At 57.0% G+C, this 130,464-nt stretch overlaps 9 protein-coding genes and 1 long non-coding RNA gene across 18 annotated transcripts in view; 6 read left to right on the top strand and 4 right to left on the bottom strand.

The window, feature by feature from the left end:
- Nucleotides 1-9,005: 9,005 nt before the first annotated feature.
- Nucleotides 9,006-10,313, top strand: ZNRD2 (zinc ribbon domain containing 2; the record flags this gene model as incomplete). Of its 2 annotated transcripts, XM_080815964.1 has the most annotated exons (4): nt 9,006-9,056; nt 9,153-9,304; nt 9,447-9,531; nt 9,923-10,313. In XM_080815964.1, 4 exons carry the CDS (start codon nt 9,038-9,040, stop codon nt 10,264-10,266), a joined length of 600 nt encoding a protein of 199 aa, XP_080672090.1. The 2 variants fall into 2 exon arrangements, with proteins under 2 accessions (XP_080672090.1, XP_080672089.1); XM_080815963.1 differs by having other exon boundaries at nt 9,038-9,304; nt 9,923-10,266.
- Nucleotides 10,314-10,380: 67 nt separating this feature from the next.
- FAM89B (family with sequence similarity 89 member B) lies at nt 10,381-12,731 on the top strand. Its single transcript, XM_080815965.1, has 2 exons — nt 10,381-11,491; nt 11,902-12,731. Exons 1-2 carry the CDS (start codon nt 11,192-11,194, stop codon nt 12,178-12,180), a joined length of 579 nt encoding a protein of 192 aa, XP_080672091.1. The 5' UTR covers nt 10,381-11,191; the 3' UTR covers nt 12,181-12,731.
- Nucleotides 12,732-14,981: 2,250 nt separating this feature from the next.
- Nucleotides 14,982-31,212, top strand: EHBP1L1 (EH domain binding protein 1 like 1). 2 transcript variants are annotated; one of them, XM_080817554.1, is made up of 19 exons: nt 14,982-15,135; nt 17,995-18,052; nt 18,269-18,364; nt 18,627-18,680; nt 18,772-18,950; nt 19,041-19,183; nt 19,751-19,819; nt 19,914-20,076; nt 20,245-22,252; nt 22,712-22,869; nt 22,956-23,004; nt 23,409-24,116; nt 28,549-28,618; nt 28,743-28,798; nt 28,894-29,017; nt 29,292-29,391; nt 30,258-30,331; nt 30,429-30,543; nt 30,692-31,212. In XM_080817554.1, exons 1-19 carry the CDS (start codon nt 15,032-15,034, stop codon nt 30,789-30,791), a joined length of 4,428 nt encoding a protein of 1,475 aa, XP_080673680.1. In that variant the 5' UTR covers nt 14,982-15,031; the 3' UTR covers nt 30,792-31,212. The 2 variants fall into 2 exon arrangements, with proteins under 2 accessions (XP_080673680.1, XP_080673681.1); XM_080817555.1 differs by lacking the exon at nt 20,245-22,252 and having other exon boundaries at nt 19,914-19,954.
- On the bottom strand, nt 31,208-34,278 carry KCNK7 (potassium two pore domain channel subfamily K member 7). Its single transcript, XM_080817556.1, has 3 exons — nt 33,907-34,278; nt 32,021-32,419; nt 31,208-31,767 (listed from the first exon to the last, which is right to left on the bottom strand). The coding sequence occupies exons 1-3, from the start codon at nt 34,223-34,225 to the stop codon at nt 31,562-31,564; spliced, it is 924 nt and encodes a 307-aa protein (XP_080673682.1). The 5' UTR covers nt 34,226-34,278; the 3' UTR covers nt 31,208-31,561.
- A 1,273-nt stretch (nt 34,279-35,551) lies between these two features.
- On the bottom strand, nt 35,552-49,247 carry MAP3K11 (mitogen-activated protein kinase kinase kinase 11). Its single transcript, XM_080817062.1, has 10 exons — nt 48,011-49,247; nt 43,461-43,641; nt 43,116-43,264; nt 42,840-43,015; nt 42,490-42,733; nt 41,873-41,986; nt 41,248-41,383; nt 41,074-41,165; nt 36,894-37,310; nt 35,552-36,416 (listed from the first exon to the last, which is right to left on the bottom strand). Exons 1-10 carry the CDS (start codon nt 48,750-48,752, stop codon nt 36,079-36,081), a joined length of 2,589 nt encoding a protein of 862 aa, XP_080673188.1. The 5' UTR covers nt 48,753-49,247; the 3' UTR covers nt 35,552-36,078.
- A 157-nt stretch (nt 49,248-49,404) lies between these two features.
- Nucleotides 49,405-70,722, top strand: PCNX3 (pecanex 3). 4 transcript variants are annotated; one of them, XM_080816468.1, is made up of 36 exons: nt 49,405-49,524; nt 50,356-51,051; nt 51,424-51,611; nt 51,832-51,931; nt 52,053-52,092; nt 52,192-52,287; nt 52,515-53,642; nt 54,109-54,229; nt 54,313-54,491; nt 54,926-55,016; nt 55,398-55,533; nt 56,710-56,870; nt 57,651-57,804; nt 58,089-58,121; nt 58,388-58,559; nt 58,668-58,778; nt 59,102-59,193; nt 59,358-59,467; nt 59,641-59,746; nt 59,852-59,944; nt 60,103-60,253; nt 61,074-61,218; nt 61,571-61,748; nt 62,775-62,883; nt 63,039-63,168; nt 63,535-63,593; nt 63,698-63,913; nt 64,567-64,820; nt 67,445-67,675; nt 67,845-67,948; nt 68,256-68,403; nt 68,517-68,747; nt 68,836-69,110; nt 69,472-69,605; nt 69,686-69,984; nt 70,061-70,722. In XM_080816468.1, exons 2-36 carry the CDS (start codon nt 50,899-50,901, stop codon nt 70,256-70,258), a joined length of 6,126 nt encoding a protein of 2,041 aa, XP_080672594.1. In that variant the 5' UTR covers nt 49,405-49,524; nt 50,356-50,898; the 3' UTR covers nt 70,259-70,722. The 4 variants fall into 4 exon arrangements, with proteins under 4 accessions (XP_080672594.1, XP_080672595.1, XP_080672596.1 ...); XM_080816469.1 differs by having other exon boundaries at nt 54,106-54,229; nt 54,316-54,491; XM_080816470.1 differs by having other exon boundaries at nt 54,106-54,229; nt 56,749-56,870.
- Nucleotides 70,723-71,427: 705 nt separating this feature from the next.
- On the top strand, nt 71,428-83,116 carry SIPA1 (signal-induced proliferation-associated 1). Its single transcript, XM_080815754.1, has 16 exons — nt 71,428-71,507; nt 73,868-74,631; nt 75,306-75,433; nt 75,518-75,694; nt 77,712-77,886; nt 78,568-78,671; nt 78,939-79,096; nt 79,178-79,793; nt 80,116-80,390; nt 81,326-81,547; nt 81,665-81,776; nt 81,872-81,980; nt 82,072-82,173; nt 82,268-82,322; nt 82,545-82,623; nt 82,721-83,116. The coding sequence occupies exons 2-16, from the start codon at nt 73,956-73,958 to the stop codon at nt 82,865-82,867; spliced, it is 3,135 nt and encodes a 1,044-aa protein (XP_080671880.1). The 5' UTR covers nt 71,428-71,507; nt 73,868-73,955; the 3' UTR covers nt 82,868-83,116.
- LOC308350463 lies at nt 80,611-84,223 on the bottom strand. Its single transcript, XR_013967538.1, has 4 exons — nt 83,895-84,223; nt 81,952-82,097; nt 81,535-81,605; nt 80,611-80,963 (listed from the first exon to the last, which is right to left on the bottom strand). It is a non-coding gene; the product is annotated as an uncharacterized lncRNA (long non-coding RNA).
- Nucleotides 84,224-84,871: 648 nt separating this feature from the next.
- On the bottom strand, nt 84,872-93,662 carry RELA (RELA proto-oncogene, NF-kB subunit). The gene is made up of 11 exons (XM_080816765.1): nt 93,265-93,662; nt 92,621-92,647; nt 92,367-92,518; nt 92,061-92,209; nt 91,297-91,388; nt 90,790-90,921; nt 89,835-89,939; nt 89,404-89,616; nt 87,242-87,322; nt 87,068-87,142; nt 84,872-86,272 (listed from the first exon to the last, which is right to left on the bottom strand). Exons 1-11 carry the CDS (start codon nt 93,269-93,271, stop codon nt 85,665-85,667), a joined length of 1,641 nt encoding a protein of 546 aa, XP_080672891.1. The 5' UTR covers nt 93,272-93,662; the 3' UTR covers nt 84,872-85,664.
- A 32,661-nt stretch (nt 93,663-126,323) lies between these two features.
- KAT5 (lysine acetyltransferase 5) overlaps nt 126,324-130,464 on the top strand; it is a 7,427-nt gene continuing 3,286 nt past the window's right edge. The window contains exons 1-9 of one of the 4 annotated variants that reach the window (XM_080815382.1): nt 126,561-126,585; nt 126,685-126,751; nt 127,076-127,144; nt 127,236-127,372; nt 127,657-127,812; nt 127,902-127,976; nt 128,078-128,152; nt 128,822-129,070; nt 129,155-129,244. In XM_080815382.1, the coding sequence (XP_080671508.1) occupies nt 126,574-126,585; nt 126,685-126,751; nt 127,076-127,144; nt 127,236-127,372; nt 127,657-127,812; nt 127,902-127,976; nt 128,078-128,152; nt 128,822-129,070; nt 129,155-129,244 (930 nt within the window). In that variant the 5' untranslated portion in view covers nt 126,561-126,573. Of the gene's footprint in view, nt 126,752-127,075; nt 127,145-127,235; nt 127,373-127,656; nt 127,813-127,901; nt 127,977-128,077; nt 128,153-128,821; nt 129,071-129,154; nt 129,245-130,464 lie in introns of all 4 variants that reach the window. The other 3 variants (XM_080815384.1, XM_080815381.1, XM_080815383.1) reach the window with 3 other exon arrangements.

Below are 130,464 nucleotides of genomic sequence, written 5' to 3'. Positions count from 1 at the left end.
AGAGACCACTCCAGCCTGCCTGATCGAGAACCGACACAGTGCTGCTGGGAGGGAGGAAAGGGAAGGGCCCCACACACACCCTAAAGATGGGTGTGTGGGGCCCTGAGGGCAACGAGGGGCTCCGCTGGAATTAGGACAAAGAGGAAGCAGGGGGAGCAGACCCAGGACATGTTTGGACTGCTTAAATGTTAGGGAAGTCTCCTTCCTGCCCAGGGGATTTTGAGGCCCAGAGAAGGCAAGGGTCTTGGCCGAGGTCACACCGCCGGTCAAGGGCAGAGCCAGGACTCAAACCCAGAGCTCCTGGTGCCTCCCTAGAGGACTTGGCGGGACAGGGCATCAGCCATCTGCATAAGGAAGTTCTAGTTCAAGAGGCGGCATAGCCCAGTGTCTTAGATTTTCCTGGCTGCGTCCCGAACGAACTGTGGGAATTGGGAAAATTCTTCAACTTCTGTGGGTCTCGATTTCCTCCTTGTTAGACATGGAATCGAATGAGCTGATTTTGAGGAACCCCTTAGTGGACGTTTCAGAGTTCTGAGTGTCTTTGCGAAGCTTCTGGGCTCCCGAAGAAAGACCTGGCTCTGGGGAATAAGGGGGGTGAGGCTACTCATCAGTTCTGAAGATGATGGTGGGAAGTTTCAGAGGCCTGGAGGAGACAGTTCTGCCCTGGAGCATCTCTCTCAGAAGACACTCTGGTGAGAGTGGCTGTCACGGAGTCCCTCCGATGTGCCACTGAGAGATGAAGGGCGCTGAGAGATGGGGTTGGAAATTGAAACGAACCCTTCTCCGTGCTCCATCAATCAGACAAGACCTTCGGCCCTGCTACCCTTTTCCACCTTTCAGACACAGGAAAATCCAACTGAGAATCAGGGTCTAGAGGTGCGATGCCTGGAGGGAGTCCCAGGCCTGCGGCATCCCAGCTGAGTGATCGTGGAGAAATCTCTTATCTGGCCAAACGTCAGCTTCCTCATCTGTAACTCGGGGATGATGAGAAGACCTAATTCCCAGTGTCGTCGAGAGCATTCAGTGAGATAATTCATGCAAATCTCTTAGCACAGTGCCTGCCCCAAAGAAAACAGATGCCCTGGGAAGGGGCTGAGATTATCTCCCACTTGCAGACTATCAAGGGAGCTCACCATAGTTTTGTGTGCGTGGGCAGAAGACACAAGATTCCTGGGTCAGAGACAAAGGACTTCATCACTCACGGCATAGTAAACAGTGTGATCACCAGCCTATTGACATTAGTCCCCCTGTCCCTAGGTCCCACAGAGGTGGCACCAGTGGGCCAGACAGATGTCTGCACAGTGCATTGCAGTATGGAGAGGATTCTAACCTTAGAGCACCCAAATCTTTTCTAGTGGCCAGCAAGCATGTCCGCGCTTGGCTCTGGAGGAGACATTGTCTCCATCTTCCGTGGCTGCTCACTATACCTACATCCCCGAGAAAAGTCGGGAGGCCAGGCCTCTCTCACATTTCTGCAAAATGAGCAGATACTCAAGAGACTCCTGGATAGTTGTTTTGCAAGAACAACCAACCCTCACATCAGAACTGTCTTTGATTTCGGCAGATTTTCCCAAGGCTGCACCACTCTATTGGCACCTGTTCAGCAGGGTCTGAGATCAAATCTGTCCAATTTGTCACACACGGCATTTCTTAACGCTGCCCTCAACAGGACATCAAGGCCAAGATGAGGCCAATTTATAGCCCTTACCTCGACCACGACCCTCAGGAGGTCCTAGCTGAACAATTTCATAAAGCGTCAGATCTCCCTGACAAAAGCAAGGTGGCTGCTCCTTAGCTCTCTGTAACAGCCCGTCCGCTTGGCTGGAAGTGTTACTCGCCATAGAGCAGCTTTTATGAACAGCTGCACAGACTCTGCCCGGCCCCGCAAGGAAGAAGTCCAGAAAAATCCTATCATCTATAGCACCAGTAAGCTGGTGAATGAAAGCTCTCCAAAAAGCCGTCCAGGCCAAGGTGGTGCCATTGATTATTTCAACTAAAGTTGGGGATACAGTTCAATTCATCCTGTTTTCAAGAAAGAGGCAAGTTACTCTTTGACTTCCACACAAGTTGGCTAGTCTCAAGGGTGCACATGGTGCTTCTGGGAAGAAACCTGGTGGCCGCCCCCCAACCAGGTGGGACAGAACTCTATCAGTTAGGGAGCGCAGGTTGATGGTGCCTCCCATTGGCCTCTCCACAAGCTAGTAGCCTTAGAGTTCCCAGTCCAAGTTAAATAATTGAGTCCAGTCCTTGTTTTGGGGGGATTGACTGACGGCCCAACCTGTCCCGTTTGTCCATGCCACCAGCCAGATGGCATTCATCTACCCCAGGGAATTGTGGGTGGTGATGGCTATGACTGGGGTGAGGAAGACACCTGGGGGTGCTGGGGCTGGCAGGTGTTTTGTGTGGAAAGTACTGGAGCTGAGGCGGCTCTTCCAGGCCTGCTCCTTCCAGGCTTTCGGTAAGTTAAGCGGAATGGCAATCCAGTCAAGGTCAGAACTGAGGACAGCAGGCCCAGCAGTCAGTTAAATTTAAACCCCTTGCGATAGTTTGGGTGAATGACACCAGGATGTTGAGCTCAGTAAGGGAGGTTCTGGGTGGCTTGGAAAGCCAAAGATCATGAATGTCTCTCCTTCCTCCATGTCTCCCGTGTCTGAGGTCCCCCTGTGTCCTCCTTCCTCCTTCCCCAGCTGCTGAGGTGGTCATTTTCCTTCCGTTGTTACAAAATCAATCTGTTCTGGATAAACCTTTCATCTGGAAGGGTCTGGTGCAAGAAGGACAAGGACATTTTTATAAAACTTACATGGACTCGGGGGGCACCCAGGTGGCTCAGTGGGTTAAGCCTCTGCCTTCGGCTCAGGTCATGATCCCGGGGTCCTGGGATCGAGTCCCGCATCAGGCTCTGCTCAGCAGGGAGCCTGCTTCCCCCTCTCTCACTGCCTGCCTCTCTGCCTACTTGTGATCTCTCCCTGTCAAATAAATAAATAAAATCTTTTAAAAAGAAAAAAAAAACTTACATGGACTCGGGGCGCCTGGGTGGCTTAATGGGTTAAGCCTCTGCCTTCGGCTCAGGTCATGATCCTGGGGTCCTGGGATCGAGTCCCACATTGGGCTCCCTGTTCAGCAAGCAGCCTGCTTTCCTCTCTCTCTCTCTGCCTGCCTCTCTGTCTACTTGTGATCTCTGTCAAATAAATGAATAAAATCTTAAAAAAAAAAAAAAAAGAACCACAATGATGTGACCGAAGTTGGCTGGTTGGACTGGAGCAACACCCGTGTAACCACAAAAGTGTGAAGCATCACAGAAAGCCCCAAGAGGGAGTAAAAGGTTCTACATATTCAACCCCTCAGGAGTGAACAGAGGCAACACGGCATATACTGTGGCCTCTCTAGTCCCAGGAAAAACAGATGGCAGGAATCACAAGTCTGGCGTGGAGCGGCATCAGAAGCACAGAGTCCCTTATTTTGTGCCCACTCTATGATGGTGGACATGTGGCCATGTCTGGTATGTTGAGGGATCCAGGCAGAAATGGAGACAGTCTGGACAATGCAGGATCAACCAACAGCTTGATTTCTGTCAGTCTCATTGGAGAATGACCCTTTAGCATGGGCATCTACATAAGTGATCTAGACTGGTCCGCTCTGATTTGTTTCCACAGTTAGCTGAAAATGTTACCATCCAAAACTTTCTGTTGGGTGGTAGGGTTACTATGGCTGACATTATCTACCTCGCATTTGGGTACTCCTGGATGTAGCAAACACATCATGTAGCAAACACAACTTGCTTTCCAGTTGGACCTGCAAGGTTCATACCCTTTGGCTAAGCTGGGCTTGAGTTGGTCGGTATAGATGAGGGTTTGTCAATTTCGTCGATCTTTTTTTTTTTTTTTAAAGATTTTATTTATTTGTTTGACAGACAGAGATCACAAGTAGGCAGAGAAGCAGGCAGAGAGAGGTGGGGTGGGGGAGCAGGCTCCCTGCCGATCAGAGAGCCCGATGTGGGGCTCGATCCCAGGACCCTGAGATCATGACCTGAGCTGAAGGCAGAGGCTCTAACCCACTGAGCCACCCAGGCGCCCCTCGTTGATCTTTTTGATGAACTTGTAGGTTAGCTGATTTTCTCCAATCTTCATTACAACCTTCCTTTTGCTCGCTTTGGGTTTAGCTTGTCCTTCTTTTTCTATGTTCTTGAGGTGGATATTTAAGTTACTGATTTTAGGTCTTTTCTTTTTATAAACGTAAGATTTGACAACTATAAATTTCCCTCTAAGCACTGCTTTGGTTGCAACTCGTAAGTTCTGGTATGTTGTGTTTTTAAAGATTTTTAAAATAAATCTTAAAGAAGCTTCTAATTTCTCCTGTGATTTCTTCTATGACCCATTAGTTATTTAAGAGTGTGTTGTTTAATTTCCATGTATTCGTGAATTGCCCCAGTTTCCTCCTGTTATTGCTAATTTCATTGCATTGTGGTCTGAGCACATATTCTGTATGATTTCAGCCCTTTTAAGTTTACTGAGACTTGCTTTATGGTTTAACATATACTCTATTCTGGAGAATGTTGCATGTATGCTCGAGGATATGCGTTCCACTAGTGTTGGGTGGAGTGTTCCATAGATGTCTGTCCTTACTTGGGCTTGAGTCACGCAGCTGTGACTTTTCTTTTAAAGGAGTCTACTTTGATAGAAGCTATTTCTGTCTGACTGTGATAATAACATCTTGTTTTTGCCTGGTTTTAATGTAAGGGCTAGGAGCGTTTCCTAAGTGGGGCTGATCGCAAGAATTTAACTAGATTTCTTTGGGTCACCTTTGAGCAGCCTTGTAAACCCAAACTAAGACGATAAGAACACTAAGAGTAATCAATGACTCATCTGTGGTTTTCTATGGGAGTTGGTCTGTCTCAAGGGAGTCTCCCAGAGCGGGATAAATCTCCCTTATATAAGCAGCCAGGACTCACTGGAAGGGAAAAAACCAAACCAACCAACCAAACAAACAAAAAAACCCTGAGACCTTTTACTGTCATCTTGGAGTGGGCATAAGATTGGCATGAGAGACAGTAGGAAGGACTGAGTGTAAGATGGCTCAGCTGTTTTTATTCTCCCTTAACAAGCAGCACATGTCCTCCCCCTCGCCTCCCAAGTGAGCCAGCAAAATTCTAATGATTCATCTGGTTTTCGCCTGTAGTGGTAGTAAATTTCCCTCCATTCATGTTTAGTGTGTGTGTGTTGTCTGAAAGGGGACAGAAACTTCTGTATGCCCCAGATGAGTCTTAGGATTGATTGTTACAATGGGGTGGGCCTGAGGGTGACCCCTCCACTCCCCAGTGCCACCCGGACGAGAGTTAGTAACACCTGGGCGATGTCTGGCAGCTGACCTTGAATCGACATCCGGGTACTCTGCTGGCAACTACCTCCCCAATTTGTTCTCATGAACAGGAAATAAAGTTGAAGACCCCTTATTGCTTGGTTGATTATACAATCTGGTCAACACGTGTGCTGCTGATTCCCTTGGTCTTCCCTCAGAACTTGTTAGTAAACCCCTGAGGTCCTTGTACCGAAAACCAGGTTTCTGTCAGCGTCTCATCCCCGGTGCCCAAACAGTCAAGAACTGTGGTAAGGTCTCTCATTTTACCCTATTTTCAAATAAACAAGTTATGGGGATACAATTTCGTGGCTACCGGCAGAAGACGTGAGACTTTTGAATAAGAGATGAAGGACTTTATTACTCGGGGGGCCTGGGTGGCTCAGCCGTTAAGTGTCTGCCTTAGGCTGGGTTGTGATCCCGGGGCCCTGAGATGGAGGCCCGCATCGGGCTCCCCGCTCAGCGGGAAGCCTGCTTCTCCCTCTCCCACTCCCCTTGCTTGTGTTCTCTCTCTCTCACTGTGCCTCTCTCTGTTAAATTAATAAATAAAATATTTTTTTAAAAAAAGAACTTTAGGGAACCTGGGTGGCTCAGTGGGTTAAAGCCTCTCCTTTCGGCTCGGGTCGTGATCTCGGGGTCCTGGGATCGAGCCCCGCATCAGGCTCTCTGCTCAGCGGGGAGCCTGCTTCCTCCTCTCTCCCTGCCTGCCTCTCTGCCTACTTGTGATCTCTGTCTGTCAAATAAATAAATAAAAAAATCTTAAAAAAAAATAAAAAAAGAACTTTATTACTCACAGCACACAAGTGTCATGAGTGTGAGCATATCGGTCCCTTCCCCTTCCCCTCAAGTCTTGCCAAAGCAAGGCGGGTGGACTCCTATGGGTGCCTGGAGGGACTCTGAGCCGGGGGCATCCAGGTGTTTTATAAGGGGCAGTAATACGCCAGCCCTTTGCTCCAGAGGGGCGCGTTGTTTCTACTGTCCAAGGCTGTTCACTATACAAACATCCTGCAAAAGACAGTCTGGAACCAAGGTAATGTCTCTGCTCACTACACCTGCATTCACGTGAGAGACGCGGCGATCAGTGGTCTCCTACCGCCTCACTCCTCACATCTCACTAAATCCTCATGGCAACCCTGCCAAGTAGGTATTTAACTGACCTGGTTTCACAGATGAGGAATTGAAGTCCGGAGAAGTGAAGTGAATTACTCCTGGTGACATAGCCAGTAAGCAGTGGATCCGGGATCAAACCCAGACCAACCCGATTCCAGCCCTGTGTCTTGTCCATCCTCCTGCAGAACTTGAGGTATGGAGGGGCTCTGAGGGGAGAAAGATGACGGCAATTCCCTTGAGTAGCGGGACGGGATTGTAGGGAGGGTGGGAAGGGTTGAGGGGGGCCAGGAGCCAGATCTGTAGGACCTTGGAGACCATAGTAAGGACTATGGATTTTTGTCTAAGGGTGATGGGGAGATGCCAGAGAGTTTTGAGCAAAAGAGTGATATGACCTGATTTATGTTTTCTTTTAAGATTTTATTTGACAGAGATCACAAATAGGCAGAAAGGCAGGCAGAGAGAGAGTGGGGGAAGCAAGCTCCCAGCTGAGCAGAGAGCCCGATGTGGGGCTCGATCCCAGGACCCAGGGATCATGACCTGAGCCAAAGGTAGAGGCTTAACCCACTGAGCTACCCAAGCACCCCTGACCTGATTTGTGTTTTAAAGATTTATTTATTATTTATTTGAGAGAGAGAGAGAGAGAGAGCATAGTGAGGAGGGGCAGAGGGAGAGGGAGCTGAGTGCAGAGCCCCATGTGGGGTTCGATCCCACCACCCCAAGGTCACTACCCGACCGAAACCAAAAGTCTGATGCTCAACTGACTGTGCCACCCAAGTACCCCTTGATTTATGTTTTATTTATTTATTTATTCACTTATTTATTTTTGAAGATTTTGTTTATTTTGTTGGAGAGAGGGAGAAAGAGAGAGAGAGAGCACAAGCAGGAGGAGTGGCAGGCAGAGGGAGAAGCAGGCTCCCCCAAAGCAAGAAGGGTGATGTAGGACACGATCCCAGGACCCTGGGATCATGACCTGAGCCGAAGGCAGACGCTTAACTGACTGTGCCACCCAAGCGTCCCCTGATTTGTGTCTTAAAATAATTGTTTCCTGTTCTGCAAAGTGGGGATAACAGTAGTACCTTCCCGATAAGGCTGTCATGAGGAGTAAATGACAGGGATTAAACAGGAGGAGGAGTGCTGGGGTCTTAGTTGGTGCCAGGAAGAATAGCTGTTGGCTGAGTGGATACTGGCCATGACGGTGACAGAAGGTGCACTGAGAAATTTAGGATGGGGCTGGGAGCTGAAGACAGTATGGACCTGGAGGGTCTGTGCATGCTGGCTAGAGTCCAAGAGGTCCTCTAGTCAGCTTGGCATAACTTTCCTAGGGTCAGGCCCAGAGTCAGGAGAACTGCTGCCCAAGAGCCTGCCAGTAGATGGAGACAGTGGAGAGGGGCACAGGGCTCTCCAAGTAAGCAGGCGGCAGCAAGGGTCAGAAAATGGCAGTTTCAGGCAATCTATGTAGAAGGAAGATGGGGCCAGGACAAGGGCGTTCAACCTTCAGGTAAGAATGCCCAAGCATGTGCTGTCTAGTTAAAGAAGGAGGTTGCCGATGAGATTACGGGGGAGGGGGGTGTCTAAATCCTAGCTCCTTCTCCCCTGCCCCTCGAACCGCCTTAAGGCCCTTCAGGCTACACTTTAGGGCACCATTGCCTGCCCCATCTGGCTTCTCCAAACCTAATAAGGGAGAGGATGCTTAAAGAAAAAGAACACAGAAGGGGGGGGGCGGATCGAGTCCAGTGTTCAGGGAGCACTAGTAATTTTAACAGAGACCCACCTAAAAACAGCATAATGGCCATAACCATAACTATTACTAGATCATTCAGCTTCACCAACCCGCGGGAAGCGCTCCGTGGCCGCTGGACCCAGACCTGCGCATGCCCAGTACAGCGCTTATCAGCCTGCCCGCCTTTCGAGGACTTAGATTAAAAAAAAAAAAAAAAAAGTGAGGGGCGGACTTTGCATCAGTCCCAGGCCTTGGGGTTAAGGGGATCGGCAGACTGGGCCTCCGAACATGCAGAAGGGAGTGAGGGTGTCTTGAATAGCCTGAAAGGTACAGAAAGGGAGGACGACCCCCGCCTGACCTGTCTTGCCGGTCGAGTGAGAAGCACTGACGACTGAAGAGGCTGTACGGGGGCGCAAGGGGCCACTTGTTATCATCAGGGGTGTTGTTGATTACGCCACTGCCCCGCCTGCCCCAGGTCCCACTTGTGCGGAAAGGGAAATCCAAGGGGAGATGGAGGCCAGCCGGGATTTCTCAAACCAAGTGGTCCCCATCTGCGGCGGGCAGGAAGGGCGACCCCGCGCAGCCACTTTCAGGTCCTGCGACCCGAGCGGCGTTAGGCCGGAGGCTCCCGTCCTGCGGCCCAGAGAGCCCAAAGTTCGTCTACCCGGTTCGCGCCGAGGAGCTCGTCCACAGGGCAAGAGCTCCCGCAGCAGACACGCCCCACTACGGGCAACTTGACGTCTGAGAGGCGCCATTTCCGCCCTCATCCTGGGCCTAAAAACAGGGGGCGGAGCCGAGCGGAAAGCGCTCTGCTTGTACGTCACGTCCGGTGAGCCTAGTGGCGACAACGGCAACATGGCTCTGAACGGTGCTGGTGAGGGTCTGGGCTGTGGGGGCCTATGGTTGAGGGGTGCAGAAGGTAGCCCGCTCGGGAAAGACCCCTCTGTCTCTTGTGCCTCTCTTCCCCCAGAAGTCGACGATTTCTCCTGGGAGCCCCCAACCGAAGCGGAGACGAAGGTTCTGCAAGCTCGAAGGGAGCGACAGGATCGCATCTCCCGGCTCATGGGCGACTACCTGCTGCGTGGTTACCGCATGCTGGGCGAGACGTGCGCGGACTGCGGGGTGAGGAGAGACTCAGGACGTGGGATCGGGGTTGGGGCCGCGGACCGGGCCGCACGGCCCTTCCCCAGCTCTCCCCTCTGGACCCCATAGCCCTGCGTCTCACCCTGCGTCTCATCCGTGCCCGCGTGCTTTCTGCTTCTAGACGATCCTCCTCCAAGATAAACAGCGGAAAATCTACTGCGTGGCTTGCCAGGAGCTCGACTCAGACGTGGATAAAGATAATCCGGGTGAGGGGCGAATGTGCTTGGAGAAGCTGCGTGGTGCTAGAGGCCCAGGAACAGTAGGTTTGGGAGGTGACAGTGGAGTCTGGGGGTGAGGCGGAGGTAAGGCGCTTTCCCTTTTCGGCTCTAGAGAGGACCATTCATTCAGTAGAAGCACTAAATACCCGTGTGCCAGACACTATCAAGAGTCTGAGCTCAGTCGGGCATAGTCCTAATGGGAGAGAGGAAGCAAGGGCACAAATAACTCTGACACAAAGAAGAAAATGGATGAGTTACCTTATCCAGGGGAAAGAAAAACATCTCAAGTATAGGAAGACCAGAGCAGTAAAGAGGAGGTGGCCCAGGGCTGATGGGGGACAGACTTCCTGACCACTCCACCCACTTTCTCCTCTTTTAGCTTTGAATGCCCAGGCTGCCCTCTCCCAAGCTCGGGAACACCAGCTTGCCTCCGCCTCGGAGCTCCCCTCCGGCTCGCGGCCAGCCCCTCAGCCCCCAGTACCCCGTCCAGAGCACTGTGAGGGAGCTGCAGCAGGGCTCAAGGCAGCCCAGGGGCCGCCCCCTCCTGTTGTGCCTCCAAATGCAGATGTCCTGGCCTGCACACAGGAGGCCCTCCTGCAGAAGCTGACCTGGGCCTCAGCTGAGCTGGGCCCTAGCACCTCCCTGGAGACCAGCATCCAGCTGTGTAGCCTAATCCGGGCTTGTGCTGAGGCTCTGCGCAGCCTGCGGCAGCTGCAACACTGAGAGGCCCCTCCTGAGAAAAACCCTCTAGAAAAACAGCTGTCCTCTTGTGTGGTTTGTTCTTTTCTTGGTTCTGAGTGTGCATGCCAGCTCCAGCTCCACTCGCCTTTTTCCTACCTCTGGCCTCTTACTCTACCACTGTCTGATCTCCTTGATGCCCTGAGAGATTTGCTGGGCTTGTTTGTGCTTGTTTTCCCCCACTCAGAATGAGGGGCGAGGGAGAGGACTATGTGATACTTTTTTTCGGAGGAGGAGGTCATAGCCTCCTCAAAAGCAGGAACAAGAGGGATGGACTTCTGCGGCATCCCTGCAGCCTCCTCGGCCATCCAGTGCTCAATTCCCAGTCTTGAGTGAGATTTTGGGTTCCAGCCCCTTTTGGTATCTTCTCTGTCCCCTGAGCATTCTGATACCATCATCCTGACCCACCTCATGCCCAGTCAAGGTACTCAGACATGAGACACTGACAGGGCGTCCGGTTTCACGTTAGGGACCCAGTGTGGACTTACTCAAGTTTCCTGATTCCCCACCCCCAGGTTTAGATCCTTTCCTTGGGGAGTTAAAATTAGGCAGAATAATTAAACACATTGTTGTGGGGGGAGCAAAGAAGAACCGCGAAGGAACCCCGTTCGCCGCTTTCAGTCTCTTTCCCCGCCCCTTTTTTCTCGCTCGGTTCCGATGGATGCTCCATTCCCTTTCTCAGCTTTTCGCGATGTGGTCCCACGACCGTAGCCCTTTTAAGAGAGGCCCCGCCCATGCGAAGGGGTGGGGCAGGGGCGGAGTCGGAGGAGTCGGGGAAGGAACAAAGCGCGGCCTGCGGGCGGCGGCTGGGCTCGGCCGGCGGGGCCGCGCGGTGCGGGGCCTGCGGGCTGCGGCCCGGGCGGAGGGTTGAAGGGAAAGAGGCAGCATCGTCGTCCGCGCCGGCCGGGCCATGAATGGGCTGCCCTCGGCCGAGGCGCCGGGCGGTGCTGGCTGCGCCCTAGCCGGGCTCCCTCCGCTACCGCGCGGCCTCAGCGGTCTTCTCAACGCAAGCGGGGGTTCGTGGCGGGAGCTGGAGCGCGTCTACAGCCAGCGCAGCCGCATCCACGACGAGCTGAGCCGCGCGGCCCGTATCCCAGATGGGCCCCGCTACGCTGCGGGAGCCACCAACGCGGGACCCGCCGCCGGTCCCTCCGGCCAGCGTCGCCCTGTCAATCTCGACTCAGCACTAGCAGCGCTGCGCAAGGAGATGGTGAGCGGCTGGGCCCCGGGCCAGCTGGGCGGGGGGCTGCAGCTGAGCATGAAGGTCCCGGGGCGGAGCGGAGCCGGAGGCCCGTAACCGGGATCTCATGGCTTGAGCGTCAGAAGAACTGCAGAAGCGGGTTGGGTCAGAGGGGTTACAGTAACAATGATTATAGTTGCCGCTTATGCCAGTAGTTACCATGTATTTTTAAGTACTTTACTCATGTTACTTTATTACATCTTGCTAGGTAAATGTTATCCCTATTTTACAGATGAGGGTCAGTGACTTGTCTAAAGATTCACAGCTTGCAGATGGCATCAGCTGTCCACAAAAGTTTGTGCTTAGAGAGGTGCAGGAAGATTGGCTAGGGCTGAGGGTGGCCTGGACCCCAACCCCAGCCCACCCTCAGTCTTTTGCAGGTGGGGCTGCGGCAGCTGGACATGTCCCTGCTGTGCCAGCTGTGGGGCCTGTACGAGTCAATCCAAGACTATAAGCACCTGTGCCAAGACTTGAGCCTGTGCCAGGACCTGTCATCCTCCCTGCACTCAGACAGCTCTTATCCACCTGATGCTGGCCTGTCTGATGACGATGAGCCTCCCGATGCCAGCCTGCCCCCGGACCCGCCACCCCTCACTGTGCCCCAGACACACAATGCCCGGGACCAGTGGCTGCAGGATGCCTTTCACATCAGCCTCTGAAGAGCTGGGGGTGGGGGGAACATGCACCCATGCAAAAGGCTCAGAAACTCAGCCCTTAGTCAGTACTCAGACTTCTAGTGCCTGCTTTCCCTGTACCACCTCACTTCACAAGAAGGCAAGCCTTTGGGCCCCTCAGAGGTAAAATTGCCAAACCCCTCTCTCCTGACTCTGGTTAGCTAGCGCTGGGGCAGGCACCTGGGCTACAGCCTTGGCCCATGGCACCGAACCTCCACTCCTCCCACATGTGTGCACCCCAGCTTGGCCAACCTGCAGTCTGGTGGTGGGGCCCAAAGCATCTGGCACTCCCCTTGACGTCTCTGGGATTGGGATGAGTGCCTGGTTCCCATCTCCTTTTCACCGTTTGCTGCTATTAGCAGCTGCTGGCTCAGGGGCATCCCACCTCTTGTCCCTGGGTTCCACTGCTCTAGACCAGGGCATTCCCGTTCTTGCACCCACCCACGGCCGGGAGGGCCAAGGCTCCGTGCTGGATATTTAAGTTTAGGGGCCAGACTCTTGGGCACGTAGGTAAATAAATAACTCTCTCAGCGTTCTTGTGTTCTGAATGCCTGGCTCTAGGGCGGGGAGAGAGTGGTGTTTCTGGAAAGTGCGGTCCCGCGCTCCGCCGGCAGGTGGCGCCGAAGACCCCCGAGTGGAAGAAAGGCTTGCCTACGAGGGAGTGCGAATCCTCCCTCCACCAACCGGGTTGGGGAGCATGCGGAGCTGGCCGAGCTAGCACCGCGGTCTGCGACGGCGGGCGAGTAACTTCCCCTCTGGCCGGAGATCTGGGAGCCCAACCCGCCCAGCCGCGCCAACTCTCTTTGGTCTTTCCTGGCCCGCCGGGAAGGAAGGAGAAGGAGCCGCCTATCTTGAGAGAAACTTTCCACCCCAAGTTGGGGCGGAGCTGGGGCGGCACAGGAAATGGGTGGGCCAGAGCCAGCGGGCCTAGGGGCCCCTCGGAGGGAGAGGGGAAGGCGCCTCCAGGATGCGCCCGGGAGCTAGTGAGTGCTCTTTGGGTGGGAGGAAACAGCTGCAGGGGGAGAAGGGGGTGAGGTGGCGACGGCCCACACTTCCCCAGAGGCCACATAAGCCCTGGGCGAGGGGGCGGGGAGAAAGGACCAGGGCCCTGCGCTCCGGGGCGGGAGATCGAGCTCTGGTGAGGAGCGTTTGGGTTCCAGACACTTCCATTCGGCACTTACTCTTGCACAGGCCGCCTGGCTCCCCAACAGCACTTGGAGACTTTAGGCCTGTGTGTGACGGGCTTCCTCTTACAGAGGACCACACCGCTGGGCCTGGGAGACAAACCCACGTGTCAGGCTCGCAGGAAGAAGGCTGCACATTTGGGGATGGTGGGTGTTCAGGCCTCCAGGCACACACATAAAACCCCTACAGCTCCCTGAGACGAAGAGAGGACCTCGTGTTACACACTTAGGCTTCCAGGCTGCTCACCCCCACGCTCTGCACACAGTCACTTGCCTCTGGAGACAACAGTGGGCACTCTTGGCAGATCAGAGAGCCTGTTCAAACTAAGTATTTATTAAGCACCAGGTTGCAGTCCGTTCACAAACCTTGCCTAGTGCCGGCAGGGAGGGAAAGCTGACGAGCGGCCACAGGGCAGTTCCCTAACTCCGGCCCTGACACAGGCAGGTGCTCATTAGCATGCTGGGCCCGCAGGTAGGCGATAAGGGCTCTGATCTAGGTGTGAACAAGGCGGCTAATGCCTTGGGGCAGGCTTCTTAGGGGAGGGAGAGTAAATGTGTGTGTGTAGCCCAAGCTCATGCTTTACACACACACATACACACACACTCTCTCTCTCTCTCTCCCTCCAGTCTGCAATAACGGATTGCATTTAATGAAACCTCAGAAAATCAGCCGGTCTACGTAGGGAATGCTTCCCAAGATTTCGAACTCTCAGTGACTGTGTAAGAGTCAGAACTATAATTATCCCTGGTTAACAGAGGTAGAAACTGAGGCTCAGAGTGTTAGTACTTTGCCCAAGGTCACACACCTGTTGGAAATCAGCTGCTTTTGGGGTGTTGGGACTGTCTTCCCACTTGACAGCCAATGAATCAGGTTCCGTGACTGGCAAATGCGCGCTACCCAAAGGTAGGGTCACTCAGGTTGACCCCTTGCTCTGCTCCTAAAACCTGGGTGACAGCAGGAGTCTGCCACCCCAGTGTTGACAGTTGGTTTTGGCCCAGATTCGCAGCGTAGCCCTGAGCATGTCTGTTCTTTCTGGGGCTCTGTTTCCCCCGCCTGTAAAATGGGGCCATCATCAGTACGTACCTCCCAGCGCTGCGGGCAGGAAGAGTGGCGGCCCGGGCAGCGCTGGTGAGGGCGGCACCAAGTTGCTGGTAGCTCTCTCCCCGGCCCACGCGTCCACACCGCCTCCGCGCGCTATCAGCGGGCTGTGCTGTCCGGGCGGCCCCCTTGGTACGCCCCCCAGGCACCCCCCCCACCCCGCTCCCGCCCCAACAGCGGCAGCCGCGCGAGGCCCCGGAAGCCGGGCCGCCCCGCCCCCCGCTCCCGCTCCGGCCCCGGCCCCCGCCCCCCGCCGGAGCCCCGCCCGCCTTCCGACGGGGGTGCGGCTCCAGGAAACGGCGCGCTCGCAGCTCAGCGCTCCCGCGACCCGACGCGCCCCGACGACCCGGCCGGCTCAGCCGGACCACCCGGCGGGCCCCGGCGGCGGCAGCGGGGTGATCGGCTCCGGGTCCGAGCCTCGGACATCTCCGACGGACGGGGCGGGCGGCGCGGATAGCAGCCCGGGGGGCCATGGGGACCCAGGCCCGGCCAGCGGTCGTGGGCCAGCGGGAGCCCCGAGTCTGAGGAGCGGGCGCCGGGGGCGGCGGGGGCCATGACCTCGGTGTGGAAGCGCCTGCAGCGCGTGGGCAAGCGGGCCGCCAAGTTCCAGTTTGTGGCCTGTTACCACGAGCTGGTGGTGGAGTGCACCAAGAAATGGTGAGTGGCAGGGAGGCCTGGGGGCCTCCGCAGCCTGGCTGGGACCCCACGGCGCCGCTGGAGCCCGAGAGAACCCTGCCCCCAGCCGGGTGGCCCCTTGCTCCCACCTTGGGCCCTGGTGTCCCGGACACGGAGACTCAAAAATGCCTTTGCAGCTTGTGGGACCCCTGGAGTTGGGGGTGTGGGTCGCTTTGGGGGAGTGGAGGTCAGAACTGGCAGGCCTGAGAATCTGTCTGGGCCCACACCTTCCTTAGTGGCGCCCAGCGCTGGGGGAAGGGAGGTCTCATGTTTTTGTGACCAGAGGGACCGTTGGGATAACATCAGAAAAGGGAGCAAATTCTGAGGTCTGCGGGTGGCCTGATCGTGGCAGAAACCTCCGTGGACCGCAGCGCAGAGCAAGGGTGTTGCCCCCTCCTCCTCTGCCCACTTGTTGAGCCGGAGGAACCCACACGCACACTTCAGCCAGAGTGGGTGCTGGGAGGCTGGATGTGTCTCCACGATGCCCTTAAAAGGGGAAACTGAGCACTGGGAGGGATGAGGAGGGAGGCCCCATCAGCTTAAAGGAGCCTGAGGGCCTAGAAGGCTCTGAGTCTGGGCGGAGAGGGCTTGGGAGGGCGCGGCCGCGGGTTGGGGAGAATAGGTGAGAGCGTACAGGACCTAGCTGGACCGCCTAAGGGCCCCAGGGGGCATCTTGTTCACGTGCTCCCACCCGCAGCTGCCGGGACCCCTGCGTCACACCCTAAATATACGTGTTCACTGGTGTTCACTGGTGTCGGCTTCCCTTGGCTGGATTAGTGCACAGCTGTGGGGGCCTCACCCGCCAGGCCCGGCTAAATTTAGGCTCCCAAGAGGAAGAGCTGCTGGGGCAGGAAGGGATTATGGGGTCCAAAGGGAGGGGAATGAGCAGGAGGCTAGGGTCCCTGGGGCAGCAGCCATATCCCTGGTTTTGACTGGGCCAGCTAGAGGGCCGGCTCACTGCCTTGGCGAGGCCCAGAAAAGACCAGGGCCTGGCTAAGGTAACACAGCACAGGGCTAGGACTTGAACCCCGGCCTCTGGCTTCTGCCTTCTACCCCAGGATCCTGGGTGAGGCCAGAGGGGGGACGCTGGGCATGGTCCCAGAGCCCAGGCCTGGGGTGCAGGCAGTGGCAATGCATCTGAGTCATGGGAGCCCAGGCTAGGAAGCTGCCCCTGCCCAGGTCTTGACTCCCCGGGAGGGTGTGCCCAGCCTGAGTCAGGCTGCCTGGCCAGGCCCCGCCCTCTCTAGGCACCCCCTGTCTGCTTCCCCTTTCTGGGAAGGCCCCATGGCCACCTTGCTCAGCCATCGCCTGCAGTCTGGGGTCGGGAAGGGGAGCTTGGCTGCAGGCCGGAGGGCTCTGGGCTCTGCTTTGTGACCTGGCCTGGCTCCCAACCTCTCTGGGCCTCAGCATCCTCAGGGGCTAACCAGGGAGCCATTTGTCCAGCCTCAGCCCACAGAGGGGCGGTGAGGTAGGCAGACCTAAGCGTCCTGGCATGCGGCTGGGCACAGGCAAGAAGGCCTCTTGTCCTGTTCTCGGCCTCATGGTCCCCTCAACCGCCCCCACCCTCCTGCGTTACAGCTGGACCCTCTAACCTCAGACAGCCTTCTCCCTCCCCGGCCCAGCCGTGTGTCAGTTCTGGGGGGCCGGGCCCGGCGCAAGCAACTCGTTGCTCTTGTGTTTTCTGTCTCTTCACATCTCTGCCTCTCCCCTGAGCCCGCCCTGGCCTGTGCAGTTCAGCCTGGTGGTCACCCTCTGGGAGTCTTCCTTGATGCCCCTTGTGGGAGTCAGGGGCCCTGCAAAGCTAGAGTCCAGAGCTCAGGGTTTGAGAGTTGGGGAGCATGGCTGATTCTCAGGGCCCCCGGGCTGGGGGTGGGTATCTAATGGCAAGCTGACCCTCTTCCCCTCTGACCACCTCCCACCCCTCTACCCCTCGCTCTGACCCCAAGCCTCCCCCCAACCTCACACCTTTGCACCTTCCATTCCTTCTTCCTGGAGCCCTCCTTCTCCAGACCCGCGCACGGCCTGTCCCTCCCCTCTGAGCCTCTGCTCAGACACCCCAACCTCAAGGAGATCCCAGTGGCTCTCTCCGGTCTCCCTGAAGTCCGCTTGTTAATTTATTTTCCTTCTTTTTTTTTTTTTTAAGGGTTTATTTATTTATTTGACAGACAGAGATCACAAGTAGGCAGAGAGGCAGGCAGAGAGAGAGAGGAGGAAGCAGGCTCCCCGCAGAACAGAGAGCCCGATGTGGGGCTCGATCCCAGGACCCCGGGATCATGACCTGAGCCGAAGGCAGAGGCTTAACCCACTGAGCCCCCCAGGCGCCCCTATTTTTCTTCTTGACTGGCACTCTTCCCCAACCTCTGTCGTCCCCAGCCCCGGAAGGGTCTTGCTTCCCCTTTGCTCTGCTCTGCCCCTAAACTGGGCTAGGATTACAGGGTGCACTCCCCAAGTATTTGTGAGTGAACAGGTTTGTTTAACTTCGAGTCTGTCCCTCTCGGTGTCTCTAAGTCTGTGTCTCTTGCAAGGTCCTTGCTGGGTTTATGTGGGTCTTTCTGTCTCTCTGTGTGCCTGTCTCTTTGAACGTCACCATCTCTCTTACTGTCTGTCTTCATGATCCCTGCAGACCCACATGGGGCCTTTGCCCTTCTGCCCTGGGCCCCGCCCTGCCTGCGCAGCCTCACCCTGCTCCTGGTGGCTCCCGATAACCAGCTGCCTGGATAACCAGCTGCCTGGGCCATCTCCTGGGGGAGGGGGATGTGGGCAGAAGAAAGACCCTGGAGGAGATGGAGAGGCAGTCCAGGTGGGCCTAACTGAGTAGAACCCCCTTCTCCCCACCCCCAGGCAACCCGATAAGCTGGTGGTGGTGTGGACCCGGCGGAACCGACGAGTCTGCTCCAAGGTGGGGGAGGTCGCCGGCTGGGGGATCCAGCTTGGGGGTGAGGCCAGCTGGGTGTGGGGACAGTGGGTGAGTGAGGCCTGATGGGGGAGTGGAGTCAGGTGTAGGTTTGGATCTGAACCCATATAAGGGAGAGAAAGATGAGGTCGAGTCTGGGGCTAAGGGCAGGGGGCGAGGGGAGACCTGTGAGTCAGGGAGGCCTCAGACCGCACCTTGCAGGCCCACAGCTGGCAGCCAGGCATCCAGAACCCGTACCGGGGCACCGTGGTGTGGATGGTGCCGGAGAATGTGGACATCTCTGTGACCCTCTACAGGGTGAGTCCCTAGCCCTTCTGCACAGGTGGGAATGGGGCTGGGGGCAACACGGGGGATCCCCAGTGGGTTATCTATCCAAATAGCAGAGCACAAAGGGGTGAGACTGAGAACCGAGATGGGGGTGGGGGTGGCCCAGGAGGTCTCCTCGGAGGAGGTGGCATGCACATGTAGGGCCACGAGCAGTATGAGAGACAGCTGGCCCCTCTCCCCACACTGCCCTCACCCCAGAGCCCCTGTACTCACCAGTGCCCCCTTTCCCCAGGACCCTCACGTGGACCAGTACGAGGCCAAAGAGTGGACATTCGTTATTGAGAATGTGAGTGGCCCGGCAGGCTGGCGCCCGGGCTCTTGGGGGCTGTGGGGCGGCACTGATGGCCCTTCCCCCGGCCCCTCTCCCTGGCCCGCAGGAGTCTAAGGGGCAGCGGAAGGTGCTGGCCACGGCCGACGTGGACCTGGCCCACCACGCGGGGCCCGTGCCAGCCCCGGTCCCCCTGCGGCTGCGGCTAAAGCCCAAGTCGGTGAAGGTGGTGCACGCCGAGCTGAGCCTCACCCTCTCCGGGGTTCTGCTGCGGGAGGGTCGCGCCACGTGAGTGCCCACCCTCTGTCCTCAGCCTCAGTCTGCACCTCCCACCCCAGCCCTCACCCCCGACCTCTGACCCTCCCCGCCCCCCACCAGGGACGATGACATGCAGAGTCTTGCCAGCCTCATGAGTGTGAAGCCAAGCGATGTGGGCAACCTGGACGACTTTGCTGAGAGCGATGAGGAGGAGGCTAATGGCCCAGGGGCCCCCGAAGCACGGGCTCATGCCCCCCAGCCAGGTGGGCTCATAGCCTGCCGTGGATGAGATCACCAATACCGAGGGAGGGTGGGGGGAAGCCGGGCCGCGGGCCGCTGGCGCATGCCCAGTCGGGGGGCTCGCTCTTGCCCAGGCAGTCCCAACCTGCCCAGCCGCTCTGACTGTCCGAACTTGGCTCCTAGTCCCATAGCAGCCTCGCTCATTAGCTGAGTCCCCCAGGCCCTCTCCTCAGCCCCGACGGGGTACCTGCCCAGGTTGGCACCTGTCCTGAGCTGGCCGGGCCGGAAGCATGGCGGGGAGATGCCGGCCCGGGTCCCCAGCCCTCGCCATCCACCCTCGTGCTCAGCCACTAGCTTCCTCACCCTTCCCTTGGCTCGTTAAGGCTTTGTTTCTGTCTGTCCCTGCGGTTCTCTCTCTCTCTCTCTCTCTCTCTTTCTCGGCATCCGAGGGCCTGTCTCTTCTCGCAGGCCGGGGCGGTGCCCTGAGGCTGGGGCGTTTCCCAGGTAGGCCCAAGACTCTGGTTGGGGGGAAAGGGGTCGGACCTGAAGGGCCCTCCCCTGGGCTGACCTGCCCCCCATCCTCCCCCCAGACCCACCTCGGGAGCTGAAGACAGTTTGTGAGGAGGAGGAGGGGGGCCGGGTACAGCCCCCGCAGGCAGGTGAGGCCCAGGCTGGGGGGCTGGGGCTGGGGAGGGAATGGACCTCTAGTCTCAGGGCCCAGGCCTCAGCGCCCCTCCCTTCCTTCCTCCCCAGCTGCCCGCCCTTCTAGCACGGAGGATACCAGCCCAGCCCCTGTGAGTGCCCCTGCGCCCCCAGCCAGGGCCTCCCGGGGCCAGGGGTCAGAACCAGCTGCTGTGGGAGGGGGCCAGGAGGGGCTCAAGGCCCCGAGGCCCCCGGGAACCCCACCAGAGAGGAGGTGAGATTTGGGATGGGCCCTGCCTCCATCCCCGGCCCCACTGTTAGAAAGCTCCATTCCTCCTACCTTCCTGCCCTTCCGGGGCCTCAGCAATCAGAAGTGTGGGGATGGGGCTGTCAGTGGGGAGCTGCGTGGGTTCCCCAATGCTTTCTCCTGCTCTCCCCTCAGGTCCTCAAGACAGCCAGGCCAGGATGCGGCCCCCACCCCAGCCCCTCGGCTCCGGAAAGGCTCTGATGCCCCTTGGCCCCCAGGCGCCCAAGGGGAAGATGAGGCTCCCAAAGCCTTAGGGGCTCCCCTAGCAGGAGTGGGTTCCTCTGGGGAGACCCAGGCCCAGGGGAGCCCTCAGGAAGGGACAGAGGCTCAGGGACCCAGGCTGGGCCCGGGCATCGAGGTTGGAGGCTCCAGAGTCTCTTTGGTAGGGCAGAAACCTGAGGTGGAGGAGGGGAGCGCTGGGGACAGGCCAGGGGCTAGAGGGGTGGACACCGGGCACGAGTCAGGATGCAGAGAGGTGAACACTAAGAGGTCAGACATCAGCGCGGGGAAGGCTGAAGAGAGTTTAGAACCGAGTCAAGTGGATGCTGAGCAGAGGTCAAAGGTGAGACACGAGGACACCAAGGGGTCGGAGGCTACAGGGGTGATGCCTGAGGCCAGATTCAAGGAGACTCCCGAGGCTCCTCCAAGGGGCTGCCAGGGAAGGGCAGGGGTCAGGGGCAGGAATGAGGCTCACACAATCCTGAGCACGGCCCCAGCGGAGCCTGCGGGGCACACCTGGCCTCTTGGTGACCTCAAGGGGGCCAGGGCTGCCGCAGGCCAGGAGAGAGAGGGTGTGGAGGTGAGAGGAAGAGCCCCTGGTGTTGCAGGGACAGGCCCGGAGCAGGGTCCCTCTGTTGGAGCAGCAAGCATCAGGTCGCAGGTGAGCAGGCACCCGAGGGCCCCACCAGCAGCTGACCAAGGGGTAATGTCTAGGGATCTGGGGTTTGGGGAGGCAGAGGCTGGGGATTTGAGCATCCTGGGAACAGAGACTAGGGTGGCAGAGTCACAGGTACTGGGGACCCAGGAGACAGAAATGGGGGGATCAGGATCCCTAGAGATAGAGACTGAGACAGCAGAAGCTGAGGTATTGGGGGCCCAGGAGATGAAGACCGTGGGATCAGGGGTCCTGGACTCAGAGGCTGCCGGAATGGCAGAGTCTGAGGAACTGGGAACCCAGAAAACAGAGGCTGAGCATTCAGGATTTCTAGGGTCAAAGATTAGGATGGCAGAGTCTGAGATATTGGGGACCCAGGAGCTAGCTAGTGGTTCAGGGATACTGAGGATAGAGGCTGAGATAGCAGAATCTGAAATATGGGGGGCCCAGGAGACAGAAGTGGGAGGTTCCAGGATGCCAGAGATAGAGGCTGGGAGGGCAGAGGCGGAGATATTGGGGACCCAAGAGATAAAAGTGGGGGTTTCAGGGATAAAATCTGAGATAGCAGGGACCCAGGAAATAGAGGTGGGTGGTTCAGGGATGCCAGTATTCGAGACTGAGATGGCAGCAACTGAGATACTGGGGGCCCAGGAGCTAGAAGCTGGGGGTTCAGCTGTCCCCAGGACAGGGAATGAGATAACAGGAGCCCAGGAGATGGAGGTGGAAGATTCAAGGGTTTTAGGGACAGAGGCTGGAATGGCAGAGGCTGAGGAACTGGGGACTCATCAGACAGAAGTTACAGTGTTAGAGGCCGAGAAGGCAAAGGCTGAGACTTCGGGGGTCCAGGAAGCAGAGACTGGGCTTAGGGGGACCCTCAAATACGAGGCTTTACAGGATCCCATCCCTAAGTATGGAGTTTTAGGGCCTCAGGGAGCAGAGGCAGAGGTGGAGAGTACAGTTTTAAGGGTCCAGGAGGTGGAAGTTGGGGCTCGGGGGATTTCAGAGACCAAGTCTGGGGCTTGGGGAGCCCTGGAAGCGCAGGTGGAGGGTTTGGGGCCACCAGAGAACGAATCCGGTGTTTTGGAGGCCCAGGATGCAGAAGCTGGGGTCTCGGGGACGGAGACGGGAAAAGAAGTTGAGGCAGACCTCCCAGAGGCCAGCCTGAGTGAGGTGCAGGTGGCCAGCGGGGCAGGGGCCGGGGTGCCCAAGCCCTCGGGGGCCTCTTCCCCAGAGGAGCCTGAAGAGGACAGGAGGCTGCCGGGCAGCCAGGTAGGGATGGGGGCCGCCGAGGGCCCAGTCTGCTGCTTCCCACTAACCTGGGGCTGAGCTAACGGCGGCTCTGCATGGACCCACCTGGTGGACTGGGGAGTGGTGGGACAGGGGCTCAGCTTCAAGGAGCCCCCCTCACCCTCTCCTCTCTCAGGATGCCCTGGCTCCCCCTTCTTGTCTTCCCTGGGCTGCATGGAGCCGGACACCCCCTAAGCTGATTTTCTGGGCTGACCTTGAGGTGTGGCTGCTGGTAACCTCTGATCTTGCCTGGGGGCCACTGACCTTTTAGGTGACCTTGGTCGATAACAGCAGAGCTGGAAACCCTTTGCCTGGTCCCAGGGCTCTGACCAGTGGTCTCTGGTGACCCCTGCAAACCCAGAGCTGGGGCTGTTTTTTGCCTGAGGGGCAGAGGGCACAGTCCTATGTTCACATGCCCTGAGCCCATCCTTGTGTCCCTAGGTACCGCCTGCCTCGGTCAGCTCCAGTCAGTCCCTGCTGGAGTGGTGCCAGGAAGTCACCGCCGGCTACCGTGGCGTCCGAATCACCAACTTCACTACATCGTGGCGCAATGGCTTGGCCTTCTGCGCCATCCTGCACCGATTCTACCCAGACAAGATGTGAGCCGCCAGAGGGGGTGGGAATGATGAGGAGCCTCCCGGGAGGGCTGTGGGAGCCCGGCCTCTGACCAGCGCTCTCTCTGCAGTGACTATGCCTCCCTGGATCCGCTCAACATCAAACAGAACAACAAGCAGGTGAGGGGGAGAGGGAGCCACGCCTGGAGGGAAGGGTTCTAGAGCCAGGCCTGGGACTAAGATTTAGGGCGGGTCCCTAACTCTTCAGGAGAGGAATCTGGGGGCTGCAGGGCCCCAGCCGTGGACTTGGGAAGTTTTGCCACTTTTTAACTCTCTTGAGCTTTCAATCGTTCGCTTTCCTTAGTTTAGTTTAGTTTTGTTTTACAGCATATTTCCACCAGATGGTTTTTCCCAAACCACCCTTTGGTGTGCGGTTGCTGGGTGACGGCGGGGGCGGGCCCTGCAGCTAGATCTCCCCCAATCGAAGAGGGAAGGCGTTGCTAGGCAACCCCTGGCGTGCCAGTCGCCGGGTAACGCCCGCCGCCGCCGCCGCCGCCGCTGATCCCCAGCGCCCCCATTCCTAGGCCTTCGATGGCTTCGCGGCCCTGGGCGTGTCGCGGCTGCTGGAGCCGGCGGACATGGTGCTGCTGTCCGTGCCCGACAAGCTCATCGTCATGACGTATCTGTGCCAGATCCGCGCCTTCTGCACCGGGCAGGAGTTGCAGCTGGTGCAGCTGGAGGGCGGCGGCGGCGCCGGCACGTACTGTGTGGCCGGCGCCCGGCCGAGCCCGCCCGACGGCCTGCACGCCGGGGGCCTGGCGCAGCGGCTGCGCGAGCACCGGGCCGAGGCGCCGGAGGAGCCCAAGGGGCCCAAGGAGCCCGAGAAGCCCGAGAACCGCGCGGACCGGGCGGCTCCCCAGGCGGCCTCCAAGGACCACGGTGCCGAGGCGGCCCAGGAGGCGCGCGCGGCGGAGGGCCCCGGAGCCCGGGCGTCCGTGCCCCCGGCCGAAGGGCTGGTGAACGGGGCCGGGGCGCCGGGCGCGGGGGGCGGCGTGAGGCTGAGGCGGCCGTCGGTCAACGGGGAGGCCGGGCCGGTGCCCCCGCCCCGCGCGCACGGCTCCTTCTCCCACGTGCGCGACGCCGACCTGCTGAAGAAGAGGCGCTCGCGGCTGCGGAACAGCAACTCCTTCTCGGTGGACGACGCGGACTCGGGAGCCACCGGAGCGGCGGGAGCGGCGGGAGCCGCCGGAGCCGCCGGAGCCGCCAGCAGGACTTCCGGAGCGGCGGCCGCAGTGAGTGCCCCCTGTGGCGCGGGGATCGGGAGAGCGGGGCAGAGAAGCACCGGCCCGGAGGGGCCCCAAGGGCAGGGCTGGCCCAGGGCGGCCGCTTCAGGGCGGCGGGACTCCGCTGGACCCGGCGAGGCGCTTTCTGAGTGGAGGGACCGCGGTGCCGCGGAAGAGTCCCCCGGCGAGGTAGTGAGCTCCTGCGCTGGGGACACATGCAAGCCGAGGCCCCCCAGGCCCCGGAGCGGCGGCGGGGGCAGAGGCTCCACCTTTGTCGCCAGTCTTGGGATAGAGGCTAATGGTCTTTGGTGCCTGACACCCAGGTGGTAGAATCGTGGGCTGGAGTAGGAAGTTCCTAGAAGGCTCCGTGTTTTCAGCAGTCAGCCACGGCTGTTTAGGAGCTGTAAAGTGGGTTGGGCGTTTCTTTCCCTGCAGGGGTGGACCCAGGGGCCACCGTTGTCCGTTGTCCGGTGGGACAGAGCTTCTGTGCTCAAGGGGACCATCCAGGGCCTCCCAACCCCACGGATCTCTGACTGGGATCTTTAACTCCAGATCCTGGAGACCCATTCTTCTCTGTTAACGGGAGGTTGGAGACCGTAGACCCACCCAGGTGCCGATGTCCCCCACCCCTGCCCCTGCAGGTCTCAGGTTAGGGTTCTCGCGGTGTCCCATGGTCACTGCACTGAAAGGGGAACGGTCCCAGAGAAGGCAGGGATTTGCTCAAGAAAACTGAAGCCATTTCGGCTGAAATGGCTTTCCAGCTGGGGTTCCTTCCGCCCCGTGCACCCGTCCTGCCTGTGACAGCAGGGGCAGCTCTGTGAGGCCATCCACGCCTTCAACTGCCCGGGGATGACCCCTGAGTTCTAAAGAAAGGAGGGCACAAACTGGGGAAGTCTTTCTGGAAGAAGCAGCCATGTGAGCGAGGCTGATAAATCAGGTGGGCAAGCTTTCCCAGATGAAAGCTGAGAGGGGGTGGTTCTCACGTGGGGGGACCTGCTGCAATTACTGCTGGCAGGAAAGCTCGGGTCTCACTTAGGGATCAGCCTGCCTATCATCCCACGGAACTAAGGCCCGCAGGTGGTGATGAGGCTGTCTTGCAGAGATGGAGCCTTGAGGACAGAGTCAGAGGCAGGCATTGGGAATGAGAGACAGGAGGGGCCCAGAGGCACCCACAGGGGATGTGGTAGGCAGGGGTCAGACACAGCCACCCATGGGCCAATCTGTTGGCCTCTGGCAACGCCTCCTTGATGCGTGTCAGTGGCTCTTTAAATCTCAAAGGGGAGGCTCCCTTTGAGAAAGGCTATACCTTTCTCTGCCCAAGTCCCAGCATCTGGTCCTTCCAAGCCAGGCCCCTCTCCAGACCTTGTCCCATAGGCCTGGAGGGAAACCTCGTTTTGTTTTGTTTCTTTTTTCCCCCCTAAAGATTTATTTATTTATTTATTTGAGCGAGAGAGTGAGAGAAGCAGGAGGAAGAACAGAGGAAGGGAGAGAGAGAATCTCGAGCAGAGTCTGTGCTGAGTGCCAAGCCTGATACAGGGCTCGATCCCATGACCTGGAAGATCATGATCTGAGCAGAAACCAAGAGTCAGACCCTCTACTACCCAGGTGCCCTGGGACTCCTCCTTCTTGGCCATTCCCATCCCCCATGCCCCATGCATGCAGTGGGAGAAGGTCAGGCCTGTTCCTGCCCTTGGGAGCTCCCGGAGTCCTGGCTGGGATGAAGTCAGGCACCTTGAAGCTGGGGTGGGGTTGAAGCAACACCCTAGGGAAGGCAGGGCGCCTCTGCCTAGGAAGGCTTCCTGGAGGAGGGGCCATACATGAGGGTATAGAAAGCAGAACTGGGGTCAGACATGAGGAAGCATCGGCATTCCCATCAGGGCTGGTGTGAGTAAGCTGAGTTGTTGCCAAGGTTGGGGTTTTTCCTTCACCCTCCTGCCTCTGCCTGCTCTGCCTGGTGAAGAGCCCACTTCCTTGTCCCTCGCCTGTCCCCATGACTCCTTATTGGCTCCTAACTCCACACAATGCCCCTTCCAGGGAGGAATGATCACCCCATTTTGCAGGTGGGAACATTGAGGCTCAGGGAGATGAAGGAAGAGGCAGAGGAAGTTGAGGTTCACCTGTGAACCCAGAACTCTTAAGTGGCACTTTCTATAAGGCCCCACAGTATTGACTGGCTGTGTGACCCCGGGCAAGCCATTTAACCTCTCTGTGCTCTCTCCCTGAGGATGAGAAGCAAGCAAGGGTGTGAAAGTTCCTCCCAGAGTGGCCTTGCGACACCCCTTCAGGGTGCTGTCAAAAAAAAGGGGAACTGTTGGGGTGCCTGGGTGGCTCAGTGGGTTAAGCCTCTGCCTTCAGCTCAGGTCATGATCCCAGGGTCCTGGGATGGAGCCCCACATCCGGCTCTCTGCTCGGCGGGAAGCCTGCTTCCCCCTCTCTCTCTGCCTACTTGTCTCTGTCTGTTCAATAAATAAATAGAATCTTTAAGAAAAAGGGGGGGAACTGTGTTCTCCCCCAGATGCCCTACTGGAGTTTTGCGACCCCCAGATTACACAGGGCTGCGTTTCCTCCCACACAAAAAAGACACAAACAGAAGCCCAGTGGGTGTGACTGGCCCAGAGGCAAAGAGCAAATTGGTGGCCAAGCTTGGGAACAAATCACGGGACTGGACAGCCCTGGGTGCTAAACCAGGCTCTGTATGAGCCTCATCTCTGACCTCCAGTTTCCTCATCTGTAAAGTGGGGATGGTAATTACCCTCCGCTCAGGGTCGTTGGGGGAACTGAAGGAGTCCATACACGCGCAGCGCTGAAAGCATCAATGTTTAGTCAATGGCCCTTCATCGGTGGTCCCCACGTGCATCCCCTGGCCACCCCCCCACCCCCGTCTGCAGGGGCTACCTCTGGGCAGGGAGACACGGGTAGCCAGCAGCCATGACGGCGTGGGCACTGTGACGGGGACGGCCTGGGAGGCCATGCGGGAGCACTGTCCAGCCTGGGGATCAGTGAGGCTTCGGGACGTGTGAAGGTGAGGGAGGGAGACAGAGCTGTGTGAGAACCCGAAGGGGCCTCGAGGAGGCGGAGCTGAGCTGGGTCATGAAGCTTGCTGATGTGAGGCCGCCCCAGAGAGAGGCCTCTCTGGGCCGAGGAAGCAATTTGGGGAAGCGAAAGTCCATGCGCATGGTTAGGGGGTAGTAGTAGAGGCCGGAGCTGCCACCAGGTCTTGGCCACAAGGCTGAGGGCTGAGGCGGGGGTCGGGGGATAGTGACACCAGCGCGTGACAGCTTTAGGAAGACCCCTCAGTTGTGGCTTGAGGGTGGAGTCGGCAGGCAGGGCTTGGGGAATGGTTGCTGCTGACCCAGGCCACAGAGGACGGTCCCTGAGCGGGGTGTGTCCAGGGGTGCCTCTCCGAGAAGTGCAGGGTGGGGTGGACAGCCAGGTGGTTCAAGCCCTTCTCCCCACCCTGTGACCCAGAAGGGGGGCTGGAGCAGGAGCCATCAGAGGGGACCTGATCTATCGGTGGACCTGAGGCCCCCCCCCCCAGCTGTCTCTCCCAGTGGGTGGCCAGGGGTGGGGCCTATTAAGGGCCAGCCCTGGGGCGCCTGGGTGGCTCAGTGGGTTAAAGCCTCTGCCTTCGGCTCAGGTCATGATCCCAGGGTTCTGGGATCGAGCCCCGCATGGGGCTCTCTGCTCGGCGGGGAACCTGCTTCCCCCTCTCCCTCTCTGCCTGCCTCTCTGCCTACTTGTGGTCTCTGTCAAAATAAATAAATAAAAAATCTTAAAAAAAAAAAAAAAAAAAGGCCAGCACTGCCTTTCCAGGCTGAAATTGGTAGGTCCAGCCAACCTGGCCTTTTCTGAGGGTCCTGTGGAGAGCCCAGCAGGCGTGAGATTTGATAAAGTGGGAGGGTGCCCCCTTTTGGCCAGGATATGGAGGTGCCGGTTCCGGATGGCCTAGGTCCTGCCATGAGTTGTATCAGGTCAGCTCAGTAGCACGTGTCACTGTGTGGGCCCACGGCCACGATCCAGACGCAAGTGCTAGGTGATGCGAGTGGGAAGGGGCCTGACGGAGCTCCATGGAGGAGGGGACGAGAGAGGGAAGGAGAGGCCCCTGTCAGGTCCTTCTCAGCCTTTCATCCCTGGCTCTCACAAAATCCCCCTGAAGCCAGGGTTTATCAGCCCAGCCCCAGGAACAAGGACCGTGCAGCTCCAAGAGTGGGAGTAGACCGGCCCAGGACCACAGGGTGAAGGCCATGGCCTTTGCTTGAAGAGGCAGTTTCCCTAGAGGGGCTGGGGTGGATCTCTGTGCACTCGGGACTGGAGAAGCAGCAGGGTGGGCAGGGCCTGCGCTGAGGCCCTCCTGTCCTACCTGTGCAAGAGGCTTTGGCTGGCCCCAGGGTGGGACTGTTGGGAAAGCCCTACAAGGCCTCACTGGCCTCTTTCTCCACAGGAAGGCCTGAGCCCTGACCCCAGCTCAGCCCCTGGCCCACCCACAACCGCAGCCCCACAGCAGCCCCCTGGTGAGTAGTTCCTGGGGGGAGGAGCGACCCAGCTCAATTCAGGCTGTTCACAGATCAGTGAGCTGGGGACCCCCTGGGGGGCTGGTGTCAGTTGGAGGTGTCTTAGCTTGGTCTCTGTCTGCAGGTGGGAGTGCCCCCTCGGAGGAGCCACCTCCAAGTCCAGCGGAGGAGGCTGGGCTGGTAAGGTGGTCTGGGGTGGGCGGAGCTGGTGGGCGGCACTCTCTAGGCAGAGCCTGGGCTGAGCCCACTCTGGCCTTTGCCCCCCTTTTTTGCAGCAAAGGTTCCAGGACACGAGTCAGTATGTGTGCGCAGAGCTGCAGGCCCTGGAGCGGGAGCAGAGACAGATAGACGGGCGGGCAGCCGAGGTGGAGACCCAGCTGAGGAGCCTTATGGAGTCAGGTGGGGTAGACCTCCCAGTCCCCTCGCCAGCACACGCTACCAGGTCTGCCTAGCCCTGGCGGCCCTTCCTGATCTGGAGAGGAGTTGGGAGGAGGCAAGGCTGGGGTGACTGTCCCATTTACAGCTGGACAAGGGAAGCAGCTTGCTGGAGGCACACGGCTCTGGGTTTCTGGGGTACCTACAGGGAAGCAAGCACCGTCCCCACACCCCAGCCACCCTACTCCTGCCATCTGGGTTGGGGGCAGGCCTTGTGACTGTCCTGGCCTGGTTCTAGGTGCCGACAAGCTGCAGGAGGAGGTGCTGATCCAGGAATGGTTCACGTTGGTCAACAAGAAGAATGCTCTCATCCGAAGGCAGGACCAGCTGCAGCTGCTGTGAGTGCAGGCAGGCCCCGCCCAGCGCGGGCAGGCCCCGCCCAGCGCGGGCAGGCCCCGCCCAGCGCGGGCAGGCCCCGCCCAGCGCAGGCAGGCCCCGCCCAGCGCGGGCAGGCCCCGCCCAGTGCTGGCGCCAACCCCAGCCAACCCACGGCCAGCAGAACAGAGGGAATCTTGGCGGCTTTGGTCAGTTACTCACCGCTTTCTTCTTTCTGCAAAGATCTTTTTGAAAATTGTTCAATCATCTTATTTCCTCCCCCGGAAAGGTCCTGTATAAGTTGTACACCTTGTAAATTGGTACTGTTTTTATGAATCAGAAAACCAAGGCCCAGAGAAAAACGTGATACATACAGGCAGGTCAGGGCTGAGTGCCTCAGTTTGAGTCTGTTCCTTTACAGTAAGGAAAACCGAGGCCCGGGGAGAGCTGAGTTGGCTTCCCAAGTGGGGTCAAACGCGACTCTCGGCCACGTTTGTTTTTCTAGTCCTGCATGATGAAGGCAGTTTTGCCTCCTTTGCATTTTGGATCATTTTTCAGAATAAATTTGGTCTAATACTTAGGGCTTATGAATAATGATCATCCAAATAATCCTACAAGGTTGTTTCTTTAAAAAAAAAAAAGAAAAGAAAAGAAAGAAAGAAAAGAGCGGTGGGGATGGGAGAAGACTATATAAACATCCAGAACTCGGGGAACAGTTGTTAGATGATTTGGTGCAGGGACAGGGATACAGCGCTGCCCCTGGGCCAGCCCTCCCCCGAACGGGTAATGAGGTGGGATGGGGGGGCAGGGAGCGGTCACAGCGGGGGGACTCCTCCCCCTCCCTTTCCCCTGTCCGCGACCCACCTCCCCCTTATCCCCCCCCACACAGCATCGAGGAGCAGGACCTAGAGCGGAGGTTCGAGCTGCTGAGCCGGGAGCTACGGGCCATGCTAGCTATTGAAGGTGGGCGATGGGGCCTGGGAGATGGGGCAGGAGGGGCTGAGAGCCAGGACAGAGCAGGGGCCGGCGCCTCCTGACCCTCAGCCTCCTGCGCCCTCAGACTGGCTGAAAACGGCCGCGCAGCAGCACCGAGAGCAGCTTCTGCTGGAGGAGCTGGTGTCCCTGGTGAACCAGCGCGACGAGCTGGTCCGGGATCTGGACCACAGGGAGCGGATGTGAGTGGGGCAGGGTCCGCGTGGGGGTCTGGGGGGCGAGGGGTGGGAGGCGCTCGTTCCGGCCAGCGGGGCGGGTTGGGGGGGGGAGGGTGCGGTGCGCAGAGCAGGCGCAGGGCCCCGACTCTGACTTGAAGCCGCGCCCTCGCAGCGCCCTGGAGGAGGACGAGCGCCTGGAACGCGGCCTCGAGCAGCGGCGCCGCAAGCTGAGCCGGCAGCTGAGCCGCCGCGAGCGCTGTTCGCTGAGCTGAGCCCGGCCCGCCCGCACCGCAGGCTTTCCCGCCGCCGCCGCCGCCGCCGCGCGGGTCGCCGCCCAGGGCTGGCGCTCCGGAGCACCGGGGCCGCACGGCCGCGGCGCGCCGCTCACGGGGGCCGCCGCCGCCCCTGAGCTGGAAGGAGGAGGGTGGCCCCTGGGGCCTGACCGCGAGGAGCGGCTGGACGGCCGTGCCGTCCGGGCCGTATTTATTGGTCCTTGTGAGTGCGTGAGCGTGTGTTCGCGGGGCCGGAGGTGGGGGGCGTCCCAGGGGCGCCCCGCAGAGCCACCCCTCCCCGACGGCGGGGGGCCCCGGGCCGGCCGCCGCGGGAGCAGGGATGACCGCTGAGCCGGGGCGCCCCCGCCCTCCCCCCTTTCCTGATCTTCGAGAGCAATAAAGTTGGACAAGCCTTTCTCAGGACTGGGGCTTTCAATAGACGGAAGGGGGTGGGGCTGAGGCCGATAAGGTCGTCTGGGATCCCAAGTGGGGCCCGTGCGGGCTTGGAGGTTCCCAGAGGCAGCGGAGGGCCCTGCTCGGCCTTCATCCTGATGGTGCAGTTTCAGAATGATGGGGTTTGGGTCGTCGATCGCTTTAGGAGTCCCATTGAAAGAAGAGACAAAAACAGTCGGGGTTATTGGCCCCGCTTTTTAAAATACACTACTGCCTGAGGGCCTTACAGTCACCCCCTCCCCCCCCTCCCCTCTCTGGAGGCTTCCTCTGGAGGCTTGTCCACCTGGAAGGAGCTCAACCCCATCACCTGACCCCTGTCAGCAAGTTGGGGCCTGTTCTGGGGCTGCAGCCGAGGGCGCCAGGGTGCTCAGAGCCAGGTCGTCCTGGCCCAGGATGCCACCTTGGTCTTCAGCGGTCATCGGGCCACTGGACCCAAAGAACTTGACCAGGGCACGGGCCTGTGGCAACTCTGAGAAGGTCTCCACAACGAGCAGCATGGCCAGGAGCCCGAGGAGCAAGTAACCTGGGGAGGAGAGGTGGGCTAGGACAGCTCCCTGCTCCCCTCCCAGGCAGGTGACCCGCCACGCCTGGCACCTGGTGCCACTCACAGTCCTCTGAATGCAGCCATCAGGGTTCTTCCAACCACAACCCGCACCCCACCCTAGGTAGGGCCTTCACCTGTACCGCTCAGCCTCCCCAGCCCTTTATGGGAGTCCTGGTCCCGGCTCCTCGTCCCTCATCTCCTTCCCCTCCCACTCCGTGGCAGCTGGACTCACCGAGAAGGGCCAGCTGGCCAAGGTGGTAGAGCGCGGGGTGTAGGCTACGGCCACGGCCCGGCAGCAGGTCCCCCAGGCCGATGGTGCTGAGTGAGCCGAAGCAGAAGTAGACAGCCTCCAGCAGGCTGCAGTCACCCTGCAGACCCCACAGCACCACGGCCGGCAGCAGCACGAAGATCGCGGCCACCAACAGTCCCCATCCAACCGCCTGCAGCAGCGCTGCCCTGGCCGGGGCCAGCTGCCACCGGCTGGCTCCCCAGGCTCCCAGGCGACAGAGCAGGGGCATCAGGCAGCGGCGCAGGGTGGCCAGGAGCACGAGGGAGGCTGGCAGCCCGAGGGCTGCGTAGACCATGCAGAAAGCCTTTCCGCCAGCCGACAATGGGGCCATGTAGCCATAGCCTGGAAAGGAGCAAGGCGGTGGGCAATGAACCTGCGGGGGATGCTAGTGTCCCCCAACCAGGCCTCCGGCAGAAGGCTGCCCTCTGGTGGCCGAGATGATGGGAACTGTTCCGGCCCCGGCTCTAGCTGCCTTTGCTCCTCATTTGCTGGGGGTCTTAGGCAAGTCTCTTAACCTCTCTGGCCGCTCTTCTCAGTTGGTTACGTGTCCAACTCTTGATTTTGGCTAGGTCGTGATCTCAGGGTCATGAAATCGAACCCCCGTGGGGCTCTGACTGAGCCTGGAGCCTGCTTACGATTCTCTCCCTCTCCCTCTGGGCACCGTCTCCCCCCACCCCATAAATAAATAGATATATATAAATAAACAAACCTCTCTGGCCACTTTTTTTCTGGAAAATGTAGGAATTAGAAGAGGCAGTCACCTTAGGCCTCTTGTAGCTGGGACAGTTCTGAGAACTGCTGTCCTGTCCCAGGGGAGGCTGGGCGTTCTCAGATTCCTCAGCTCTGCCCTTGACCGATACAATACTTGCAAATCCACTAGGAAGAATGGTACCTGCTGTTTCACCTCCCGAAGGAGTACTGAGACATCCCGTGTGCTAGGCCCTGCTCTAGCATCTGAGTCTGTCCGGGCCCCGCTTTGTGGCGCTGGGAGACAGGCAGGTGCTGCAAAAGAGGCAGCGTGCCCGAGAGGGCATTCCAGCCTGGAAAAGCATTGCAAAGTTAGGGAGAGGTGGGAGAGCAGGGCGTGCTGGGAGAACAGGACCGGCTAGTCCCGCCAAGGTTGTAAACTCGAATCCCTAGAGGAGCCCGAGGGGAGACAAGAGGGAGTGGTGGGGACTGTGCTGGCCTGGGGAGGACATGCTCTGCCCTAAAGGGCAGGCCTCTTCCGGACAAAACGGAACCCCTCACAGGGATTCTGGCCCAGTGCAAAGAGGTTTCCTGATTGTTCACAAGAACCAGGCAATATAGACTTTCATTCAAAAAACATTTAGACACTTTCCAGGACGAAAAACCTGCAGGGCTGGGGGTGGGGATGGGTTCCCATTCCTTTATTTCTCTGGGCCTTTGCACATGCTGTTCCCTCTGCCAGGAATCCTTTCCTCCCTCATCGACATGCCCCCTTGCCATGGCTAACATCTCATCAGGACTTCCTCCCCCGGACACTCTCTCCTGAGTCGGTGGTCCTAATCTGTATCCGGGGTTCACTCCATTTTCCTCCACCCAAGAATTCATCCCACAATACCTGTCCCCTCCCTTTGTCTCAGGCCCCGGTGTCTGGTCTTAGGGGGTGTCAGGGGGTGTGGCTGAGGACACACCCCACCTGGCAGCTGAAGTGGAGGCACCAGTTGGGGTGTTGGTGTGGGAAGCGCCAGCTGTGACATCACGCCTAGTCAGACCTGGGCTCTGGCTGGCCTTTGGGGGCTGGGAGAAGGGCTACACCCCCAGGGCCCCCAGGAGTCCCCTCCTGCCCGGCCGCCTGGCGCCCTTACCGGTGGTGGTGAGGATGCTGGCGGTGAAGAGCAGGGCCGAGGGCAGGTCCCAGTGCCCGGCCTCCGAGCCATTGCCCAGGCTGGAGACCCCGTGGACCTGCGCTGCCAGAGCAGTGCCCAGCAGCTCCTCCAGGGCGCCGGGGGGCAGGCAGGCCCCATACTCCGCCTGGAAAGTGGCCAGCTCGGCCCTGAGCTTGGCCTGGAGCTGGAGCGCTGGAGGCCCCTCCAGGGCCTGGAGCACCGCAGCCCCAATCCCCAGGGCCAGCAGGTGGGCCACGACCAGTAGTGGGAATCGGGCCCAGGGCCTCAGAGCCCCCATGGTGAGCCGCCTGGGGTTGGAGGTGCTGTGGGAGCCGACTGGGCCAACCGCAGGCACCTGGGAGGGGCTGGGCAGGGTGGGGCCGGGAGTAGGCGCTGGGGCGTGGGTGGTTGGAGACGGAGGGACGCCTGGGACTGGGACGCGAGGGAGAGTGTGAACGAGCTTGGAGGCGATCGCGGTCCGTCCTCCCTGTTTCTGGGCCCGGACATTATTTGCCCAATTCCCTGCAGCTGGGGAGATGGGGGTGCGGAGCCTCAGGGGGAGGCCCGGACAGTGACTGGCTCAGGCCCCACGGTGGAGGCTCATTCGAGGAGCTCGCTCAGCCACACACACTCCGTTCACCCACTCGGCAAGTGCTTCGATCCGGAGGACACTAGAGAAGAGGATGGACACAGGTCCCTTGCCTCCTGGTGTCGCCACCAGAAACCCGTTAGCAAGCAAACGTGCTAACTTCACACGGTCATATGTGTCCTGAAGGTTTTTTTTTGGGGGGGGGTGCCCTGGGGAAGGCTCCTGGAGGACTGAAGAGTGACGTTGCCTCTGGGGAACAGGAGGGGCCAGCCAGGCAAGGTAGGAGAGAGCTCGGGTGGGAGAGGAACAGGGGACTGGCTGTGCGGGGATGAGGGTGAAGACACAGGCCTGGAGGATAGTAGCAGCCCAGGGAGACCTACGGGGGTTATGGCAGGTGTCCTGGAAGGAGGAGAGGAGAGGAGGGGCAGGATTTGGGATGGGTCAGGTAGGGGTAGAGTGGTGAGTGGATTGGAGCTGAGGATGCCCACTGGCCTCTGGACAGATGTTCTCCCACCTCCGTTCTGAGTCCTCCCTGAGAACCCTCCATGCTCCGAGGTCCTGTCCCACAGAACAAGGGACCTGGCGGGCCTGGCTGCTGGGAAGTGGCGAGGGGGAGCCTAGGCTACCGCTCCCCAGAACCGCAGAGGGGCCCTGCCCTGGGGCTTGGCGTGGGGGTGGCCGCCCACAGAGTCCTGCAGCAGTAAGAGTGTGGGGGTCCCTCCTTCCGGCGCCAGACCATGGCATAAAGACAAACCCCAGGATGCTGCCCAGAGAGCTCTAGGCGCCCCCCGCCCCCCAGGTCAGCAAGCTGCCGAGGGGAGGTGCTGTTGCAGCTGCACGCCGAGGGTGAGCAGGAAAGGCCTGCAGAAGGTGGGGGCCGAGGACGGTCTGGACCGCCTGACTGAGGCCCGTGGACTGGACCCCAGCTGAGGGCCGGGCCGACTGCCCATTGCGCTGGGGGCATGAAGTCACCAGGTTTGCGTGGCGGGTTGGAGCCCCTGGTTACCTCCAGGAAGGTGACAGGCTAGGCTCGGGGAGACAGCTTGGGGAGTTTATTTGGCTTCATTGGATCCCGAGGCCGAGGCCCCAACCCTGGCCGGGGCAGCAGGAAGGCACCCAGAGAGTCCCGGCCCCAGATAACCCCCAGGGCGGGGTGGGGGGGGGGGTTCCAGGCACCAAGCCCTGGGGCGGGGGCCACAGTAGCAGGGCTTCGTCAAAAGTGCTGGTGACAGCTGAGGCTGGCCCCTCTCCCCGGCACTTCCCCTCCTTCCTGCGCCACCCCTGGGGGCAATTCCCTGAGACAGGCTCTGGTCCTCCCAACCAGCTGGGTACAGTGTTGGGCCCCAATGGGGCAGGTAAGTCGGGGGACCCACAGGTTTCGGGGTGTGGGGGGGTGTGGGCCCCCCGTCCAGTGTGAAGGCTTCCTGTGCAGTGTAGTGTTCCTGACCCCCCAGAGGGATCCCTGGGGGAAACCGAGGCAGCTGCAGAGGCTTGCCCGGCTCCAGTGTACACTGTGGCTCTTCTAGGGCCGCTGGAGCCCAGGCGGGGGCAGCCCGGCCCACTCAAGGCCCTGCCTCGGGCACCCAGGGGGCCTGGGCGCCTATGTCTTTGGTCTGTGCCCTGCAGTCCTGAGGGCCCCCCCGGAAGGGGTTGGCAGGTGGAGAGTCCCAGAAGGGGTCCGAGTCTGGGAACAAGGTCCAGGGTGCCCGGCGGGGCGCAGGCTGGGGCGAGGACAAAGGCGAAGGCCGGGGCCCGGCTGACACAAAGCTCCAAGGGTCGATGCGGCTGCGAAGGGGTGAGGGCCGAGGTCGGCTGATGAGGCCCAGGGGCGGTGAGCGTGGGGTGCCTGGGGTGCCAGGAGCAGAGCGGGATATCCCCGGCGGGGGTGAGACGGTACTTCCTAGGAAGTGGGGGGAGGCAGCACGGGGTCAGGTGGGGGTTTGCCGATCTGCACAGGGAGCTGCTTGACTCAGGACGTCCACCTCCGCGGTGTTAAGAGCGAGATCACTGGGGCAGCCTGGCATGGGCTCGGATCCCAGCTCTGCCGTTTACCGCTGGGAGCCTTGAGTCCCTTGATCTCTCTGTGCCCTAAGCTTCCTCACCTTGAACCTGGATATGACCCCAGCGCCTTGCTCACAGGGTCTGCAGGTGGTTAAGCGAGACAATCTCCCTGGAGCAAGTCCGCGACCAGTAGGCGGAGCTCTCCTCCCCTCCGGATGATCATTCCTATTATCTCACAACCCGCCCGGCCCGCCGCACCCCATGCTTGCAACTGGATGGCTGAACTTAGAACTCAGTTCCCTCCAAGCAGCCCCCAGCCTCACCGCCCTGCGGGTCCCCCCCACCCCGCAAGCAGGCCAGCTTCGGGGCCACTCACCACGCCTCTCCTCGTCGCGCCGCCTGGGGCTCTTGGCTGACAGCTGGCCCACAGGGACCCCTAGCTCCAGCAGCAGGGGCGCAGGGGCGGGTGGGCCCGGGGCCTCCGGGGTCAGCGGGGAGGCGGGGACATCGAGCGTCTTGGGGGAGAAGCGGATGAGCTGGGAGGGGGGCGGCTCGGCGGGGGACGCGGTGGGCAGCGCGCGGGGCGTTGGCGGCGGGGTCTCCCCGCGCTCGCGGCCTGGTCCCCCGGGAGGCGGCGGCTGCAGGTCGCGGCCCAGGCCCAGGGAGGCGAGCAGGGCGGTGCCGCGCAGCAGCGCGCGCTGGATCAGCTTGGGCGTCCCGGAGCCGCTGCCGCGCTCCGCCGGGCCTGCGCGTCGCGGCTCCTCGGGCTCCGGGCTGGGCCGCTGGGGGTTACCTGGCAGCGGGGGCGGGCACACGTTAGACGGTCGTCGGGCGGAGGCCACGAGGACCCCTCAGTGGCCCTGGAACAAGGACCGAGTTCTGCTCCCCACCAGCGTCTTCCCGGACTCCCATTACTCCCCCACCCAGTTCCTGCTCACCCACGGGGACTCCACCCCCCACCCCAAACCGACTTCGGTGGCCTTAGTGGCCAGCCAGGGGCATCTGCAGGGCTCCTGTGCCCTGTGTCCACCTACTTCTTGGCTGGTCAGGCCCGGTCCTTTTGCCCACCTCCCCCTACTCGATCAATAGCCTGTACTGGGCACACAGGCCAGTTCCAATGCACACAACAGCACCGATAGGCACGTGTCACTGTCCCTCTCCTAGAAATGAGGAAACTGAGACTCAGAGTGGTCAGTGCCAGGCTCGAGCTCACTGATTTAGAGGCATATGTTATCCGATCCTCATGCCCCAGGGGTTCCAGGCTCAGAGAGGTTAAGGGTGTGTTTTAAGGCTGCACAGCCAGGGAGGGCTGGAGATGGGCTCACTCCAGGTGGAGGCAACAGAGCCTTCACTCTCCACCACTTCCCACCCAGACTCTGCTCTGGATTTCAGGACATCAGTGTCCTGCCCTATGGGCCCAAGGTTGACCTGACTCCGTTCTAGACCACCAGGGGCGACTTTGGGGAACCACACTTTGAGAAGGTAGTGGTGGTAGGGTCCTTTGGTCCTGTGATGGCCTCCCACAAAGCCCAATTTTGTCAAGTCCTCTTCGGCCTAGAACTTGCCATGGCTCTCCATTACCACTAACATAAAGTCCAAGCCCCTTGGCTGGGCTTTCAAAGCCTTCTCGAACTCCACCCACCTTGCGCCCGGCCTGGAGCAGGACATGGGGCTGGGTATCCAGAGGAAGAAATGCAGTGCTGGGGAAATTGAGCTTTTACTAGCAGGAACTCAGTTCGGGGTCCCTTTTCTCAGCTACAGCCCTTACCCAGTCTCTCCGACCCATCCTCGCACCCCCACCCCAGGTCCCTGCCTTCTAAAATGCAAACTGGCCAAATTCATTCTCATTTCTGGCCCTTCCTGAACTGGCTCCTGCCTGCTTTTCCAGCTTCACCCACCCATTCACTCAACCAACATCTGCTGGGACTAGGCTGGGCCCCACAGACCCAGGGGATGAAGGCCTGGCCCTCACCTGCTGCCTGGGACCTGCAACTCTCAGGCTCTCAACTCCCCTCCGGGTCCCAGCCGGGCTTCCTCTCCCCTGGGTGTGGAAAGTCCGGTGCCTGCACACACACTGTTCCCTCTATCACCAACAGCCAAAGGTTAAATCAACTGATCACATTCACATAATGAACCCCAGCCAAAGGGTTCCGAGAGCGTCCAGGTCGGCCAGCACCTGGAGGAGGTAGGAGTGGCGCCCGCAGAGAGGATACCCAAGCCCCACGCCCCCTCCCACGTGCCTTGCCTCACGCATCTCTTCCCTCTGGCTGTTCCTGAGCTACGTCCTTTATAATTAACTGGTAATCTAGTAAGTAAGCTTTTTCCTGAGCTCTTTGAGCCGTTCTAGCAAATGATCAAAGGTGACGGGAACCGATGATTTAGAAGCAGCACAGGGGACGACCGGACTTGTGGCTGGAGTCTGAGGTGGGGCAGAGATGCGGGGTGGGGAGGGGTCTTGTGGGCCAGAGCCCTTCACCTGGGGGCTAGCCTGTGTCAGAACTGACTGTGAACCACACATCTGGTGTCGGAAGTGGAGTGGGTGGCACCTAGGGGAGAACAAGGTTTTTTCCTGCTTCTAGGAGGCTTCCCGGAAGGCCCCCCTCCCCCCCCAGGCCCCCATCAGGCCTGACACAGCTGCATCCTGCCGTCTGCTGCACTCACTTGTTTCTGAGCTGCCCCGTCCACCAGACTAGGCCCGCCCCCCGGTCACAGCAGGGCTGACTCCTAACGTGTCAATGACTGGCTCATAAAATGCATTGACACAGTCCGATGGGAGAGTCCGTTCTCCTACTGCCCCGCAACAGCCACACAAGCTGAGCGCTACGCTCCCACTATGCAGGTGAAGGCATGGGCCGTTTATAAAATTAAGGAGAACAGGGGACAAACCTGTCTCACACCAGCAGGAGAAATGAGACAGAGTTAAGGGGACATGGTAGTCGGCCTGCAAAATAAAAAGCATAAGGACATTCCTGTGGTCAATGGCCTGAGAAACAGAGGTTTCCAAGAGGTACGTGCCTTGCTCGAGGTAATTCAGCAAGGGGTTCCTTGAATTTGCCTCTGAGCTTCCTCGCACGAGGAGGAGGCATCCCTGGGTTTAAGATAAGGGAGTACAACCATTCTCGACCCACGGACGCAGATGAAATCGTTTCCGTGAGACCTCACAGCGAGGACGCGCCATGTGGTCGTTAGTGGCTCTAGGACAACATACTTCGTGTTGAACCTGAACCAGAACCCCTGGGACATGAGGATGAGACGGGGTGTTCCATCCGGGTAGGCTGACTGTTCTACCAGCAGGTAACTCACTGCAGCCCATTCCCCAGTAGTGCAGCCCGTGCCTGGGCTATCTCACAGGGTTTTCTTCGAGTCTCAGGCAGCCTTCTGACTCCGTGGGTGGCTGAGAGATCCAGGTCACGTACTCTCCTGGACCCAAGATGGCCAGTGGAGTGTGGGCTTGTGCTCAGGGAACCAAGTGCTCGGCCAGCAGCTGGGCTGGGGTAGGGGAGCTCCTTCCTAAGGGGCAAGCTGGAGGAGGCTGGGGTTCGTGTTCCTACTCCTGCTTGCTTGGGAAGGGCAGGCCCAGAGGGCTCTGCTGAGCATGGTAGGGGCGGCCTCAACCTACACAACTGGGTTGACGGGACTTTAAGTTCTCTATTGGCCCTTCTAGCTTGGTACATTTAAGAGCAGGTGAACCCAAGCTTCCCCCTTGGCCTTCCAATGCTCCCTTCAGTCCCTGCAGTCCAGCCAGCCCGGGGCAGTGCGATTTCTGGAGCGGGGAATGGTGTGTCAGAGGACGGTCCAGGGTCCTGCCTCTAGAGTCAGACCTGGGTTCAAATCTCTCCTCTGCTAGCTACCCCAAGTCAAACCAAAGAACCTCTCTGCCCCTCTCTGTACGTGCCCAGTCCTTTCTTCAGGTGAAAGCTTTTAAGCCTCTCAAATCCTCAGCTGAGGGCTCTAGGTAAGGTTACTTTACCTCTCAGAGCCCCGATTTTCTCATCTCTAAAATGGCAAGTATAATAGCACGTCCCTCACTGGGTTGTTGCTCAGATGGAACGCCTGGTGCCCACAACTGCCGCTGTCCTCACGGAGATCAGAACAGCTCAGAGCCCGGATGCAGTGAGAGCAGGCCCTGGATTCCCCCCCACCCCCCACCCCTGCTCAGCTTTCTTATCCTCTTCTCACCTACAGGATCCCCAGAAGGGACTCTGAGAAACACAGTGTGGCAGGCACCTGCCCGGCTCCACTATGCATGGTCCCCTCTCTGGACCAGCTTCCCTTGGGTCCCAGATGGGCAGTACCACTCCCTGTCTTCCTTCCCTCCCCAAAGCCCGGCCACTGCTACAGGGCCGGGACCGAGCCCTCTCACAGGCCAGGCCTGGACAAGAGGACCGAACTCTGGGCCCCCTGAAGCCTGGGTTGCACCTGGCTCAGCTGTGGACCTATAGAGCAGATGTGAGTACTAGGAACGACTTGCTTTACAGTTAATTTCTTGTAGTTCTCCCCGTAGTACCCATGGGAGTGCAGCAAGAGTCTGCTGGGGGGGAGACAAAGCCACTCACCATTGAGCATTGGGGGTGTGGAAGGAGATCCCAAGGAGGACGAGTCATCTGAATCCAGGTACCACGTGGCTTCGTCCAAGCGGGACCTTCTCCTGGGGAGGGGAGTTGGGCTTCAGCAATCTTAGGACTATTGGGAGGCAGATGATGGTGGGATGGGGGCACTCAGGCACTCACCTCCCATTCTGGGCTTCCCCAGGCTTGGGGGAACTGGGACCCCAGGCCCAGCATGCTCGCCGCTCTCCATTGCTTGAGTCCTCCAGACGTCGGGGGGACTGGCGGCCCCATGCCTGGCCTGGTTCTGCGGGTTCCACTGTAGGAGAACCGGGGAGTCTGAGCTGAGGCCAGGAGCCCCATCATGAGAGTCAGGCACCAGGGACAGCTTCTTAGAGGATGGGGGATCAGGCTGGAAGCCATACTATTCCAAGGGTGGGCTTTGGGCCACAGAGAATCTAAAGAGAACTGAGACAGGGTGGGTGGGTTTGGGTCCTGGGGCTAGCACTCTGGTGGGGGTGTAGTTAGCTCACTGTGGCAATCTTGTCTGGTTTTGAATTCTGGCCCTGTCCCTCATTAGCTATGTGACGTTTGGCAAGTTATTTTTTTCACTTTTCTCATCTATGAAACTTAGAGAAAATGAATGCTGCCTGAGAACTCAGAGCTACCAGTCTAGTCAGACAGCGGAGGGAGCCTGGGTGTGAGGAGTCAGAGGAGGCAGTGGGTGGAACCCACCCACCTCCTAAGATAAGGTTTGACAGAAGAGAAGGGACTGTGGAGGGGTTTTGCATGAGGAGAGGTTTCTTACATTGGATCGCCCGGAACCGGGGGAAGGTGGGCGAATCCCCAGCTCCGACCTCGAAGACGTTCCTCCTCCGGTCCAGGCCAGGTGAGGCCTGCACAGTGATGCGGTGTTTGAAGTCTGGGGTTGGGGGGAAAGCAGGGGGCAGGTTTGTGGTGAATGAGAGCCAGGATTCCAGCTCTCAGGGCCGTCAGCCGGCTCCCAGGCCACGAAGGCAGTGCAGGGACCGGGCCTGGCACGGTGGCTGTGGGACTGGGGCCCGCATCACTGCCTTCCTGGCCCGTCGGGCTCTCGGTAAGAAAAGCGGACGGCCCGGACGCCAGCATCCGAAGAAGCCAGATGCAGTCGGAGATTCCCGGGAGGGGACGCGCCAGGTCCCCAAGGCCTTACCGGAACTTTCATGAGCCCCGCCCCTCCGCGGGCGCAGCCACTCCCCGGCCGCCATGCAAATATTTCCACCAGAACCCGCCCACACACGAAAACGGCGCTCCCGCCCCACCCCTCCCAGCCTTCGGCTCACAGGTCCACCCACCAACTTCCCCGACCAATCCCAGTATGGCCAGCAGAAGCCTGACCCCGCCCCCCTCTGCTCACGCAGCCAATGGCTGGGCCCCGCCCCTTACCGAGGGGCATGCTGATGCGCTCGCCGCCGTCCCGCGCGCGGAGCTTGCTGCGCTTGAAGGTGCCGCGGCGGCGGCGAACGTGCGGTCGCTCGCGGTCCACCTGCTGCAGCAGCAGCGTCAGCTCGCGCTCGAACACCTCCAGCTCCCACTGAGCCAGCAGGTGCTCGCGCCGCCGCAGCTGCTCCGCCTGTGACCGCTGCTCACGCGCAGCCCGGGTCAGCTCCTCCTCGCGGCTCAGAAGTTCCTGTGCCAGGGACAGTGAAGGCAGTGGGATCGGCCCGGTACGGACCCTCTGCCCCAAGAAGACCGGGGAGGCACTTCCTTTCCTTTTCCAATCCCGGGACCCCTACCTTTTCCTTGGCCCGCAGCTCGTCGAAGAGGCCTTGGATCTCGCGCTTCCAGCCCTCCTGCATGGAATGGAAGGAGTCCCGCGGCATTTCCCGCAGGACTTGCGCCTCCAGCGCCTCCAGCTGCTGCAGGATGGAGGCAAAGTCGGGCCTGCGGTGGGGGTCCTGCGCCCAGCAGTCTGGGGACACGGAGTGGAGGGGGCATAGAGTGAGAAGGGGTCTGTGGGGGGATGTGTCTTGTGCCAAGGAGCTCTGTCTCTCCCCCTCCAGTCCCCTTACCTGCCATGAGCTGGGCGAAGGGCTCAGGGCAGGTGGACGGGATGGGCAGCGTAAGCTTGTTGACGGCTACTCCGTAGGCTACAGCAAGGCAGTCGATACCACGGTAGGGCACCTCCCCAGTCAGCAGCTCCCACAGCAGCACCCCAAAACTGTGGGCAAGACAAAGGGTCTGTGTCCCCTCCTCTACTTATTCAGTGCCATTTCACCCCAAAGCAATGAGGAGCCAAATGATTTGAGTTCCCTCCCCCGGGGCTCTGCCTTTCTGCCCAGCCCTAGATTTCCACAGCCCCCTTGGCCCTCCTCAGCCCCACAGATGGCCTTGTCCAGGCCGCACCCAGGCCTCACCTCCAGACATCGCTGCCCTTAGAGAAGGTGGAGGCCTTGATAACCTCAGGAGCCATCCAGGCGTAGGTGCCTGCTGCACTCATTTGTGTGGTTTTATGCCACTCCCGGGCCAGGCCGAAGTCAGTGATCTTCAAGGTCTTGTGGTCCATGTCATCGCCTTCAATGGGCTGCAGCAGCAGAACTGGGGAAGAGGGGGGCAGGACTGTGGGTACTCCGTGCTCAGATCGTGGGGTCAAGGGAGGAGCTAGGAGCAAACCATCATCTGACAGACATGCTGGTTAAGTACTAGGAGCACAGAGGTGATCTTGATCTGGACGGTTGAGGTAGAATCAGACAAAAGCAGCCATGCTGGGAAACGTGGTTGGAGGGGCTCCTTGAGGCCAGGCTTTTACGCTCAGCTCTAGCACTCCCCAAACAGCCTCTGAGGCACACATCATCACCCCCATTTTACAGAAAAGGAAACTGGGCAGAGAAACGACTTGCTGAGATCATATGCAAATAAAGAACAGATTTCAACCGCGTCTCTGTGGTTCTAAAGCCAGTGTTCTAGCTTTTCCCTAATGCTGCATCGCATAGAAACCCCTGTGTCTTGTCATGTTGGTGAGGCAGGAGTGTGAATTAGGACCTCCCTTGGGATGGGGAGCAAGAGGGAACCCCTTGGTGAGAAAGGAAACCCAGTAGGCCCCAGTGCCCATACCCCCTCACGGCTGGCACAGCCCCTCCCAGATGAGAGCCTCCAACCAAAGATGTCTGCCGCTGCAGAGCTGGATGTGAAGAACAAGGGGGTTCGAGAAGCGAAGGTTCTCGGCCAGAAAAGGAGGAGCTTGGGACAAATGTGGGAGTGGATGGTCAGATCTGACAGGGGCTTGTGGAGCTGACCCAAGTGGGGCCTTGTACAGAGAGGAGAAGCAGCAACTTGCAAATCTCATCAGGACAAACATGGCTCAAATGAGAGAAGGTTTTGAGGAACAGAAAGACGATAAAGTCATAGAATCATCAAGGGTTTGAAAGGGCCTCTCCCTTTCCTGGTAAACGTAGAGAAGCGACATCCAAGCCAAATACCTTTCTGAACATATGTCATTTCAGGGCGCACACACCTCTCAGCTCTCTTGGCCAGGGTGACGGCACCATTCTGGGGCAGCTTAGGGTAGGAGCAAAGGGGATGGGCACCTAACCCAGCCTGGTGAAAGGGAGGACTTCTCAGAGGAGGTGGCAGGACCAGGGGTAAAGCCATAACTCCCGATCCTGTCGCTGGCCAAGGTCTCTGGGCTTTGTGGGGGCACCTGGCCCTGCTGTCCACCCCTCCCTTCTGTCTTTGATTCTGGGGCCTCTGCCTGCTTGTGCCGTTTCCTTAGGGCCTCCCCTAGCCTCAGCCTTTTCAGCCTCAGTGGTCCTCAGAGTGTGGCCTCTCCTCAACCTCTACCCACTGCCCCCAGGCTGTCTTGGCCTCTCCTAAGTGCCCACTGCCCCCTCCCCATGAGCCCCTCCCACATTTGGAGCTCTGCCCCAGGAGCTGGTTCAGCTGTCCATTACTGCCCTATCTCATGTTCAAATGGCCTCCTGCCCCCACCTTCATCCTCCCACCGTGCAGGGCAAATCTCCCTGCAATTTCTCCCAATCCAGTGAATGGTCCCGCCATCCACCCTCTTCTCTTCTGGAGCCAGACTGGGGCTGAGTCCCGAACTATTCATAAAGCTACGGATGACAGCAAAACCCACCTCAGATGGTCGTCATGAGCGTTTAACAATAGCACCTTTTATTTTTTATTTTTTTGAAGTAGTCTCCATGCCTGGTGTGGAGCCCAACCCAGGGCTTGAACTCACAACCCTGAGATCAGGTCCTGAACTGAGATCAAGAGTTGGACACTCAACTGACCAAGCCCCCTCCCCCGGCACCCCCAGCAAGATCGCACTTTTTAAATCCTTAGTACAGGGTGGGACGTCTAGTATGAGTGCCCTCAAGCTTGTCAGCTGTCCTAAAGATTAGTCCTCTGCCATCTCCTGCCGGCTCTCCTCACTGTCCTCTGTCACAAGCATTCCCTGCTTTGCAACAGCCTCTGGCCTGGGTGCTGGAGGCTCAGAACCGGACCATTTAGTAAACACTACACAGGTTCATTCCAAAGCAGAACCAGAACAGGGTGAGGGCAGGTGGCTGGACTGGAACCAGCCAAAGGGTCTGAGTGTTGAGGCTGGAGAGGGACTCTGGTCTCCTCCGGTGACAGGATCCACCCATACTCCTTTAAGACCCACCGGTCAGGCCTCTAGCCACTTGAACCTCACAGACCAGTGAAGCACTTCCCGCACTAACATCTCTGGCTGGGAAGCCAGCCTCCCCTTTTCCATCATGTAATCTGAGGCCGAGAGATAGGCAGCCTCTCATCCAAGCCTTGGGACTTCTTTGTCCTGGTGACCTGTCACCTCCCACCCCCAACTTGGCTTGACACCTTTGACTCCTTAATCTCCTCTCCACATCCCCTGCTTTTTTCCAAGTGCCTTGAGTTTGTCCCAGCCCAAATCAGGAGCCACCTGGAGGAGAGGGGGCTGGAGATCCCAAGCTCTCAGTCCCCATGTGGGGCTTCCTGGCCTCTGGAAGAGCCCTGGGTCCCAGCCCCCTCCCCAGGCCAGCCTCTGTGGGGCTAGGGAGTGGCCTGCGCAGCTCACACCTCTTCCGCTTTCCTCCCATGGTCCCTACTTCTCCTTTCTGGGAGGCCCCGGCCAGGTCTCCAACTGGGGGGGAGTCCTTTGGGGGAGCACTGGGGGAGGTCAGACCCAGGCTGGGCAGGCTGGTTAGTCCTGTGACTCGTGGGCCTGGAGAATTCCCCCTCCACTCCCCGCCAGGCTTCCTCACAAGGCCCCCATTGTCCAGGAAAATCACGCCATTGTTTCCTGCCTGTGCCCCCCCAACCCAGGGACTCCCCCCACCATCCCGCAGACAGCACCCCAGGCCTAGGACTGGGGTCTTCGAGGTGGGAGGCCAGGCTCAGGGAGGCTGAGGGCACCTTCCCTGTCCTTCGCCACCACCCAGACTCTGGGAGAGAAATACAGGATGGGGGGGGATGTAACCCCTGGCTCCTTCCTCTCCCACAGAACCCCCCCCCCCACCCTTGGCTCTTTCCTCCCCTGCAGGCAGCTGGGCTGGGGAGGGAGCAGAGGCTGGAGCAGGGGCAGGAAGCCGGCTCAGGGGCAGCAGGAAATGCAGGAAGCAGTGGGGAGGGTGGGGAGCAGGGGCCTGGGCTATTGTTCCATTTTTTCTGGAAAGAAAACTGGAGGAAAAACAGAAGAAGGGAGTCCCCTCCCCCAAGGCCTTCGGGGAATCTCCCTTGGGTTGGAGCAGGGAGTGGGGGTCCCTGGGGGGCTAGAGCCAGGGAGGGAGGCTGAGCAGGGCGAAGTGCCCCACTGGATGAGGGGAGTAGGGGGGTGGCTGGCAGGCCTCCCCAGACCCTTCCAGTCCCGGCAGGGACTCGGATATTATTGGGTCCTGCCTTTCTCTCCCCACAAGCCACTTGTATATGGCCAGCCCAGGCCAGGCAGCCCAAAATATCCATGCTCACTACCCCCCAGGAGCTGCCCATGTCTCTCAATAACCCATCAGCCCCAGCCCTGTGTCTCCACTACTGGGGGGTGGGGTATGCGGTCCTGGGCCCTGCCTCTTTGCCTTTGCTCTGGCCAGGCCCTGACCAAAACATCCAGCTGGTGCCTCTCTGAACAAGGCCTGCTTCTGGCCTGGTGTGAAGCTTGTCTCCTCCAGGAAGCCCTCTGAGCCTGTGGCTCACTTGTCTTGGGCCCATGCTGGGCAGCGTGTTGGGCCCAAGATGGCTGGAGGTGGAGTACCTTACTGCTTAAGTCTCCCTTAGCCCCACCATGCCCACCCCAAGTGCTAACTCCAGGTAATGCCCTCTCGGCGATCCAGCCCGCAAATGTCCACCTGCACAGCTGCAGACCCATTGCATGGCAGGCAGCAGATGCCAGGCTCCCCCAGCCCCTTACGCCATTTCACCTTCCTGGTCACTCCCTTTTTCCAGAGTCCAGAATTGAGGCTCTGAGTTGAAATAACCAGCTAAAGGTCATGTAGTTAGGGGTATGGGCCGGGCCAGAATTCCAGCCCTCTCCCCAGCCTTGACCACCAGGGGTGGGGGGCGGGGCAGGGGGGGCTTTCCACTCCAAGATCTCTGTTCTGGGAGCGCTTTCTACCCCCAGAGCACAGCATCAACAGCACATGGGCGAACTTGAGGGGAGAGGAAGATGACTGCCAGCATCCAGAGCGCCCATGGTTACGCAGGATGCCTATGGCTCACCTGGGAGATCCCAATTTTCTAACCTGGCAGCTGGGAGGTGGGGCCAAGGACTCCTGAGGCTTGGGCGCAAAGGACTGTTTGGTGACTGGGTCTCCTGCTTTGGGGCCAATGTGGGCCCATGGCACCCCGAGTCAACGGGCGCTCCCCTAGGACAAGAAGCTCCTGCCTCTAGTAGACCCCCCAGGTGGCTCAGCTGAGAGCTGGCATGTGTGTGCTTGGACCATGCCGCCCTCCAACCATGCTCCCCGAAACTCACTGTTGTTGGACTTGAGGTCTCGGTGGATGACGGGCACCAGGGCCTCGCAGTGCAGGTAGTGCATCCCGCGGGCTATCTGCACAGCCCAGTTGACTAGCACGTGTGGGGGCACACGCCGCCCGGCCAGGGCACGGCTGAGGGGCCCACCGGCCGCGTACTCCATCACCAAGCACAGGTTGGGCTCCTCCAGACACACGGCCTTGAGGGCAATGATGTTGGGGTGTGCCAGCATGGCAAAAAGCCGGGCCTCCTGGCGCACGCTCTCAGCTGTCACACTGATGTCCTCATCGGGGTCCTGGCGAGCAGCCTTCACGGCCACCAGCTCACCTCGCCAGCTGCCACGGTACACCTTGCCGAAGCCGCCGATGCCGATCACCTCCTCCAGCCGCAGCTCTTGGAAGCTAGCCACCTCGCAGGGGGGCGGGCCACCGCCCCGAGACACATAGTTGGATGGAAAGATGCCCACCTGGCCGCCCACCTGGCCCGCCCACCAGCCCTCATCGCCAGAGATGGCTGCATCCCGGGACAGCACCTCCACACGGTCGCCCTTCCTCAGGGCCAGTTCGTCCTGCCCATTGGGCTCGTAGTCAAACAGGGCTGTCCACACAGGGTTGGCATAAGCCGCTGTCTTCGGGGACCCCTCTGGCCAGACTCCACTGCCGCCGCCCCCACCGCCCCCACCACCACTGCCATTCCACGACCCCAGCGGGCTCTTGAGAAAGAGGTTCTTCAAGGGCTCCATGGCTGGGAGCCGATATTGGGGCAAGTGGGGTACCTTCCCTGGGCGCCCCTGGTCCCCACCCCCGCTGGCGCCCGAGGCCCTAGTCCCGGAACCTGGGCATCCGGGCCCTGGCCCTCAGCCCCAGACCCAAACCTCTCTGGGGAGCCAGGAGTATTGACTCCCGGCCCCCCGCATCTCGGGCTTCTGGAGAGCCACCCAGGGCAGTGTGGTCAGGCTCTGGGGGTGGGACCCCGAGGCCTCCGGCGTCTCACCATGGCCAGCTTGGAGGGGCCCGGAATGTCCCTCAGTCCCGGAGCAGTCCTGGGAGGTTGGCTCCAGCACTCGCCCAGCGCAAGGTGGGGCCAGCAAGAAGGCAGCGCCTGGACTCCGTTGGGTCTTTTTGCGCGCAGGGGGTGGCTGGAGTGTCCCTAGTTGGGGCCGAGCTGCTGCTTCCCAACCCGGCTTCCTCAGCCCGACGGCTCCAACCCCGTTCCCTTCTTCCTCCTCCCTTTGTACTTTGGCCCCGGGGGCGGGAGGCAGAGGTGGAGGGTGGAGTTTCACTTTTTTCCGCTCTTCTCCCTCCTGCAGGAAACAGCATCAGATGACGCGGGCGGGTAGCACTGCTCCCCTCCCAGAGGCTGCCGGCGCTGGTCCCGGCAGTTCCTGGGTAGGCGGGCAATGAAGGGCAGGAGGGGATGGCTAGCCCCAAAAGCCCATCGCTGAAGGTTCAGGGTCAAGGTTGGTCTTTGCTAAGGACAGGCCATTCCCTCTGCATCTGCTTCAGCAAAACGAGGTAAAGAATCTGGCTTGGGAGTGAGTCTAGTCTTGGCTCCGAAGTTGCAGGACTGTGTGACTCATCTTCTCTTCGCCTCCTTCCCTTCATAGCTGACATAGGGACTAGAAGCTCCTTGGGTTGGGAGTGGGCAAGATGGGAAGAATGAACTGGCTGCATCTCAAGCTTTAGGAACGGGTTGTCTAAGCCCATCCTCTTCCCCTCACCTGGGAAATAATCCACTTCTTCATGCTCCTTACCAAGTGGGCGGAAACCTGAGACTGTCGACCTGAACTTCGCCCAATGGTTGGATTCAGAATGGCTAAGTCGCCCTCACAACTGCTGGGTTGAACCCTCCACCCCCAATGCCTAGAGCCTGTCACTTTAAGAAAAGCGACGTTATCCTATTTCTATTATTCATGCCTGTTCTGGAGGGTTGCTTTCTACACGCTAAGTCTGAGCTCTGACCCGGAAGTAGAGGCAGATTGGGGCGAGAGTGCGGCTTTGGGGTCCAGCACTAAAAGGGGCGGGCCGAAAGGGGCGTGCTTTGGTGGCGAACTGTCGCCGTAGCCCTGGGAAGTCCACGCCTCCAACCTCTTCCCGCCTCCTGTAACTCACTGGGAGAGTTTTGTGCCAATTAATTTCGCCATTACCCAGTGGCCACTAAACTATCCCTTCGGTTCCGCCCAGTGGTGTCAACTGGATTGACAACGCCTAAGTGTGCGCATGCGCCCCAGCGCTACCACTCTGCGCACGCCCAAAGGGCTCCCCGGCGTCTTAGCGCTCCACCACCTTCCTGCGCGTGCGTTGGGTTTCATGCCTTTAAGTTTTCCTTTTCCGGGTCCCAACTAGGCTCGTCGGGCGCATGCGCCACCGCTGGCTGGCGGCTCGCTGCTCCTTCCGGCCTTCCCCTTGGGCCGGGTCCCGCAGTAGCCGGGCGAGCGCGGAGACCGAAGCGAGTGACCTGTAACCCCGGAAGTGGACCTCAGGGTCCCGGGGCTCTCCCCGGGCCGGAGCCGAGGGAGCCGTCGCCTGCACCCCCGGAGCACCCACCCCACGCCCAACTCTGGATGCCGCCGACGGGTGTTCGGCCCGTGCCCCGCGCCCGCCTACCGGCTCGGCCCCTCGGAGCAGTTCTGGGCCGGGGGTGGGGGCCTGGACCCCGCCCCTGATGAGGCTCCACCCCCGCGTCCAGGCCTCGCACCGCTGACTGCCCGGGTCGGCCCCGCCCCCTGCCCGCCCCGTCGCCCGGCCGACCCCTCTCCCCGGCTAGGGGAGGCCATGGCGTGAGCGCGAGGCCGGGCCCCGGGGCCCTCGGGCGCCAGACGGGGCATGGGCCGGCGGCCGCCCCCATGAGGGTCCCGGGAGGGGGGCGCGCGCAGCAGCGGCGGGGCCATGGGGTCGCAGGTATTGCAGATCCTGCGCCAGGGGGTGTGGGCCTCGCTCACCGGCGGTTGGTTCTTCGACCCGCACCAGAGCACCTTCTCCAACTGCTTCCACCTTTACGTCTGGATCTTCCTGCTCACCTTTCCCTTCTTGCTGTACATGGTGAGATGCTGCCGCCACCTGTAACTCCCGCCAGGGAAAGGGAGGGCAGGTGTCACGGAGGGATGCCGACCTGGCAGGGATTCGGGGTTATGTCTTGTAGGCTTGGGGGTGGAGAAAGGACTCACTGCAGAGTTTGGGGGTATATGGAGGAACGACCAGATTATCCTTTAACTGGGCTGGGTGACCTTGAGCCTCTCACTGGATTTCTCTCCAGTGAGAGGATAGAACCCCCTGACAGGGTGTTTAGACCAGTTGCAAGGGACGGGTGAGGAGGTCTTGTGAATTTGTGAATGCTGGCTGTGACTGTGGCAGTAGGTCTATCCCATGGGGACAGGGCTGTGTGAGGAGAACCTGACTCGGTGCCGCCTCCAGGTCCTGCCCCCCAGCTTGATGGTGGCCGGCGTGTACTGCCTCGTGGTGGCTGTCATCTTCACTACCATCAAGACAGTGAACTATCGGCTACATGCCATGTTCGATCAGGGCGAGATTGTGGAGAAGCGCAACTCGACCATGGGGGAGCCAGAGGAGGAGCCTGTACAGGGGGACAGCAGTCTGCCCAGGTGAGTGGGGGAGAGACCGTGTGGGGAACTAAGGGGTCTTGGTGCCTGGGCTTAAGCATGGGCGCCTTGGGGACATTGGCTTCAGGAGCAGGTGAGCCCCTGTTCTGTGGTCAGCCCCACAGGACCCTTGAGAAGAGAGGAGTGCTGGGGATAGGGAAGGAAGTAGGACCTAAAGGGAGGGGGAGGTTAGCTGAAAGCTGACACTTTTCTCCCCTGCTAGGGACCCGGGAGTGGAGATGACAGTGTTTCGGAAAGTGAGTTCCACGCCTCCAGTTCGCTGTAGCTCCCAGCATTCTGTGTTTGGCTTCAACCAGGTTTCGGTGAGTGCTCCCTACCCTCAGCCCGTTCCACTCCTCTCCTGAGAGCCCATCCCCACGGGGGTATGTCCCGAGGCTACTTCTTACCCGGCTTGTTCCTTCACTTCTCTCTTTGTCTGCTCAGGAGCTGCTGCCCCGGATGGAAGACTCTGGTCCCCTCAGAGGTAGGTGGCTGCTGCTCAGGTCTGAATTTGGCGGCGGGGAACGAGATGGCACCTGGGTGTCTTGAAGTCCTGCTGACACCTGTGGGGCTGTGGTTGCAGACATCAAGGAGCTGGTGCGGGAGCAGGGCAGCAACAACGTGATCGTGACCTCGGCGGATCGAGAGATGCTGAAGTTAAGCTCACAGGAGAAGCTGAGTGAGTGGGCGTGCTGTGGCGGAGCCCAAGGGGGAGGATGGGCTATCCTGTCTTCGAGTCACCCCAACTGTTGCTTCTCCAGAGCTCTCTTTGGCCGTCAGAATGGGGCCTTCTCATGGTCCTGCTCCAGCTGGGCTCTGGGGAAGTGGTGGCCACAGGACCCCCTTAGTGGCTAGTTCCTCTTGCAGCATGCCCTTTCCTCATTTTGTCTTCCTTTTCTCTGATAGTTGGAGACCTTCCCCAGACACCCCCGGGGGCTGCCCCAGACCCCTCTCTCCCCAGCACAGACTCTTCAGATCGTTCTCCTTTGGCCGGGGATGGAGCCCCCTGGAGTGGGAGCAGTGTGGCTGACACTCCCATGAGCCCCCTTCTGAAGGGGAGCCTCAGCCAGGAGCTGAGCAAGAGCTTCCTGACCCTGACCCGGCCTGAGCGGGCCCTGGTGAGGACCAGCAGTCGACGGGAACAACGCCGGGGAGCAGGTGGCTACCAGCCCCTGGACCGGCGGGGTTCGGGTGAGCCCACGCCCCAGAAAGCAGGCTCCTCGGATTCCTGCTTCAGTGGTACTGATAGGGAGACGTTAAGCAGCTTCAAGAGCGAGAAGACGAACTCAACCCATCTGGACAGCCCCCCCGGTGGCCAAGCCCCCGAGGGCAGTGACACGGACCCACCCTCCGAGGCTGAGCTGCCCGCATCACCAGATGCCGGGGTCCCCTCCGATGACACGCTGCGTTCCTTTGACACAGTCATAGGAGCAGGGACGCCACCGGGGCCAGCTGAGCCACTCCTGGTTGTGCGGCCCAAGGACTTGGCCTTGCTGCGGCCCACCAAACGGCGGCCCCCCATGCGAAGACACTCCCCACCCGGCCGTGCCCCTCGGCGGCCCCTGCTTGAAGGCGGGGGCTTCTTTGAGGACGAAGACACCAGCGAGGGCAGCGAACTGAGCCCAGCCTCCAGCCTCCGATCTCAGCGCCGCTACAGTACTGACAGCTCTTCTTCCACTTCTTGTTATTCCCCCGAGAGCTCCCGTGGGGCAGCCGGGGGACCCCGGAAGCGACGGGCCCCCCATGGGGCTGAGGAGGGGGCTGCTGTGCCCCCCAAGCGGCCCTATGGGACCCAGCGGACGCCTAGTACCGCCAGCGCCAAAACGCATGCCCGTGTGCTGAGCATGGATGGGGCAGGGGGTGATGTCCTCAGGGCCCCCCTGGCTGGCTCCAAGGCGGAGCTGGAGGCCCAGGCGGGGGTGGAGCTGGCTTCTGGAGAGCCTGCTCTGCTGCCTGCTGAGGCCCACAGGGGACCTGCTGCCAACCAGCCCGGCTGGCGGGGGGAGCTGCAGGAGGAAGGTGCTGTGGGGGGAGGTGAGTGCCCGCTCTGCTGGGGGGCGGGGGGAGGTGAGCTGGGTATGGGCTTGGGTTTGGACAGAGCCCAGGCTGGAGTGGAGCTGGTCAGAGTCAGCTCGGTCTCTGTCTCGGGCAGCAGGTAGATGAGGACTGGGCGAGGCAGTGCCGTCTGCTGAACCCCTCAGATGAGCAGGGCTGGGAGATCGTAGACCCCTGGCTCCAGGTCCTGCAGTTAGCACCAAGCCCCTGCCCACTGAGGGCCCTCAACATCCACATTCGTCGTGTCCTGATTTCCAAATGTGGAAACTGAGGCACAAGGGGTTAGGTGACCTGGCTGGGTCCCAGAGGCAGGACACGCTTGGGTGAGGCCTGACCTGTAGTTCTGGGCAGGGGCTGCTGCCGCCCACCCCCCCGCCCCTACCCGTGTCAGAGGCTGTGTCCACGCCTCTGTGGCTCACACGTGGGGCTTCTCTCTGGGCAGCAGCTGACGACACTGGCAAGCGGGACCGCACGAGCAGCGTGCGGCGGACTCAGGCGATCCGCAGACGCCACAATGCGGGCAGCAACCCCACCCCTCCAGCCTCTGTCATGGGCTCGCCGCCCAGGTGAGCGCCTGCCGGGCGGCCGGAGGGGTGATGGGGGCCCGTGGCTCTGAGTGGCGCTGACCTGCGGGCTGTCCCTTCGTCAGCAGCCTGCAGGAGGCTCAGCGCAGCCGGGCCGCCTCTCACTCCCGGGCGCTGACGCTGCCCTCCGCCCTGCACTTCGCCTCCTCGCTGCTGCTCACGCGGGCCGGCGCCACCGTGCACGAGGCCTGCACCTTCGACGACACGTCCGAGGGGGCCGTGCACTACTTCTACGATGAGAGCGGTGAGCCCCTCCCTGCGTCCAGTGGCCTGGCCTCTGTGGCCCACCACCCCCCTTCCCTCCTGCCGAGGGTCTTCGTCGTCCCCGCGGCAGTGCTTGCTCTGTTGGCCACGGACCACCCGCTCAGCCCCCGTGGTGACTGCTCTCCCCGTGCTGCCTGCCGCCAAACTCGCCGTTTCTCTGAGACGTGGGCGGCTTCGTTATCCCTGCTCTGCTTGTGAGGAAGCCAAGGCACTGGCTGAAGTCCCAGCTGAGCAAGTGGCAGAAGAGGGACCCGAGCCCGGGGCGGGCTGACCTGCAGGCCCTCTCTTCTCCGGCTCACAGTTTCCCGGGGGCTGCTGGGCTGCCGTCCAGGGGAACGCCTCACTGGGTGGTTCACGTGGGTCGGGCTTTGGTGCCCCTGTCCCTGACGTGCTGCCTTGTGTCCCCGGGCCCAGGCGTGCGGCGTTCCTACACCTTCGGCCTCGCTGGGGGCGGCTACGAGAACCCTGTGGGACAGCAGGGGGAGCAGGCGGCTAACGGAGCTTGGTGAGTCTCCCGGCTGGGGCTCTCCTGGCCAGCAGCCCTGGTGGGTTTGCCGTTTCTGGGCGTTTTCTCTCTGCGCTGTGCCGGGGCAGGGGCAGCTTAGAACTTCTAGGAGAAGAGAGGGGAGCAGTGAAGGGCAGGCCTGCGGGGATCCCGTGACACTGCAACAACGTGGCGTTTCTGGGCAGGAGACGGCCAGGAAGCCCAGGGTCGGGGAGGGTGGCCCTTTTAACCTTTGCTTCCTCTGGATCCTCGGTGCTCCTTCTGGGTGTCTGAGCAGCCCCCGGAGGCCCCCGGTTACGGCCTGGCTTTGGCCTGAATCCCACCGCGGTCCCGGGGCTCTCCAGTGGCCCCGATCTTTCTTCATGGCTGCCGTTCCCACAGGGACCGCCACTCGCATTCCTCCAGCTTCCACTCGGCCGACGTCCCGGAGGCGGCAGGCGGCCTGAACCTGCTGCAGCCGAGACCTGTGGTCCTGCAGGGTATGCAGGTGCGCCGCGTGCCCCTGGAGATCCCGGAGGTGAGGAGCCAGCGGTCGGGGAAGGACCCGCAGGAGGGGCAGTGGCGGGGGCAGGCGGGCAGCTCACGGAGCACTTGCCCCCGTACCGAGAGGGACAGGCCGCTCGAGTGAGTGCTCTGGGGGCCCTCGGTGTCCATCCTGACCTTTGACGGCTGGCCATGGGTGTGCAGGCTCTGGATCTCTGTGGCTCAAGGAGTCGTTCGTTTGCTTATTCAGCAAGTGTGTCTGGACTCTCTTCTTTATCTTGGAGGGGCCTACAGGGAGCTGGGACGGCGGGTCTCTGCAGGGAAACCCGCTAGAGGCAGCGCAGCTTTGGCCTGCCGCTCCCTGTGCTGGGCCTAGGCGTGGGGCGTGGCTCAGGGCACTCTGTCCCTGTTCCTTACTGTAACGTCCCGTTTTGCTCCTGAAAGTGTCCCGGTTTGGATCATAAGTTACATGGTCGGCGTAGCAATAGCAGACGTGTTAAAGACACGTAAAACAGACTCAGAACTAAAAGAACGGTGGTAAAAGGGCACCCACACGTCTAACACTCAGGGTCACAGAGCACATGCAGTGCCCGGAAGCCCCGTGTGTCCCTTCCTGACGCGTTCACTCTCCTTAGTGGTCACACAGGAGGGACACCACGGTCCTGACACCGCTGATGGCCACATCCAGCTCTGCATGGGATCCCCAAGGCCCCGCAGAGCACCAGACCCATAGCTTGCCTCCTAAGTTTTTGTGGGCACGAGAAATCCCGAGATTAAGTAGCTTGTCTAGGGCCTCACAGCATGGCCCTTGGCATCCAGGCCTGTCATCAGGGCTGGGGCTCTGTGTGCTCCAGGCTGGGGTGGTCAGAGTGACCCCCGATGGCTTTGTCATCAGAGGATGGTAGGGTTTGTACTGGGTCCCAGAGGGCAGGGTGGACTTCACTGAACCCAGGAAGAGACGGGAGAGGCTGCCTGAGGAGGGAGGAGAGACTCCGGCCCTCAGCAGCCATTGAGGCATGTCCCGGGGACCTGGAGAGACGAGCGCACCTTTGTGATGGAGTCGCAGGACAGGCCGCAGGGCCACTAGATCGCGGGGCCTTCTGTGCCAGAGGAGACGGCGGACCAGTCAGTGTGTGCCGGGCAGGGGAGTGGTGGCGATCGGCCGTGTTGGGGGGCGAGGGGCTGATGGCTGCGGCTGTGGGGACCGCAGTTTGACCTGCTGGACCAGGACTCCCTGCACGAATCCCAGGAGCAGACGCTGATGGAGGAGGCGCCTCCTCGGGCCCAGCACAGCTACAAGTACTGGCTGCTTCCCGGCCGCTGGACATCCGTGCGCTATGAGCGGCTGGCCCTCCTGGCCCTGCTGGACCGGTGAGTGCCCATCTGCCGTGGCCCCCGGGCCTTCCTGAGCCTCTACGCGTGGGGAGCCCATTGTGGCGTCCCTGAAGGCGCCTTGGGCTGGGGTCCGCGGTGGGGTTTGACTAGGTAGGTCCTCCTGGGATGTAAAGGCATGGCCGCGTGGGTGGTGCTCTAGGCACTCCCTGCCCCAGCGCTCTGCTCCAAACCAGCTGTTCCCGGCCGGTCTCTGGTTTTTATTTGCTCGGTGTTAGAGCTCATGAAATTGAGTTCTGTGGGCTAGAAAAGCTCACAAATCCCAAATGTCAGCCTTCCTGTTTCTTCGGGGTAACTGAGGCCCAGGAAGCCAGAGAGGAAAGTCAGATGACTTCTGTTGTCTGCGTGGATGGCTCGGGCCTCGAACCTGTGGCCCAGCTTCCCATGCTCTGGATGTCCCCCTGGCCCTGCAGCTGGCACGTGTCCGGCACCGCCTGTGTGCACAGCGTGGCGTGCTTGAGCGGGCATGCGTGAGCCAGAGACAGGCAAGCCCTGTGGTGGTGGCCCTTGGAGCCTCGGGGTCTAGAAGGGGCAAAGATCGGGATGCAGGGTAGCAACGGGGCAGCTTCCTGGAGCAGGTGCCGCTGGCCCCGTCCCTGAAAGGGACAGGTTCGCATATTTGGAGGACGAGGGGTGGCCTGGGCACAGGCTCAGATGTGGGCCTTTGCGGCTGGGTCCTGTCCTCCTCCCCACGCTGCCTGCCTTCGTCCCACTAGCTGGGAAGGGGTTGGGTGTGTCCTGACCCTGCTGTCTCTCCAGGACTCGGGGGCTGGTGGAGAACATCCTCGGCGTGGGCCTGAGCAGCCTCGTCGCCTTCCTGGGCTACCTGTTGCTGCTCAAGGGCTTCTTCACGGATATCTGGGTCTTCCAGTTCTGCTTGGTCATCGCCTCCTGCCAGTATTCCCTGCTGAAGGTCAGCCCTTGCTCCTTGGCTTTCCTTCCCCCATCCCCCTCTTTCCAGACGTCTCCATGCCCACGACCCATTTGGAGGGGCGTGAGATTGAAAGCAGAGGTGGTGTTTAAGATCCCCTGTAGTTAGCTCTCTGTCTTACCATGAAAGAACTGAGAGTCCAGATAGTGTAGGGTCCTGCCCTGGCCGCCCCGGATAGTCCGGTGGTGGAACTGAGCAGGGCCTGGGGTCTCTGATCCTCCCCGGGCTCTGGCTCTCGCTGCCAACATGGCTCCTGTCTCTTCCAGAGTGTCCAGCCTGATGCGGCATCTCCCATGCACGTGAGTACCCGTGCCTTTACCCACGAGGCTCGGGCGTGGGCCCTGGGCAGGGGCTGACACAGGTGTGAAGGGCTCTGGGAGGGGCAGGGCTCCCTTACCACCTCTGTGGCCTCAGATCTTTAGTCCCGCTGCCCTTACCCTGCCAGGCTTCCTATCTTGGTTCCAGGGCCACGGGCAGGGCAGGGCGTGTGTGTCCGTGTGTGTGCACGTGTGTGCGGGATCGTCAGCTGGGGACAGCTGGCTCCTCGCGCTGTCCCGCTCCCCAGGGCCACAACTGGGTGATCGCCTACAGCCGGCCTGTCTACTTCTGCATCTGCTGTCTCCTCATCTGGCTGCTGGATGCTCTGGGCTCAGCCCAGCCCTTCCCCCCCGTCTCCCTGTACGGCCTCACGCTCTTCTCCGCCTCCTTCTTCTTCTGTGCCCGGGACGTGGCCACTGGTGAGATGGGGCAGTGTTGTGGCCCAGGGGATTGGGGCCCCGAGGCTGGCGGGCCAAGGGGCGGTGCGCAGGCGGACTGACCGGGCCTTTGCCCTCCCTCCCTGCCAGTGTTCACCTTGTGCTTCCCGTTCGTCTTCCTCCTGGGCCTCCTGCCCCAGGTCAACACCTGCCTCATGTACCTGCTGGAGCAGATAGATATGCACGGCTTTGGGGGTACAGGTAGGGGGCCCATAGGTAGCTTGGGGGGTCGGGAGCGCGTGGGGCCTCGGAGGGGCTGTGGTTTAGGTGTGGCTTCGGCCTTCCGCTGGTCTTTCTCCCTGTGTATGCGGTGGATTCCAAGAGCCCGTCTCATCTCCCCTCCCCCCACAAGCAAATGGTTTAAACCCAAGAATGTCAGAAGCTGTGAAGGTCTCTCAGGGCTCGGGGAGCGGACAGCACTGGACTGGAGATGGGTCCCAGGGAGGTTAGCTCGTGGCAGTTGAGGGGCAGCGGAGCACCGGCCGGTGGGAACTCGGCTTTACCTGCTGTCTCTCCGCTCGCAGCTGCCACCAGCCCGCTCACAGCGCTCTTCAGCCTCTCCCGCAGCCTGCTGGCCGCTGCCCTGCTCTATGGTTTCTGCCTTGGGGCCATCAAGGTAGGGATGACCTGTGGGGTGGGGGGGCATGCTGAGGCCCAGGGGGGTCGTTGGGACGGGACTGTGAATTGGGCTCAGCAGTGGCTTCTCCCGTGGGGGGACCCCCACCCCCACTCCCCACGCTTCCCCTTGCCTCCCTTGACCAGCATGGGTTCTCTCCCCAGACTCCTTGGCCGGAGCAGCACGTCCCTGTCCTCTTCTCCGTCTTCTGTGGCCTCCTGGTGGCACTGTCCTACCACCTGAGCCGTCAGAGCAGTGACCCCACTGTGCTCTGGTGGGTGCCTGCATGTGCCTGTCTGTGCGCATGTGTGTGTTTTTGTGAGTGTGCATGGCAAGGGTTGGCGGTGGGGGTCTGTGCATGTGCCTGTTACCAGCTGACCCTGGAGCCCGCAGGAGGATGGGCGGCCCCCGCAGACCCAGGCCTCTGCCTTTTCTCACCCACCTCAGGTCCCTGATCCGGAGCAGGCTCTTCCCCGAGCTGGAGGAGCGGAGCTTGGAGACGGCTCGGGCTGAGCCCCCGGACCCCCTGCCAGACAAGATGCGCCAGTCGGTGGTGAGAGGCTGGCGCGTGGGGTCCTGGTCTTGGGGCGGAGGGCTGCCTGGGAGCAGTCGGCCCCGGGGTGGCGGGCACCCACGCTGGTGTCTCCCGGCCTTGCAGCGTGAGGTCCTGCACTCTGACCTGGTGATGTGTGTGGTGATTGCCGTGCTCACCTTTGCCATCAGTGCCAGCACCGTCTTCATCGCCCTGAAGGTTCGTGTGGCCTGGGCTGTCCCCTTGCTCTCCGTCCGCCTGAGGGCGCCGGGCTGGCATGGCCTTGTCCTTCTCTGCCCTGGCCCGCCCGTGCCCAGGCCCCATGGGCTTCTCAGCCCGCTCGCCTGGGCTGAGCCTCCGGCCTGTCCCTCTTGCAGTCGGTGCTGGGCTTCGTGCTGTACGCGCTGGCCGGGGCTGTGGGCTTCTTCACGCACTACCTGCTGCCACAGCTGCGCAAACAGCTGCCCTGGTTCTGCCTGTCGCAGCCCGTGCTGAAGCCGTCCGAGTATAGCCAGTACGAGGTCCGAGGTGAGTGCCTTTCCCCGGGGTGGGGCCCCTCTGACTCCCCTGCCCCCCAGCCCCATGCCCCAGGGACCTCTGGCCCTCTTGGCTCCTAGCGCCAGCAGGGGGCAGCCTCTGCACATGCTGCCCTGTCCCCGCGGCCCCTGTGCAGCCCTGCCTGTGCTCTCTGCCTGTCCTCTCGCGCCGCCTGGCTGTGCCCCGACTTGGCCCCTGCTTGCCCCTCACCCCGTCCACCCTGTCCTTCCTCTGCCCATCTGCTTTCACTGGGGAGTTGGAGGATGTAGAATTCCAAGGCCCTAAAGGGATCTGTTGTCCAGAAGGATCGATCGGTTGCCCACAGACTAGGTCCGCGTGGCGGATTTTCCCATTTGGGCTGTGTGATGCAGACGTCGCTAAGCCTCTGTTTCGTCACCTGGATTTGGTGCCCGAAATTCCACGTGCCCTGTTTTACGTCTGCGATAAAGAGTTTGCCCCCTGGGCTGGCGCTCCCATGTGGCTACGGTCAGCTCAAGCCAGGGGGCAGTGACCCGTGATGAAGGGGCTGCTGCTCGAGGTCACCGTGGATGTGGGCCTCACCCAGCCTCCAGCAGGCACCTGGAATGTCCTCATTCGGTTTGTTTTTCCAGATGGCAGAATGGGCAAAGCCTGTGCCCCAAGACCCGGAATGTCCTACCTGGTCCTCATCACCCTGCTTTGAGCTGCCACAAAGTCTCTGGGGGCCCAGAGAGCCATGTCCCCTGGTTTGCCCTCCCTCTGGGCGTACACCTCACCCGGCCCACAGTGGGAGGGGAATGTGGCCGGTCAGCAGTGCCGCCTTCTGTTGCAGGTGCTGCGCAGGTGATGTGGTTTGAGAAGCTGTACGCCAGCCTCCAGTGTGTCGAGAAGTACCTCATCTACCCGGCGGTGGTGCTCAACGCCCTCACGGTGGATGCCCATGCCGTTGTCAGCCACCCGGACAAGTTCTGCCTCTAGTGAGGACTGCCCCGGCCCCCGCCATCCCACCACCCACGTTCCCATGGGACACGTGAGACACCGAAGCCCACAGGTGGAATGAAACCTGCCTCAGTTGCCCCAGCAAGCAAAAGCAGGCCTCGAGCTCCTGCTGCCCTTTGTTGAAGACAGTTGTCTCTTTGAAGACAGATGTGTTTCCCAGATGTGTCTCAAAAGGGAGACCCCTTTAGAGAGCAGAGACTGAGCATCCTTTGCCCAGGAGAGCAGGGCCCGGCTCAGAAGAGCCCAGGCCAGGAGTGGGGAGGGATGGGCCCCCTTCCCTGCCGCCCCCCGAATCCCACCTGCCATGTAATGCCCGCCCCTCCCCCACAGCTGCCGGGCGCTGCTGATGACTGTGGCTGGGCTGAAGCTGCTGCGCTCGGCCTTCTGCTGCCCGCCCCAGCAGTACCTGACCTTGGCCTTCACTGTCCTGCTCTTCCACTTTGACTACCCACGCCTCTCCCAGGGCTTTTTGCTCGACTACTTTCTCATGTCTCTGCTCTGCAGCAAGGTGAGTTGGTGGCCGTGCTGCAGGCTGGGCGGCGGGAGCAGAACCCGTCTGCGTTGGCTGCGGGGAGAACTTTCCCAGGGGCCTGCGGCCCCGCTAGCTGCTTCTCCACGTCCGCCCCGCTGTGGGCCTCTGCAGCAGGTCCCCCAGGGGCACAGAGGAAGCTGTGGTTTAAAGCACTAAAGTCACTTGCCTTCTGTCCCCCGGAGAACTGGTGAGCAGCCCGGACTTAAATCCGGGTCCCTCTCACTTTGCTGCCCAGTCTCGGAGTCATGGTCCTTCACCGCCTTCCTTGTGGACAGTTACCAGGGAGTTAAGTAGTTAAGACTCGGCCTTCGCCTCTAGAAACCAGCCTCTGAGCTCTGCTCCTTTGCCAGCCACAGCCTCGGGGAGCAGTGAAGAGCCGAGTCTCAGAGGCCCGGGGGGCCTGGACAGATCTAGACTGCTCTGCCAGACAGTGGGACCCCCTGATGTGGGGCTCAGGGGGTGCAGGGAATTACTGAACAGGGAACCATTCCCTGGCACTGTCCTGGAGGCCTGTGGTGGTGCCTGCCATGGGACCCCAGCATGGGCCTGAGCCGTTTTCTCTTTGACGTGGGCATTCTAGTCTGGTTTCTGGTCTGGTCCAGGATGGTAGAGATCCGAAGTGCGCTCTCCTCTGAGGGCGGGGCCTGTCTTGACTTCCAGTGTCACGGTCGAAGCCCAGTTCCATCACTCACTGATGGCTTGAGCAAGTCGTCGTCCTGCCCTGCTTTTTCTGAACTTTCCCATCTTGTCCTGAAATCGGACAAGATAGGAGGCTCCCAGGGTGGTCCCACAAACGACTAATGCTTCCTTAGAGGGTCTGCCAGGGGGAATGGGCTGCTTTGAGCTAGATCCAGAGAGAAAGGGCTGGGAGTCATGGTGAACTTAACCCCCACGAAGGGCAGCCCCCGGGGTAGCCCCAAGGCTCTGAATGGGGTACTCGGCCGACCCCGCCTCTGTGAGTGACCTGTGTGTCTCTTCCTTTCGCCGCCTCCGGCCCGCCAGCTGTGGGACCTGCTGTACAAGCTGCGGTTTGTGCTGACCTACATTGCGCCCTGGCAGATCACCTGGGGCTCCGCTTTCCACGCCTTCGCCCAGCCCTTCGCCGTGCCTCGTACCCAGCCTGCCGCCTGCGACTTGGAGTGGGGCGTGCGGGGAGGGCGGCGGCCCGGAGGGAGGTGCGTGGGGCAGGTTGGTGGGAGTCCACGGATGGAAGGGGAGGCTAGGGTGGGGTCCTGCGTGCCCGCCACCTCCTTGACTCGTGCCCAGACTCGGCCATGCTGTTCGTTCAAGCTCTGCTCTCCGCACTCTTCTCCACGCCACTCAACCCCCTGCTGGGCAGCGCCGTCTTCATCATGTCCTACGCCCGGCCCCTCAAGTTCTGGGAGCGCGACTACAAGTGAGTGTCGGGGGAACAGGCGGGTCGTCCAGAGGTGCCTCAGAAGGAAGGGGAGCTTGGGGCCCAGGTGGGGTGGCGCACAGAGAGGGGCTGCAGCTGGGGAGCACAGCCGCTTTCGGGGGGCTGATCTGATAAGGGCAAAATCTGAGTCGGGCCGAGCCTCGGGCTCCCACCCTGGGCGTCCCGGCCGTGGGGTCCTGGGGTTGTCCCCTCATGTCCTGGAGCCTCGGCCGTCTTTGAAATGGGGCTCTCATGACATCTACTCAGAGAACAGGGCTGTGGGCCACGAGGACGCGGTGGTGGGCTGGCAGGAATCCTCCCCCAAGCCTGTCGGCCGACACTGGGTTTGTCGTTCTGTCTGAACAGCACTAAACGTGTGGATCATTCCAACACCCGCCTGGTCACGCAGCTGGATCGGAACCCCGGTGTGTTCTCGGCCATCCAGGGGCCTTTCGGGTGGTGCCTCCCTGGGGAGGGGGCCTCGCTTACTTGTCATTTTGTCCACGTGTTGGTCTGTCCCGGGCCTCAGGCGCTGACGACAACAACCTCAACTCCATTTTCTATGAGCACTTGACGCGCTCGCTGCAGCACACGCTGTGTGGGGACCTGGTGCTGGGCCGCTGGGGCAACTACGGCCCTGGTGACTGCTTCGTCCTGGCCTCTGACTACCTCAACGCCCTGGTGCACCTCATCGAGGTCGGCAATGGCCTTGTCACCTTCCAGCTGCGTGGCCTCGAGTTCCGGGGTGAGCCGCGGGGCCTGGGCCTGACGCAGGCCGCTGTGTATCATAGCGAGGGAGGGCCGGCTTCTGGTGCAGCCCTGCCCTGGTTGCAGGGTGACGTGGGGCAAGGCACCCTTCCTCCCTAGGCCTGGGTTTCCCAGTCTGAGTGCTGAGGTGGCACGGTCTCCTTCGGCCAAGCCGTGTCCCTGTCCTGACTCTGGGTCCACAGGGACCGAACAGTCCGGTCTGGCGGAAGCGAGGGCCCAGAGCTCTGGGCTCTCCCATCAGCTGCCCCCGGCCTGCTCTCTGATCTCAGGCGTGGCTCAGGTTGAGTGCCACCTACAGCCCCTGGTGAGTGAGCCAGGTCTTTGCCCTCCAGAACATGCACGTGTTGGACGTCAGATTCAGAAGAGGCCTCTGAGGGCACAGAAGGGCTCGAGGCCCAGCTCACGAGCACCGTGACCTGAGCAGGTCACTTTGCTCTGAGCTTGTCTTTGCCGTGGCATCTGGGAGTCTGGAGGAGGAAGGGTTCGTTTGTTAATCCATGCATTTAGTAACCAACCATTGCTTGTGGCATCCTTGGACAGGGAGCGGCGAAGGCCTGGGCTCTCAACAGGGAGAGGGCAAGCAGGGAGGTCCCAGTGGCCCCCTGACTGGCCGCTCCCCCTGCCCCCCAGGTACCTACTGCCAGCAGCGCGAGGTAGAGGCCATCACGGAGGGCGTGGAGGAGGATGAGGGCTGCTGCTGCTGTGAGCCCGGCCACCTGCCACGGGTCCTGTCCTTCAATGCCGCCTTTGGGCAGCGCTGGCTGGCCTGGGAGGTGACGGCCAGCAAGTACGTGCTGGAGGGCTACAGCATCAGCGACAACAACGCGGCCTCCATGCTGCAGGTGTTTGATCTCCGCAAAATCCTCATCACGTACTATGTCAAGGTATGCTCGGCGGGGGCTGGGCAGCAGGGGTCCCTGGACGGCTCACCAGGAGCATCCCGAGTGCCACCTTCTGGATGGTTGGGAACCCGTTTTCCCCAAGGGAAACGGAGGCCTTAGAGAGCTTTAAGCGTCCTCTAAGGTGCCACTCACCATGGGACAGTGGGCCCCATGGGCCCCAGCGGCTTGCGTGCTTCTGACAGTGTAGTGTTGGGGGGTGGGGCAGAGAACAGGGCTTGCTGTCACCCTCCTCTGGGAGATGCACCTGGACAGTGAGTCCTGGGGGCAGGGAGGCAGCGTGTGCGTGAATCCCCTCACTGGGCTGCTGGTCCTGGGAAGGGCGGCTGCAGAGGCCAGCCTCCCAGACCACCAGGACCCTGCCCCACTCCGGTCACAGAGCACCGATAATGCTAATGGCGGTAAATGATGACCCCAGGAGCAGCTGCCAAGCGCTGGTGGCTACCGGGGGGCAGGCTCTGAGCCAGGCTCCACTCCTGAGTGGGTGAAGCCCACCACACCCTCCAGGGGAGAGCCCGCTGTCAGCTCTGGCAGTTGACTGGCAGGACGGAGTGATTAGTCTGCAGCCCCAGGATCAGAGAAAGTGGCAGAGCCGAGCTCAGATCCAGGCCCGGGCCTCCCTGTGTCAGCATCGGTGTTCCAAGCCCCTGCATGGGGTGTTGAGGGCTGTGAGGCGCAGTGTGGGGTCCAGCAGTAGCCCTGGACTGGGTTCTAGGAAGCATCCTTTGGGATGTCCCCTCCTTTTTTTTTTTTTTTTTTTAAAGATTTATTTATTTTTTTTATTTATTTGACAGACAGAGGTCACAAGTAGGCAGAGAGGCAGGCAGAGACAGAAAGAGAGGGAAGCAGGCTCCCTGCTTAGCAGAGAGCCCGATGCGGGGCTCGATCCCAGGACCCCGGGATCATGACCTGAGCCAAAGGCAGAGGCTTTAACCCACTGAGCCACCCAGATGCCCCAGGATGTCCCCTCTTTTGCTGTGCCTCAGTTTATCCCCTCAAGGAGGAGGGATCCCTGTAGTGCCGTGAGAGGGCAGGCATGATGGCCCCTGGGGAAGGGCACTGTGCCAGCGAGGTGAGGGTGCCTCCTGGCCCCCTCGTGCCCTCTTAGCATCTGCCCTGGGGCTCTCTGTGCAGGGCCTTTGTTGGTGGAGTGGGGAGGCCCATCGGGGCCCAGGGCAGCCTGCTCACCTGAGGCTTTCTTGAGGGCGGTCCTCTGCACCTCCCAGCTGTGCCCTTGCCTCTGCGGACATCCCATTGTGGCATATGTCAGAGAAGCTGGAATTTCTCTGTCGATTTTCCCATCCAGCCAGCCACTCCGAGGGAAGAGTGTGCGAGCCTCCCGCTCCTCACCTTCACCCAGAAAGACACTGTGGTCCAGACAGGGACATTCCCAGGCTCAGGTCATCCAGGGGTCACAGTTCTGTCCACCTTCCTCCCCCACTGTCAGAGACGTGCCCCTACGCAGGTCACCCTGCTGCCTCCCGCAAGCCCGGCTCAAGGCCAACACGGCCTTCTCGTGGCCGCACACCAGGCATCCAGCCCAGCCCAGGCTGTCAGGCTGAGATGAGCCCCAGCCCTGCCAAGTTGACCGTCCCGTGGGGAGGCTGACTCGCCACGGCTATAGCCGCCTCACAGGCCGGCACAGTTGGAGCGGGGTGGCGGCGTCCGGGGAACCTGGGGGTGCTCTGCCAAGGACAGTGTGGGCTCAAGTTTGGAAGGGGGTGTTGGGGCTGCCAGGGGCAGTGCCTGGGTGGGGTGGCAGCCTCTCGGGCCTGCAGACCCCAACAGAGCCCCCCCGCTAGACGTTCCCGCTCCTGCTGCCGGGGTGCCCTGTGTTTGGGGCCAGGGGCGGCACCCTCCCCAGCCCTGGACTCGCCACCCCATCCCCGGGGAACGGGGCCCACCCAGGGTGGGCGCATGGAATCCCAGTGACCTTGCTGGTTGCCAGCTGCCAACCTCACACTGCCCATCCACCCTGCCCGTCTGCCTTCCGGAAACTCTTCATCGGCTCAAAGCCCTATGCAGCAGCCAGCATCCCCTTAAAGGATGCAGGAGCCTGTGACTCGGAACACAGGTTACTGTGCCTTTCCTTGTTTCTGAGAGGAGCGCCCTGTGGCTCTCAGACCTCCGCTGCCTAGAGGCACCGGGACCCACAGGCACTCAGACCCCGCTGGCCTGCAGGCAGCCCCACTACCTCAGCCTGACCTTCCAAGGCCTCAGACCGCATCCCACAGCGTCATGGTGTGGAAGGTCCTGGGGGCTCCAGTCGTAGCTCAGTCTGCCGTGTTGTGTCAGCTAAGGCAAGTCTGCTGTCTTTCTGCACCCCGGTCTCTTATCAACGGGGGATCTTCTGAAGCAAGCAGGCGAGCACTTGTCACAGGCAGGACCCTCCAGGGCTTACTCTGTAAGGGGGGGGGTTGCTTCCCGGCCGCATTCTCACTCCTCCTCCCTGGCCTCGGAGAGGGGAGCAGACTGGCCTGTGTGCCTTCAGGGAGCGCAGAGGAAGCACAAGGTGGGCGTCCTAGGTGACATCCCGGGGCTTTCTGTCCTGCGGCCAGGGCGCGACCGTGGTCCCCGGCCCCAGCCCTAACGCCTGCCCCTCCTTGCAGAGTATCATCTACTACGTGAGCCGCTCCCCGAAACTGGAGGCATGGCTTAGCCACGAGGGCATCGCCACGGCTCTGCGGCCAGTGAGGGCACCAGGCTACGCGGACTCGGACCCCACCTTCTCCCTGAGTGTGGACGAGGACTATGACCTTCGCCTTTCTGGCCTCTCACTGCCTGCCTTCTGTGCGGTGCACCTCGAGTGGATCCAGTACTGTGCCTCCCGTCGCAGCCAGGTCCAGCCCCCACTGCCCTGGGGCTGCCCCCCCCACCCGACCGGTTCCCCCTTCCCTGTCCCAGTTCCTCTTGCTCTCAGCCTCCCTTGGTCTGGGCCCGAGCCCCCACCGCACGTTTCCCTGCCCTGGGTCTGAGCGGGGCTCTGGGGACGGGGTCCTTGTGCTGCAGCCCGTGGACCAAGATTGGAACTCGCCGCTGGTCACGCTGTGTTTCGGCCTGTGTGTGCTGGGCCGACGGGCCCTGGGGACAGCCTCGCACAGCATGTCTGCCAGGTGAGTACCATGGGGCCAGCTGGGCCTCCCATGTTTCCCTCTATCCCCTCCACAAAGAGCTCCGGGCCAGCGGCCCCCAGGAACCGCACTGGCCCTTCCTCCAGGGTGGCTCTGCCACGTGGGCAAGGCACCGCCCAGTTCTGGACCTTTCCTGGTCCCCACCACCCCTTGAGGGACCGAGACGGAGCCGGACCTTGTGGGGATGGGGAAACAGAGGCCCAGTTGGAGGCATGGTCTGGGCTCGGATCCCGGAGTGGAGCGCCAGAACTCGGAACCTTCACGCTCACCTGTGCCTTCTCTCCCCCAGCCTAGAGCCCTTTCTCTACGGCCTGCATGCCCTGTTCAAGGGCGACTTCCGCATCACCTCCCCGCGGGACGAGTGGGTCTTCGCGGACATGGACCTGCTTCATCGCGTGGTGGCGCCCGGGGTTCGCATGGCCCTCAAGCTCCACCAGGTGGGGACAGGGGGACAGGTGTGCCAGGGAGGGTGAGCTTCGGGGGATGGAGCGGTGGGGCAGGGGGAGATGTGGATGTGGGCATCGACCCAGCTCTCCTGTTGGCCCCGCAGGACCACTTCACGTCCCCGGACGAGTACGAGGAGCCGGCCGCTCTGTACGACGCCATCGCCGCCAACGAGGAGCGCCTCGTCATCTCGCACGAGGGTGACCCCGCCTGGCGCAGCGCCATCCTCAGCAACACGCCCTCGCTGCTGGCCCTGCGCCACGTCCTGGACGACGCCTCAGACGAGTACAAGATCATCATGCTCAACCGGCGCCACCTCAGCTTCCGGGTCATCAAGGTGGGGACCGAGGGCCCGGCCCCCGCCCCGCCCCGCCCCCGCCCGGCGCCAGCCCCACTGACCCTTGTGCGGGCCGGCCGTCCCGCAGGTGAACCGCGAGTGCGTCCGGGGCCTGTGGGCCGGGCAGCAGCAGGAGCTGGTGTTCCTGCGCAACCGCAACCCCGAACGCGGCAGCATCCAGAACGCCAAGCAGGCCCTCCGCAACATGATCAATTCCTCCTGTGACCAGCCGCTGGGCTACCCCATCTACGTGTCACCCCTCACCACCTCTCTGGCCGGCAGCCACCCCCAGCTGCGGGCCCTGTGGGGCGGCCCCGTCAGCCTGAGCGCCATTGCCCGCTGGCTTCTGCGCAGCTGGGAGAGGTGAGCCTGGGGGGCCGAGGTCCTGGAGTGGGCGGCAGAGGCTCGGCGAGGTGAAGCAACTTCCTCCTAGGGCTCGGAGCGAGGAAGTGCTGGAGCCAGGACTGGGCCCCGAGAGCTGACACCGTCCCAGAGCTGACCCGCCTTCGTGCCGCTCTCCCACAGCTGAAGGTGGCCTTTTGCCTTCAGAGCCATTGATAACACCTCTTAGAAGACCCTGGAAAGCAGACGGCGAGATCTCTTAGAGACGGGGTCCTGGGGCTCAGAAATGTTAGCTGGCTTGTCCTAGAGCTGGGGACCTGCGCCTCTGGGGTCTTGGGCCCTCCCCCTTCCAACCTGTCCCTCCCTGCCACCCCCCTCCCAGGCTTCATAAGGGCTGCGGTGCCGGCTGCAACAGCGGCGGGAACGTGGACGACTCGGACTGTGGCGGAGGTGGCGCCTTGACCTCCCTCAGCAATAACCCCCCGCTGGCCCACCCCACACCTGAGAACACAGCAGGTGAGCTGGCGAGGCCGGCCGGAGCCAGTGGGCGAGGACAGCCTAGCCGAGACCTCGACCCTCTTATCTGTCTCCCACAGGCAGTGGTGACCAACCCCTCCCTCCCGGCCCAGGCTGGGGCCCTCGGCCTTCCCTGAGCGGCTCTGGTGACGGGCGCCCCCCTCCTCTGCTGCAGTGGCCGCCCCCTCGGCTCCCTGGACCAACCCCTGCTTCCCCTGCACCCACTGAGGGTCCCCGGCCCTCAAGGCCCCCTGGCCCTGGTCTCCTCAGTTCTGAGGGTCCCAGTGGGAAGTGGAGCCTGGGAGGCCGGAAGGGGCTAGCGGGATCTGAGGCGGAGCCAGCCTCAGGGAGCCCCAAAGGAGGAACCCCCAAATCTCAGGTAAGGGTCCTGTGGAAGAGTTGGGTCCTGGGCTGCTCAGGTCTCCTGTTCCACCGACGTCTCTCCCCACCCCTAGGCGCCCCTAGACCTCAGCCTCAGCCCGGATATCGGCATCAACGCCTCCTCGCCCCCCAGAGCAGCCCAGGACATTCCTTGCTTGGACAGCAGCGCTCCTGAAAGTGGCACACCCACTGGGACCCTGGGTGACTGGCCTGCCCCTACTGAGGAGCGTGAGAGCCCGGCCGCCCAGCCCCTGCTGGAGCATCAGTACTGAGCGGCCTGGTACCCTCTGGATCCCAGCCCCAGGATTCAGTAGCTTGGATCCCCGGGCTCTGGCCTTCTCTGCTGGACCACAGAACTGAGGGGCTTTGGCTTCCACATCTGAACCCTGACCTCTGGCTGCCTTAGCCAGAGTATCAGAACTAAGTGGCCCAGACCTCTGACCTTGATCCCTGATCCCTCATCCCTAGTCCAGGGCCTGGGCTCCCCAAACTGAGGCAGGCAGCCTCCCAGCCAGGCCCCAAAAGCCAAACCCATGGGCTGGTCCCGCTTCGAGCCCGTGGCCAGGACTGACTTGACTTGGCCCCCGGGCCTGCACTGCCTGCAGGGGCAGCCCCCTGGCCTGGACCTGGGGCTGAAATGTGGGAAGGGTGGTTTCTTTTTTTCTTTCTTTCTTTCTTTTTTTTTTTTTTCCATGCTTCGGAGACACCAGAATTAATAACACTATTTTTGATTTTGGTTGGTGTTTTCTTTTTCTGACTGGGAATGTTTGGGCGGAGCGTGGAGGGTGGCCAGGTCAGGGTAGATGAGCACAGAGTGGGGATAAAGAATGTGGGGCTGGGTGATGATGGGAGATAGTAGTAAGACCCAGGTGGGGTTCAAGTAGGCCTAGGTCGCCTTCCTCGGAAGACTTCTTTTTTAAGCCTTCATCTGAAGTTCAGTTTGTTCAATTTCTCACCCCCGGCTCATGAGGTTAGTGCCTGAAACGATCAGCCTTGACCTTGGTGAAAGCCTTTCTCTGAACCTGAAGTTCTTCAGCTTATAAAGAAGAGAGGATACCTGTCTAAGGTGTTTTAAGAATGAGAGCGTGTGCAGAGCAGGGTTCAGTGCTTAGTGCTCTTAAATAGTCGCAGTTTCTGGGCACCTGCCTGGTGGGGTGGAGGAGGGCGAGGGGAGGAGGGGACACGAGGAATCCTGCTGTAGCCCTCCCAGGTGGTCTGGAAAGCAGGCACACTGTTCTGCGTTTCTCAGCTGGGGCTGGAGGCCCAACAGCAGAGCCGGACTGGGCCCGGCTCGGTTTGGGTGCTCCGACTGAGCGCCAACCTTACCGACCCAGGGCCTCCAGTCCCCGCCCTCTGAACTTCCCGCCGCAGACTGCTACCAGACGGGCTCCGCCCCCTCCACGGCGGTCCCGCCTCCCCCCAACACGGCCCCGCCCCCAGGCGGAGCCAGCGCCCGAGCGGTAGCGGGAGAGGCAGCGGGACCCCAGCGCGGGAGGCGGCCACCAGGCGGGAGCCCCAGAGGTACCGGCGGGAGCGGGGGAGTGGAAACACCGTGGTCGGGCCGGACAGGGGGAAAGGTGGCTTGGCGTGGGCCCGGGTGGTGTGTATGTGGAAGGGGGATCCTTGCCGTGTTCGCTGCTTGCACCCTCCTAACCTCCGTCCGGGCTCCGGTCCCGAGTCAGCACGTCCAGTCCCCTGCGTCCGGCCGGCTGGCGGCCCCCACTCTCCTCTGCGTGACGGCCCAGCCCGCCCAGCCAGTGTGAGGGCGATTGGATGCGGCGGCCCCCGACTCCTCTGGGTGGCGCTGGCGACTGCCCCTGCTGCCGGCCGTGTGCGGGGCTCCCCCTGTCCTGGGGCTCCCCTGATCTCGGGACGGCCTCCTCCCCAGCCTTTGCACACCGCCCCCCGGTCTGAGGTCTGGCCTGGGAGGAAACATCTGTCGCGCCCCCTGGCAGCAGAAATGGGGTCATGACCTCCAGATGTGCTGGGAAGCGTCCAGCACCTCCTCCTGGGGCAGCCAGGCCTTCCGGATCTGTGGGGGCGGGGCCGGCCCTCTCCCCCCAGTGACACAGGCTGCAAGGAATTTCCCGGCCTCAATGGACCCTGTGTGAAGCTGCCGGGTGGGGGGCAGAGCCCAAGAACACCCCCGAAGGCAGGGCCAGAGCCCAGCCTTGGGCCAGAACAAGAGACAGCCCATGGGCTGAGCACACACACATACACAGAGCTCAGCCCACAGGGAATAGGGGCATATACAGCTCCCCTCTCATGTCCCCTCCCACCCCAACACACACATCACAGCCCAGGCCCGAGAGCTTGGCACATGGACCAAGGGCCTGCCTCACCACCACATACTTAACACATGGCCGGCTTCACACTCTCGAACCTGCTTTCAGTCTCCCAGCGGTGTTGGGAAAGGGCAGAAGGGGTAACTTCATTTTAGAGATGAGAGGACAGAGGCTCAGCCTCGGTGTCAGACGTTGTCCTAGGAGAAACTATGGGAGGAGGCACCCTGAGCTTGGAGGCCTACCCTTGCAGGGTCCTGGAGCTCTGGATGAGGGCTGCACGGAGCCCCTGTCCCCGCCCTGTCCTAGCCCAGCCACACACAGCGTCACTGGAGGATGGACCAAGACCTGCCAGCAGTTGTCTGTGTTGCCAGTGGAGGGTCCCATATCCCTGCCCTGCCTGCCCACACCAACCTGGGTCCACTTGGGGCGGCCCCCTCCCCCAACTTTCTCACACCACCCTTTGCACCTGCCCTTGGTCTCCACACATTTCCGCATTTAGCAGGTCCCTGGTGCCTTGGGTGTCTCAGTCTTACATCCTGTGAGACTCTGAGCCTCAGCCCAACCCCCACTCACCTCACACCTACACATACAGGGACAGTTGTGGGCAGGTATCGCACTGTTTAGGCCTGGGAGATTGGCAGACCCAGGTTCAACTCCTAGCTGTAATGTGGGGTTATGTCAGGCAAAGAGCCTCCCTTTATCTGGACCTCAGTTTGAGCATTTGTCACATGGGGCTCAGACTCCCCTGTCAGCATCAGGTAGGCAGAGGTCCCATGGTCCCAGTTCCTGCAAAGGGGCTCCATCCGTGTGACTCCTTCCCCTGCCCCCCAGGCATGGCCACAGTCTCCTGCAGAGAGTGAGCCTGGCTGGGCCTGTCCTTCAGGCCGGGGTGATGGGTCCCATGACTGGGCTGGTGTGACCCCAGCACCTTCCTCAGGATATGGGGCTGGGCAAGGGGCTGGGCTCAGAGTTGGGGCCACTTCCTGTACCGAAGGAAGTCCTCTTGCCGTTTCTGTTGCCCTGCCAGTGCCCCCCCGGGGAACCCCTGTGTCCTTGAGGTGTTGAGGCCATGAGAGCCAGGGCATTGAGACCCAGCTTCTGGGTGCTCAGCTCCTCAGGGACCCTGGAGGAAGTGGGAGGGGCAGGGAGGAAGGTCTCTGGGGACAGGACGTCCTCCCTTTGTCAAGTGGACCAGACCCAGACACCAGTGGCCCCATGGGTTTCCCGTCCCAGGCGGGACAAACCATCTGTCCAACTGGGCCAGGACTTGGTAGGGACCCTCATTCTGGACCCAGGCCAAAGCCAAGGTGTGTGAGTAGGAACTGAGGGACCCTGGCAGCCTCGGTGCTGCCCGGGCTCCAAGCCCCCAGGGCCAAGACTGGGACAGCCCAGCCCCTGGCCCTGACCAGTGCTTAGCTTCAGGAGGGGGCTGGAAACCTCAGCCTAAGGCAGACGAGGAAGTGGCCAGGAAAGCGGAAGCGGCTTTGATGGTCGCGGAGGGGGCCGGAAGCCAACCCCCGCGGTGGAGGACCAGGCTGGGGGCCTGGGTTCCTGTTTTCTCCCCAGGCCCCTCTGAGCAGCCCCCTCCTTCCTCAGGGCAGGAACTGGCCTGCCGCCCGGGCACCAACCCCCCGTGCCCGCCAATGCGAACCGTTCCCGGGAGAGCCAGGCCCACAGCACGCCCATGTGGGCCGGCGGCGGCGTGGGGAGCCCTCGGCGGGGCGCGACCCCTGCACCCACGGATGACCTCTTCGCGCGCAAGCTGCGCCAGCCAGCAAGGCCCCCGCTGACACCGCACACCTTCGAGCCAAGGCCAGCCCGCGGCCCGCTCCTGCGCAGCGGCAGCGATGCGGGCGAGGCCCGGCCGCCGACGCCAGCCAGCCCGCGTGCCCGTGCCCACAGCCACGAGGAGGCCAGCCGCCCTGCCGCGGGGCCCACCCGGCTCTTCACTGACCCGCTGGCCCTGCTGGGGCTGCCGGCCGAGGAGCCGGAGCCCGCCTTTCCGCCAGTGCCTGAGCCCCACTGGTTTGCCCACTATGACGTGCAGAGTCTCCTCTTTGACTGGGCTCCAAAGCCGCGGGGGACAGGGGGCCACGCGGAGGCCGGCTCTGGGACTCCGGCCTCTGCGGAGGACCGCTCTGCGGGCTCGGACCTGCTGCTCGAAGCGCCTGGCTTTGTGAGTGAGCTTGGGGGTGAGGGCGAGCTGGGCCTGGGTGGACCCGTGCCCCCACCCGTGCCCCCTGCGCTGCCCAACGCCGCCGTGTCCGTCCTGGAGGAGCCACAGAACCGAACTTCGGCCTACAGCCTGGAGCACGCAGACCTGGGCGCCGGCTACTACCGCAAGTACTTCTACGGCAAAGGTAAGGGGAGGGCTGCCTGGCTGGGCGGCAGTCCCTGTCACCTGGGGAGCACACAGTAGGGCTCACGAGTTGTCCCTTCCCTGTTAAGTTCCTGGCCGTATGAACGATCGTGCTCTGCCTCTGGGGCCAAGACCGCCCTGCGGAGCCGAGCTTTAACCACGTTCCTAAGGCCTTTGGCCGCCATCTGATCCTTCCTCCTACCCCTCCGGGCTGGGGGGGAGATTTCCCAGCAACATTTCTGTGAGGTGGAAACAGGTCTGAGAACCTCTGTACCCTTGTGGGAAACTTGTTCCTTCTCATCAGCGGCCAGAAGGGAGGGCCGCATACGTCCTGCCGCGGAACATGGGCGTGGCGCGCGGGGCCTTGCAGGACGTAGACCTGGAAGCAGGCAGGCATTGGCCCCCCGCGTCGGGGGCGAGGCGTGCTGCGGGCGGAGCCGCCGAGGGGGCGGGGCAGAGGGCCGAGCCTCGGGGAGGCCGCACGAATAGGGATTTGGCCTTGAAGGATGTAGGCGGGGCAGCGGAGGGTGGGGGCCTTAGTCTAGGGTCTGCACTAGGAGATGCGATGGGGCGTGGGCGGGGCTTCGAGATGGGCGTGGCCGAGCCCGGGTGGGACTCTCGGGGGGGGGGGAGCGGGACCGGTCATCCACGGCCCGGGTCCCCCTTCCCCACCAGAACATCAGAACTTCTTCGGACTGGACGAGGTGCTGGGCCCGGTGGCCGTGAGCCTGCGGAGGGAAGAGAAGGAGAGCAGCGGAGGGGGCACTCTGCACAGCTACCGCATCATCGTGCGGACCACACAGGTGGGCCGGGGTCCTGGGATCCGACCGCGGATTGCCTCCTCGAAAACCTGTATGGATTCTGAGGCCCGTACATCCCCTCCTCAGCTCCGGACCCTCCGAGGCACCATCTCAGAAGATGCGCTGCCGCCGGGGCCCCCACGGGGCCTGTCCCCTAGGAAGCTTCTGGAACACGTGGCTCCGCGGCTGAGCCCGACCTGCCTGCGCCTGGGCTCAGCTTCACCAAAGGTGCCACGCACGCTGCTCACGCTGGATGAGCAAGTGGTGAGTGGCTGGCGGGGCCCCCCCTCGGACCCCAACCCAACAGCTACATACACCTGGTCAGAACCCAGCCTGTCCAGCTCCCAGCGACCCAGCCTTGACCCTGATCCTGGGCCGACCGTGACCCAGGAGGGGCAGCAGAGGTCATCCAGAACCTTGCCTCTCAAAGTAAAATTTGTAGACCAGCAGCAACATCCACATTTTCTGGGAGCTAGTTAGAAATGCAGATTTGGGGGCCCTATACTCTGCCTCTGATCTGCTGAATCAGAGGCTGTACTTTAAGAAGGTCCCGAGTTAATTCTTATGTACATTTCAGCTGAGAAGCACTGGTCTGACCATTCCCTCCCCTTCCTGCACACACCTCTCATTCTCAATCTCTGTCCACTTGCCCGGCAAGGTGCTGCGTAGTCTCCTCTCAGTGCGGGGTGCTTACGCCTTGGGGCTGCCTATCCCACTGTGGGGCAGTGGAAGTCCCTCCCTAGCCTGTGCTGAAAGCTGCCTGCTGGCTCTGATTCTCCTCCTCTGTGTCATTCAGTCTGTCAGCCACTCAACAAACATTTCCTCAACCTTGGTGCCAGGCCCCAGAGTGGACGCTGGAGACATGTCCAGACCAGGTGCTGTCTCTGAGTAGCTCACAGCCAGTGGGGGGAGAGAGAGAGACTGACCCACAGGGAATCATGAGGGATTGTGGAACAGTGAAAGGGGAATGTTGAAGGCTCCATGGGGCCCGAAGTTTGTTTTGACAGCCCTGCCTTGGCCGGGGGTTTAGTGTCATGGTAGAAATGTTAAGAGTTTAAGTCAGGAAAAGCAGGCATTTTCTGGGCAGAAGGAACAACTTGTGTGAAAGCTTAGAGACCGAGAGCAGGTCACATTGGGGTCCTGTAGGGAGTTCTGTGTGGCTAGAGTCGTGCTTGGGCGGAAGGGGGGGGGGAGGCTTGCATTGGGTGGTGGGGGCACTGGGGAGCCATGGAAGATATGAGAGGTAGAGCAGCCCTCTGGCTGGAGTAGGGGGGCCAGACTGGAGGGTCAGGGAAACCAGGCCAAAGGCTGTTGAAGTCATCCAGGCCACATCCGGCAGTGATAATGGCAGACGTGAAGGGGAGAGGACAGTCCAGGGGTAGATGGGTGGGATGGGAGCATCCATGAGGAGATGAGGTGTCCAGGTGAGGGAAGGACATCTGGGGAGCTGGAGAAGTATGTCTGGAGCTCAGAAGAAAAGTTAGGGCTGGAGGCAGAGACTGGAGTGTGTTTCCATGGAGATAGCTGTTGCAATCACTGAGGGCGAAGACCACGGGTGGAGAAGAGGCCCAGACCAGGGCGGGTGGGGTCGCTAGGGTCTCAGGCAACGTGAAGTTTAGTTGCTCCAAGTGCCTGCCGCGGTGTGACCGTGCCAGGACGAAGCCACGCCTGTGGGCTGTCAGGGGAAGCTGGGGTGGAAGTCGGGCTGCGGGGGCTCCGAGGGACCCACTCGAAGTGGGGCCTGTGGGTGTAGACAAGTTTCATATGAAGAGAGGAGGCCTGAGCTGGAGGGGCCAGAGAACCTTGACCTCGGCACGATTATCCCCCGATGGGAGGAAGCCAGAGGAGCCAGGGGCAGGGCAAGCGAAGGTTGTGTAGGGCTCAAGGCCTCCAGAGGCTGGGCTGGGGGTGCCTGGGATTTGAGGGAGGGGAGGACAGGCTAACCTTGAGATAAGGAGGAGGACAATGGGAACATTTATTGGGATCAAGCACACTCTGCCTGGGGTCCTCTCCACGAATCACCTCCTCTCTCTCAAGTGGTCACTTGAGAACCAACGCCCCTCCTGGTCCCTTCCCACCTCTGACTTCTCTACCCTCCCGAACACTGGCAGCAGGACCTACCGAACCCTCTTAGAAGACCCACAGGAGGCTTAGGGAGGGTGGCGCTTAGGGCCCCATGTAGAGATAACCCGGCCCCCGGGTCACTCCCCCAGACCTGGGGGGGGACCCCAGAGACTGAGGCCTGGGTCTTCCGTCCGTCCCCGCCCCCCCATCCCGGCAGCTGAGCTTCCAGCGCAAGGTGGGCGTCCTGTACTGCCGCGCGGGCCAGGCCTCGGAGGAGGACATGTACAACAACCGGGAGGCAGGACCGGCCTTCACGCAGTTCCTCACCCTGCTGGGCGACGTGGTGCGGCTCAAAGGCTTTGAGAGCTACAGGGCCCAACTGGACACCAAAAGTGAGGTCCTGGGGGGCTTGGGAGTGGGGGGCCGATGGCCTTGGCGAGAACCAGCTGCCTTGTCACTTCTTTACCCTGTGCTGGCCTGGGCTCAGGCTCGGGGTTGCAGAGTTCTTTGGGTAGGCTGAGGACACGGGCCAGGGGCTGTGGGGGCCAAGCGAGCCGTAGGCTGGAAGGAGGGACTAGGATCGTCCCCTGAGGCCCTGATGTCCTACCATCTGAGCGGGGGGCAAGGGGGTTTGCGGGCACCACGCCCCCCACCACACACATAGTCCACCAGCCCAGCTTCCTGGGGAGCGCGCCGGCTTCTCTGGTTGGAAGTGTCCCAGGGCCCCTTACGGAGCACCAGTCTTGCCTCCCACTCTCAGCTGCTTCCCACATGCTGGTGCCTGGGCCGACATCTGTCCTCTCCCGGGACATCCACCCCCGCCTCCCTCACAGCGGGCCATTCCTCCTTTCGGTCTTCATTCTGTCTCAGCACGCCCGCCTGGAGCCTGGAGCCTGTGGGGGAAGGGGAAGGGAGCAGCCAAAGCTGAGGCCCCGAGACCTCGTGGCCCGTGGCGGGAAGGGGTTGTCCACCTGCTGGCTGGGGACACAGGAGCTCCAGACCGCAGGCAGGGATGGCAAGTTCAAGAAGATTCCCCTTCCTCTCCCTCTGTGCCCCCAATTGCCTGGCCACAGCGGATTCCACGGGCACGCACTCGCTCTACACCACTTACCAGGACCATGAGATCATGTTCCACGTGTCCACGATGCTGCCTTACACGCCCAATAACCAGCAGCAGGTGTGAGGGGGCTAGGATGGGGCTGGGGGTAGCCAAGAGCCTCTGGGGACCCCTGCAGCGGTGTCGTGTGGGCGGGGACATTTGAGCCTTGGCCTGGCTTCTCTTGAGCCTTAACAATCTTCCCCAAAGGCAAACACCCAGACCTTGACCAGGGGCAGATGGGGGAGCCGCTGACACCCAGGCTCTGGCCTGACTGCATGTGGAGGGGCTTGGAGGACAGACAGGTCCCGCTTACGCGCAGCCCCCCCCCCCCAATCTAACTCCCAGCTCCTGCGGAAACGCCACATCGGCAACGACATCGTGACCATCGTGTTCCAGGAGCCCGGCAGCAAGCCCTTCTGCCCTACCACCATCCGCTCACACTTCCAGCACGTGTTCCTGGTGGTGCGGGCTGACGCGCCCTGCACTCCGCACACCTCGTACAGGTGGGTGCCCCGGGGGGTGTCAGTTCTGCCGATGTCAGGGGGCCTCCCGGTCGCCCCTGAGTCCCGCCTCCCTCCCCTCAGGGTGGCCGTGAGCCGCACCCAGGACACCCCGGCCTTTGGACCAGCTCTGCCCCAGGGCGGAGGCCCCTTCGCGGCCAACTCCGACTTCCGCGCCTTCCTGCTGGCCAAGGCGCTCAACGGCGAGCAGGCAGCGGGCCACGCACGCCAGTTCCACGCCATGGCCACGCGCACGCGTCAGCAGTACCTGCAGGACCTGGCCACCAACGAGGTGACCACCACGTCGCTGGACTCGGCTTCGCGCTTCGGCCTGCCCTCCCTGGGCGGGAGGCGGCGGGCGCCCCCTCGGGGCCCGGGCGCCGAGCTGCAGGCGGCGGGGGCGCTGGTGTGGGGCGTGCGCGCGGCGCCCGGAGCGCGGGGCGCGGCGGGGGCCGGGGTCGAGGCCGGAGGTCCCGACGACGCCGAGGTGCCCTGCCTGCTGGGCATCTCGGCTGAGGCGCTGGTACTCGTGGCGCCGCGCGACGGCCGCGTGGTCTTCAACTGCGCCTGTCGCGACGTGCTGGCCTGGACCTTCTCGGAGCAGCGGCTCGACCTGTACCACGGCCGCGGGGAGGCGATCACGCTGCGGTTCGACGGGGCCCCCGGCCAAGCCGTAGGCGAGGTCGTGGCGCGCCTGCAGGTGAGGCCCGGGAGTCAGGGCGGGCGCTCCCCGCCGGGTCCCCCCACCCCGCGCCTCGGAGGGCCGAGCGGGCGGTGCAACCCCTCGCTCCCCCCGGCCTCTCCCGTGAAAGGGGAAACCCGGGGCGGGGGGTCAGACCCAGCCCTGGCGCTTGGCAGAGCTGGAACTGGGGGGTCCTCGGGCGGGTGGCTTGGGCTGTCTGAGCCCCAGACCCTGCGTCCGCGGGGTGGGTGCGGGGAGGTCCGGGCGGCCCTGGGGGCGGGGGCGGGGGTGGCGGCGGCGCGGTCCCCCCCTCCCCCGCTCACGCCCCGCCCCGCCCCAGCTGGTGAGCCGCGGCTGCGAGACCCGCGAGCTGGCGCTGCCCCGCGACGGCCAAGGCCGTCTGGGCTTCGAGGTGGACGCCGAGGGCTTCATCACGCACGTGGAGCGCTTCACGTTCGCCGAGACGGCGGGGCTGCGGCCGGGGGCGCGCCTGCTGCGCGTGTGCGGCCAGACGCTGCCCACGCTGGGCTCCGAGGCCGCCGCCCAGCTGCTGCGCTCGGCGCCCAAGGTCTGCGTCACCGTCCTGCCCCCCGACGAGAGCGGCCGGCCCCGCAGGTCAGGGCCGGGACGCGGGGAGGCGGGAGGACCCGGCCGCTGGCCACCGCGGAGCCCGTGCCTCCCGGGTCGCCGTTAGCATTTCCCCCAGAGTACCTACAGTGAGGCAGGCTCTCCTCGAGAGAGATTCCGTCTCTTAATCCCTGGGAGTCACATATGCAGCGTGAAGCCAATTAAACAGGCTGTTTTCACTGCTTGGGATCTAACAATCAGCCCCATCTTTTTCTTTTTTTTTTTTTTTAAGGATCATCCAAGACACATACGTGCTATTGATTAATTGCTGCCTTAGCCAGGATATGCGAACTTTTTCTGTAAAGGGCCAGAGAGTAAATATTTAGGTTTTCTGGGCCATCTGGTCTCTGCTACCAGGTACACAGCTCCACTGTAGCACAAAAGCATCCGTAGACGATTGGTAAATGCATGAGTTTTCTTTATTCCACTAAAACTTTGTGGACACTGAAATTCGAATTTTCTTGATTTTCACGTTCCATGAAATATTCTTTTGATTTCTTTCAACGATTTAGCAATGTAAAAACCCATTCTTGGCTCACAGGAGTACAAAAACAGTCACATCTGCCAAAACAGAAAAAGGCACAGGCTGGATTTGGTTCACGAGGAGTAGGTTTTAGATCTCCACGCTAAGTGATTTACTTGTGTTAGTGTTTAAAGCCTCACAGCAAGCTGTGGACCCAGTACTGTTGTCCCCATTTCACAGATGGAGAAATCGGTGTTCTGAGCAAGGTGCCCGGGATACGCAGGGGCAGCACTGGGGCCAGAAAAATGGCCAGCAGTCAGGCAAACAGTTTTCATTGTTAGGGAGTTTGGAGAGCTCTCCTCCTGGAAGTGAGCCTTAGGGACAGCTGGGAGTGGGGTTGGAGATGCAGGACACTGGGGACGGGCCGTTCCTGCCTGACACTGCCCACTCCTCCCTGCAGGAGCTTTTCGGAGCTGTACACGCTATCTCTGCAGGAGCCCAGCCGGCGGGGGGCCCCGGAGCCCGTGCAGGAGGAGGCCCCAGGGGTGGTGACCCTGCTGCCCACCACGAAGCAGCTGCTGCAGTTGTGCCTGCACGATGGTGGCAGTCCCACAGGGCCTGGGGATCTGGCTGAAGAGAGGACTGAGTTCCTGCACAGCCAGCACTCACCGTCCCCCCGCAGGTGCCCCCTCTCGGCCTTCCCTCCTCTCTGGGCGCAGTGAGGCTGGACCGGCGTGGTCCTGAAAGCAGGGGCCGTGGGGGACAGCTTCGCTCGCTGAGCGGTCCCTGCTCTCCCCAGTTCCCTGTCAGACGAGGCTCCGGTCCTGCCCAACACCACCCCGGACCTCCTCCTGGCCGCCACGGCCAAGCCGGCAGCACCCAGTACTGGCAGAGAGACACCGCCCATCCAGGTCAGCAGAAACAAGGCTCTGGAGCCCGAAGCACGGGGGTGGGCACAATGGTGGTGGTGGACGTCTCTGCATCCATACCCATTCATACCCCCCAGGATGGGCCAGGCAGCCCCAGTGGTGGTGAGGACAGGGACGACCCGGCCCCAGAGCTGAGGGCCTCCTTCCTGCCACGAACCTTGTCTCTGCGGAACTCCATCAGCAAAAGTGAGTCTAGGGCAAGGTGGGGCAGGGTGGTGGGGGGCTCAGAGCGGCTGGCTTGGGCTTCCCTGGCTGAGCCACCTCCTCGTGTCCCCAGTCATGTCGGAGGCGGGCAGTGAGACCCTGGAAGACGAGTGGCAGTCCATCTCAGAGATCGCCTCCACTTGCAACACCATCCTGCAGTCACTGTCCCGGGAGGGTGAGGCCACCAGGGCGCTGGGGCTGGAGCAGGGATAGGGTGGGGCTCTCTCCTCTTACCTACCTGCCCACGTGATCCCTGTGTCCACCCACAGGACAGCCCATCCCGGAGAATGGAGATGGCAAGGGAACGCCGAAGGCCGATGCCGAGTAAGCCTCCCTGTGCCCGACCCGGTCCCTTCACAGTGCGCGCGTGACCACCGTCGGTGCCCATGCACGAGAACTAAGCCTTGTCCCAGGCAGGGCTCTGTTTTTCGGGACATAGAAGTCTGCAAACACAGGAGCTGGGCCCGTCCCATTTAAGTGGGTTGGGGGGGCAGGCAGAGGTGCTGCTGCCTGCCTGGTCCCGTGACCTGACCCCTCTGTCCTCAGGCCGGAACCCGGGAGCCTGTCCGAGAAGGTTTCTCACCTGGAGGCCACACTCAGGAAGCTGCAGGAGGACCTGGAGAAGGTGACGGTGTGGGTGGGCTGGGGTTCAGCAGGGAGTTTACGGGGCTGCCCTGGGAAAGGAGTCAGCGTCGTGTGACACCTGCCTCCCCCCACCCCAGGAGAGGGCCGACAGGGCAGCCCTGGAAGAGGAGGTCCGGAGCCTGCGGCACAACAACCGGAGGCTTCAGGCTGAGTCGGAGAGCGCTGCCACCCGCCTGCTCCTGGCATCCAAGCAGCTGGGCACACCCACCACCGACCTGGACTGAGCCAACTGTCTGGTCCAGTCTTAGCCTGGCTGGGGACCTGCTGGCACTGCTCAGGCCCTTCAGGGAACCTGGGGCACAGCAGGGGCCCTGGGCCCTCCTCAGGAACTCTCCCTGCGCTGGGAGGCGCATCTTAGCACTGCCCCACTCCCCCTCCCGGAATTTGGTGGTGAAGTCCCCCTTACCCTGTCCCTGTTTGTAAATATTCTGTGGAGAAAAGGGGACTTCAAGGGAGTAAAGAAGCCACTACTGTTTGTGTCTGTGCGGGTGTTCATGACGTGACGGGGGAAGGGGTTTTGCCCCCAGAGGCTCCAGCCAGGTTCCCGGGACCACTTAGAAGGACAGGCCTTTGGACCATTGGTCCAGGTTAGGTTGGCACTCACTGAGGCGTTCTCTGAAGCTAGGCCACCCCTTGGCTTCTCTCTCACAAACATTTATTTGGTCTGTTGGGAAGCAGATGTTCACACCCCACATCTACTCTGCTTTGTCTTGGGAGCCGGCCCAGCCAGGCACTTGCCCTGGAACCAGACCCGAGGGAAGGAGATTAGGGGCAGAAGGGACAGAGGTGGACCTGCGGGGCAGGGGGAGGGATGGAGTTTAGGGATCAACGAGAGCCTGACTATGCCCGGATGTAAAGGCCCTCTCACTTTTCAAGGTGCTGCCCCCCAAGGCAGGCTGCACCTCCTTTTTGTAGGTAGGCTGGCGCTCCCTTGACCCTAAGAGGTGACCCTATGACCCTGGGAAAGCCAAGAGAGAGGCGTGGCCTGGGCGGGAGGACTAGGGCTCATTCGTTCCCCCCGGGGGACTCGGGCTGCGCACACTGCTCGGCTAAGCCAACCACTTCCTCTGCTCCGGACCCTTCTCAGCTCTCCGGGTGCCTCCGGCGGCTCGCCCTAGCCCCGCCCCCGGTGCTGGGGTTCCATCAAGCCCCGCCTCTCGGGGTGCTACCCGGCGGGTTCGCAGGGGTCCTGACCTGGCAACCGCGCTCGGGGCCGCCCCTGGCACTTGGCCTGATCCTTGAGTGGCCCACCTGCTTCGGGCCCCACCCCTGGCCCCGCCCCCTGGGCCAGAAGCTGGAGCGCAGGCTCGCTTCTCCAGATGCCGTCTGGTACCCCGACGTTCCGCACGCGCTGGCGTCCTCCTCGCAGGCACGGTCCGTGGGCGTCTGCAGCCAGGGCCCGTTGTTCCCAGGGGACGCGCTAGCTTTTGCTGCAGGCCCCACCGATAACCCACAGGCCTCTGCCTTTGCCTCCCGCAGCAGCCCGAAGCCAGAACTTAGCCGCCGCCAGACTCAGGGCCGGGGTTTCCCCGCAGTGCATCGCCTGCCCCCGCCCCTTGCAGAATGCTCTCTGTGCGCCTGCGCACTTGAGAAGGCAGGGTCTTGCGGGCCGAGGCCTTTCACGAAGACTGCTTTACTGCGCCTGCGTCGGGCTAAACCGGAAGTACGTCCAGCTCCCCTTCTTGGGGCCGTGGCCTAGCTTTTGTTTAGGCCTCCCTGGGCTGCAGACTTTTTTCTTTGGCCCTCGGAGAAGAGGATGTCAAAGCAAAGGCCTCTACCTGGAATCTCCCCTTCCCCAGCAGATGCAAACTTTCCCTTAACCATGCAAGAGATGAAATTCAAACCTCTTAGTCCAGTGTCCTTGGTCTTTTATAGCCCGACCCCATCAAACCTTTCCAGCATGGTCTTTTACCCTCCTCACTTTCGAACGCTGGTAAATGCTCTGTAAACACCCTACTCTGTTGATCTAAGACCTAAAGCTGATAGGGCCTCTGTGACGCCACCCTTCCTGGAACTACTCCATTCCCACAACCGGTGGGCCCTACCCGCCTCTCGCCAGGCTGGGACAGCACCCGCATTAGCTGCCTGCTGTCATGCCCCGGGCATTTCATTCCGGAGGCCATCCTCAGACTGCAAGCTTTCGCATGGCAATGTAAATATTCATCCAGTTCTGGATCACTCATGTCCAGCAAGGTGTGCCCTTTGCTGAAAGAAGGGAAATCTCCAGCCAGCTTGGCAATGAATTTATTAGTTCAGAGTAGAAAGAGCAAGAGTCCAACTGCTTTGATTCTTCAGTAAAAACTGAGCCTCTTGATTGGAGAGCTGCCAGCCTGCCCTCCCCCCTACTCTCCAAACAACTAGCCCTACTATTAAGGCACTTGAGAAAAGGGGAAACAGAGAAGTCTCAGACCGAACCTCCCTGGATCCTGGAAAGGGCCAGTGTCCTCCCGCCAGTTCCCTCCAACCACAGCTGAGCAAGGGAAGAGCTGGCAGAGACCTCTGCAGGGCCAGGAGGCCAGGCCCTCAGACGCTGGTGTTAGTTCAAGGACAATGCCAGCACCACAGAGGGGCTGGTAAGGGGCACTATTTTGGCACAAGGTGGGAATCAATCCATGATCGGAGGAAGACACTTGGTGATAAGGCTTTGTGGCCTCAAAGGCCATAGCTCCAGCCTGTCCTTCTCTCTAGGAGAGTATTAGAAGCTGGAGGGTTGGGATGGGCGCCCCCAGAATTCCCTATAAGGAGAAGGGAGCTGAACATCAGGACAGGGGAAGAGTTTGATTCCTCCCTGCTCCCCCCTTTCCAGAGAAGTTAATGCTTCTGCTTAAGCACCTCCAAAAAGAGAGATAGATAGACACTGCCAATAAAAGAATAAAATGCACTCCCCCCGCCCCTGGAAGACATTACCCAAAGAAGTTGGGGGCAGCTGGAGCACACCCCCCAGAATCCGTAAGTGCTTGCTTTGGGAGGGCTTCGATCTCCTGCAACCCTGTGCTCCAGGCGGGGGTAAGTGTCACCCACTTAGGAGCTGATCTGACTCAGAAGGGCTGAGAAGTCCATGTCTGCGATGGAGGAGAAGTCTTCATCCCCTGAGAGGAGGCCGTTGGGGAGCCCAGAGGCCCCCAGGGGAGCAGGAGCCGGGTCGGGGGGCCTCTGGGACCCTGTCACCAGGCGTGTTATTGCCTCAGGGTACTCCATCAGCATGGGCTCGGCTGTGTGTGGGGCCGCAGATACACCTTGGTTCAGCAGCTGCTGAAACTCCGAGTTGTCGACACATGCCAGGTCTGTGAACACGGCGGGGTCAGCGCTGCCGCCCAGCAGGGCCCCCAGGTCTTCGTCAGCGTCAAACTGCAGCTGCAGCAGGGCCTCGGACAGTGTCCCTTCCCCGGCCTGGGCGGTCTTGGGGGCGGGGGGGACCACAGCCTGAGCAAGGCCTGGGGGGGCTAAGATTGGGGCCGGGGCCGGGGCCGGGACTGGGGCCAGGGCCGGGACTGGGGCCAGGATTGGGGCAGGGGCCGGTGCCAAGGCAGGGGTCTGGTTTGGAATCTGCCCCGAAGGAAAGACCATGGGGGAGAACTCCTCGAAGTTGATGGTGCTGAGGGATGGCGTAAAGGGATAGGGCTGGGGAGCTGGGAGAGAGAAACAGAGAGTCAGGGCTCAGAGAAAGCTTCAGAGACCCACCCCGCCGTCTGTGCCCCAGCCCCTGTCGGTAGGGCTTAGGATCAGCGGCTCCCTAGGAGGTCCCAGCCAGCACCCTCACTCCCTCCTGTTACCCCTTCTGACCTGTGTAGTTCTATCCTCACCTCCTCTAGCCCCCCGAGCTCTCCCAGCCTCTGAGAGGAAGGGATGCTGTCAGATCAGCTGGTAAAACTTCACTTTACAGCTAAAAACTAAGACCCAAGACACCAGGAGCCCAAGGAGCATCCGGGGTCGTGGCCTGAAGCAGGACCCTCTGTTACTCTTTTTGAGCTACAGACGAGAGCGTACATTCTGCTACATTAGAGGAGATTTTGAGTCCCTAATTCTACAGAGAGCTGAGGGAAAAGACTGTATTTTTCAACTGTCTCCCAAGGCATCCAATACGGGGTTTAGCGGACACAGTGGTTCTCAGACCGCAGTGCTCATTAGTGCATTAGCTGGTTCCTGGGCCACGCTTCCGCAGCCTCGGATGGCACAGGTCAGTAAGAGGACCCAGGAATGCACGTCTTCACCACTCCCCTAATGGCTCTGATGTACGTAACATGAGAGCCTCAAGCCCTCGGGCCTCAGGCCTCAAGCCCTGAGAAACAAGGGCCCAACAGAGAGCAGGCTTCAGACACTGCGGGTGAAGCTGACTGCTTGCTTGTCCTCCCAACCCAGGTATCTAAACCACAGGCAAACGGATTGGAGCCTGTAGTTCCGGTGGGGCAACTGGAAATTCTTACCTGGCTTGGAGACGGAAGTTGTGCTTCGGGAAGGCACAGCAATGCGCCGGGGTGGAGGCCTGGGGTCAGTGGGTCCTGTGGGGCAAGGAAGGCGGGTCAGTTTCTAGCCCCTTCCTAGTCTCACTCCCCCACCCCACCCCCTTCCCTCTAATGCTCTCCCACTGCCCCTCTCACCATTGAAGGGACTTTTTTTCATGATGCTCTTGAAGGTCTCGTATGTCCTTTTGCGTTTCTCCTCAATCCGGTGACGATCATCTAGAAAAGTAACGGGGAGAAGTGGGCCTTGCTCTCCAGCTGGATCCCCAGAGCTTTCAAAGGACGCTCAGGAGGAAGATGATAAGAAAACCTTTCCGTAAGACCCTTTCTCCAAACCCTCCCTGCCAATGAGAAGAGCCTCAGGATATCGTGACAAGCAACAATTCTGAGAAGCCGAGAACTTTCTCAGAAGGCCTCTGTTAGCGACTGTGACCCCCCCCCACAAAGGCCACGTGGATGCCTCCAGGTAAAGGGGTCACACTCTGGGCGGGGGCAGAAGCCCTTGTGGGACCCTGTCTCCAGCTTGTTCTCTCACCTGCATTGCCCATGCCCATGTCCTAGCTTCCCCCCAGCCTGGATCCAGGCCTGGCCACGATCTTTGCGCTCTGGGGCAGCTGAGGCACGACAGACTTGCCGAAGACCGACAGAGACCCATACCCTCTCATCCCTGATGGTTGCCTAGTTCCGTCCGGAACCTCCAGGACTGCTTCTAAGTATTGTGGCAAGTGGGTAACTCCAGAGTACTCAACGCCATGCCCAGAGCCAGCCTCATCATCTCACCGCCAAAACCTGCTTCCTCCTCCACCAGTGTCCCTGCACCACCCCTGTGCCCTGTCACCAAAGTCAGAAACCTTGAAATCGTCCTCAACATCTTCCTTCCTCTCATTCCCCACCATCCACGAACCTGACACACATCTACCGGGCACCCACCGTGCACAGGCTCCATGCCAGCCCCTGTGGATATGGCTGCAAGCAGACGAGATGCCGAGCAGCCGAAGGCTGACACCCTAGTGACAGGGCGACAGGGATACAACTACATACAAGGGACAGGAGCTCTGAGGAAGAGACACAGCGTGATGTAAGAGAACCGGAAGTGAGGCTGGAGCGTTGAGCCTGGAGGCGGCCGGGGAAGCACTGGTGTGAGCCCAGCCTACGAAGACCTGGGGCCAAGCGTTCCAAGCCGAGGCAGGAGCTGGAGCGCGGGTCCCGAGGAGGACAGCGGTGGAGGAGCCCTTGGCCCTTCGCTCAAGGCTCACAGCACATCTCCTGGACCACCGCACCATCTTCCTTGCAAAGGCCTCCCTGCCCTGAGGCTCTCCCTCTCTGATCCTCTACTCACTCCTCCCAGAGTGAGCTTCCAGATCCACTGGCGTCCCTTCCTTGCTTAAACCTTTGGTGGCTCCCCACTGCCTTTAGGACGAAATCCTGGATGAATGCCTTGAGCCCAACACTCAAGGCCCCCCTGCCAGCACCGGCTCACTGCCCACTGGCAGCTCCCACGAGGCTGTCCCCAGACGCAGTGGGCGCTTCCAGCACCCCTGCACCCCCAGAATGCACGTCTGGGTCCTTCTCCACCTTAAACGCTCCCGCCCCTTGCGGCCATCTCCAGCTCTTTGCACACACCTCCCTCCGTCTCACATGTCACTCTGTCATTTAAGAATCTGTTCTGCGTGTTTTGTCTTTCTCATGTGACTGAGCTCCCGGAGCGCAGGGAACACATCTCAGTCATTTCTGTATTCACAGTCCCCGGCACGGGCCCTGGCACACGAGCAGGCACTTGCTAATTATTTGCGGAACGAACCAATGGCCGTTTCGGGGGTCGCTTTCCAAACTCTATTAGACCGCTCCGAGGGCAGCAAACACTCTCAGGCTAGATGAGGGGCTTTGGACTGAAGATCATTCCGGCTGTTCCTAATGTGGTCAGGTGCCCGAAAGCCTGGACCGAAATCATGACGATGTGGTCGTGGCAAGAGACACACAGTATGGCAGGAGGAGCCTGGAGCCAGAGAGCCTGGGTTTAAATATTAACTCTGCGATCGTCGATGTGACCTGGGGCAAGTTAGACGTGATCTTCTAAAATCAGGTAATTCGCCGATACGCTTGGAATAGGACCAGACCCGTAATAAGGATCCAGTGCCCTTACTATTAACTGAGGCAAACGAGAGAGTGTGATTACTGCATGAACCCCGGCCCCGACTGCAGAGTGTGGCCCCAGCCCCCAGCGGCAGACGCCATGCCCTGGCCTCGCTTTCGCTGGCAGGAGTCCGACGGCCCTGCCGTTTCCCTCCGCAGCTGTGTACCTGTGTCTGGCAAGTACTGGAACTCCATGGGCTCACTGAGCTCCCGATCTGAGGGCCGCCGCAGCTGCATGGAGACACGCACGGGGGCCTGCAGGCTGGGGTCCGCGTAGGGAGGTGTCCGGAACACAATGGCCACTTGTCGGTGGACGTCAGCTTGTGAAAAGGAGCCTCGGGCCTCCCAGCCTGGTCCCGTGAAATACACTTCAATGTCCTCTGCAAGGGACGGGGCAGCAATGGGGGTCACTGTGCTCAGCTCACACAGCTGCCCGCCCCCTGTCCCAGAGGCTGAGACTTGTTCCAGGAGGCACATCACTCTGCCGCCCCCGAGGTGCTGGGGGGCGGTTCGAGCCAGTCTCCCGACACTCCCCGTCTCTGCTCAGCCTTGCCCCTCACCTCCTGGTCCAGAGTCCAGCCCTCTTCCTGGTGCGTACCTTTCTGCACCTTGTCACACAGCAGGAAGATCTCATCCCCGCCGAGGCAGCTCCCGGAGTTCCGGTTCACCCGGCAGATCTTGAGCTCAGCGGTGTTGGGGGCGCCTGAGGGTGTGGGGGTAAGGAAAGAAGCCCAGAACCATCCATCAGAGGTCTCCAAGGCTGGCCCCCACGAGATACAACATACCTGTCCATCCCAAAGTCAAGGCTGTCCACAGCTTGCTGACCACACCTCTGCGGCCAAGGTTGACTGATCCCGTGGCTCCTCGCCCTCAACTTTTCTGGCAACTGTTTACACCCTAGCACCTCCCGCGCACCCAGCGCCACGCCAGGCACGGAGAACACACAAAACCCAAACATCCCTGACCTCACGGGGCTTATAGTCTGGGGGAACCCGTCTGGTCCCACTTTCTCTCTTTCTACTACACCCAAGCAACCTTCAGGTCCCAGTCTGCTTGGCAACAAAACCTTCCCTCCTGAGCTCTACTTCATCCTGGTTTCCTATTCTTAGGGCTCCAGAGCCCTTTTATTTTCATTCATCCTGGCCGGTTACTTAATTAAAAGACTCCAATTGGTCGACAATGGCCCAGTCCATCTGTGAACTTCCTGTGAGCTTTCATCATTGAATTACTCCTCTGCACCATCATCTTCTTCCTGGGAGTTCATTTCCTGGAGTCGTTAGTACAGTTCAGGGCACGCCAGCCTCTCATCACATATTCAAAGGGCCTGTCCTCCCTCTGACTCCTGGCCAGCCTGGAAGCTACGCCTCGAGGGCAGCTTGGGGTCTTCTTCGCCTTGTCCCCACTGCCAGCACAGAGCTGGACACAGAAGAGATGACAAATGCGCCAGATGCCTGAACGAAGCCACAGCTCCTCTCACAAGCCATTCCCAGCCAACCCTCTTCCTCCTTCCAGGCTCGTCCCTCTCCCCTTCCCATGGCTCCTTGGCCACTTACGGTTGTCAAAAATAGGATGAGAGAGGACAGGTGACAAGCGGAGGGGCCTGCCTGCCGGGTCCCGCACTGTCACCTGGAAGCAGAGCCGCACTGCGTTCAGGTCATAGTCCCCACGCTGTTCTTCTATGGGAACTGCCACAAAAACACATGGTCAGGGGATCGGGAGGCATGGCTGGGAAGGGGGGGGGCGGGGCAGGGAGCTCTGGGCTGGGAGGATTGCTCAAGGGTGTGCCAGACAGTGGGAGTCCTAAAGGAGGAGAGAGAGAACGATCTAGACCCATCACTGACCTGTGTGACCCATCTGTGACCCTGGATGTCACATCCCCTCACTGGCTCCCAGCTTCCCCAACAGTAAAATGGGCGTGTGTACTGAATGGGCAGCAAAATTCCAGCTGTACTATGAGTCTTGGCCAATGAGGGAGAGACGCAAGGAAGGCGGCTTCGGAAGGGGGACAGAGGGTGGGGGTGCCTCAGCCAGGCCCCAGCCTTTGCTCCCTCGCCCCTCACCTTGGAAGGGATTGTTATTGGTCTGGATGCGTTGACTGATGGCCTGTTCCAGGTCCCGCTTCTTTACACACTGGATCCCCAGGTTCTGGAAGCTGAGCCCCCCCCCGGAGGAATGAGTCCCATTGTCTCTGCCCAGTCTGCCCCTCCCTCCTCCACCCATTCTCCAGATCACCACTCGGCTTCACCCCCTCGAATGGCTTCCTCCTGTGCTGCAAAGAAACCCACTCCCTACCCTGGCTGACAAGCACTTGTGCCCTGCGTCCTGGCCCTAGCCACAGCCCCTGCTGGCCCCCTACCCTCAGCCGCAGTGGCTTTTTTCTCTTCTCCGAACACACTAAACTCACCCTCCACTTCAAGGCCTTTGCATTTGTTCACTCTGCCTGGACTGTTTTTTTCCATGCTTCTCCGCTCTTTCTCACTACTCAAGCCTTAACTGAAAGGCGTTTCCTGACTTGCCGGCTCCCCAGCCTCCCCCTCCACCAGTCGGCTGTTCCTCCAACCTAAAACTGTTTTTATTTTCATAAGTGAAGTTGCTTTGGGGGTTCAGAGGTGATCAGAGATCCATCCCCAACCCATGGAGCGCAGAGCTACTTGACGGTGGAGATGCACAAACAGATAATCCAAGGCAAAGAGAGTCTGCTTGCGGAACTAGGAGTGAACAATTCTGCCCTGCGATCAGGATGGAGTCCCACTGTAACAGCTGCACAGCTGCCCTGCCTCCTGTGCCCTTACCTCACCCCATACCCTGCTGGTCAGGAGCTCACCTGTGGATGCAGCGATCTGGGCAGAGCTCAGCCTCATAGAAGCCATCCCGGCAGTCTTTCCCCACAAGCTCATGCGGGTGAGGCCGGTGAGGGGGGTCTTTGGTGACCAGGGAGATGCGAACCGTCCCCGGCCCGGTGTAGCCATTGATCTGTTCAAAGTACAGAGAACATCTAGATACTCAGGAATTCTAGTCCCAACTCCCAGATACTGACTGCACCCGGGCCTGGAGGCGAGCCCACCGGGCTTCCACAGTTCCTGCAAACCCACTCTGGGCCCCCCACCCCACCACTAACAGCCACGCTGACCTTGATGGTGGGGTGGGTCTTGGTGGTATCTGTGCTCCTCTCGCCTGGGATACTGCCCGCTGAGCGGCCCTCGCACTTGTAGCGGAAGCGCATTCCCCGCTGCTTGGGCTGCTCGATGATCTCCACATAGGGGCCAGAGGCCTGGGCGGGCTCTGCAGGCGAAACCCGGACCAGCCCCGTTCAGGCCGCTGCCCTCCCTGCCCCAAACCTTGGGGGGCTCCTCCCCAGTCACTGAGAAAGGATGGTCCACTTACCAGACGGGAAGATGAGGGGAAACAGGTCTGAAAGGGGAGGGAGATAGGGGTCAGCACAAGCCCACTTCCCATCCTTACCAAGGCAGGGCCTGCCGCCCCTCGGAGAGGACACGGAGCCAGGCTCCCTCCCTCCGAAGGGCACTGAGTCAGGGCCTGCTCCCTGGAGCCTGCGGTGGAACTAAGAAGGGGCAAAGAAGGCAGAAACACCTGCTTCCTGTGGGAGAACTGGGTACAGTGCCCTCTCCTCACGGAGGGAAACGGAGTCAGGACCTGTTCTACTTCCACAAGGAAAACTAAGAGACGGCCCTCCCCACCCCTCATCCTGGGAGGAAACTGAGTCAGATACATTCTCCCCTAACAAGGAAACTAAGAGCCGCCCCCTTGGCCCCGGGGTGAAACTGAGTCAAAGCTCACCACCACCGCGCCCCCCCGCCCCGGAGGATACTGAGTCAAGACCCCGCCACCCAAAGGGGAAACTGAGTCAGACCCTTCAAAGCCCGCCCCGCCCCGCGCCACCATCCGGCCGGCCGCTCCCTGCGCAGCGCCCATCCGCGCAGGAAGGGGCGGAAGGCGGTGCGGGGGCTCCCGTCGCTGTCCCCGCGGCCCCGACGCGGCCACCCCGCGGGCTCAGAGGGCGCCCTCACCGTCCATGGCCGGGGTCCCGGGGGCGGGGCCGGGGTCGCAGCTGGGCCCGCAGCGCGCGCTACAGCCGAGCCATTCGCCAGAGGCGGAAATGCGCCGCGCGCGCCCGCCGCCGCGTCACTGCCGGGAATCCGGCCGCGCCTGCGCGCTGCGCTGTCGCCGCCGCCGCTGCCGCTGCCGCCGCCGCCGCCGCCGCCGCCACCGCCGTCAACACCAATCCCCGCGCGGGGCCAAGTGCGCGCCCCGCCGAGGACTAGAGGCCGCGCGCGCCGCCGCTGCCGGAGGCTGGGAAGAGGCGCGCGCCGCTCCGGGGACTAAGAAGCTGCTCGTCGCGACGCCGCTCCCGGGGCTGGCGGGGCCGCTGGGCTCCCTCCCTTGGTCTGGGCCCCGCCTGGAGGGCGGGCCCGGCGATTACTCACAATGTTTTTAGGGGATTTCGGGGGCCCCCTCCCGCTGATCGGAGGAGTTTGGTGATGTCACCCAGGCCCGGTCTGGAGCCCAGCCAGGGCTGCTGGCTGCGGCCGTCTGCCCTGCGCAGGGAAAGGCCCGGGCCTGCTTCGCCCGCAAAGGCCAGGTGGCTGAACTCCACACGGTTTCCTAATCGCTGAAGGTGCTTCTTGGTGGTCGTCGCGGCAGAAGCATTTTTCTAAATTAGCCATCCACCCCAATCTAAAGCGGCGGGGGCAAAGGGGAGCGACCGGACCTCTCCACCGGCAGTGCTGTGCTTGGACCGTGGGCTTCGCGGAGCCTGAGGCACGCCAGGGGCGACAGAGGCCCGGCCGCGTCCCCTCCCGCTAGCTAGGGGGGCCCGGGCGCTCGTGGGTTTAAGATGCAAATGCGTTTACGGTTCATCCCTACTGCGGGTCCCGGGGAGCGGTGGGTGGGCAGGCGGAAATCTCCGGAGCCTCGTCTCTGCAGCCAGATGTCTGTGTCTTAGAAGGTCCCGGACCCCTGGGGCCGCCTAAAGCAGCGGGGTCGTTTCCCCCTCTCCCCGGAACATCTCCCCAGGGCCTACTGCTAGATAGCAACCGGTGGCCAGAGCATTTCCACCAATTACCCATCAAGTGACCTCTCGGCGGGGGTATCGTCTCCTAACTCCTAGCCCTTATGCGGGGTGAGGGAGGAGGCTGGAGTAACCCCACTCCGGGCCTTTTGCTCATCTCCAAAGGAAGATAGATGCCCCACGGCGGGCAGTAGATTCTTCCCCAAATGGAGAAAGACCAAATTCGTTCTAAATTAGGGAATCATGTGGGAATTGGAAAAGATTGGAAATTCTGACTTGCTTTCCCAGGCTCTGAAAAAACAGGAAGAGAAAAGTGAAAACAGTTAACCACCCCTCCCACTCATTTCGGTTTCTCCTTTGGCTGGCCCGGATTTGAAGAGTCAACTCACTTTTTTTTTTTTTTTTGAGGAGGCCGACTTCGGGTTGACAGAATGGATTCGTTACAATCTTTGGTTAATGACACATAATTATTGATCCTTGCATGATCCTCTTTTTAACATTCACATGTATTGGGGGCGACCGGGTGGCTCAGCCCTTAGGTGTCTGCCTTAGTCTGGGGTCATGATCCCAGTGTCCTCAGATAGAGTCCCGCATGGGACGCCCTGCTCAGCGGAAAGCCTGCTTCTTCCTCACCCACTCGCCCTGCTTGTGTTCCTTCTCTCGCTGTCTCTCTCTCTCGCTCTCAAATAAATAAAATCTTAAAAATAAAAATAAATAAAAGGAGTGCCTGGGTGGCTCAGTGGATTAAAGGCTCTGCCTCCCTTCGGCTCAGGTCATGATCCCACGGTCCTGGGATAGAGCCCCGCATTGGGCTCTCTGCTCAGCAGGGAGCTTGCTTCCCCCTCTCTCTGTGCCTGCCTCTCTGCCTACTTGTGATCCATGTCTGTCAAATAAATAAATAAAATCTTTAAAAATAAATAAATAAAATTCACATATGTATAACTTAACACATTGAATTTCAGTGTGCCCATTGCAAAACTTAAGGGGCTACGTAGAGTGTCCACCCACGTGCTCCTCCCCTGTTCATCCCTCCCTACACTGCTGGCCATGCACCATCACCCCGTATTCTGTGTCATTCCCTTGACATGTTTTAAAAGAAAAAGTAGTGTACTTCCATATACATGCCTACACAACATGTTGTTTGGTTTTAATGAGTTCTGAACTTCTATGAAGAGAGTATCCTATTGCTTTTCCTTTGTTACTTGCTTTTATTTTTATTTTTTAAAAGATTTTATTTTTTTATTTGACAGACGGAGATCACAAGTAGGCAGAGAAGCAGGCAGAGAGAGAGGAGGAAGCAGCCTCCCCGCTGAGCAGAGAGCCCGATGTGGGGCTCGATCCCAGGACCCTGGGATCATGACCTGAGCCGAAGGCAGAGGCTTTAACCCACTGAGCCACCCAGGCACCCCTGTTACTTGCTTTTATTATGCAACATATTACTAAGATTCATCTGTTCCATTGTTCATTCACTTTTTTCTATTGTACACTATTCTGTTGTGTAAATATACCACGGTTTGTTTATTTATTCGGCCTGAGGGTGATCACTTGGGTTTCTCGGTTGTTTTTTGTTTTTGTTTTGTTCTTGCTATTATAAACAATGTGATTAAGAACATTCCTGTGTGTGTGTCCTCTTGTACATGTACCCAGGATTTATTTGGGTATATACCCAAAAGTGATTTACTTGACTATAGTTTTCTAAATAATGCCTTGGTTCTCTAATATCCTCCAAAATTAACCAATAGGCATTTTTAATTTTTTTAAAAGGAATTTATTTATCTGTTTGACATAGAGAGAGCACAAGCAGGGGGAATGGCTGGCAGAGGGAAAGGGAGAAGCAGGCTCCCCACTGAGCAAGGAGCCCAAGTTGCTGCTTGGGGCTTGATCCCAGGACCCTGATCATGACCTGAGCCGAAGGCAGATGCTTAACCAACTGAGCCACCCAGGCACCCTGATCAATAGGCATTTACAAAAAAGTAATGAATGCATAGATTTAAATACATTCGATGTGCTTTGATCTATTAATATTTGATCTATTGTTACCGAAGTTCAAATTGTTCCATCTCCGACCAGTGGAAGCCTTTTCAACTTTGTTGTTCAGGCCTTTTGACACAACTCCACAATTCTAGTGTCCAAGATCTGGAATTGGAAAGCTTTCCAAGGAGTCTGGTTCTTCTTAGTGGGAAGTGGTATTTAAAGACCACAGTCTGGGGGCACCTGGGTGGCTCAGTGGGTTAAGCCTCTGCCTTTGGCTCAGGTCATGGTCTCAGGGTCCTGGGATCGAGCCCCGCATTGGGCTCTCTGTTCAGCAGGGAGCCTGCTTTCCCCTCTCTCTGCCTGTCTCTCTGCCTATTTGTGATCTCTCTCTCTGTCATATAAATAAATAAAATCTTAAAAAAATAATAAAGACCACAGTCTGAGTGCTAGTATCAATAAGTATTGATACTGGGTGAGCCATTGTACCTCTTTTCAATAAATAGTTAGGCTATACATAAAATATGAAATGCATCAGGAGTTCACATTGGTATCTCCTTTTCAAATTTAGGACTACAGGGTTTTCTTCTTCTTTTTTTTTTTTTTAGATTTTATTTATTTATTTGACAGAGATAGAGAGAGAGAGATCACAAGTAGGCAGAGAGGCAGGCAGAGAGAGAGGAAGGGAAGCAGGCTCCCTGCTGAGCAGAGAGCCCGATGCGGGGCTCGATCTCAGGACCCTGAGATCATGACCTGAGCCAAAGGCAGAGGCTTAACCCACTGAGCCACCCAGGTGCCCCAGGACAACAGGGTTTTAACTTAACCTCAATCATCTTATGTATTTATCCTGTGTTAAAAAAAAGTCTCAGGGCGCCTGGGTGGCTCAGTGGGTTAAAGCCTCTGCCTTTGGCTCGGGTCATGATCCCAGGGTCCTGGGATAGAGCCCCGCATCGGTCTCTCTGCTCAGCAGGGAGCCTGCTTCCTCCTCTCTCTCTCTCTCTGCCTGCCTCTCTGCCTACATGTAATTTCTATCTGTCAAATAAATGAATAAAATCTTTTAAAAAAAGTCTCAATTCTCTTTTTTCCAGAAATAGAAAAATCCATCCTTAAGTTCATATGCAGTCTCAAGGGACCCCAAATAGCCAAAATAATCTGGAAAAAGAACAAAGTTGGAGGAGTAATACTTCTTGATTTCAAAACTTACTCTAAGAGACAACTAATCAAACCAATGTGGTACAGACATAAAGATCAATGAAATAGAATAGATACCCAGAAAAATAAACTTTTACATATGTGGTTGAGTGATTTTTAAAGATTTTTTTTTTAATTGGTCAGAGAGAGAGAGAGGACATAAGCAAGGGAAGTGGCAGCCAGAGGGAGAAGCAGGGTGTCTGCTGAGCCGGGAGCCCGATGCGGGACTCCATCCCAGGACCCTGGGATCATGACCTGAGCCGAAGGCAGACGCCCAACGACTAAGCCACCCAGGCGCCCTAATGTCAGTGTACTTAATGCACGGAACTATGCACTTAAAATGGTTAAAATGGTAAACTTTATATGCTGCACATTTTACCACAGCAAAAAAAAAAAAAAACAAACAAAAAACAAAACAAAACAAAAAAAACCACCTCTGTTCTCAAGATGCCAACCAAATACGCATTTGATGTGTTTCACACTATACAAAAACACTCTCAGAATTAACAACACCAACTGCTACCAATAATGTGGTTATTGAAAATAGAAAATGTTTTTTCAGTACTTGTGCTTAGGTATATATAACTTGGGGTACATATCCATTATCAGGTTAAGGTGGCTCATTTCTAGTTCTAGTTTACTAAGAAAGTATATGGTAAATGGGTATTGGTTGCTTTTCCCACATCTACAGAGAAGATCAGATGATTTTTGTCCTTTGTCCATTAATGTAGAGTATGATGTAGGTTTCCTAATAGTAAACCATCCTGTATTCTTGGAATAAAACTAACTTGGTCACTGTGTGTTATAATGTTGACTTTGATTCACTGCTATCCGTGGAAGGGATTTTCCAACTGTATTTCCATCTCCTTAGAAATATTAGAATCAGCTTGTTAATTTTTATAAAACAGCGCCAAATCTATAGATCAATTTGGGGAGCATCAACATCTTAATATCAAGTCTCTCAGTCCATGAGCATGGTTATGATCTATACTTGCTATGCTTTCTTTTTTTTTTTTTTAAGATTTTATTTATTTATTTGACACAGAGAGAGAGAGAGAAAGAGCACAAGCAGGGGGTGTAGCAGGCAGAGGAAGAGGGAGAAGCAGGTTCCCCACTGAGCAGGGAGCCTGACATGGGGCTTGATCCCAGGACCCTGGGACCATGACCTAAGGTGAAGGCAGACGCCCAACCAACTGAGCCACCCAGGCACCCCTAGATTTTCCTTAAATTTTTATGTAGTATCTGGTAGATCTCAGTGTACAAGTCTTGTACATCTTTTGTCAAATTTATCTCTAAGTATTCAAAACTTTATGGTATTTGAATGTTTTAAAATTTTTAATTTTCGATTGTTGCCAGTATATAGACATATTATTTATTTATTTAAAATTGATTTGTTTGAGAGAGAGAGCGAGAGCACGCATGTGTGCATGGGTGGCGGCTAGAGGAAGAGAGAGTCTTAAGCAGACTCCACTCTGAGCATGGGGTCAGTCTCATGACTTTGAGACCAACCTGAGCTAAAACCAAGAGTCAGATGTTCAACTGACTGTGCCACCCAGGTGCCCCGAAATAGAATTTATTTTAGAATATTGCATCCCACGACTTTAATAAATTCATATTTTGTTCTTGTAGCTTTGTTGTTGTTGTAAATTCCTTAGGACTTTCTACATAGATGATCATGTTGTCTGCAAATAAAGTCAGTTTTTCTTTTTCCTTTCTAATCCAGGTGCCTTTAAATCTCTTCCTTCCTCCCTTCCTTCCTTTCTTGTTTTCTTGCTCTAGCTTAGAACCTCCAGTACAAGTCTGAATGAAAGTGGTGACAGTGGACACCTTTGCTTTTCCCAGATCTTAAGATGAAAGCATTCTCTTTCCTCATTAAGTAAAATGTTTGCTGCAGTGCTGCAGGGTTTTTTTTTTTTTAAGATTTTGTTTATTTGTTTATTTATTTGAGAGAGAGAGAGATCACAAGCAGGCAGAGAGGCAGGCAGAGCAGAGGGGAGGAAGCAGGCTCCCTGCTGAATAGAGAGCCCGATGCAGTGCTCGATCCCAGGACCCTGAGATCATGACCTGAGCTGAAGGCAGAAGCTTAACCCACTGAGTCACCCAGGCGCCCTGTTGCATGTTTTTTATAGATGTCTTTAATCAGGTTGAGGAAATTCCTTTCTATTACTACTTTCCTGAGAGATTTTATCATGATTATTGGATTTTGTCAAATGCTTTTGCTACATCTATTGAGATGATCATACTGAACACATGTATTGAACTTCCTAAAGTGTTAACACAAAACAATATCTCAGCCGCTTCATTCAGTTCCCTACAGTAGAAAAGACCTTAAAAAAAATCTTTGGTTTTTATCTTACCCCTCCTGATCAATACAGAATCGTAGTTGAATATCTTAGTTTCACTTTTTGTTTTAATTACATTGGTTAGACACTATTGTTATTGCTCTAAGCAGCTGTGTTTATATGAATTTAACTACATGTCTGTGCTTTTATAGCTGATCATTCCTTCTCACAGTTCAAACCATCCTTCCAGGATAATTTTCTCTCTTCTTGACACACAACCTTTAAGTTTCCTTGAACATGTTTCCTGCTATTAAACTCTTAATTTTTGATTATCTACAATGGGTTCATTCTACCCTCATTCTCAAAAGATAATTTTGATAACCACACAATTCTAACTTGGTTGTTTTGTCTCAATACTTTACAGATTGTCTTGTGGCTTCCTTTGTTGCGTTGAGAAGGTTGCTGTTGTTCTAACTCTTATTTCTTGACTACAAACCTGTCCTTTCTTTCCGGCTGATTTTAAGATCTCCTCTTTGTCTTTGATATTCTATAGTTCCAGTAGAATCCATCTGGGCATAGATTTCTTTCTCCTTAACTTCCTTGGGATAAATTATGTTTTCCAGATCTGTGGATGGATGTTTTTCATCAGTTTTGAAAACTTTGTATCCATTGTCTCTAAATATATTGCCTTTCGTCTATGCTCTCCATAAGTTCTTTCTAGGACTTGTTAGTAAAATAAATAGATAGGCCTCAGGGGAAAAAAATATTTGCAACACATATACCCAAGAAGATCCTTCTATCCAGAATACATAAAGAACTCTGACAAATCAGTAATAAAAAGAGAAACAGTAAACATTGGCAAAAGAGTTGAAACTTCATAAAAGAAGATACACACACAAAAAAATGGTCAATAAACACACAAAAGAATATTCATCGAGAGTCATCAAGGAATTGCAAACTAAAACTATAATAAGATACCACTTCACATATACTAGAGTAAAAAAGACTAAAACATCAAATGAGGAAGAGGATGTGAAGCAACTTGAACACTTGCTGCTGAGAACATAAAGTGGTACAACCACTTTGGGGAACTGTTTGGCACTTGTTAAATACACATTCACCCTATGACCAGTAATTTCACTCTTACGTATTTTCCAAAAATGAATTTCAAAAAAGTCTTTCACAAAATGCGTTTATAAAGTGTGTTTATAGCTTTCTCATAATACGAGAAAACTGTAAACTATTCAGACGTCCACCAGTATAAGCCCTTTGTGAATGGCTACACAGATTGCGGAATAGTCACACAATGGACCACAGTTATTGCGCGTTCTGCTGTGGAAAAGCAGCACAGTGTCTGCTGGACGGTTTTTAGATTTAGACAACAGCATGTACTACATTTGGGAATTCTCTTCTGATCCATTCATTGGGTGGTCTGAAGGCTGCCAGGTTTAAGTAGAGCCCAGAGCATGAGAGAGCTCGATGTATATGGAGGTTAAGGTACAAGCGTCTCTGCCTATCATGATCTGCAGTCATCTCCACCAAATTTCAAGGTAATATATTCAAGATTGAGTCTGTGCAGATCCAAAGGGCAAATGTAAGTTTCATGACCGTATGGCCTGCTCTCCATCTGTATCTGTTACATCAATATCTCACTCTTTCAGATCATGCCCTGGGGATTCTCTATTACCAGCTAACAGAGAGGGAAAACTAAGGCTTGGTTCATTGTTGGACTATTTTTGGTTCACTACTGTTCCACAGACCTACCCAGGGTGAAAAATAGTGGTTAGGGGTAATCTTTCCAGTGGGAAGAGCTTCAGGTTGTCAACTTGGCCATCAATTTGCTGTAAAGTGAGAAATTAATGGCCCAGAATGGGGATATACATGGATTCCCAGGCAGTGATGAAATGGTTGGTCAGGGATGGGGAAGTAGCGAGGGTGAGATGTCAGAGACAAGGAGATGTAGGGAAGAGGCATGACAGTGGATCTATGAGAGTGGAAACAAAGTGCATGGATCTTCATGTCTGGTGCTACTGTCCACCAGACAGCATCCATCACAGAGAGAAACAAAACAATATGGTGGACGGGATGACTTGTCTTACAGATGTAAGCCGGCTTTTGTTTAGGCTACTCTAGTGTTTGTACAATGGTTTCATGAGAAAGCTACTACAGTGGCAGGAATGGAGGTTACCTATGGCCCAGTATTGTAGGCTCCCTGTCACCACAGCCGGTGGCAAGTGAATTGTATTGGGACCTTCTTCTATGGAGTAGCTGTGATTTTGTTCATACTGGGATTGGCATGTGTTTGGGGTATAGATTTGCCTTCCATACCTGCAATGTCTTGGCCACTACCACAATCTGAGGACTTAAAGTGGATTTTTTTAAGTGTTTTTTTTTTAAAGATTTTATTTATTTATTTGACAGAGATCACAAGCAGGCAGAGAGGCAGGCAGACAGAGAGAGAGGAGGAAGCAGGCTCCCCGCTGAGCAGAGAGCCCGATGCGGGGCTCGATCCCAGGACTCTGAGACCATGACCTGAGCCGAAGGCACAGGCTTAACCCACTGAGTCACCCAGGTGCCCCTAAAGTGGATTTGATCTACCAACTTGTGACCCACTTTATAGAGAGACATAACCATGGTCACATGACCATATTACAGAGTCTGCTAGTGCTACCATATACTGCCTCACCTGGAGCTGTTGACCTGCGAGAATGCTAGCATGACCTCTGAAAGGTAGCTAATGTACTAGCGTGGGAAGGACATATGGCCTTCAAGATGACATACGGCCATATGTTGGCCATAGCATCCAAGGGGATACGCTTTTACCAAGGACACAAATTTCCACCAAACTCAAAGGTATGGCTATCACTTAGTCATGTTGGGCTCCTGGTACAAGTAAACCAGCAACTAAAGAAAGGAGTTCCTATATTGGCAGAAGTAACTAAATCTGATTGTTATGAGGAAATAGGGTTCTTCTATATAAGGGGGGGCAATGGAAACATATCTGAAATTCAAGAAATTCACTGACATGCCTCTTGGTGTTTCCATGCCTATTGATAAGTATGTGTTGGCAACTGCAGCAACCACCGAGTGAGAAAGATGAGGTTTGGGCTAACCCACTGAGCAACCCCCCATGTTCATGGATGGGAAGAGTCAGTATTGTGAAGGCATCACTTCTCCCCAAGTTTACCTGTAGAATCTGTGTACTCTCAATCAAAACGCTGGTGGAATCTAGCATAGAAATTGACAAACTGATTTTGAAACTTACAGGGAAATGTGAGGGACCTATACTAGCCAAAACGTCTTTGAAAAAGAACAAATTTGCAAGAATTACATTACTTGATTTCAAATTTATTTTAAAACTGTATATTGGGCTTTGATTAAAGAGGGTTTATTGAAGTAAAAAAAAATCTGTAGTAAACAAGAAAGTGGGATATTAGTGTAAAGATAGACCTATAGATAAAGGAAACAAATTAGAGAGACCAGAAAGAGACCTACTCACACACATACAGGATCAACTGACCTTTAGCAGGGGGACCAAGATGATTCAATGGGGGAAGGTTCATCTTTTCAAGAAGTGGTGCTGGAATAATGGGCCAGGGCTAGGGTGGGAAGGAAAGAACCTTAATCCCTACCTCACATCATATACAATAAGTGGTTTCTCATCTCTGCTGGTGTTCATTGCTGGTAGTACCCTTTCACATGTTTGGTGGTGGTGGTTTGAGAAATCAAACAACAGTCCTGTAGGCTTAGCTTGGGAAAGCTTCCCTCCATGGAGGGTTTGGTTTTGCTTTTGTTTCTGCTATTGGCTTCAGTGGAGGTGGTGCGCAAGAGGACCATTGTGTCCATCTTGGGACTGACTCAGCCTCTCTTGTGGGTTTAGCTCTAAATGGGAGTGTCAAAAGCAGCTTTAAAAAAATGTTTTTAAAATTTTTAAAAAAGATTTTATTTATTTATTTGACAGACAGAGTTCACAAGTAGGCAGAGAGGCAGGCAGAGGGTGGGGGCGGGGGGGAAGCAGGCTCCCTGCTGAGCAGAGAGCCTGATGTGGGCCTCAATCCCAGGACCCTGGGATCATAACCTGAGTTGAAGGCAGAGGTTTTAACCCACTGAGCCACCCAGGCGCCCCCAAGAGCAGCTTTTTTATTGTTGTTCTTGTTCTGAAAATTTAAGAGTGTTGACCTAATGTTAAATGTGTTAGCTAAATATTTGAAGTATTTAAAAACTGCAATTTTTTGTCTTTGTTTATACAAATGGCTAATACAAAGTTTAACCCAAAGATGAACACAAATATGAACACAGAGTTTAATTAAAAATGTAAATATTATCTATAAGACCATATAAATAGTTTTCTTGTTGGAGCTGGTTGGTGGTGGTGTTGGTGGTGGTGGTGGTGGGTGTGTGTACATGTGTGTGTTTAAGTAGGCTTCATGCCCAGCAAGAAGCCCAACACAGGGCTTGAATTCACAACCCTGAGATCAAGACCTGAGCTGAAATCAAGAGTCAGACACTTAACCAACCGAGTCCCCCCAGGTGCCCCGTTCTTGTTTTTTAAGTAGGATCCATGCTCAACGTGGGGTTTGAACTCATGACCTTGAGATCAGGAGTCACATGCTTTACCAACGGAGCCAGCTAAGCCTCCATAGAGCTGATTATTCTAATAAAGAAGAGCATAACTAGCCTTCGAACCTCCCAGTTTATTTATTTGTCTTTAAAGTTTTATTTGAGAGAGAGCAGGGGGAGGGCCAGAGGGAGAGAGAATCTTAAGCACACTCCATGCTGAGTGAGGAGCTCCATGTGGGGCTCGATGGAGGTGAGGGCTCGATCTCACAACCCTGAGATCATGACCTGAGCTGAAACCAAGGGTCAGAAGCTCAACTGACTGCACCACCCAAGGGCCCCATTTATTTGCTTTTTCAAAATTTTTTATTTTGGGGATGCCTGGATGGCTCAATTGGTTAAGCAGCTGCCTTCAGCTCAGATCATGATCCCAGGGTCCTGGGATCAAGTCCTGCATCAGGCTCCCTGCTCAGCGGGGAGCCTGCTTCTCCCTCTCCTTCTGCCTGTCGCTCCCCCACTTGTGCTCTTTCTGTGTCAAATAAATAAATAAAATCTTTATTTTTTTAATTTTTTTAAAAGATTTTTTATTTATTGGACAGAGGTCACAAGTTGGCAGAGAGGCAGGCAGAGAGAGGGAGAAGCAGGCTCCCCACCGAGCAGAGAGCCTATGTGGGGCTCGATCCCAGAACCCTGGGATCATGACCTGAGCTGAAGGCAGAGGCTTAACCCACTGAGCCACCCAGGCACCCCTAAATAAAATCTTTTAAAAAATTTTTATTTTTAAGTAATCTCTACACCCAATGTGGGGCTCGAACTCACAACCCCAAGATCAAGTTGTATGCTCTACGGACTGAGCCAGCCAGAGACCCTAAACCTCCCAGTTTAAATAAGGGACTTAGAACCAAGTCATCTGTCAGTTTTTCATTTTTTAAAAGATTTTATTTATTTGGCAGAGAGAAAGAGAGAGCACAAGTAGGCAAAGAAGCAGGCAGAGAGAGAGGGAGGAAGCAGGATCCCCGCTGAGCAGAGAGACTGATGCGGGGCTTGATCTCAGGACCCTGAGATCACGACCTGAGCTGAAGGCAGAGGGTTAACCCACTGAGCCACCCAGGTGCCCCTGTCAGTTTTTCTGACACATATGAGAGATATCTGTACGAGTTGTGGATTTAATATTTGTTTCTATAACTCTCCTAAGAATGACATCTTCCCTATCTCTTGGAATTGTCCTCCCCGTGATAATTTGGGAATGTATGAATCAAAATTGTATCAAACTAGAAAAGTACACCTGCATATTTATTTATTTATTTTTAAAAGATTTTATTTATTTCACAGACAGAGATCACAAGTAGGCAGAGAGGCAGGCAGAGAGAGGGGAGGAAGCAGGCTCCCCGCTGAGCAGAGAGCCCAATTCGGGGCTCGATCCCAGGACCCTGGGATCATGACCTGAGCCAAAGGCAGAGGCTTTAAGCCACTGAGCCACCCAGGCGCCCCTACACCTGCATATTTAAAGAAATCACTGCCTTGCACCTTTCTGGCCACCAGCCAGTTGATTTACTTTACATGTGACTTGTCTTAGTTCACTTGGTCCTGGGAACCAGCTCCCCTGGCCCATTTCCAGCATTGTAACAATAGCTAACATTGAGCATGATTGTGCGCCAGATTTTGAGCTAAATGCTGTACATGGGTGATCATTTGAATCTAATGCTCACAGACAGTCTTTGAGCTGGTGTTGTACTATTCATCTCCAAATTACATGTGAAGTAGCAGGTTCAAAGACACTGGGTAACATGATTAAGGTCACACAGCTTCTAGAGAAGCCAAGATTTTTTTTTTTATTTATTTAGTTGACAGAGAGAAAGAGAGATCACAGTAGACAGAGAGGCAGGCAGAGAGAGGGAGGGAAGCAGGCTCCCCACCAAGCAGAGAGCCTGATGCGGGGCTCGATCCCAGGATCCTGAGACCATGACCTGGGCCGAAGGCAGAGGCTTAACCCACTGAGCCACCTAGGCGCCCCTAGGGAAGCCGAGATTTAAACCCAGTTCTCTCTGACCTGAGAGCTGATGTTTTGTCACAATTACCTTACCTTTGACAATGTGACCAGTGAGCCAAGTCCCAGATGCAGTGGCTGGAAGGAGGCTTGGGGCCCTTCAGGTCTGCCTTGAAGCAAGTCATCTTCTCTAGTGTCCCTCCATGTCTACCTTTGGCTCCAACAAAGTCAGTTCAAACAACAGGATGCTCGAGGCAGCTCTGGGTTTTCAAGGTCTTTTCTGATGTCAGGTCAGAATCTGCCTCCCTTTGGCTTCCATTAAATGGTCAGCTTTTTGCCCTATGGGGCCTTTCACCCTATGGGGCCTTAGAGAAGACATAAGGCTAGTCCCCACCCTAGGGAATCCCCTCAGATCTTGACTCATTCATTTACCAGATATTTACTGTGTACCCACAGTGTGTCCGGGACAGAGGAGTGAAAAAGACAGAGTTGTAACCTTGGTGGGGTTGCGCACACACACATATTCTTTTAGTCTCCCCGGATTATTCCAGCTTTCCGGATTCAAGACCCTTTGAAAATGTGGCCCAGGTGAGGTAGCTGCACAAAGAACAAGGTCATGGGGCTGGCTGTGATGACCCATGCAAGATGCTCTGGCTTGTTTCTGGGTTTTGGAGGAGCCCTAGATCCAGGGTAATCTCAAAACTTTACTCTGTCCTAATCCTGGCAAAAAAGGAAAGAAAATCCTGTCTCCCCATCTCCATACACCAAACAAGCAGGCAGCAGGACAGGCCTAATTCACTGGCCTCCCTACCCTCTCCCAAACTCCAGGGTCCCCACTCCCACCCCACCCAACTGTCTCTTGCTCTTGTCCCCAGCTCTTCCCCTAGCCAGAGCACGTGGGCCCTTCTCACTAAACTTACATTCTGCCCTTCTGCAGCACAAAGCTTCCTTATCTGTTCTCACTGCTTGCCCCTCCCTTTCTCAGCCTCCCTTCCCTTCCCCCAGTCTTCTGGCCTCTTCCATCCCCCAAATCTCTCTCCAGTTCAGCCATGGCTCAAGATCAAGTGTTGGCACTCTTTCCTCAGACTTACACCCTTCCTGTTCACCTCCCCAACCCTACTCCAGCGGATATTTGGAGTAGAAGGAAATCTGAGATAGAATCCAGGTCAAACACACACACACACACATTTCCTTTTATCCCGTGACTCTCCCTAGTCATGGACTCAGGACACAGTGGAACAAAAGAAGTCATAATGCCGGTTTCAGTCCTAACAATAGATGCGGAGAATGAATGCCTACTGAAGGGATAATGAGAGAATGAGGAGTGGAAAAGACAGAGGTTTCGGAGAAGATCCAAGAAATTGGGGTGTCCCTCTGTATCCCAGCCCCCCACCACCAGCCCCCACCCTGGCTGAGATACAGAAATAAAAACAGAACCCAGAGAGATTGGGTTGCTGACAGCCCCATGCCTGTGTCGTGATTCTGGGCTGGAGCTAGGGTCAAGGATGATGGTCAGTGGAACCCGGAAGGTGATCTGCGGGGGCTCGGAGAGTCCCTGGGTGTCGAGAGAGATGGGGCACAGAACTCCTGCCACCAAGAGTTGCATGGTTTTGGTGTCAAGAGCTGGTAGGCCCGGAGTGGCCATGACCTCAGGGCAGGGAGGGCCAAGATGCAGAAGGGACCAAGTGGACTTCTCATAGGTGCCCGCAGGGGCTGGATGCCCTCCCCCAATAATAACACTACCTAGCCTTTATGGAGTGCTCACAACATGACATTTCATGGGAAGAGAGCTCATTTACATCTCAAAACAACCTTGTGAGATACTATTATTCCCATTTTACAGATGAGCAAAATGAGGCACAAAGAGGGGAAGACACCCACTCAGGACACAACACAAAAGTGCAGGGCAGGTATTTTCGCTTAAAAAAAAAAAGTCAGTTTTATTAAGATACATTTGCGTACAATAAATGCATATATTTTGAGTGTATAGTTGATGAATTTTGACATACACATCTAGGTATCCATCACCACAATCGAGATATAGAACACTTCCATTTTTCCAAAATGCTCCCTTGTGCCTCTTCCCAATCGATCTCCACATCCATCCGGTGAACCAGGCATTAAGTGATCTGCTTTCTGATACTATTAATTCAATTAGTCTTTCCTAAAATTTCATAAAATGGAATCATACAATATGAGAACTCTTCCCTTTGTGGGAAGGTTTTAATTTATGAATTCAATTTCTTTAATAGACATAGGACTACTCTGTATTTTTTATTTCTTCTTGAATCAGTTCTGGTAATTTGTCTTTTAAATAATTTGTCCATTTCACATAGATCACTGAATATACTGACATAACGTTTTCAAAATATTTACTTGCTATCCTTTTTTAGTCTTTTTAAAAAAGATTCTATTTATTTGTCAGAAGGAGAGAGTACAAACAGGGGGAGTGGCAGGCTCCCTGACTCGATCCCAGGACCCTGGGATCATGACCTGACCTAAAGGCAGATGCTCAACCGACTGAGCCACCCAGGCACCCCCTTTTTTATCTTTTTTCCCTTTTTGTCTTTTAATAAGATTTAAATAATAATAATAAATCATATATATTTCTCCACATAGTTACCATTTCTGGTGTACTTCATTGCTTTTTTGTAGACCCACACTTCCGTCTGATGTTATTTTCCTTCCACCTGAAGGACTTCTTAACATTTTCCCCCTAATATTTCTTATGGTGTGAATTTTATGTCTTAAGAAGTCTTTGTCAATATCCTTGAGAATCTTTTGCTGGGTACAGAATTCTATTATGCTAACAGCTTTTCTGTTTCAACACTTTAAAGATATTGCTTCACTGTCTTCTTGCTTGCATTGTTAAACCAACAAGAAATCTGCTGCTGGGGTGCCTGGGTGGCTCAGTGGGTTAAAGCCTCTGCCTTCGGCTCAGGTCATGATCCCAGGGTCCTGGGATCGAGCCCCGAGTCGGGCTCTCTGCACAGCGGGGAGCCTTCTTCCCCACCCCATCTCTCTGCCTGCCTTTCTGCCTACCTGTGCTCTCTGTCAAATAAGTAAATAAAATCTTTTTTTTTTTTAAAGATTTTATTTAATTTGACAGAGAGCACAGGTAGGCAGAGAGGCAGGCAGAGAGAGAGGAAGAGAAGCAGGCTCGCTGCTGAGAAGAGAGACCGATGTGGGGCTCGATCCCAGGACCCTGGGATCATGACCCGAGCTGAAGGCAGAGGCTTTAACCCACTGAGCCACCCAGGCGCCCAGTAAATAAAATCTTAAAAAAAAAAAAAAAAAAAAGAAATCTGCTGCCATCCTTATTGTTATTTCTCTATACATAACAAATCTTTTTTTTTTTTTTGAATTTTATTTATTTGACAGAGATAGAGAGAGCACAAGTAGGCAGAGGGGCAGGCAGACGGAGAGGGAGAAGCAGGCTCTCCACTGAGCAGGGAGCCCAATGTGGGGCTCGATCCCAGGACCCTGAGATCATTAAGCAGTCGCTTAACCAACTGAACAACCCAGGCGCCCCCAAATCTGCTTTTCTTTCCTGGCTGCTTCCAAGCTTCTCCTTTAATCGCTGGTTTTGAACAATTTGATTATGATGTGGCTTGATTTTGAGTTTTCCATCCTCTCATGTTTCTTGTACTTGAAGGAAACTAAACTTCTTGGCTCTGTGAGTTTACAGTTCTCATTAATTCAGAAAATCTGTAGCTATTATTTCTCCAAATATTTTCTGTTCCACTCTCCTCATTCAGGGACTCCAATCACACATGTCTCAGGCCACTTGAGGTTGTCTCACAGCTCACCAATGCACTTTTCAGTTTTTGTATTCTTGTTCTGTTTCATTTTGGATAGTTCCTTTGATATATCTTTAAGTTCATTAATATTTTCTTCTGCAGTGTTTAATCTATTAATCCCATTCTGTATTTTTTTAATCTCAGATGTGGTAGTTCTTATCCCAGGAAATCTGATGTGGGAATTTTTGTGTCTTACATGTCTCTTCTTAGCCTTTTAAACATACAGAATAGTTACATATATATATTTTTTAAAGATTTTATTTATTTATTTGACAGAGATCACAAATAGGCAGAGAGGCAGGCAGAGAGAGGGGAGGAAGCAGGGTCCCCGCTGAGCAGGGATCCCGATGCGGGGCTCGATCCCAGGACCTTGGGATCATGACCTGAGCCGAAGGCAGAGGCTTCAACCCACTGAGCCACCCAGGCACCCCCAGAATAGTTATATTTTTAAGTGTCCTTATCTGCCAATTCTAACATCTGTTCATTCTGGGTCAGTTTTAATCGACTGATTTTTCTTTTCCCTATGGGTCATATTTTCCTACACTTTTGCATGTTTGTAATCTTTTGCTGGATGACAAGCGTTATGAATTTTACTTTTTTGTATTTTTGTATCCCTATAAATATTCTTGACTTGTGTTCTGGGACACAGTTAAATTATTCGGTAATGGTTTGATTCTTTTGAGTCTTGCTTTTAAGATTTAGAGAGTTTTTTTTCCCTCACACCAACCAATTCTCTAACACCAGCTGAACGTCCAACTATTTCAGTCCTGACACTATTTGTAGTTAGCACAGACCTCACAGGTGAAGGGTTTAGTCTCACGAGACTGCCCCCAGTTCAGATGTCAGGCGCATGGGATGCCCAGTCTACCCACATGTCTGTCTGGCCTTCTACAAATCTGGGGGGTTCCCATGGCCCTCCTCCCTCGGGTTCAACGACTTAGTAGAACTCACAAGAGATAGGGAGAGTGCTTTACTTAAATTACTGGTGTATTACAAAGCTCAGAACAGGCAAACAGAAAAGATGCACAGGGGAAGGTATGGGGCTTAGAGAGCTTCCAGGCACTCTCTGGCACTCTCTGGACACACCACCTTCCCAGCTCTGGGTGTTTACCACTCGGGAAGAACCCGTGTGTCCTGTGGTTTAGCAGTTTTTGTGGCGACCTCATTAGGCAGCCACGACTGATTAAATCATTGGCCGTTGGTAATGAGCTCAACCTCGAGTCCCTCCCTCTCTCTTCTTTCAGGGTTGGGGGTGGGGCTAACAGTTCTAAACCTTGAATCACATGGTTGGCTCCTCCGGCTACCAGCTCCCATCCTGAAGATATCAAGGGACCCACCAGTAGTCATTTCATTAGCACAGATTTGAGTATTACTTTAAGGGGCTCATTATGAATAACAAAAGACATTCCTACCATTCAGTAAATTCCAAGGGTTTCTGAGCTCTGTGCCAGGAACCCAGACAAAGACTATATATATATATATATATATATATATATATATTTTAAATATTTTATTTATTTATTTGACAGAGATCACAAGCAGGCAGAGAGGCAGGCAGAGAGAGAGGAGGAAGCAGGCTCCCTGCTGAGCAGAGAGCCAGATGCGGGGCTTGATCCCAGGACCCTGGGATCATGACCCGAGTCGAAGGCAGAGGCTTTAACCCACTGGGCAACCCAGGTGCCCCAAGACTATATATTTTTGATTATACCACAGATCTACTAGGTGGGACTAGAGCAGCATTTAGCTTGGGGCTAATTATTCCTCACTACTGAGGCAGGACCCATCTAGCCCCAATGCCCCATGTATTATTAAGTCTTTCATTCTGACTAGTGGATACAGACACTATCTTTGGCCCATAAATATCAGTTAGGTCAAGGTGGTCTGCAGTATTATTCAGGTCTTCTATATACTTACTGTTATTTTCTGTACCTGTTTTTATCAGTTCCTGAGAAATGAGGGCTGAAGTCCCTAATTGCGGGTTTTTCTGTTTCTCCTTTTGGTTCTGTCAGTCTTTGCTTCATGAATTTAGAAACTCACTGAATGCCTACAGTTAGTACTTCTATGTTTTCTTGATGATATAACCCCTTTACAACTATAAAATGTCTCTCTTTATCCCTGGCAATTATTTCTTGTTCCAAAGACAGCTACAGCTCTCAACTACCAGGTCAAACGACTAACACCACGGCTCCAGGTAAGCCCCCTCCTTTCTCTCCATCTCTACCTGAGATTCAAATCCACATCACAAAACTTACTAAGACCAGTTTCCCCACCCTCCAGGCATGATGGATCTCAAAAGAGAGATGACGCTGAATTGTGGAAAAAATAAAGGTTCTCTGCTTTCTCAACAATGTTGCGACTACTGCATGGATAGGAGGATTGATGGAGAGATGGACGGATGTCCTTTAACGTCACAAAGCTCATTTATTCCTCTTGTGTTCCCCGTTTGTCAGCAGCAGCTTCTCTCTTGACTTCCAGCTACCCTCCCAGATTCTCCTGCACGTCCTCTTCCAGCCAGGTCCTCCACACTCTGCCTGGCAAAGTTCCTACTCCCTCTGATCTATCTTTTGAGGACACCAGAAGCCCCCTGAATGTCACAGTGAAGTCATTTTGCATCCTGATCTCAGCCCATCCCCTGGGCAGCTCCCTCTCCGATTCTCATTGTCAACTAGTCCAAACCTGGACTTCTTTTGGCCTCTACAACCATGCATACCCTCAGCAAAGCACCTGGTCCTCCCACTCTCCCCAGAAAAGAGACCAAGGAAGAGGTTCTCAAACCTCACAAGACCTCAGCAGTGCTAACCCCCCATGACATCATCAACTAAACACGCAGTCTTTGATTCAGCCAAATTTATTTTAGCTGCTGTCATTGTGTGCTTACTCCACTGAGACCTTTATACTCGACAGTTATTCATCTGTCACACCTACCGATCGAAAGAGGTGTAATTATTCACACTTTATAGATTAGGAAAGTGAGGCTCAGAAAAGTTAAATTACTCATTCAGTCGGATGGCTAGTAAATGGCAGAGCAGGGATTCTTTCTACAACATCGCTTTTACTTAATTGTATGTTAAAACATTTTTAAGACAGGTGAGATTTGGGGCACCTCGGTGGCTCAGTCAGTTGAGCATCTGCCTTCGGCTCAGGTCATGCTCTCGGGGTCCTGGGATCGAGCCCCACATTGGGCTCTCTGCCCAGCGCAGTGTCGGCTTCTCCCTCTCCTTTTGCACCTAACTAACCCCACTGGTGTTCTCTCTTTCTCAAATAAGTAAAATCTTAAAAAAAAAAAAGAAAGAAAAGACAGAGGGGCGCATGAATGACTCAGTCCTTAAGCGTCTGCCTTAGGCTCAGGTCATGATCCCAATGTCCTGGGATCAAACCTGGCATCTGGCTCCCTGCTCAGCAGGAAGCCTGCTTCTCCCTCCCCCATTCCCCCTGCTTATGTTTCCTCTCTCACTGTGTCTCTCTCTGCCAAACAAATAAATAAAATCTTAAAAAAATAAAGATAGATGGGATGCCTGGGTGGCTCAGTGGGTTAAAGCCTCTGCCTTCGGCTCAGGTCATGATCCCAGCGTCCTGGGATTGAGCCCCGCCAGGGAGACTGCTTCCCCCCCACCCCCCCGCCTGCCTCTCTGCCTACTTGTGATGTCTGTCAAATAAATAAATAAAATCTTTAAAAAAAAGATAGATAATATTTATTTTTTAAAAGATTTTACTTATTTGACACAGAGACAGAGAGAGAGGGAACACAAGCAGGGGAATGGGAGAGGAAGAAGCAGATGTGAGGCTTGACCCCAGGACACTGGGATAATAACCTGAGCCAAAGGCAGCCGTTAAAGGACTGAGCCACCTAGGCACCCTGATAAGATTTATTTTAAATGAAAAAACGAAAGTGAAATAAGAAATAACAGTGTAAAATAAATTCCAACCATAAAGTAATATTGACAAGATATAATCCAAGTATATCATTCATTACACTAAATGCAGGGGACAGCAACACTTGCAATACAAGCTAAATTACATTAGATTAAAATAAATCACAAAAATAGTGTAATACTGGCATAAAAACAGACATATGGGCTGACTGGAATAGAATTGAGACCCCCTGGGGCACCTGGGTGGCTCAGTGGGTTAAAGCCTCTGCCTTCGGCTCAGGTCATGATTCCAGGGGCCTGGGATCGAGCCCCGCATTGGGCTCTCTGCTCAGCGGGGAGCCTGCTTCCTCCTCTCTCTCTGCCCGCCTCTCTGCCTACTTGTGATCTCTGTCTCTGTCGAATAAATAAATAAATAAATCTTAAAAAAAAAAAAAAAGCCTCTGCCTTCAGCTCAGGTCACAATCCCAGGGTCCTGGGATCGAGCCCCGCATTGGGCTCTCTGCTCAGTGGGGAGCCTGCTTCCCCCCACTCTCTGCCTGCTTTTCTGCCTACTTGTGATCTCTCTCTGTCTGTCAAATAAATAAATAAAATCTTAAAAAAGAAAAAAGAATAGTGAGGGGGCCTTGCCTTCCCAGACGGGAGCCATTATAAGGACACTATGATCAAATCAATACAGTATTTGCAAAGAAGGAGACGAATTTATAGAGCCAAATCGGGGACTCAGAACTGGGTCCCAATCCATTTTAGGATTAATATAGGACACATAGGGTACTTTGATTCAGCAGGAAAGAGCTGAATTATGCAATGAGAGGTGCAGGCACACAGCTCACTGCTAATCTGGACCAAAATAAATTCCAGAAAGATCAAACACCTAAATGTTAAAAATAACATAATAAATATCGCATAAGAAACTCGAAAAGATGAGAAGACCGTCTTAACCAAGGCTGCCAACCCAGAAGTTATCATGGGAAGGGCTGCCATCTTTGACTTAATGAAAAATCCCTTAAATGTATCCTCGCCAAAGATGCCAGCCACACAGCGAAGAGACAGAGGGTAGATTTAGAAAAGATATTTGCGAAGCAAAGCTCCTACCAATCAAGGTGGAACAAACAACGTAACAGAAAATGAGCTAAGCATACAGAGAATCAACTCACAGCAGAGAAGCTCCCAAGGCCAACAAACAGAAGGAAAGATGCTCAATGGCAAAAGGCTGGGAGACGCACGTTCAAGCCAGGCTACTCCACCACGTGACTCTTCAGCCTGGCGGAAATTAAAACGGCCTTTAAGACCTGTTGCTGATCGGGAGATGGGGAAACAGGAATTTTCTTTTCTTTTTTTTTTTAATTTTTTAAAAGATTTTATTTATTCATTTGACAGAGATCACAAGTAGGCAGAGAGTCAGGCAGAGAGAGGAAGGGAAGCAGGCCTCCCACCGAGGAGAGAGCCCGATGTGGGGCTCGATCCCAGGACCCTGAGATCATGACCCGAGCCGAAGGCAGAGGCTTTAACCCACTGAGCCACCCAGGCGCCCCGGAAACAGGAATTTTCATACATTTTTCATTGCTTAAAAAAAAAAAAACCCACACATTTAGCTAATACTGGGTTAAACTGAAAATTCTTTCAATCCAGCAATCCCACTCAAGGAAACAAATCCCTTAGACGCTGAGGGATATTTTGTAGCTGTGTTCATGTTGGCATAAAGCCAAGAACAAAGCGAAAAGCCCCAGAGGGCTGAATTCCACCTGTGGAATCATACAGGCATTAAAGAGGGAAGCGGGGCTGTTGACACCTGCCTGGAAGGGGGTCCCATGAGGTACTGTGGAGTGAGGGAAGTGCATTTGGTCAAAGCACGAAGAGTGACTAAGGAACCAAGCGAAAACACATCCTGTGTACAAACGTTTGCACACATTCACAATCTTACATGTGCATAAAAACACACGTGTTATGGCCACGTATTCATCAGGTTCTCCAGAGAAACAAAACCAATAGGGTGGTAATGTTGGAGGTGGACCAGGCTTTGTAATGGTTGTGGATCATCCAAGAATAGAAATAGTAAAAAAAAAATTTTTTTTAAAGGATAGACATATTTTTTTAAAAGATTTTATTTATTTATTTGACAGAGATCACAAGTAGGCAGAGAAGCAGGCAGAGAGAGAGGGAAGCAGGCTCCCTGCTGAGCAGAGAGCCCGATGTGGGGCTCGATCCCAGGATCCTGAGATCATGACCTGAGCTGAAGGGAGAGGCTTAACCCATTGAGCCACCCAGGCGCCCCGAGTCCATGTAACCTTATCGCTCAGAAGACCACCAGATATGCAGAAGTGTGTTTATGAGGACTATTGGAGCAGATAAATGCTACCTAATAACAACAATGAAAGTCTACTTCTGTTAAGTTCGAGTAAGAAAATCTCACGTAAACTTCAAGATGACATGCAGAACTTAAAGGATTCCTGCCCAGCAGTCACTGTTGTAGCCACCAAGGCCCCTCCCAAGTCTCTCTGCTGAGGTGGGGTCTGTGCTCCCCACGGTCCCTGACCGGTTGGCTCTGGGATTCCTGGAGCAGGGCTGGCAGGGGGTGGGCCAGTGGGTGGAAGGTAGGATCTGTGTTCAAATGACGGCTCTGCTAACTCTTGGTTCTAGGGTTTGGTTAAGTCCCCAAGCTCTGAGCCTTCATGGTTTACTTGCCAAATGGGTACAGCACATAACCCCATTCACGGGTAACTGTGGGGTCAGATTCACTCTCCCAGCAAATGTTCATTGAGAGACACTTTTGTGCAGGCGCTGGGGAACTAGGGGTGGACCACGCAGAAATGGCCCCAGCCCCAAAGAGCCTGAGTGTGGGAAGGTGGGGAGTGAAACACACATGTCACCAGATGACGAGCAACCTGGGCTGTGAGGTCCAGGGGAAGAGTCGTCAGAGCTGGGAAAGCATTATCACACCGTGGAGGGGGCAAACTGGAAGGGCAGTGAAAGGTCAGAGGAAGGGCTCCAGGTGGGAAGGGACGTGTCATGAGAGGCATCAGCTCCTATCCCAGCCTTTAGGGGACCTCTCTCTCCCCACCCCCTCCTTTCTTTCTCTAACCTATGTATTCCCTCCTCCCCAAATCCACAAGCCATTTTCTATCTTTCACAATATTTTATATATTTTTTAATAAAAATGATAGAACAGGGGTACCTGGGTGGCTTAGTGGGTTAAAGTCTCTGCCTTCAACTCAGGTCATGATCTCAGGGTCCTGGGATCGAGTCCCACATGGGGCTCTCTGCTCAGCAGGGAGCCTGCTTCCCTTCCTCTCTCTCTGCCTGCCTCTCTGCCTACTTGTGAACTGTCAAATAAATAAAATCTTTAAATAAATAAATAAATACAATGGTACAGAAACACCGAGTCATTTTCCTATAATAGACTTGTACTAAAAGTTTCAGAGCTTTCTGGAAAAAGATATAATAATTGAAAGATTTATCATTATGAACCAATATATCACAAGACTGAATGTGTCAATGACAATTAAAAATAATCTCCATCTGATTCAGACATTTGATGAGAGAAAAGATTAAAAGAAGGGAAATGAAGGGCCCCTGGATGGCTCATCAGTCAAGCCTCCAGCTCTTGGTTCTGGCTGAGGTTGTGTCCTCAAAGTCATGGGATTGAGCCCCACGTTGGGCTCCACACTCAGTGCAGAATCTGCTTGAGATTCTCTCTCCCTTTCCCTCTGCCCTCGTGCTTGTGCGATCTCTCTCTCTAAAATAACTAAATAAGGAGCACCTGGGTGGCTCAGTGGGTTAAGCCTCTGCCTTTGGCTCAGGTCATGATCTCAGGGTCCTGGGATCGAGCCCCACATTGGGCTCTCTGCTCGGCGGGGAGCCTGCTTCCCCCTCCCTCTCTCTGCCTGCCTCTCTGCCTGCTTGTGATCTCTGTCAAATAAGTAAGTAAAAAATATTTTAAAAATTAAATAAGTAAATAAAAGATTTTATTTATTTGTCAGAGAGAGAGGGAGAGCACGCGCACAAGCAGGGGGAGCAACACGACCTTTGGCAGGTCTTGATCCTGGGATCAAGCCCCATGTCAGACTCCCTGCTCAGTGGGGAGTCTGCTTCTCCCTCTCCCTCAGGCCTCCCCTCCTTGTGCACGCGTGTGTGCTCTCTCTCTCTCAAATAAATACAATTGTTTAAAAAAGGAAATCAACAAGTCCAGTGCCAATTAAAGGCCAATTACTGAGAAATAAATATGATAAGTATTTAATATCTAGAAGTTACCACTTCTTAAAATGAAAACATAGAACATACAAAGCATGAATTAGCCCACTTGATAGTCCTGACAACTGTTTTGTGATAAATATTCTAGATGTAAAAACCTCTCTTTCTTTTTTTCATTTTACATTGACCTTGATCAAACTGTTGCAAGGGCGTCTGCAAGCAACTTCAACGTGGGCACATACACTTCATATAAGCTCATTTCCTTTTTTTAACGAGGAGAACCTTTCATCTGCCCGTTCTGATTTTGGTTTTGCTGTTGAAATCAATATTGTTAATTCAGATTTCCAATCAGTTTCTGGTTTCCTGCTGGGAGTATTTTACAACACTCACGTCTTCTTTGCCTCTTTGCATTTCTCCTCTTGAAGTTTTTGCAAGGAACTGTAGCCTACAGCTAACACATGTATGTTTTAATCTTTAATTTTAAGCAGGCTCCGTATCCAATGTGGGGCTCAAATACGACCCAAAGATCAAGAGTCGCATACTCTACCAACTGAGCCAGCTGGGCGCCCCACCCACAGCTGATACTTGAATGCTGGAATATTCCAGGGAACATTATCTGGTGGTATTTGAATCATGTAACATTTGGATCTCCTAGTAAGATGTGCAGCACTACACGGAATCCCGTGTCAAAATGACCAATTTAAGGACTTTTTCTTTTTAAGATTTTATTTCTTTTTTTGACAAAGACACAGCAAGAGGGGGAACACAAGCAGGGGGAATGGGAGAGGGGGAGGCAGGCTTCCTGCCATGCAGGGAGCCTGATGCAGGGCTCGACCCAAAGACCCCGGGATCATGAGAGCCAAAGACAGATGCTTAACGACTGAGCCACTCAGGCACTCCTTAAGGACTTATTTGACTTCCAAAAGGTGTTAGCTCTTAGAACACCATTCATGGGATTTGTATAAAGGCTACTTTGCATATAGACTTAGTAGGATGTGAGTTGCAGGAATGATTCACTGATGTGGTCTATCCATGTAACGGAATGTTATTCAGCCTTAAAAAGGAATGAAGTTCTGACACCTGCCACAACGTGGGTGATTCTTAGAAACATTGTTCTAAGTGAAGTAAACCAGATGCAAAAAACCAGATATGAAACGATGCCATTTACATGAGTTACCAAGAGCAGTTAAATTCTTAGAGAGAGAAAGGAGAATCGTGGTTATGAGAGGCTGGGGGGAGGGGAATAGGGAGCTATTGGGTAACAGGTACGAAGTTCTTGTTGGGGATGATGGAAAATATTCCCGAGATGGATGGTGGTGATAGCTGCACAACACTGAATGTACTTAATGCCACTGAACTGTACAGTTAAAAATGGTTAAAATGTTAAATCTTAAGTTATATATATATTTTACCAAAATTAAGACAAAACAATGCCTCACTGTTAGCAGAGACAGAGCCATGAACCCATCCTTGCAACACAGAAACAACTCTAAGTGAAACTAATTTCATCATGGTGAGTTCCTCCTTATGGACTCCTGGTTCTGCATTTGCCGGTGATGTTCCATCAGCGGGAATGATTGCCCATTAAGCACTAACGTGTCCGTGCTTACCGCTAAGCTTTAACTGTTGTAGGAGAATTATAAGACTTTCCTCTGATTTTGGGGGGTGGGAAGGGACAGAGTGAGAGGGAAGAATCTTAGGCAGACCCCACGTCCAGCACAATGTGGGGTTCAATCTCACAACCCTGAGATCATGACCTGAGCCGAAATCAAGAGTTGGATGCTTGACCAACTAAGACACCCAGGCGCCCTGTTTTTTTTTTTTTTTTTTTTTTTTGATCAGGACCAGTCACAATCTGTGGGGCCCTTGTTTAAAAGTTATTAAGAATCTTTGGAGTGCCTGGGTGGCTCAGGCATTGGGCATCTGCCTTCAGCTCAGGTCATGGTCCGAGGGTCCTGGGATTGAGCCCTGCATCGGGTTCCCTGCTCAGTGGGAACCTTATTTCTCCCTTTCCCACTCCCCCTGCTTGTGTTCCTTCTCTTGCTGTGTCTCTCTCTGTCAAATAAATAAATAATAGGCATTCTACCCCCTAAAAGGGCTCCCCCGGAGAACAAAGCCAACCCACTGAGCTGGTGGTCTGCAGAGACCCTAGGTGGGGGATGGTGCCATCTTTGAGCTACTGGCCAAGCAGCTCCACTTCCGAGGAGGTAAGAAGTTCAGTTTATTAAACCAGCTTACTCTTGGTTTTCTGTTATTTATAACTAAGAGTGTCCAACTCATGCATGTCTTAAAGAAACTTCCTTCTCTGTCCTTACAGCCCCCTCTGGTTTCCCCCTCCAACCGCTATCTTCCTTACAAAAAAAATAAATAAAACCCCATAGTGTATTTGTTTTTTGGAGAGAGAGCGAGAGAACAAGCACGTGCACGTGCACGATGGGGGGGTGGGGCAGAGGGGAGAGGGAGAGGGAGAATCTTAGGCAGGCTCCACGCCCAGCGCAGAGCCCTACTCGGGGCTTGATCTCACGACCCTGAGATCACGACCTGAGCTGAAATCAAGAGTTGGTCGTTTAATTGACTGTGCCACCCAGGCTCAGCCCCAGAGCTCATAGTTTTGTTTTGATCATTTTCTTCCACTTTTCATTCAAGCTTCTCAAACATTTCAAACTCAAACTCCCCTAAAGGTGGTGTCTGCTGCTTCCACTTTCTCAACCCCTTCACAATCGGGCTTTTATCTACCACCACCTGGGCGAAGAGCCCTGTGGTCCACGATGCTCGCTCAACTACTCCGTCCAGCGAGCATTTTCTTGGCCTTGCTGCTGTCTACACTGGCGATTCCCAGACCTAAGCCTTCAGCCTAGGACCCTGTGTCAAGCAGTTTTTACCCGTACTTTGAGTTCCGTGAGCATCTCAATGGATTGGGATCTTAGGAGGCGTAACTGCAGTGCGTGTGTTCGGAAAACATAAGTCCACGTTCATTTTCTCGAAGAGACAGATTCATGGAATAAGGATCTTCCTCCTGCAGGATCTAAGAACCCCAGAGATTTGGGGCCTGGGCGGAGAACCACAAGCCCTCAACAGGATCAAGGCCCCTGCCTTCTGTTCCCAGGAAGGGTCTTTTCTGTCACCACGCTTTTGGCCACACCTCAGTCTGCAGGCACCGCTGTCCCTGCCTCCGTGGCAGTTAAGGGCCAGCTGTCCTCAGGCTGCTACTGGCGTGTCCCATCCCCAACAACCTTCATTCCCTCAAGTCATCTTTCAGAACTTCAATCGGATACATTATTTTCTTGTTCTGAGTTCTTCAACGACTTCCCATTGCACTAAAGCAAAATCTAACTTCCTCACACGAGTGGCATAAAGGTCTCCGCGACTGGGCCCTGCCAGCCCTCTGACTCCTGGATGCTCATTCCCCGATTCACAGCGGCTTCTCTTTCCTGGAGAACACTGAACTTGACCTCCCTACTCGCCATTCCAGCTGCTTGCAACACGCCTCCTCCAGATCTTCTACGGCTGTCCCTCCTCGCTTCTACAATTTCGACTCCAGTAGAGCTCACCTACAGGGCTAGATTGGCGTCGGGTGTACAATACGGTGATTCTGTCCATGACTCTGTGCCCGTTGGGATAAGTGTGCTCATCATTCCCTCCACCTACCCACCCCCCCAACTCTGGTAACCACCAGTTTGTTCTCCGTATTTAAGAGTTGGTGTTTTTGTCTCTTTTCCTCTTTGTTCATGTGTTTTGTTTCTCAAATTCCACATCTGAGTGAAATCGAACGGTATTTGTCTTTCTCTGACTGATTTCACTTAGCATGATACTTCCTAGCTCCACCCATGTTGTGGCCAATGGCAAGATTTCGTTCTTTGCCAGGCCCATTCACACTCCACTGTGTGTTTGTACCCCGTCTTCTTCATCCGCTTCTCCATCCGCTCATCTATGTCTTCATTCAGGTCTCAGGTCCCGTGTCATCTCCTGCAGGGCTCATCCTGGCTGCCTCAACAACCCTCCAACCTCTCCTGGTTGCTGCTGCCGTACCATTTGGATGGACAGACCTCGTTTGTCTAAACCAGTGGAATTCCATCCTTCCTGGCCAGAGGCAGAGACACATGCCCTGAGATGGTTGACTCTAAGGGATCCCCAGGATTTCCTTTCCACAGGTGGGTAGGACATTTTTCTCCTCGGACATGGCTTGGACACACATAGGCCCTACAGCTAGGTGCAGCTGTCCTGCGATCGTGAGAGAAGCCCACCTTAATGGAGGAGGAAGGTGACCATGACGAGGCTGGAGTGGACAGACAGAACCTTCGTAGTTGAGGACACTGACAGAGAAGCCATCCTCTCGCGCCCTGCATGTCTTTGGGCCACACAGACCAAGACATTCCCTCATTGAAAGCTGGAAGCAGGGAACTGCGAGGCTCTGGGAGGTAGAAATCCTGACGGACAGCCCTCACGGAGGTCCCCACTGACTGGGCCTCGTTCTTGGCCAGATCACACTGCTTTATCATCAACACTTACCACTCTCCACGGGGATTATTTTTGTTCTGTTTTGTGAGTTGCTCATGTCCATCCCCCTCCAACAGGGGCCTCCTCTGTCTTCACTCAAGTTGCTCCTGCGCGGCGTGGCACACAGTTGGTGCATGTTGTCGAATGCCTGACGCCCTGTTCACGAGCTGTTTCTTTTTCCGTTTTTCACTCTCTCTGTTGTTGCTGTCTTCACTTCCTGGAATATCCCCAAGTCCTTTCTCTGGCCAACACTTACTCATCCTCTAAACTGTAGATCATGTATCAGATGCTCTGGGATCTCTCCCTGGATCCGTCTCCTCTGAGCTTTCCTTCCCATGCTACAAGACTAATCTCTCTCTGCAGTAAATGTCAGTGTACATCTCTGGCTCCCTGGGGAGACCATGTGCTTAATCCCTTGATAACTGAATGCCTACTATGAGTCAGGCACTATTCTAGAAGCTGGGGGAAAAAAGCACTGGACAAAACAGTATAAATACCGTGTCTCCGTGTTCATGGATCTTACGTTCTAGTGAGGGAAAGACAGTTAACAAGTGAGTAAGAAAAACATGATTTGACCACTGGTGATCCAGGCTATGCAGGACAACAAGCAAAGGAGGAGGGTGATGAGGTGGGTGGGGGATGGCAGGCTTAACCGGGGAGGTCAGTGGTGGCCTCACTGAGAAGGCGACATTTGAGCAAAGGCTTGCATGAGGTGACAGACTGAGCCAGGTGGATAAATGGGGAGGAAATGTTGCAGGCAGGAAACAGCAACGGACCAGACAAAGGAACTTCCTGCGATGTCCTGGAAACACGGGGAGGCCAGAGTGGATAGAACATAGTGAGGGGACAGCAGGAGAAGAAGCAGAGTTGTAATGGGGTTGGATTTCTACAGGGATTTGGAGTTTTACTCTGAGTTAATGACAAGCCATTGGTGGATTCTGATCATCAAGGTGTGAATTATATATATTTTTTTAAATGATGGATTTATTAGAGAGAGCATGTGCATGTGCGCACAAGGGGGAGGAGGAGCAGAGGGAGAGGGAAAAGCAGACTCCCTGATGCGGGGCTCGATCCCAGGACCCTGAGATCATGACCCGAGTCAGATGCTTAACTGGGACACCCAAGTGCCTGGCTGTGAATTAATATTTTTGAATGATCCCTCTTGTTCCTGTGGATGAGGCTATCGTGATAGTTCTGGGAGGAGGTGGTGGTAGCTTGCATCAGAGTGGTAGTGATGAAGGCAGAGAGAAATGATAGAGCCTAGAGTGTCTGCTGACTGGCTGAGCGTGAGAGGAAAGTCGGATGACTTCAAGGTTTTTGGTCTGAGAAAACGGATGGATAAAGCATCACTGACAGGGACAAGAAAGACAGTGGGAGGAGACAGTCGGGAAGGAAGACCAGGAGTTTGGTTTTGGACACGATCTCTAGACAACCAGGCAGAGATGCTAAACGGGCAGTGAGGCTGGTTGCGGGGAGAGATCTAAGCTCGAGATATGAATTTGAGAAACCTCAGCACGTGAATGGTATTTAAAGCCATGAGCCTGCAGGAGACCATGAAGGGAGAGTGTGGAAACAGACACGAAGTGTGGGCCGAACCTGGGGCCCGTGAACATTTAGCGGTCATGGACAGGAAGAGGAACGAGCAGAGGAGATAAGGAGCAGCCACGGAAGCTGGATGAGATCCAGGAGGGTCTGATATCCTGGAAACAAGGACAAGAGTGTTTCAAGGATGAGATGATGACCAAGGATGCCAAATGCCACTGCCAAGAGGATCAAGAAGCAGCCACGGGGTTAGCATGGGGCACTGATGACTGAACCAGTACTAACTGTGATAGATAGCAGGCCCTGGATAAACACTTATGGATTTATTGACTGGTATCAGTGAATGGCCAATTTTGACAGTCTTCTGATTCGTCCCGTTCTGGTTTTACCTCCTTTAATTCAAAGACAGTGCCTGCAGGGTGATCTTTCCAAAAGGCAGATAAAATCATTCCCCTGCTTATACCTTCAATACAAATTATGCTGTTATGAATATCTGGAAGGCTGTACACGTAAGGAAAGGTGGCGTTTGTAGCACTGTTCGTAATATGGGAGAATCGGAAATAACCTGGAATATTCAACAAGTAACTCGTTATGGCAGGTAAGATGCGTCTAAACAACAAAACACAATGTAGCCATTAAAGCATTGCTAAGAGTATTTAGTGACAAGTGTTTAATTTACATTGCTAAGCAAATGAATTGGGAACCGCACAATAGGCACAGTCAAGAACCTACTTTTGGGGCGCCTGGGTGGCTCAGTGGGTTAAACAACTGCCTTCGGCTCAGGTCAGAGTCCCGGGATCGCGTCCTGCATTGGGATCCCAGCTCCGCGGGGAGTCTGCTTCTCCAGCTGACCTTCTCCCCTCTCATCCTCTCTCTCTCTCTCACATAAATAAATAAAATCTTAAAAAAAAAAAAAGAACCTACTTTTGTAATGAACAGACAACACAAGAGTCTATAAAGCAGAGACTGGCAAACATTTTCTGTGAGGGGCCAGGCAGTTAAGTAGTTTAGGTTTTATGGACCAAATCCCAGGCACAATTATTCACGCTTAATGTAAAAGGCCTCAGAGATAAAATGTAAATGAGGAGTATTTGAACCTCAGAATTTTCGTGTATCACGAAATAGTCTTCTTTTGATGTTCTCCCAGCCATTAACAGATATAAAAGTGATCCCACTGGCTGGCTGTAGGGAAACCAGAACAGGGTTGGATTCGGCCCATAGGCCAGTTTGCTCAACTCTGGTCTTCAAGACAATCAACCAAGATGTTCACTGTACACATTTACTCCTGATGGTCTGAGACCATACTTTTCTCCCCTTTATCATGGTCTGTTTTGAGGGGGACAGTTTCCTCCCAGATTATCTGCTTGGCTCATCCCTTTGCCCCTCTAAAGCTTTGGTCAAATAATACAGTTACAGCCAGGCTTGCCCTGAGCACTCTATTTAAAACTGCAACCTCTGTGCCTGGGTGGCTCAGTGGGTTAAGCCTCTGCTTTCAGCTCAGGTCATGGTCTCAGGGTCCTGGGATCAAGGGCCCATCGGGCTCTCTGCTCGGCGGGGAGCCTGCCCCCCCCCCAACTTGTGATCTCTGTCTGTCAAATAAATAAATGAATCTTTAAAAAACTGCAACCTCTTTACCCATGTCTTTTGGCTTATAGTTTTTGGGGGGGAGCGGTTTCATTACACGTAACACTTTTTCATATACTAAATAACTTAATTTTAAATACACTTGTTATGTATGAAGCCAGGCTTCTACACCATATTCATTAATGTATTATGGGCTCCTAGAACAATGCCTGGCACATGCTAGAGGATCACTAAATATCTGTTGAATGCATGCATGAACATTATTTTTAAAATAAATCTAATATACAAAACAACAATCTAATATACAAAACAACAAACTGAAACATCTGGATCCCCATCCCGAGGAAAGGAAGTCCACACACCACCCCGCGCCAGGTCCGTCCGCAGTCCCGCCCATTTCCCCAGCCCCCCACTCCCCCCAGATACCTCCTACCCCGCCCCCCGGCGCCAAGCACGCGCAGTTCCTCCTGGCGACGCCTCCTGCTGCCACTAGGAGACGCCCGAGCCCGGTCATCCTCGAAGCACAAACCTGTTCCCACGTGACTCGCGCCGTAACCACGTGACCGGCGTCGCGCCCGGTGGGCGTCACGTGACGGACTCAGCTTTCCTCCAATCGTTGTGCGCGCCCCGGGGATTCCGCCCAGGACTCGGACCGAAACTTAAAACACCCCACTCTCCCGCCAGCCAAACGGCACGGCTGCCTGCTTCCAGCTGGACAGTGCTGTCTCTCAAAAGTCTTCTTCTAAAGCGGCTTCAAGAGGCGCGGGCCTACGGCGCGTTGCACCCCGGAAGTGACGTCTCCCAGAGGGGCCGGAAGTGGCAGTGGAGGGAGGGAAGATGGCGGAGGTGGTGAGTCCGGTGCCCGGGGCGGGGCGGAGGGAGCCAGGGGAGGTGGGTAGAACCCGAGGCCCCCCAGTAGCCGACCCTGGCGCCGCGCTGTCTCCCCAGGGGGAGATAATCGAGGGCTGCCGCCTGCCCGTGCTTCGGCGGAACCAGGACAACGAAGATGAGTGGCGTGAGTGACGTCGGGGGGCGGGGCTAAGGAACCTGAGGGCGAGGGGCGGGAGGGAGTCAACCGAACCCCCGGGAGGGGGTGGGGCCTCTATAATCCTGGGGCGGGCGGGGCGCAGATACCCAGGAGGGGCGTGGCTTTCTGCCTCTCCAATGGATAGGGCGGGGCTTGGGGAGGGGGCGGCACTTGATGACTAAAGGGGGTTCGGGTGAAAGCTTCTAAGTGCTGGGGCTTAGGGATCCGGCCTGGGGGAGGAGATCAGGTCTTAGGAGGGTGGATTCTCATCGCCTGGCTCGACTAAGGCTCCTGCCTGTGTCGTTCCCACAGCCCTGGCCGAGATCCTGAGCGTGAAGGACATCAGTGGCCGCAAGCTTTTCTACGTCCATTATATTGACTGTGAGTCCTGGGCTGGGGTGAGGTAGGGAGGCAGGGTGGGGTTGGGAGACAGCCTCTGGCATTCCTTCCTGAGCCGTCCCCACTGCTGCAGTCAACAAACGCTTGGATGAATGGGTGACCCACGAGCGGCTGGACCTAAAGAAGATTCAGTTCCCCAAGAAAGAGGCCAAGACCCCCACCAAGAACGGACTTCCTGGGTCTCGCCCCGGCTCTCCAGAGAGAGAGGTGGTGAGTAGGTCCCCTGCTTCACCTTTTCTCTCCTGCCTCCTACTTTTCTCATCTCTTGGCCTCAGGGGCTTTTGGATGGGTAGAAGTCTGCACCCTTCCACTCTGGCTTCAGCTTGCAAAGGATGGGGGCAAAATTGTAGCTTCCAGAGTCCAGTAGCTATTCCTGTGTCCTTGAGAGGGCAGAGGGTGGGGCTTGATTACTCCACGTTGAGGGGCCCCTACTCCCCTTTCCCATCCCACCACCATCCCCACCCCAGAGGAAGACCCTGGACCTATCTCTACAGCCGGCCTCCGCCCAGGCCAGCGGGAAGACCTTGCCAATCCCGGTCCAGATCACACTCCGCTTCAACCTGCCCAAGGAGCGGGAGGCCATTCCCGGTGGCGAGCCTGACCAGCCGCTCTCCTCCAGCTCCTGCCTGCAGCCCAACCACCGCTCAACGGTACCCTCAGCAATTCCAGGGACCTTGCTTTCCTCTGAGGTCCCACCTTCTCTACCTTCTGACCCACCTTTCTTGGTTTCTCTCTGCAGAAACGGAAGGTGGAGGTGGTTTCACCAGCAACTCCAGTGCCCAGCGAGACAGCTCCAGCCTCGGTTTTTCCCCAGGTGAGTCCCCCAGACCCTTTTCTTCTTCCTTTTTCCCTCTGGCAGCCCCTTTCAGGCTCCTCTCACCACCCTCCGTTCTCTTCTCACCATTTTACCTGCAGAATGGATCAGCCCGTAGGGCAGTGGCAGCTCAGCCAGGACGGAAGCGAAAATCAAATTGCTTGGGCACTGACGAGGTAGGTCTGGGGAGGAGGGAAGCTGGGTGAAAAGGAGGAACATAGCAGGATGGAGAGTTTAGTGATGGGTTTAAAAAGAAACAAGAAGGGGCACCTGGCTGGCTCAGTCGGAAGAGTGTGCCACTCGATCTCAGGGTTCTGAGCCCCACCTTGGGTGTAGAGGTTATTATAAAAAATAATAAATAAACAGTGCCTGGGTGGCTCAGTCGATTAAGCATCTGCTTTCGGCTCAGGTCATGATCCCAGTGGGATTGAGTCCTGCATCAGGCTCCTTGCTCCGTGGGGAGTCTGCTTCTCCTCCTGTCTGATCGGCCTGTAGCTCCCCTTGCTTTGCTCTCTGATGAGTAAATAACGTTTTTAAAAACAAACACGTAAACATTAATTAATAGCTAACCAAGAGGTGGTAGCAGTGATTGTTGGTAGGATTAGGAGCCAGGTAGAGCTGGTTCGGGTCAGTCATTAGTGTTCTCTTTCAAACCGCAATTGAGAACTTTCCTAGTTTCCTTTTATTTGGAAAGCGGGGGATATAATATAGTGCCAGCCTCCCCTCCCCCTTGGGTGGTTGTTAGGCTTGAACAAGGAAAGCTGCGGAAGGGTTATGCGCGCTGTCAGGTGTCCTGCCTGAGCTGTCTTTTGTAATCTGGTGTTTTCTCCGCCGGCCCTGGGCAGGACTCCCAGGACAGCTCCGATGGAATACCGTCAGCGCCACGCATGACTGGCAGCTTGGTGTCGGACCGGAGCCACGACGACATTGTCACCCGGATGAAGAACATCGAGTGCATCGAGCTGGGCCGGCACCGCCTGAAGCCGTGGTACTTCTCCCCGTACCCGCAGGAGCTCACCACGTTGCCCGTCCTCTACCTCTGCGAGTTCTGCCTCAAATACGGCCGCAGCCTCAAGTGTCTGCAGCGTCACTTGGTACGAGGAGTCCTGGGGGGCTGCTTTCCTACCACCCCCCCCCCCCCACGCAGCCCCTGCCTCTGATCCTCCTCTCTTCCTCAGACCAAGTGTGACCTGCGACATCCTCCGGGCAACGAGATTTACCGCAAGGGCACCATCTCTTTCTTTGAGATTGACGGCCGTAAGAACAAGGTCTGTGGCCAAGGGGCAGTGGGGAGTCATCGGCACTGGTGATCTGGGGGAAGTGAAATGCACAGCTCTTTCCTGCTCAGGAAAATACAGAGCAGTCTGGCCAACAGATTAGTTTATCCCATTTCTGTTGAATTCCGGCTATAAGGCAGGTATCGGGAGATACACTGACCAGTAATTAGCCAAAATCTCCTGAGTTTCATAGTCCGTGGGAAAAACAGATTTGCCAACGTCCACTTAGATCCCGGGGATAAGGGTCACGAAACAAAGGGTGGGTTATGAGGACCCGGAGATGGCCCCCAGTGCTTCCCAGAGGAGGTGGTCTTTGATCCTTGACATGAAGGATGGGGTAGGTCAGGGGATCCCAAGCAGTGGGGTTGGATGTACAGATGGTATGAAAGGTCAGGATCATTCCAGCTGAAAGGCAGAGAGGATGAGGCAAGACTGTTCCAAGAGACAGAGTTCGGGTGGTGAGAAGGTCAGTTGGGGGAGGGGGAGGGGTCACTGCAGGTTTGGGGCTTCAAACCTGCCTTAGTTACTGGCTGCGGGAAGGAAGAAGGGAGCCATCTGGATGTATTCTTGAGACTGTGAGACCATTCCTGGGGCATAGAAGGCAGTGGGGGAGAAGCAGGCATCCTGGACTGCGGGGGAGAGCTCTGGCTTGGGTGCTGACGAGGCTCGAGGGAAGGATGTGCTGCTTTCACTCCTGTTCTGTTACTAGACTCAGGCGCCCAGATGGCAGCGCCCAGCAGCTGGTTAAAAAGCCAAGGCTGATGGGTGGGAGGATGTAGGTATGGAGGTGAAGCAGGATTAATTATTTTGTTCCTGAAGCTGTTACTTTCAGTTTCAGAATATTCTCTCTCCGCTGTAGGACAGATCAGCTTCCAGGTGGGACTGTAGGCAGGAGAGTGTTGTGGGTTTTGACAGGCAGATTCCTAGACTGTCACCCAGGGCAGAGCTGCTCTCCTAAACCCCGGCACAGTCTGTCTTCCTGGACCCACCACAGCAGAGGGCAGTGGACGCTGCCCCGCAGGCCTTAGGTGGAGGTGTGGGGAACGGGGTAAACCAGCCCCAGCTCCCCAGCAAGACAGCTGGGCAGACGCTCTCCCGGAGCGGGTACACGGGCTCCTTGACACTGAGAAGTAGCTGTGCCTGAGTGCCAGGGACAGCCGGACTGAGAGAATGGGTCGGGGGCCAGGGAGGAAGGGTCACCCCCTGTCAGC

This window comes from Martes martes (assembly GCF_963455335.1).
Source record: "Martes martes genome assembly, chromosome: 10".
NCBI lineage: Eukaryota > Metazoa > Chordata > Mammalia > Carnivora > Mustelidae > Martes > Martes martes.
The sequence above is the reverse complement of the archived record's forward strand: the minus strand, read 5'-3'. Positions and strand labels throughout refer to the sequence as shown.

What these genes read in the sequence shown, in the direction of transcription:
- KCNK7 (XM_080817556.1), bottom strand. Translation starts at nt 34,225, where the DNA reads ATGGGGGCTCTGAGGCCCTGGGCCCGATTCCCACTACTGGTCGTGGCC. An exon ending in CAGCATCCTCACCACCACCG is followed by an intron (nt 32,420 to 33,906) that starts GTAAGGGCGCCA and finishes GCTCCTTTCCAG; the next exon opens with GCTATGGCTACATGGCCCCA. An exon ending in TGGCCAGCTGGCCCTTCTCG is followed by an intron (nt 31,768 to 32,020) that starts GTGAGTCCAGCT and finishes TCTCCTCCCCAG; the next exon opens with GTTACTTGCTCCTCGGGCTC.
- PCNX3 (XM_080816467.1), top strand. Translation starts at nt 50,899, where the DNA reads ATGGGGTCGCAGGTATTGCAGATCCTGCGCCAGGGGGTGTGGGCCTCG. An exon ending in GCACGGCTTTGGGGGTACAG is followed by an intron (nt 58,779 to 59,101) that starts GTAGGGGGCCCA and finishes CTCCGCTCGCAG; the next exon opens with CTGCCACCAGCCCGCTCACA. An exon ending in TGTCTCTGCTCTGCAGCAAG is followed by an intron (nt 61,749 to 62,774) that starts GTGAGTTGGTGG and finishes CCGGCCCGCCAG; the next exon opens with CTGTGGGACCTGCTGTACAA.
- EHBP1L1 (XM_080817554.1), top strand. Translation starts at nt 15,032, where the DNA reads ATGACCTCGGTGTGGAAGCGCCTGCAGCGCGTGGGCAAGCGGGCCGCC. An exon ending in GGACATTCGTTATTGAGAAT is followed by an intron (nt 18,681 to 18,771) that starts GTGAGTGGCCCG and finishes CCTGGCCCGCAG; the next exon opens with GAGTCTAAGGGGCAGCGGAA. An exon ending in GGAACCCCACCAGAGAGGAG is followed by an intron (nt 20,077 to 20,244) that starts GTGAGATTTGGG and finishes CTCTCCCCTCAG; the next exon opens with GTCCTCAAGACAGCCAGGCC.
- MAP3K11 (XM_080817062.1), bottom strand. Translation starts at nt 48,752, where the DNA reads ATGGAGCCCTTGAAGAACCTCTTTCTCAAGAGCCCGCTGGGGTCGTGG. An exon ending in GGGGAAGCCCAGAATGGGAG is followed by an intron (nt 41,166 to 41,247) that starts GTGAGTGCCTGA and finishes TCCCCTCCCCAG; the next exon opens with GAGAAGGTCCCGCTTGGACG. An exon ending in CACACCCCCAATGCTCAATG is followed by an intron (nt 37,311 to 41,073) that starts GTGAGTGGCTTT and finishes CCCCGCTGCCAG; the next exon opens with GTAACCCCCAGCGGCCCAGC.
- FAM89B (XM_080815965.1), top strand. Translation starts at nt 11,192, where the DNA reads ATGAATGGGCTGCCCTCGGCCGAGGCGCCGGGCGGTGCTGGCTGCGCC. An exon ending in CAGCGCTGCGCAAGGAGATG is followed by an intron (nt 11,492 to 11,901) that starts GTGAGCGGCTGG and finishes AGTCTTTTGCAG; the next exon opens with GTGGGGCTGCGGCAGCTGGA.
- RELA (XM_080816765.1), bottom strand. An exon ending in AGACCCACCCCACCATCAAG is followed by an intron (nt 92,210 to 92,366) that starts GTCAGCGTGGCT and finishes TACTTTGAACAG; the next exon opens with ATCAATGGCTACACCGGGCC. An exon ending in TCATCCTATTTTTGACAACC is followed by an intron (nt 89,940 to 90,789) that starts GTAAGTGGCCAA and finishes CCACACCCTCAG; the next exon opens with GCGCCCCCAACACCGCTGAG.
- SIPA1 (XM_080815754.1), top strand. Translation starts at nt 73,956, where the DNA reads ATGTGGGCCGGCGGCGGCGTGGGGAGCCCTCGGCGGGGCGCGACCCCT. An exon ending in ACTCCGCACACCTCGTACAG is followed by an intron (nt 79,097 to 79,177) that starts GTGGGTGCCCCG and finishes CCCTCCCCTCAG; the next exon opens with GGTGGCCGTGAGCCGCACCC. An exon ending in GCAGTCACTGTCCCGGGAGG is followed by an intron (nt 82,174 to 82,267) that starts GTGAGGCCACCA and finishes GTCCACCCACAG; the next exon opens with GACAGCCCATCCCGGAGAAT.